The sequence below is a fragment of the Odocoileus virginianus genome, chromosome 33, assembly GCF_023699985.2.
Source record: "Odocoileus virginianus isolate 20LAN1187 ecotype Illinois chromosome 33, Ovbor_1.2, whole genome shotgun sequence".
NCBI classification, from domain to species: Eukaryota; Metazoa; Chordata; class Mammalia; order Artiodactyla; family Cervidae; genus Odocoileus; species Odocoileus virginianus.
This window is the reverse complement of record NC_069706.1, coordinates 25409185-25545739: the sequence shown is the minus strand read 5'-3', so window position 1 is coordinate 25545739 and position 136555 is coordinate 25409185. Positions and strand designations below refer to the sequence as shown.

Sequence of the window (136555 nt, the reverse complement as noted above, 5' to 3'; positions counted from 1 at the left end):
TTCTCTTGTTGTTAAGTCGCTTGGTCATGTCTGACTGTGCAACCCATGGACTGTAGCCCGCCAGGCTCCTCTGCCCATGAGATTTCCCCGGCAAGGATATTGGAGCGGGTTGCTATTTCCTCTTCCAGGAGATCTTCCCAACCCAGGAATCGATCCTTTGTCTCCCGCATTGGCAAGTGGACTCTTTACCAATGAGTCACCATGGAAGCCCTTTTCTTCTTTTTGGATCAACTGCTAAATGTCGGAGTACCCCAAATCTTAGTCTTACCTACCTAGATTCTTGTACTAGTTATTCTTCTTGAATTCCCTAACTTCAAGTAGTGTTTAATGACAGAGGCTACCAAATCTGAATCTCTAGCCCTGATCTTGCCTCTAACCCTTAGGCTCATAAATCCACCTGCCAACTTGATATGGGTCTTCACCTTGCTTTGTCTTAAACCACACTTCTGATGCCTCTTGTGTTCAATCCTGCACCTCATCTTCCTCATCCCAGTATTAGTCACCATCTATCCACCAAGCTGCTCAACACTCAAAACCTGCAAGCCATGCTTGATTTTACCCTTTCTCCCATCTCACTAGTTCAAAACCAACAAAGTCTATAGGTCTGTCTCTAGGATATGCATCTACTTCTTTTCATCTTCACCCACCATCAGCCCAGGCCAACTCACCAACACTTCTTGCTGGAAAACTGCAGTACCTCATCTCCCTGCTTCTTACTCTTGCCCTCCTCTGGTTCATTCTTTTTAAAAAGTATTTGTTTCTTTATTTTTGGCTGCACTGAATCTTTGTGAGGGCTTTCTCTGGTTGTGGCGAGTGGGGGCTACTCCCTAGTTGCCAAATGAGAGCTTCTCACTGCGGTGGCCCCTCTTGTTGTGGGGCGTGGTCACATGTGGGCTTCAGCAGTTGCAGCACAGGCTCACAGTCGTGGTGCACTGGCTTAGTTGTTACCCGACATGTGGACTCTTCCTGGATCAGGGATCGACCTCGTGTCTCCTGCATTGGCAGATGGACACCACCTTATCATCTTATCCACAGCACCACCAGGCAAGTCCCTCCTCCAGTTCATTCTTAATACAGCAGTAAGAGGGTTCAGAAATACAAAATATGATCATATGGCTCCCCTGCCTAAAATCCTTCAAAAGTTTCCCACATATTTAAAATCCAAAATAAAAGAAAATATGAAATAAAATCGATGGTTGATTGATCTGATCTCACCTCTTTTTAGTTCTCCACATCCCACCATTCTCCCCCTTGTTTGTTCACTGCATTCCTGCCACAGTGGAACTCTTTTTGCATTTAGAACATGCCAAGCCTTCCCTGCTTTAAGCACTGGTGTTCTCTCTACCTAGTACTCTATTCCCCTTGATTTTTCTTTAACGTTTTTAAAAAAATATTTATTTGGCTGTGCTGGGACTTAGTTGCAACATGCATCTTTGACCGTCATTGCAGCATTTGGGATATTTAATTAAGGCACTTGAGATATTTAATTGCAGCATGTGGGATCTACTTTCCTAACCAGGGATGGAACCTGGGCCCCCTGCATTGGGTGTGCAGAGTCTTAGCCACTGGACCACCAGGGAAGTCCCCTATTCCCCTTGATTTATTAATAATTACTCAGGTTAAATGTCCAATTTCTCAAAGACAAGTAACAAAAACAAAACCCTAAAAGTGGTTTGACCAATAAAGGGATTTATTCTTATATAACCAGAGTTTTAAATCAGGGCATCTCTGTAACCTGTTTAAAAATAAGTGGTTCAGCAGTATTATCAAGGATCCAGGTCCTTTCTATCTTGCTTTGTACCATAGTACTTATCACCATTTGAGACAATATAGAGTAAGAGTTAATCCAGATTCTGAAGCCAAACTGCCTAAATTTGTAACCTGGCTACCACTTTACTAACTGTATTGTTAAATTACTCAATCCCTCAGTTTCTGTGTCTGTACAGTGGAGATGATGATTATAATATTAACTACCTCAGAGGGCTGATTTGAGGACTGAATGAATAGCTGTGAGGATTAAATATGTAAAATTGAAACAGCTTCCCTAGTTCCCCTAGAGGATGATATGGTTGCATGGCATCATCGACTCAATGGACGTGTGTGTGTGTGTGTGTGTGTGTGTGTGTGTGTGTGTGTGTGTGTGTTTGTGTTTAGTGGCTCAGCCATGTCCAACTCTTTGCGACCCCACAGGCTGCAGCCCACCAGGCTTCTGTCCATGGGATTCTCCAGACAAGAATACTGGAGTAGATTGCCATTCCTTTCTCCAAAGGATCTTCCCGACCCAAGGATCGAACCCTCGTCTCCGGCATTGCAGGCAGATTCTTTACTTTTTAGGTTATAGAGAAGTCCTCAATGGACAGGAGTTTGAGCAAACTCAGAGAGATAGTGAAGGACAGGGAAGCCTGGCATGGGGAAGTCTAGGGGGTCGCAGAGTCGGTCACGACTGACGGACTGAACAACAACCCTAGTTCTAGTTCATTCCTCAGGCTCAGTTTTACCCTGGAGACATTCTTGTGTCGTTTTAGCAAACTCCCCTCTCTATTTTAAACCACTCATTTCTGGGGTTCGCCACGAGGCTCCCCGCTCGGTAATTTCGCTTTGGCGCCATCTGGCGTCCCAAAGGGAAGTTACGCGCCTGCGCTCTCCACCCTTTGCCCTTTGTCTCTTCCCCTCGTCCAAACTAAGTACCTATATCTTTAAGGTTCTCGGTCAAGACTCAAGAATTCAGGGGCGGAAGCCAAGGAACGCCCGCTTGAAGTCCTCTCAGGTTGGTCCAATCCGGGTAAGGGGAGGGACTTAGCGAACTCCACATAAATAATTGGTCTTTCCTTTGGCTCCGCCCTTGTGAAGCAATCACAAACGCCTGTGATTGGTCAGGGGCTGTGGAGGCGGGGGCTCCGAGCTTGACTCCCGGTTCTCCCGGAGCGTCCCGGCTGCAGCTCGGTGGGCGGCATGTCCGCGAGTGAAGAGACTCGTGGAGGTGCCAGAGGAGAGAGCACTACTGCTCCCGGCTCCTTCAGCTTCAGCTCGGAACCAACGCTCGAGGACATGTAAGCCGTCCTTGCCCAGCCTGAGCTGGGGAGATCATCTGCCCTTACTCCCTCCTTTCGGGGAGGGTCCCTCCACGTGTTCGGAAAAAAAGCCTAGTAGCTGTGCTCAGGTTCTAGTTTGGGGGGTTGACCCCAGGCGAAACGTCTAACCTTCTCCTCTGCAAAATGGGCTTAACTATACACATCTGAGGCAGGGGACATACCGGAGTATGGTGATGCTATTGCCCTGCCTCAGTCCTCCAGGATCGGGAGGTAGGATGGGAGCAAATGTAGTGTTGAGACGTCGAAGACATTTCTTTCTGGAGGAAATCCAGGAGGGCTTCTTGGGGGAAGTGTCCTGGGGCTGCATTCTGTAAAATCAATAGGATTTAGATATGCAGAGACAGGGTTATTCCGGGTGGGGGAAAACTGCAGAAGCAGCAAAAGGAAGTGGAATAATGAAAATGGGGGTATTATTAGATTTCGATAGTTTAGGGTCTGTAAGGATGCACCCATTTTACAGATGAGAAAACCAAACCCTCTAAAAAAGAGATGACTTGTTTAGGCCATCCAAAGAATTAGTTGCAGAATCCCCTCTGACTTGCATGCTCCCATTGCATCTCACTGAGTACCTGCCAGGGCCCTGCATCTCCTCCCCCATCCCCTAACCTTGGGACCTGGGCTTCTACCCCTTTCTCCCATTCCAGCCGCCGTCTCCATGCTGAGTTCGCTGCTGAACGAGACTGGGAGCAATTCCATCAGCCTCGGAACCTCCTCCTGGCCTTGGTGGGGGAAGTGGGGGAGCTGGCAGAGCTCTTGTGAGTAGATGACAGGCTTTCTGGAAGAGTCTGTGTGGAGGAGGGGAGGGGAGGATTCATTTGACCATCAAATATCCATGGATCCAGTTTCTGCTCCTCACTACTAGGCTCTTCTGTATCTGGTTGCTGGGCATTCAGAGAGATGACTTATGGGTCTGCTGCCCTCTAGGGGCTCCCAGTCTCCTGGGAGAGAAAGGTGTAAAAACAGCAAGGCAGACCCAGGTCTGAGAAGGGGTGGTGGGAACCTTCCTTTACCTCTGCCTCTGGGGTAGAAAGGCTGGTCTTCTATAAAAGGCATTCCAGAGAGGGTGAACCACATTTGCACAGGTAGTGAGATGGAAAAGGGCAAGTTAAATTCAGTGAGAATGTAGGAATTCAGAAATAATGTAAGATTCCTTTAGTGTAAGTTTCTTGACAAAGGGCAAGGATTTTGTATCTGTCTTGTTCTCTGGTGTGACCCAAGTACCTGACACAGTAAGTACCCAATACATATATCTCTTGTGGCTGCAGAGGAGATGGGTAGGATAGGAACACGGAATGGTAGGATTCGGCTGGGAAGTAATGGAGTTCTGGACAGAACACCTGACCCGATTTGAGTTATAGAAAGATCACTGTACCTGCCGAGTGGCTTTGATCCCCTAGGAGAATTGTGTCAGGGGAGATCAGTGAGGAGACTGGTGTAGATGAGGCAAAAGGTGGTGAGGATCAAACCAGGGTAGTCTCAGGGGCATGGAGAAATGAGGGCACAGATGTGTGGGAGGGCAATCCATTCATTCATTACAGGTCCTTGAGCACCGTCTGGGTGCTAGGTCATCTGGAATCAAGATATGGCCTTGAACAAGATGGATACCCTCACAGTGCAAAGAGACTGACAATAAATAAGTGAACTAACTTTAAAAGATATGGAATTGTGACAAGTTCTAGGAGGCAAATAACACGAGGTGTTGAGAAAGAAGGAGAGAGAAGAAAAAGAGGGAGAAGGCTGTTCTAAGGAGGTAACATTTGAGCTGAGACCTGATGGGAAGCATGGGTGGAGGAAGAGCATTCAAGGTTGAGGGAGCAGTAAGTGCATAGGCCCTGTGACAGTTTGGCCTGTTTGCAAGACAGAAGAGGCTAGAATGAGTGGCTTTAAGGGAGGGTGAGAGGGAGCGTGGTGGATAATGACACTGGCAGAAACAGGAGTCATTTCATGCAGAACCTGGAGGGCGTGGTAGGAGTTTGGATTTTATTCCAAGCACAGTTGGAGGAGTGTCGTTTTTATTTTTGACTGTGCTGGGTTTTTGTTGCTGCATGTGAGCTTTCTCTAGTTGCAGTGAGTAGGGTCTACTCTCTAGGTGTAGTGGCTTCTCTTGTTGCAGAGCATGGACTCTAGGGCGCTTGAGCTTCACTAGTTGCAGTGCATGGGCTCAGTAGTTGTGGCACACGGACTTAGCTGCCCCTATGGCATGTGGAATCTTCCCAGACCAGGGATCGAACCCATGTCCCCTGCACTGGCAGGTGGATTCTTAACCACTGGACCACCAGAGAAGTCCAGTTGGAGGAGTTTTAAGCAGAGGAGGAATGAAATGTAATTTGTTCTTTTAAAAGATGGTAGGGTAAGAAGGGAAGATGAATTAGCAGACTTTTGCAGTGGTCCAGGTCTAAGGTTTAGTCTGGGGTAGAAGTGGTCCCAAAAAGTGGAATGTCCTCTCCTTGGCTTAGGTAGGGACACAGAGGTCTGGATGAATCATCTGATGAGGTCTCTTCCCCACCATAAGGAGTCCAGGGCCCAGATGAGTTGACTTGTCCTGGAAGAAACTTCTAGGAGGTGGGAGTTCACTGCTTCAAGGTGTGGGCTGCTCCTAAGAGAGGTGGAACCCACTGTCCTAGCTAGCATCTATGTGTGTGTGCCTGTCTTATCTGTTCTATCCCCAGTCAGTGGAAGCCCGATGAGGAGCCTGGGCCCCAAGCCTGGTCCCCCAGGGAACGAGCAGCCCTTCAAGAGGAGCTCAGTGATGTCCTCATCTACCTGGTAGCATTGGCAGCCCGCTGCCGTGTAGACCTGCCCCAAGCAGTACTCTCCAAGATGGATATCAACCGGCAACGCTATCCAGCGCATCTATCTCGTGGCTCTGCCTGCAAGTATACAGACTTGCCCCACGGGGCCACCTCTGAAAACCAGGCCATGGGGCCTACAGACCCTGCCTGTGAGTCCACAGGTCAGGTCTCAACCTAGAAACATGGGCACAGAACCTGCAGCTCAGCATGGCCTCTGAGGAGCAGAGGGTGCCTGGCCAAGTTACCTCATTCTAGTTCTTTCCTAAGAGATCACGGACCTGGGGGCTACACTTCTTGAGGTCTAAGGCCCCAGAACCTCCAGAAGATAGTCTCCTGTTTTTTTCTCCCTCAATAAAACTTTCGGTTACCAGCTTCTAGACTCTTCCTGGGGCAGCCAGGGAGGCTCTGTCTCAGTCCATGCTGGAGAGGGGCACCCAGAACGGTGAGCCCAACTCCCATGTTTTTCTATTGTACCTCCCACCTGCAGAGCAGAGAGATCTGATTTCTAGAAAGTTCCCTGTCTGATCTCATGTAAGTCCCTTCCCCTTCTCTAAATAAGATCAGAGGCTTTATGTAGTGTTGGATAGGAGCCCAGATTCTGGGGCCAGGCTATCTGGGCTCAGATGCCATCTTTGGTACTAGATGATGTTCATTATGGGGCTTCTCAGGCAGTGTTAGTGGTAAAGAACCCGCCTCCCGATGCAGGAGACATAAGACACACAGCTTTGATCCCTGGGTGGGGAAGATCCCCTGGAGGAGGGCATGGCAACCCACTCCAGTATTCTTGTCTGGAGAATCCCATGGACAGAGGAGCCTGATGGGCTACAGTCCATAGGGTTGCAAAGAGTTGGACACGACTGAAGCAACTTAGCATGCAACACGATGTGCATTATATTTTATCTTTCTGTACCTCCATTTCCTCATCTAAAATGAAAATAATGGTATCTACTTAGTAGGGTTGTAAGGTTTAAGTAAGCTATTATATTATAGATTGCTGGACTTCCTGGGTGGTCCAATGGTTAAGACCCCACACTTCCAATGCAAGGGGCCTGGGTTTGATCCCTGGTCGCGGAACTAAGATCTCACATGCCACACAGTCAAAAAAAAAAAAAATGTAGAGTGTTTAGGACAGTGTCTGGTGCATAGTAGGTAGTTGTTAAGTTTGCAGTTGTTGTTATCAGTTTGCTTTTCAACTCAAAACTTTCAGGGGCCCAGGGCAGGAAATATGTTAAGGCCGGCCTGGGCCTGAGTCCCAGGCCCCAGTCTTGTCCATCAGACCCCAGAGCTGTGAGAGCCCTCTGCCCCTCTCCCTTGGCCCCCAGCACAGATCAGGATCAGGTCTGTCTGGTGTGGAGCAGAACAAGGCTTATTTTCTTTTGGACTTTGGAATACCTAACACTTCCCATCCCACCCCACCCCCACCCCTCACCCCATCATGGCCTTCCTTCCCAAGGCAAATTTGTTTGTTCCACTTCTGTCTAAAGGTATTGTTGGGAATGTATGATTCACACGTTGTGTGACCTCAGGCACATCACTTCCTTTTCAGAGATACCTGTGGCCTGCCTCCTTCACCCTGTTTCCACATCAGTGAAATGAAGCCTTCCACTTTACTGGCCTCAGTCCTCTTATTAATGACCTCACTCCCTCTTAACCAGTGACCTCTCTTACTTCCCTGGTAAGAGAATCCATCAGGTTGGAATTGCTTTAAGTTCCAAACCTTCCTGTCAGTGATATCAAGAGCTTTATCTTATTGATCTCTTATTTCATCCTGTCTCCTTGATCAATTATCTCCTCTCTCCTCTATATAATTAAGGTCTCTTCCTTTCCATTAGCCCTTCCCACCAGCCCATAAAGCATAATCAAGCCTCTTCCCTATTGATAAGGCAAAATCAACAAAACTCCAGCTACTTCCATCATGATTTTCACAGCCAAGCCACCCATTCTTGCTTCCTTATTCTCTCATTTCTGCCCTAACCCACTCAAGGTTGGCTTTCACCCCCACCCCTTCCCTGGAGGGGCTTCCCTGTTGGCTCAGGGGTAAAGAATCCAAGTGTGATACAGGAGGCGCGGGTTCAACCCCTGGGTCAGGAAGATCCTGTGGAGGAGGAAATGGCAATCCACTCCAGTATTCTTGCCCGGAGAATTCCACAAAGAGAGGAGCCTGGTGGGCTACAGTCCATGGGGTCGCAAAGAGTCAGACACAACACGACTGAGCATGCACACACCTCAACTGAAACTGTTCTCTTTGCTTTCCCTGAATTCATACACACACAGTGGTCACCAGAGCAGCATCTGACAGCTAAATTTCCTCTGTGAAACACTTTCCTCTAGATTTCCCAGACACTTTCAGTTTTCTTTCTACCTCTGGCTGTTCATTCACAGATTCAAGTTCTTGAGTACCCTCTCTGGAGGTGGTGCCATAGCTTCCAGACCTGACACCGCTGAGCTGTTACTTCTATCACCTCCCTGACGCCTCCACATTTTTTGTCCAGACTGGGCTGCAGCAGTGGCTGCCACTTAACTCCCACCCTGCTCCCCATCCTGTGTCCCCATCTCAGTGACACTGCCTGCGGTCCCCCAAGCTAAGAAGTGAAATCAGCCCAACTCTCCCGTGTCCCAGGTCCACTTTAACTCCTATGAGTTCTAGTTCCATAATATGTCAGATCCCTCCCTCCCCCCTAATCCCTCAAGGCTTCTGTGTGACCTCTGAGCCATTCACCTGGCTTTCAATGTCCTTAGTGGTCTGTCTCCTGCCAACCTCCTTGCTTCTTGTCTCTACATTCCACCCCCTGGGGATGTCTGCAAGCTCTAACAAGTCTGCCATGCAGATTCCGGGGCTCTCTTCATATCTCCCCAACCCCAACTCTCTTGACTTTAAGACCAGCTCAAATATCACCTCTGAGGGAATTTCCCTGGCAGTCCAGTGGTTAAGACTCCACGCTTCTTCCAATGGAGGGGGGTGCAGGTTCCATTCGATCCCTGGTCAGGGAACTAAGATCCTTGCAGGGCACCGCTAAAAAAAGTGTCACCTCTGAGAAGAGCTTCTCTAACCTCCAAGATTGCACTGAGGACCTCTCCTATCCAATAGCTCCACCATCATTGTCCCAGTGACAAGGGATTGCTGTCAGTCCCCCACAGGACAACTGACTGGCTGTCAGTACCTATCTGCTTATCTGCAGAAATAGAGGTAAAGTGAGTTACCTAACTTTGGAATGCTTTGAGGATGAAAATGAGCTAGTAATAATGCAGCACTGAAGGCCTTTAAACTCAGGTGGTGCAGCTGTAAAGAATCCACCTGCCAATGCAGGCAAGTCAAGAGACATGAGTTCAATTACTGGGTTGGGAAGATTCCGAAGGAAATAGCAACCTGCTCCAGTACTCTTCCTGGGAAATTACATAGCCAGAGGGGCCTGGTGGGCTACCACTGACAAAGAGACATGACTGAGCATACACCTGCACACAAAGTTGCCACTATTGCTTCTCTGCTAGACTGAGTTGCAAGAGGTTCACGCCCACTCACCAAAGTTCTGCAAAATGCATTACCCGTTGATCATGAATGCGACAAATTTATGAACCCTTCTAGATCTGAGTTCATGAAGACATAACCAAGGAACAAGTGTAGAATGACTCTACACCCACAAACCCAGTTCCTGGAACCCTTTTGGGCTTATAGCCCCACTTGAATCCATGCCGATTCACTTAATTCACCTAAGCCTAGGGAGACCGCCAAATTCCCGCCTCTCCCCGCCCACCTCATTCACAGGCACGGATGGGGTGAGGATATAATACTTTATTCACTCTAACATGGGCCGAGGGGATGTAATGAGGGGGAATTGGGCACGTTTCCAGGGATCCCGGTAGGGGAATCCTGTCTCCCAGTTCCAGGGCAGCCAGACCTGCCAGTCCCATCCTATTCAAGACGCTGGTGGTGGGGCGGGGAGATGTCCAGGTAAACGCAGCCCCAGGTTGGAATCCCAGAGTGCCCCTCCCCAGCTGGAGACTCGCACCCCGCGGAGAAGAGAAACGGCGGCTCAGCTGCCCTCACAATCTGGGCAGCGCTCGGTGGCAGTGGCTCCAGCTGGTAGCTTGAAGTCCCGGCCGCAGCCGGCGCAGATATAGAGACGGCGCCGCATATGCGCGCGACGGTGGCGGATGAAGTGCGAGCTGAGGCGGAAGCGCCGGCCGCACTCGGAGCAGGGATAGGGCCGCTCGCCGGTATGCGTACGCGCATGCTCCGCCAGGTTGGAGCGGTGGCCGAAGCCGCGGCCGCACACGGGGCAGCGGTGCGGCTTCTCGCCCGTGTGCACGCGCCGGTGCTTGGCCAGCGCCGAGCTCTGGGCGAAGCGCGTGCCACAGTCGGCGCAGGCGTACGGCCGCTCGCCTGTGTGCGTGCGTCGGTGGCGCGCCAGGCATGAACTGCCGCCGAAGGCGCGTCCGCAGTCCGGGCACGCGTACGGCTTCTCGCCCGTGTGCACGCGCAGATGCTGTGCGTAGTTGGAGCTCTGCGCGAAGCGGCGGCCGCACTGTGCGCATGCGTACGGCTTCTCGCCCGTGTGGCGCCGCCGGTGCTGCCGCAGATTCGAGGCGGCGGAGAAGCGCTTGTCGCACTCCGGGCACTCGTAAGGCCGTTCGCCCGTGTGGGTGCGGCTGTGTTTGGTCAGCGCCGACTTCTGCGAGAAGCGCCGGCCGCACTCGGTGCACGCAAAAGGCCGCTCGCCCGTGTGTATGCGGACGTGCTTGGCCAGTGTGGAGCGGCGTGCAAAGGCGCGGCCGCAGTCCCGGCACGCGTGTGGGCGCGCCGGGTCCGCCGACGGCGCTGGCGCCTCGCTCGGGACCTGCGGGGAGAGGGGGACAGGTCAGCGCTGACGGAGAGACCCGGGAGCCGGAGACCTGGGGCTCCGCCAGCTGCAGCCTCCCCGTCCCCCGTTTGTAGAGTAGTTAAAGCCAAGGGGTGCACCTCTCAGTACTGTTGTGTGCGTCTAATGAGATAATTAACGCATATATCACAATGCCTGGTGTCGTTCCAGCTATTCTTTTTTTTTTTTTCGTTCCAGCTATTCTTTATTAAGTCAACCAAAATTTATTGAGCGCGTAATGTGCCAGACTCTGTTCTAGGAACTGGGGATTCAGCATTAATTTTTTTTTTTTAATTCATAATTTCAGGAAGAATGGATAAAAGGGGTGCTGGTCCTAGGGGGATGGTGCAAACTTAAATAGGGTTAAGAAACCTCACTGATGTCATCAGAGCCTTTACCTAAAGGGAGGTGAAAGAGCAGCTTCCAGAAGGGAAAAGGGGAAAACAAGGCCCGAGGCAGGAATTTTTCTGTTCCAGGAACGGCAAGAAAAAGTGCCTAGGGCAGAACACAGGAGGGGAGGAGTAATCCATGGAGTGGTCCTTAAGGCGCGTTATCTTAGCATAGATCCTTGAATGAGAATCTGATGAGGAACCAGTAGAGATGTCGGAAGGTTCTGAGCAATGAGGGACAGATAAGACTCATATTTTCAAAGGTTCCACAGAACGAAGGAGGGGAAGGGGCAGAAACCCGCTGAGGAGGCCGCTGTACTGCAGGCCAGAGAAGACAATGGCTTGGACCCAGGTGACAGAGGTGGAAAGTGAAAGTAGTGAGAAGTGGTCTGCTTCTGGATATATTCTGCAATTGGAGACAGCCAACCTGATGATAGACCAGACATGAGATACAAAGAAAGAGAGGCGTCAAGATGACTCCAAGGATTTTGAGCTTAGCAACTGCAAAGGCAGAGTTGTCATCTACAGAATGGTGGGGGGAGGGGGGGCGTGTTGCAGGGGAACAACGAGTTGGTACCTGTGGTCTGTTTCTGATCCTATCCACAGTTGTCCTGGACACATCTGGAGCTCAGGAGAGAGGCCCAGGCTGGAGATGTAAATTGGGAAGACATCAGCCTGCGGGGGGTTTTTAAAGCCTTGAGACTGGATGAGTTCAGGGACTAGAGAAAACTGGGAGGCAAGATGCGAAGCAGCCAGCAAAGGAGATTCAGCAGCCAGTGAGGTCAGAGACCCAGGAGAGCACGGTGTCTTAGAGCCAGGCTACAATCAAGTTCAGACTCTTTAATAAACTTTTAAGAGCAAGCACCTATCATTTTTTTAAGCTGCACAAAAGCCAGCAAGGGTGAAACCCAAATACTCTGAGGCCTGAAATGAAAAAAATTGGAGAATAAGTCAGTTTCATGAGGTCTGGGTCTCTAGAGATAAAATCAGAAAAAGAAATGCTTTATAAGAGGCAGATGAAGGAAAAACAGTTTGCACTAACAGTAAAGATGAGTATTGAGGACACACTGCTTCCTTCATAGAAAAGAGAAGGCTTATCCTAGGAAAAGTGATGTTGAATCTCTACTATGGACTAAGCAGGGCTTCCCTGTGGCTCAGATGGTAAAGTGCCTGTCTGCAATGCGGGGAACACGGGTTCGGTCCCTGGGTTGGGAAGATACCCTGGAGAAGAAAATGGCAGCCCACTCCAGTACTCTTGCCTGGAAAATCCCATGGACAGAGGAGCCTGGTATGCTGCAGTCCATGGGGTACTTCACTTTCACTTTCATGGACTAAGCAAATAGAATATTAATTCATGACCACGTGAAAAACCAGGCATGTATTAAGGATAACACAGCGTTAGCTTCTGTCTCCCCATATTCCTTCTCTACCAAGTAATTATCAATATTCTTTTATAGATTAAGAAACAGCTTAAGAGAGGTGACAACTAAGGAGTAGTAAGGCCTTTTTCTGAAGTTGTTGAGAGCAGCTTCAGGGCCTTCAAGATCCTTTGTTAAAGACAGTAGCTTTTTGGGACTCCCCTGGTGGTCCAGTGGCTAAGCCTCCATGCTCCCAAAGCAGGGGACCCAGGTTCAATCCCTAGTTAGGGAACTAGATCCTACATCCCACAACTAAGACCTGGCACAGCCAAAATAATTAATTAATTAATTTGAAAAAGACAGCAGCTTTTTGGTAACCACCTCAGAAACGTGGGCAGCTGGTCAAGAAACTGCCTGCCATGTGGGAGACCTGGGTTCGATCCCTGGGTTGGGAAGATCCCCTGGAGAAGGAAAAGGCTACCCACTCCAGTATTCTGGCTTGGAGAATTCCATGGACTATATATAGTCCAAGGGGTCACAAAGAGTCGGACATGACTGAGCAGCTTTCACTTTCACTTTTTCAGAAATGTGGAAACAAAGCAGTTTGAAAAATTAGTCACCAACCAACCAAGGCAACCCTGGCTACAACAGTTTATACAATGATATTAGTGATAACAACATTAGAGTGTAAGATTTGACACTGTTGTTATGTACAATACATTATTGTATTAAATCTTCCTGTCACCCCTCTTTCCCCACCCCTACCCCCAGGATCAGGCATTATCTTTTGGAAACTGAGAAAACTGAACTGAGAGAGATTAAATTGATATAGCCCATGGGAGTCAGGACTGACTTTACAGAGTTCTCATCCGTCAGCAGTAGGCTACACTGCTTCCCTGCACTCAGAGTGCCAAGATGTGCCAGCGGCTGGATTCCAAGTGCCTGGCACTCTCCAAGAGGGATTCAAGGTTAAAATACAACTTGATACTTTAAATTGAGAAACTCCCCACAGCAACTTGGCACAGTCTGAATTCAAGGTCACACTTTCCAGTCTTGCCCTCGTTTTAACAACTATGGGGTTTATATCACGGAAAGAATTTTTCTCATTATATCTATATTTTTCTGGCCCACTTTTTTTCTTTGGCAGGCTTCTTTTAGGTGACCGACCAGCCTGAGGACTTTCTTAACCCTGGGTTCACTAATTTGGGAAAAAGAAATTCTTCACACAAGTACCCTTGGAATCTCCAACTCCAGGAGGAGAGGCCTTGGGTGCCCCAGGAAGAATCTTGGTGAGGGGTTGAGTCTAGCTCATTAAGACCCCAGGCAAGTCCCTCCCTCCCCCTGCCTCACTGAACCAAGGAGGACAAAGTAGGCTAGTAACATCAAGTATTTCCCGACTTGAAGTATGCACATCACCGAATGCAAGAGGCTTAAAAGTATTATGTAGGCTTACTTTTATCATCATGATCATCATGTATTTATCTTCATGGTTATTAGAAAAACAACAGATCACATGAAACCCACAGTTTTATCAGCATTATTGTTCAGATGAAGGTAAATTTATTTATGAAAACAACGTGAATCTATTTGAAGAAGGCAACTAAATAAATGAGCACAACAGGTGGGCAATAGACATGTGAATGAAGTTTGGCAAATACCAGACTTACATGTCTTTTCAATTCTACAACTGTCAGATTTTAAAATTAGAATAATAGGTATCTGCACTCTTAACATGAGAGCACTAGGGGGATACAATGTAGTATAATAATATGATAATCCAAGTATTTAAAGTTAGTGATTTTTGTCTTTCTGCTTAAGTTTAAAAAAAGAGCAAACGTTCCAGTTTCTTCTTCAACCATTACTTTTCTAATTAATAAATAACTACCATTTACTAAACACTCACTATTGCCAGGAACTGCAATAAATACTTTTCACCCATGTTCTTGTTTTAAATTCTCACAACCCTTTGGGTTAGGTTGTATTAGCTCTATTTTAAAATAAGGATAGAAGACTCAGAAGTAAGTGACCATCAAAGCCCTACAGCTGATCCATCAGCAGGGCCAGGGTTTACACTGGAAGGCTGTCATTGTCCAAAACGCCTTTTCTCTCAGCCATGATGCAATCCTATCTCACTGACAAGTTTGAGGTCACCTCCACAGCTTGTCTCCCTCCCCTGGATTCTTTTAGCTGTCCGAATCTCCCTTCTTTGGAGTACAGAGTATAAAATACAATCCTGACCTCCCTCACTCATTGCAACAAGAAGGGTGGTCCATAGACCAGCAGCGTCACTGGCAACTTGTTAGAAATGCAGAATCTCAAATCCCACTCCAAACCTACTGAATCAGAATCTTCACTTTAGCAAGATCCCCAAGTGGAATGTATGCATGTTAAAAATGAAAACTGATCTAGAAGAGAGGCGCACTACTCCCAGAGAAAGCAGATGGGAAAAGTAAAAAGCATTTTACAGGCTAAAAGACCACACGGGCAAAGTCTTCGAGGTCAGGTGTACTTGAAACTGGGGCACGGGAAGGATGCTGACCGACTAGAGATGAAGCCATGAGGTTGAAGGATGAAGAGCTTGGAATTCCAGGCATGGGAGCTTAGGGAAACAAAACCACTCAAGGTTCGATTTTAAGCAGGGAAAGACAGAACTGGATGTACATAGAGCCCTCTGGGGAAAATCTTTCTATTCATTAAAGATAGTTTGGATTTTGATAGGAGGTGAGAGACTACTCTAATCCCTGTGTGCACCATAATTAGGGCCTGTCCTGGACAATGACTGGCCACGTGAGAGCTGAGACTCACAGAATGTGGACACTGAGCTTTGGAGACCACTATTTCATAAGAACCCAGACTCAAGGAGACCACACAGCAAGTTGATGAGCTATTTTGTGGGCACAGTGCTAAATCTTTGTGGGATGTGTGTTTGTAACTCATATTTCTACTCTCCTCCAAATCCAGTCACCCACGTGATATTTACTCTGGATTTCAAGGATCTTACTTTCATTATCTCATTTTATAGATGAGAAAGCTATTGAGGCAAAGCTGGTAAATGTGGTCGTCAGGATTTGAGCCGATGCTTTTAACCACTAAGTGACACCATTCAGAGTGTAGCCCTACCGCCCTTTCATGACTAGCCATGCCTACCCCCACCCTTCCCATCCTTAGCTCCAACCATTCCAAACAATGTTCCCAAATATCTCCTTCTTTCCATCTTCCTTCCACTGCTGCCACTACCTTAGAGCAGGCTATCAGCCTTACCTGACCTGGTCTCCCCATAACAGCCAACGATTCTTCTAAAAAGGAAATGTGATCATGCCTCTTCTCTGATTTGAAGCTTCTCATGGCCCTGCATAACCTAACACAGTAGGTACAAATCTATAGGCTGACTATACGCAAACACCTTTTACTCTCTGGTCCATCTGTTTCTCTGGCCTTATCTTTTCTAAGCATTTGCTGTGTCCTCATCCTGGTATGCCCTTCCTCCTCCTCTATTTGCCATATTCCCACTAAGTTTACAAGGCCCATGTCAAAATTATTTCCCTGAAACGTTTCCTACTGCCTTGAGTTATTTGCCTTCACTCCTCTATCTAGGCCTCCATGTTGGTTTCCCTGTTTATATCCAGCCCGAGGATTCAGCCTTATTGAGGCCTTGATAAAAATGAGCTGAAACATCTCCAGAAGGATGACCTAGCCCAAAGTCCTGAACTTTAGGAGGAAGAATGAATAATAATAGCAACAAATATGTACAGAGTGTTTATTGTGTGCCAGACACAGTTCTAACTCTTTACAAGTATTAACTCATTTAATCCTTCCAATCCCAAGAACTAGGTGCTATTATGATTTCACTTTTACCAATGAGGAAACTGAGGCACAAAGAGGTTAAACTTTGCAAAGGTCACACAGCTGGTAAGTAAGTGATGGAGCTGGAAAACTCTGGAGTCTTTTTCTTAACTTACAGGCCAAAGGAGACCAGGGGATTCACAGGGCCGGAAGAGGCAGGCTGAGCTAGGAGGATGGGCCAAGGAGGCCTGAGAAAAACAGAACTAAACGGGCCAAGGCAGTGAAAGCATGGAGTCCTAACCACTGAACCGCCAGGGAATTCCCTAAATAGTTATTTTGACTGGAAGAGGAGGCCACAAAAGCCAGCCCCCTCCCCCTAGGCCCCACCACACCCACTAGGGGGCAGCAGAACTTTCTTTTCCTGGGAACTGGCCACTGTGCAGGAAGAAATCAGGGAACCCGGCCCAGAAACCCTGCATATGGACACAAGGGCTGGAGGTGGGAGTCTTGTAGAGTTCTGGGAAATAGAAATATACCTAGTGGCAGCTAGGGTCCCGAAAGGGGAAATCTAACTCATACTTTGATCTGCTTAAAACTCCCCTCTTTAAACCTTCCACACCCTTGTCAGTCTAACCCTGCTATACATCAAGCTCCACGAGAAACCGAGGAGGGCATTTACTCTCCAACACCCAGCACAGAGCCTGGCACAGTAGGCGTGACATCTGTATTGTGGCAGCATGGACAATGGGACAGGATGGGTGGCCAACTCTGAGATTCTAAGCCTGAGAGTCCAGGGAAAGTAGGGGGAGGATCCCTGGCTTCTGACTGAGGGAGGTTGGACCTGCACCATATTTAGGGCCGATGGGACCCCCGTGGTGTGGGACACGTACCTCCTTGTTGTCCATAGGGATCTTGAGTTTCACCACTTCATACTTCTCTTCACCCTCTTCCTCCTCACCCTTCACCAGCAGCACCATCTCCTCTTGCATCTCTTCCTCCTCCTCCTCCTCCGTCTGCTGTTCACCGGGCATCTTGGTGTCCTGGGGCAGGGAGCTGAGTCAGCTCAGGACCCGCCCCCCCGACCATGGCTCTGGCCCACACAAGGCGATGCAGCCGTGGCTTCTCCTCCCGTGCCCAGATCTGTGTCTGACCCTCTTCCCTGTATCCCAGCCCGGCCCTAGGCCCCAGCCTTGTCCCGGGACCAGCTCGAAAGACTCGTTCACGCTACTCATCCTGGCATTCAAGGCCCTGAACACTTCGAATCTCCAGCCCCGGTGAGACGCCACCCTCCCCGCGCTGAGTCACTCCCAGGAGCCTGGGTCAGCGGCCCGGAGCTCTAGGGCACGGGCTGGAGGCGGGATCGGGGCGGAGACCCTGGGGGGTGCGCACTCACCAGCCGCAGGTTCGGGCGCTCGCGCTGCCCCAGGCCAGGGCGCCGGGCGGTTGGGCACTCTGCGACGCCGCGACTCCGGGGGCGGGGCGTGGGCGGGGCCTCAGAGGCGACCGGCCATTGGTTCAGAACACATAACTCCGCCCCTGAGGGGGAGGGGCCAGAGGACCCAGGCGTCCGGCCCAAACTGCCCTGGGAGGGTGGCAAGCCCACACCCAGCGCCTTCAGCTATTCCCTAACTCCCAAAGACCCCAGGCCGGCCAACTCGGTGTTCAGCGTCCTCGCAGTCTAGTTGTGACCTACCTTCAAAGCTCGTTTCCTGTGGCCGGCTCGGAGGTCTCCGTGGCGGCCAAGCGCGTCTGCTCCGCCCGAAATAGGCCACGTGCGCTCCCGCCCCTGGCTGGGCCTCTCGCTGGCGCCCCGCCTGGAGGGCGGACCCTGTTGCCTCCTTACCTCTCTCCTTCCCTCTTTTTGCCTCTTCTTCCATCTTTTCTGCTTTCCCGGCATTGCCTTCGGGTTTCCTGGTCTCTGGGATACCTTGCCCCTTTAGTACATACTTACCAACAGGCACCCAAGTTATCGCTGCCATTTATTGTGCGGTGCGCCTCTTGGGCGCCATCGTTATGCTAAGCCTTTTACCCCCCTTATCTCCTCACAAAGGTGGGTCCATTTCACAGATGAGCTAACTGAAGTTCAAGGAGGTAAACTGATTTACTTAAGTTCTACAGTAAGTGTTGTCATAGTATCTCTGACAGCCCAATAGCCTAGGTGGAAATTTATACCACACAAACCAGATCCAGTCCACAGAAATATTTTGGCCCTCAGGTTTAAGAGTAAACTTCAAAAAAAGCCTGAGAGGTTTAACAAATTTTAATTACCAACATTTAAAAATTAAGGTAGTTCATATATAAAGATCTGTATTTTCCTACTTGAAAAAGATACCTAATTCTCCCATTTTATGAATGGGGCAATGTGGATTCAGAAATGATGAGAGAAAAGAGAAATAACATTCAGTAAGTGCTTACAATCCCTAGTGTCCTTACAACAACCCTGTGGGGATCAATAATATTATCTTCCTTTGACAAATGAGGGAACTAAAAGCTTAGAGAGCTTAAGTAATTTGCTCAAAGTCACATAGCTGGTAAGTAACAAATTCCAAAGCTCATATTGTTTCTGTTGCACCCAAATTATCTCTCAGAACTGAGGTTACATGAGGAAATTGGTAGCAGAGCCAGGAGTGAAGACTGATCCTCAGTCTGTAGAACCCAGAGCATAATTTGGATGTTGGGATTACATCTGGTCAAAGTTTTGCTCTTCCTCAGAGCTGTGAAAAGAAGGTAAATGAGTATGATACAATCAGGATCCCCCAAAGCACTTGTGTTCATTCTCTCATCAAATATTTATTGAGCCCCACTGTGTGCCTGACACCATTTTAGACATTGGAGATGCAGTCATGAACAAAAGAGCCGAAAACCTTCACTACTATGGCACTTATCAGGGCGTACAAAATGTCACCAAGTAAATAAGATACTTTCAGCTAAGGATAAGTATCAGAAGGAAATAGGACCAGATGGTGCAACAGAGGGTGGCTATGGTTGGGGGCTTCTTTAATGTGGGAAGGGAAGGCATCTCTTAGAAAATAATACATGAAATGAAACTTGAATGGTGAGAAAGGGTTAATCATTTGAAAATCTAGAGGAAGAATGTTCTAGAGAGAACTTCAGAAACTTTATAGTGAGATTAAAGTTGGCATGTCTGAGGGAAAGAGAGAAGACTTGTGTGGCTGGAGCCAAATGAAGAGGAATATCATGTGGGAGTTGGAAAAGAGGCAGGCAGGGGTCAGATTGTGGCTGGAAATCTAGCAAAAGGCCAGACGTGCTTCCCCCTGATTCAGAGAATCAGTGAGGAGACTCAGCGGGGAGCAGTGAAAGTCCCCACTAGAAGGTCCTCCTACTGTGGGAGGATTTGGGAACAGACACTTGCAGAAGGAGGATCATGAACAAGTATCTATCTGGAATCCGAGCTAGTTCCTGAGAATCTCTTAGTCTAGTAAAGAAGATAATGATTTTAAAATACACATGTAGGGCTTCCCTGGGGGGTTAAGTGGTAAAGAATCCCCCTGCCAATGCAGCGGACATGGGTTCGATCCCTAATCGGAGAAGATCCCAAATGCCATGGAGCAACTAAGCCTGAGTGCCACAACCACTGAGCCTGTGCTCTAGAGCCTGGGAGCCGCAACTACTGGAGCCTGTGTGACTACAGCCTGTGGTCCACAACGACAGAAGCCACTGAAATGAGAAACCTGCGCACTGCAACTAGAGAGTGGCCTGCACAGCAACAAAGACCCAGCACACCCAAAAACAAAAAGTTTTAAAACCCAATAATACATTCTCCAGGGGGATCTTCCCAACCCAGGGATCAAACCCGGGTCTCCTGCATTGTAGGCAGATTCTTTACTGTCTGAGCCACCAGGGAAGCCTAGATAATATTTTATATATAATATACATATGGAAAGGAAATAATAGGTGTTCTGGCAGGAAAATAGTGGGGTGAGTGAGTGAATAACTCCCTGGAAGGGAGTGGATATTGGGTGCAGGCCTCACTGAAGAGATAAAGGACCTTCAAAGATGAGTGGGGGGTTGCCAAATGGACACACAGATAGCAGTTCGTAAGATTGTGAACTCTTGTGAAGAGCACATCATGTTCAAGGACATCACTCACCAAAGTATTGAGGGAGGGCTATTGTGTGCCAGGCCCCTTTTAGAATTAGGCAGTAGAAAGTTGAATTTGGAAAAGTCTTTATCTTTCTTTTCACTATTCTGCATTTCACTATTTCCCTTCAGCCTCAATAGAAGTTTACTTGAGCTTCTGAATCCCCAAGGACTTGGTACAGAGAACACACCATCCACCATCCCATCTCCCACCTCCTCCTTTCTTAGCATATTCAACATCATTCTTTACGTCTTAACATAATTGCCACTTCTTTGAAGAGGCATTGGATCATAGAGGATTCTCTCCTACCCGCAAGCTTCCTACCACACTTGAAAATATTTGTTCAATGTCTATCTTCTGCATAGAAACTGAGGGCAGAAATTTTATCATGTTCATCTTTCTATGTCCAATACCCAGCACGCAGTAGGTAGTGCTGCTGTTGAATGTCTCTTCATTCTAAAGAAGCTCTTGATGTGTTAAGGGCTCAGAGGAAGAGGGTACTAACCCAGGTTGGAAGTTTAGGGACGGCTTCTGGGAGGAAGTAACGCTTAAGGTATTTGGATAGGGGGTGGGGAGCATTCCAAGTTACGAAAACAAAACATTTAGAGGCACAGAGCTGAAACCACACAAGTGGAAGGTCTTGAATGCCAACTAAGGAGTTAAGTTTTACAGACAGGACATGCTGCTATACAGCAGGGTTTTTAATAGGGGAGTGATGTGGTCAGATTTTTACAAAGTTAGCTGCAGAGTAGCTTGGAACCCGACCTGGTACGGTGGGGAGACCCAGAAACCAGCAGAAACGATCTTCCCAAAGGCCTCCATTACGGTCTTTGAGGGGTGTGTGCATCTAAGGACAGAAGCCGCAAAGAATCCCGCGGCAGAAGTCAAAACACTGGGATTTCGAGTCTATATAACAACTTGGTGGGGATGGGAAGGCTGGGAGGAACCGCGCTGCAGGAAGCTTTCATTGGTTTCTAGGGAAGCCCGGCCAATGGTTAATGTCGCTACAGCTTCTACCCAGCGACCGTTCCCCGCACGCAGATTAATTGAAATGCCAAGCCAGCGAAGTTGCAGAGCAGTCTTGTACTTCGTTTCTTAGATCGGTGAACCGCCCTAGTCTTTTTGGTCACTGGCCAATCAGGTCAGTTCCTCTTCCCCCCTTCCTCCCTACTGGCGCCCTCCTTGGAAAAAGCTGGGAATTAGAGTCCAGCATCTAACGACGCACGGATGACTGGGAAATATGGTTGCCTTTTCCAGGGGATAGAGACATCGCCTTTGGGCTATGCAGCCTAATGACCCGTTTCTCGACAAATAAAAAGGGGTCGTAGGGAGGCGGGGTTTCCCTGAAGGCAGAGCATCAGCGTCTGGGTCTTCTGCGCCGCTACCAGACCGGTTGGCCACTTTCCTCCCGGGTACTTGTCGCCATAGCAACAGCGCCTGCCTAACACCAACCCCTCAAGCTCCCACCCGTGGCGTCGCGTTTTTCCTTTTAAGGGTCGCGCTAGATCCTGTGGCGTAGGTGGCGCCTGTGGGCAGCCAGCACTCAGGTCTAGGGCATCAGCTGACAGACCTGGTGGCCGTTTTTTAACCCGTTGCCAGAGCTAAAAAGCAGCTTTGACGACCCAACTTCTCTGACGAGCTCAAAGAGGGCAGGTTTACACATGGCTTGTGGGTTTTGTCTGTGGTGGCCCTTCAGCATCTTTCTCACCCCTCACGATGCACACACACACCAGTCCAAGCCTCAGAGAAGAAGCAGTTTATTGGCGAGAAGACATATGTGGCTGTCAGGCCTTGGTGCTTCCCTGGCCTTTCCTCACTCCTATAATGCCCTCTCCCAGCCAATGTGTCTCTGCTGCCGTCCACCAGGACCTGGGCTTGGCGTCCAGAGCAAATGAGTGCTCATTCCCCTGTCTCTCACCTATTTTGTTGTGTCCAGGTGGTCAGGGCAGTTGGGTCTGGACTCACTCCAAGTGTCCTCTTCCTGGCTCCGACCATGTCCAGTGACCCGAGGCTGGGTACTGCCTGCCTACCAACAGTACTCTCCCCATCAGGAGGATGGTCAAGATGGCCCTGCCTCACACTCTCACCCTTAACCTCAGAAGTCTCATTGCTCCTAGGTCTAACAAACCTGGTTCAGGATGCTGGTCTGGGTGGGGGTGGGGGGGCGGCAAGGTCGGGAGGGGTCAATTTACAGGTTAAGAGGCAGTAGGAATTTAGAATTCTTTAAGGGCCCTCAGGCTAAGGCTAGTTTATCAACAAGTATTTATTGCCTATTGTATTCTAGGCAGTGTTCTAGAAGCTAGGGGTATAAACCACACTAGCAAGGTCCTGACCCAGCCCAGCCAGGACAGTCTCCTTAGCTTCAAGATCATTTGTCTCCAAATCTCTATTTCTATCTATTCACTCCTTTCTCCCCTTGGTTTCTTCCCTTCCTTCTCCCTCCCACCACCTCCCAGGGCCCTTTCTTCTCTGCTTAAGCAGCAGATACCCTCCCTTTGGTCTCTTGGGCCTCCACCCTCCCTGGACCCCATCATTCCAGTCCCGTTGATGGCTCCTCTTTGAGGGGCCTTGGCCGACCATCTCCTGTCCCAAAGGGCCTCAGGATCAGGTGCCCACGCTGGTGCTTGATACGGGCAGAACTGTCACCAAAGCCCTTGCCACACTCCGCACACTTGTAAGGCTTCTCCCCAGTGTGTGTGCGCCTGTGTTTGACCAGGTCTGAGCTCCGGGGAAACTCCTTCCCGCAGAAGCCGCACACGTGGGGCTGGCTGGGTCCAGACGGCTGAGCCCGGACTCGTGATCGAGGGGCAGTGGGTGCTGGGCCGGGGGGGTTATGTGGCCTCAGGAGAGTGGATGGTGGTGGCGGCCTAGCCCGTTCCCCACGATGGGTGCGGAGGTGCTTGACGCGGGCTGAGCTGTCGGCAAAACCTTTGCCGCATTCTGGGCAGAGGTAGGGTTTTTCCCCCGTGTGTACGCGATGGTGTTTCACCAGGTCAGAGCTCCGGCGGAAGCCCTTGCCACACTCAGGGCACTTGTGGGGCTTGTCACCCGCCAGTGGTGGTGGCGGCTCTCCAGCCTGTGGGCCCCCGGGCTCCGGCTCCAAGCCAGGCAGGCCAAAAGGGCCATCCCCTGAGTGTGAAGGGCTTCGAGGCGTCAGCGGGGGGCTGGTGCCTAGAGGAGGTGGGGGTGGGCTGGAGCTGGGGGGCGGGCTGGGGATCAAGGGGGCCAGCGGGTAGCCTGGGAAGCTGAAGTCCTGGGGCTCCATGTGAGTGAGGCGGTGGCGGAGGAGGGTGGAGCTGAGGCTGAAGGTACGGTCACACTCGGGACAGGCGTGAGGCCTTTCGCCACTGTGGGTGCGGAGGTGCTTGACCCGCGCAGAGCTGTCAGCGAAGCCCTTGCCACACTCGGGGCAGAGGTAGGGCTTCTCTCCCGTGTGCACTCGCAGGTGCTTCACCAGATCTGAGCCCCGGGCAAACTCCTTTCCACACACATCGCAGCCAAAGGGCTTGGGCCCCAGGTGACTGCGCTGGTGGCTCAGGAGGCTGCAGCTGAGCACAAACCTTTTGCCACAATCGGTGCAGATGTATGGCTTCTCCTGGGCCTTAGGTCCCTGTGCGGCTGCCGTGGCGGCTCGAGATGGCTGCCGCCGGGGCACCACGGGCCGGGGGGGCTGCTCCCCTCGGTGCGTCCGCTGGTGCTTTATGCGGGCAGAACTGTCGCCAAAGCCCTTGCCACAGATGCCACACTTGTACGGCTTCTCGCCCGTGTGTGTCCGCTGGTGTTTCACCAGGTCCGAACTCTGCCGGAAGCTCTTGCCACATTCACCGCAGATAGTGGGGCGCTCACCAGCCGGGATCCTGGACCGAGGAATCTTTGGGGGCCCTTGGGCTGGCGCCCGGGCCCTGTAGGGCTTTTCGCCACTATGAGTTCGCTGGTGCTTGATCCGGGCAGAGCTGTCCCCAAAGCCCTTGCCACAGACCCCACACTTGTAGGGCTTCTCCCCGGTGTGGGTTCGCTGGTGTTTCACCAGATCTGACATCTGCCGAAAGCTCTTGCCACACTCGCCACATACAGCAGCCCGATCACTAGCCTGGCCCCAGCGTGGTTCTCCTAGGAGCCGAGGGCCTCTGTCCCGAGCCTGAGGTTTTCCAGGTCCCTCCCTCTGGACCCACAGGTCATCCCAGGTCTGAATGCCTTCAGGTTTGAGAGAGGCATTTCCTACTTCGTGACCTGGGGCCAAATCTTCCTCTTCCTTGAACTCCAAGTCATCCTCCTGTGGGGCATGTTCAAACTCATCTGGCTGAGAAATCTCCGCATGCTCACTCCCTAGACCTGGGGAAAGAAAAAGGAGTGGTAGACCCTGCCTTTTGGCTCAGCCTTCTCTCCGAGGCTCAGACGGTAAAGAATCAGCCTGCAATGTGGGAGAAACAGGTTCGATCCCTGGGTCAGGAAGACCCCCTGGAAAAGGGAATGATCACCCACTCCAGTATTCTGGCCTGGAGAATTCCACAGACAGAGGAGCCTGGTGGGTCCATGGGACTGCAGAGTCGGACATGACGGAGCGATTAACACACTATCTTCAATAGCAATCTCCCCAGAAAGGCATCCTTGATAATCTGTGGTCGCAAAGATCTCTCTCCTCTGAATTTCCGAAACCCTTATATTGTCTGTGCCTCTCAGTAACAGTAACCTCCTTTTACCATGCCTTTCATATGTGCCAATCACTTAAGTAAGCATTGCTGAATCCTTGCAAACAATCCTATGAGGTAATACTATTAACTGTCCCCATTTTACAGATATGGAGTCTCTGAGAATTTTAAGTCACTCGCTCAAGGTTATAAAGTAACAAAGCCAGATTTCTAACTCGGGTCTGATTCCCAAGCCTGCTGTTAAGCCCTACCTTATATTCTATTTGGAAAGCCTAGTATTTACTAATTAGATTTTTTTCTTTTATTAGTAGTTTATTAATGTAGTTTATTTCTTCAGTCATCTTGTGTGTACCTGAGAGGAGCCAGACACACAGCTGTCCCTCAGGATTCTTAGTGTTGGTAGGAGAGATAAGATAAAACACAAATAATTATAATTGCAGGCTCAGAATGAATGAACTGTGCTGTCACAAGAGAGAGAGGACATTAGAGAGAGAGCTAGGCTTTCACAGCGGAGAAAAAAAGTAAACCATGGAAAGGAATGTGTGATAAAGCTGGAAAAGGGATGTTGGGACTAGATGAAGCATGGAAGATGTGAATTGAACGCTAGACTAACACTTTTAATTAGCAGCAGAAGGGAACTAGGGAAGATTTTTGTGGAGGGAGACAAGATTAGACCAGGACTCAGATCAATGTGGCTTGCACAGTGAGTGCCACACTGGAGAGAAAGGGGCTGAGGGGAGGCCGCTGCATTTGCCAGGATGAGACTGAAGGAGGCCTGAAGTAGGACTGAAGCAGCGAGGATGATGATGACTGCAGGCGACGGGGAAAGAGTCCTTGAAAAGATGCCCCTCAAGGCGTGTCGCTTAGTAGGTGCTCAGAAACACTGGTTCCCTCCCCCTCCCTGGAAGCGCAGTTCACGTCCTATTTTTCTGGGTCTGGGCTAGGCAAAGCCCAGAACCGGGGGCCCCACCCGGCCATTACCTGCCCATGGAGGTGCACCGCTTCGGCCCTCACCTGTGCGGGCGCCTCTCAGCTGCTCTCTCTCCTCTGAGCCACGGAGATCCGGACCCCAGGGCCCCACCGCGCGCTCCATCGCCGGCACGCCGCCCTGAGCAAGGAGACAGACACAATTTCACGGTCACACAGCCATGTGCAGACCGCGGCGCCCTGCCGCTGCCCTCTGCCGGCCGGCACGGGCACCGGACAGCATTCGGGTGTCCGAGGTACGGGGCGCGGCTCCGGTGACCCCCACCCGCGCCGCCGGCCGCCCCTGCACCTGCTGCTCCTTCCGGCGCGCAGACGCCCCCTTCCCCTCCCGCCTCTGCCGCCGCCGCTTCAGCCGCCGCTTCCGCCGGTTCGGGGCCCTCCGGAGCTCCTCCGCGGGGCTCCGGTGCCCGTGCCACCAGTGGCTCGGGGAATCGGGCTCGGCGCCAAACGGGGAGGGGGCTCGGACCCGGGCGTCCCGGGGGCGGCCGCCGGGGGCGGGGACGGGAAGCGGAAGCGCCGGGCGGCACCGGGCCGCTCTAGGACCCTGGAGGAGCTGCACGCCTGTGGGGGCCGCCCGTGTCCTCTGGAGCTCGGTGGCCGGCAGGCAGCCGCGTGCCGCTGAGAGGGCTACTCTGAGCCGAGTCCAATTGCCCGAACTCGGTGGTATTAACCGTGTGCTTCCTGGGCTGGAGCTGGATGCGGAGGGCCGAAGACTCTTCCTAATTGTCGCTGTGTCCGGCCACCCGCGCCGACCTCTGGAGGTGGCAGACAGCTCCAGCCACCCCAGCCTGGAGAAACAAAGAGACAGCCAAAGACAGACCCAGGGAAAGGGGTGGGGGAAAGACCAAGGCAGACAAAGGGCGGCAGAGGGCGGCGGAGACCCCAGACGGGGCGGGGGCGGGGCGCCGAGACGCAGGAAACAAAGCCAGGCTGGTCGGCGAGGCCGAGGGCCGGGGGTGGGGGCTGGGCTGGGCTTGGGGAGACCGAGGCAGGATCGGGAGCTAGTGGCAGACGCCAGATAAATGCTGGGTAGAGGCAGGCCGATGGACTTAGACTTGGATTCGGAGACTCACAGACTCGTAACCCGAAGAGCCCCCAGTCAGAGAGGATGCAAAGGCAGAGAGACCGAGAGACTGCAGCGGACCAAACACACGGGAGCAAAAGATTGGCCTCCTGAAACAAAGACATGTAGAAACAGATAAGAGATACCAAGTCGCTGAAGCAGAGTCGGAGGAACTGGGCAGGGCACCTGGCGAGAAACAAGCCCGGAGGCAGAGGAACAAAGAGTGAAACTGGCAGAGACAAAGAGAGACAGACGCGTAGAAGAGAGGCCACGGGAAGACTAGGGACAGGTCTACAGCGCTACAAAAGGAGCCGAGGGAGAAGCTAAAACATCAAACCTTGTTTCTCAGCTTCGTGCGGCCCTGGTTGGGGCTGTTTCAGTGGTCCCAGGGGTGTGAGCCCCAGTATCTCCTCTGGGCATGTTTGCCTTTGGGGAGCAGGTGGGGTGCCTCTGCCGCTCATCTGATGATGGAGAGGGTTAATTAAGATTTGTATATTAATCAACACTTATTAGTGCCTCAGTACTATGCCAACAGTTTGATAAAGAGATAAAACACATGTAAGAGTTGTCTTTGGGGTGCTACCATTTTAAAGGGGCAAGCACACAATTCATGATAAACAAGAACTGTAAGGGCATGAGAGTTATGTGCACTAATCCAAGATATTATAGTATGGGAAACCAGGAAGAGGTCTTATTTGTGGGAATGAGCATGCACGAATGTTTGTTGTTGTTTGGTTGCTAAGTCTTGTCCAACTCTGTGATTCCATGACAAGCTTTCCTGTCCTTCACTGTCTCCCAGAATTTGCTCAAAGTCATGTTCATTGAGTTGGTGATACTATCTGACCGTCTTATGCTCTGTTGCCCGCTTCTCCTCCTGCCCTCAATCTTTCCCAGCATCAGGGTCTTTTCCCATGAGTCAGCTCTTGGCATCAGGGGCCAAAGTATTGGAGCTTAAACTTCAGCATCAATCCTTCCAATGAATATTCAGGGTTGATTTCCTTTAGGATTGACTGATCCTTGATCTCCTTGCTGTCCAAGAGACTCTCAAAAGTCTCCAGTGCTGCAGTTTGAACGCATTAATTCTTTGGTGCTCAGCCTTCTTTATGGCCCAATTTCTCACATCTAGAACATGGAGACATACAGATGTTGTGGACAGAGTCTACACTGACCTAATGAACAAAGATATGATAGGAATGTAGTACAGAGAGAAACCTGTAGAGTTTAGTGGCTGCGGACATTATCTTTAAGGTCATTCATGCAGAGTTTTATTCCTGATCTTGTCATTTACTCCCTTTAACCTTGGGAAGTTACCTCTGTTTCTTGAACTGTAAAATGGAGATACTACCTAATTTGAATGGTTGAGAATAATATGTGTAAAGTACTCAGTAAAAAAATATCAGTTGTGACTCTTTGGGCTGAAGTAACCAAGGAAGAATGTGGTGTTTTCAAGCTGATCCTTTCAATCAGCTAAGATTTCAGCGAAGTCCAGAGCCTGGCTGAAGGGGACCCTGAATGAAGAATTCCAGTCACAGTCGCTCACAAACTAATGAAAAACCTACTATGCGCTAGAAGCTTGGGGATCCAAAGATGATTAAGGGGACTTTCCTGGTCATCTGGTGGCTAAGACTCCGAGCTCCCAATGCAGAGGACACGGATTCAATTTCTGGTTGAGAAGCTAGATCCCACATGCTGTAACTAAAAGATCCCTGATGTGCAATGAAGATTGAAGATACTGCATGCTGCAGCTAAGACTTGGAGCAGGCAAATACATACATATATATATGAAAAAATGAAAGTGTTAGTCACTCAGTTGTGTCCAACTCTGCAATCCCATGGACTGTAGCCTGCCAGGTTCCTCTGTCCATGGAATTCTCCAGGTAAGAATAGTGAAGTGGGAAGTCATTCCCTTCTCCATGGGATCTTCCCAAACCAGGGATCAAACATGGGCCTCCTGCATTGCAGGCAAATTCTGCAGATACTTTACCGTCTGAGCCACCAGGGAATCCCTATATAGACTGTAATTATGTATATTAAATATGTATAATTATAAATATGTATAATTGTGTAATTATATATATATCCTCCATGATTACGATCAATCCTCAAAAGAGGAAAATAAATAATAGCTCTGATTAATGTGTTATAAGTTTACATAATAGGAAACTAGTGGAAGCTGCAGATAAGATGATAAGTTAATGATTAATTCCACAAACATTTCCTGGGGGTCCAACATGTACAAGGCATGTTGCTGGGAAACTGAGGTAAGAGGGTACCAAAATGGCAAAGAGCCAGCCCCTCTTGGAGGGAACCCCCCAAAGGCTGGTCAGCCCTCATGCCATAGTCACTTGTAGAAAGGTCTAACTTTGAGAAGACGAAACCTGGAGTTATTGGGTCTGAATCTGAATTCATGTCTAAAAATACAGAAGGGACTTCCCTGGTGGTCTAGTGGCTAAGACTTGGGGGGCCTGGGTTCATTCCCCAGTCAGGGAACTAGATCCCATATGCTGCAACTAAGAGTTCCCACAACTAACACCTGCATAGCCAAGTAGCTAAATAAAATTAAAAATAAATAAATAAAAATACAGAAGCCCTTCCAGGGATGTCTGGTAGGGCCATAGGTGGTTATGAAGATATAATGGTGAGATGAAAAAGAAGTAATCCAGGTGATTATGAAATGGAAAGACTGCTGTCTACCATTCACTGCCGCATAGAAACTTGGGGCCCCAAATTTTATCATTATAAAGTCATTATCCCAGGAATGACTAAGCATAATATGTTGGAATTAATAAGCATGTAAATGAAATATTGTGTCACTACTAATTCATGTCATTCCTGAACTTAGCCAAGCCACCAACCTTTTTTGAGGGTTTTTGTTAATATGCACAAATGCCTTAAATATGTGACTTCCTTTGACTCAGTAATTCCCCTCATAGAAATGAGGCCCAAGGAAATGGTTTGGACAAGTGCACAACGATAGCACCACAGAGTCATCCCAGCTCAGTGTTGTTTATCTCAGGGAAGAGTGGGAGTCAACCTAAATGTGTGTGTGTGTGTGTGTGTGCGCGCGCACACACACACGCTAAGTCGCTTCAGTCACGTCCTACTCTTTGCAACCCTGTGGACCATAGATAGCCTGCCAGGCTTCTCTGTCCATGAGATTCTCCCGGCAAGAATACTGGAGTGGGATTCTCCTGGCAAGAATACAGCCCAAACACTTTCTCTCCATTTCCTCCTCCAAGGTATCTTCCCGACCCAGGGATCGAATCTGCATGTCTTCCGTCTTCTGCACTGCTGCTGCTGCTGCTAAGTCGCTTCAGTCGTGTCCGACTCTGTGCGACCCCATAGACGGCAGCCCACCAGGCTCCCCTGTCCCTGGAGTTCTCCAGGCAAGAACACTGGAGTGGGTTCCTATTTCCTTCTCCAATGTGTGAAAGTGAAAATTGAAAGTGAAGTCACTCAATCGTGTCCGACTCGTAGGGACCCCATGGACTGCAGCCCACCAGGCTCCTCCATCCATGGGATTTTCTAGGCAAGAGTACTGGAGTGGGGTGCCATTGTCTTCTCCGGGGTTCTTTACTAGTGCCACCTAAGTACTAAGCCCATCAACCTAAATACTAAGCAGCTATGAAAACGATAATGTAGGCTGAGACGCCACACTCCCAATGCACGGGGCCCAGCTTCTATCCCTCATGCCGCAATTAAGACCCAGCACAGCCAAATAAATAAATAAATACAAATGAAATATAAGTGTATATAAATAATAATGAAATAAATTTATTAAAAAATGATAATGTAGATGTGTGTTTATGATCATAGACTTATAGCACATATTAAATGACAAAAACAGGTTTCTAAAATTATAGTATGATCTTAGTTTTGTGAATCTATATTTATTCGTATGCATAGGCATATGAGAAAATCCAGAAGGATGAAAATCAAATTGAGGTTATATCAGTAATGATATTAGATGTATGTTTTTCTAACCATTTGCAGTTGTGCATTTTTCCATGAGAATATGTATTGATTGTACAATAAATAAATGAATATACATGTCATTTTTCTCTTGTTTTCTTTTTTTGTTGAGGTATAGTTGATTTACAACATTATATAAGCTTCAGGTGTATGACATAGTGATTCACAATTTTTAAAGATTATGCTGCATTTATAGTTATTATAAAATATTGGCTCTATGTCTTGTGCTGTACCATATATCCTTGTAGTTTATTTTACACACAGGAGCTTGTATCTTTTAATCTCTCAGCCCTATCTTGCCTTTCTCCCCACCCCAACTCCCTACTGGTAACCACCAGTTTACTCCCTAGATCTGTGAGTCTCTTTCTGTTTTGTTATATTCATTAGATTCCTTTATTTTTTAGATTCCATATGTAAGTGATAATATATAGTATTTGTCTTTGTCTGACTTATTTCACTAACCATAATACTCTCCAAGTCCATCCATGTTGTTTCAAATGGCAAAATTGTATTCTTTTTTATGACTGAGTAGGTAGTATTCCATTGTGTGTGTGTGTGTAACACCACATCTTATTTATCCATTCATCTGTTGATGGGCACCAGTTGCTCCCACATTTTGGCTGTTACTGCTTCCATATTTTGGACATTGGCACGCATGTATCTTTTTGAATTAGTGCTTTTATTTTCTTCAGATCCATACATGAGTGGTATTGTTGGATCACATGATGATTCTATTTTTAGTTGTTTACAGAACCTCCATACTGTTCCACATTGGTTACACAAATTTACATTCCCACCGACAGTGTATGAGGGTTCTCTTTTCTCTACATCCTTGCCAACATTTGTTATTTGTGGTCTTTTTGATGATAGCCATTCTGACAGGTGTGTCCATGTTATTTTCTTAAAGGTTGTTGAGTAATTCGGGGAAGAGCCTCATTTGAGTTTGAAACTAGGGCAGGGGCAAAACGGTGAGGGATGTAGTCAGGAAGGACTGCTTTTTCTCATCAGTAGAAAGGACTTGGAAATCAACTGGATATATTCGCAGAGGGCAAGGGAGGGAGGTGTTCAGAGTTTTAACTAAAATGGTAGGGCTGCTTAGCCTGATGAGAAGTGCAGAGGGAAGGGTTGTGGTACAGGGAGAGGGTGTAATTATCCCGTCCCTCGGCTTCTCAGAGGACTCTGTTTATCTCCTTATTACACTACATTTTTAGCACCAGTGCTGTGTGTCACACTTGTGGCTGTCTCCGTCTCCCCAGAGGGCAGCAACCCTGACTGATTCACTCCGTCTGGATTCTCAGCAACTGACCCAGAAGAGCAGTCACTAGGTTGGAGCTATTGGCATTGTCACACCTCTCAGCTCATGTCATAGCAAGAGCTAGCATTCAAGCTCATCTTTTAGGTAAGGCACTGCTAAGAGTTTTATGTGTATCAGATATATAATCCTCATCATGGCCCTATGAGGTGAAATTATTAATGAATCGTTTAACAGATACAGAAACCAAGTCACAGGAAGGTTAAAGTAAGATGCCCAAGGTCACACAGCTCTTAATCCCTATATGTTTTTTATAAGCATAGGAAACTTGAACAACTTCTGTGGATTCATTGTGGCAGAAGCATGCAATCCCATATGATAGATGAGGAAAGTAAGGCCCAGAGGGGTGGTTTTCCCAGGGTTACAGAAAGGAAGTACTAAAAATGAGGTTGAAGGACTTCCCTGGTGGTCCAGTGGTTTTGAATCTGCCTGCCAAAGACATGTATGTGTTTGATCCCTGGTCTGGGAAGATCCCACATGCTATGGGGCAACTAAGCCCATGCACCACAACTGCTGAAGCCCGCACTCTAGAGCCTGTGCTCAGCAACTAGAGAGTGGCCCTCACTCACTGCAACTAGAGAAAGCCTGCGTGCAGCAACTAAGACCCAGCACAGCCAAAAATTAATAATTTGAAATATACATATATAATAAAAATGAGGTTGAAACAAGGGTAAGATGGCAGCATGGATGGATCTTAAAAGATAATGCTAATTGAATAAATTAATAAGTAGAAACACATATTAACACATATAACTATTTGTGGCTCAACTGGTAAAGAATCAGTCTGCAATGCGGGAGACCTGGGTTTGATTCCTGGGTTGGGAAGATCCCCTGGAGAAGGGAAAGGCTATCCACTCCAGTATTCTAGCCTGGAGAATTCCACAAACTGTATAGTCCATGGGGTCGCAAAGAGTTGGACAGGACTGAATGTCTTTCACTACTACACTACTATTTGTGTAAACATTTGTGTACTATTACATACATAGTGGAAGTTGCTCAGACGTGTCCAACTCTTTGTGGCCCCATGGACTGTAGCCTGCCAGGCTCCTCTGTCTATGGAATTCTCCAGAACAGAATACTGGAGTGGGTAGCTGTTCCCTTCTCCAGGGAATCTTCCCAACCCAGGGATTGAACCCAGGTCTCCTGCATTGCAGGCAGATTCTTTACCTTCTGAGCCCCCAGGGAAGCCCATTACATACATAACATATATATAACACATATGTAAACACATAAACTATTTCTGTAAACATTTGTGTACCGTGTACTACACATTTTTCAAAATATATACGAACCCCCCAAAAATTACACATTTGCACGTTAGAGTGGTTGCCTTAGGATAAGGGGAAAGGAGGGTGCTATGAGGCTGTATTAACTCAGGCTGGCATAACAGAGAACCACAGACTAGAAATCTTAAACAACAGATATTTATTTTCTCATAATTCTGGAGACTGGAAGTCCAAGATCAAAATGCCAGCAGAGGCAGTTTCTGGTGAGGCCTCTTTTCTTGGGTTGCAGACAGCCACCTTCTCACTATGTCTTCACATGGCCTTTTCTCTCTGCATGCGCAGAGATTGCTGGTGTCTCTTCTTATAAGGACACCAGATCTATCCAATCAGGGCCCTACCCTCCTGACCTCATTTAACCTTAATTACCTCCTTAAAGGTCCTACTTCCAAATATAGTCACATGGGGGTTAGGGCTCCAACACATGAAGGTGGGCGGGGGGACACAACAGGGGCTAAATGGGAAATGATAAATAGAACCACAAGGATTGAAGGACGAAAATGGGGTTGGAGCAATAGGCAGGATCTAGACCAAGCAATGGCCTTCCCTGGTGGCTCAGATAGTAAAGAATCTGCCTTCAATGCAGGAGGCGTGGGTTCTATCCCTGGGTCGGGAAGATCTCCTGGAGAAGGGAATGGCTACCTATTCCAGTATTCTTGTCAGGAAAATCTCATGGACAGAGGAGCCTGGCAGGCTATAGCCCATGGGGTTGCAGAGTCAGACACGAATGAGTAACTAACACACACACACACACACACACAGACCAAACAATGCTTTATAGGTCATATTAAGGTTCAGAGAGGTCATTCAGTTCATCAATTCTAAAGTTGGGATGTATATATATATATATATATGTGTGTGTGTGTGTGTGTGTGTGTTTATGTGCGTGCCAAGCAGGAGATGCAGTTTTTGGCGGGCTACAGTCCATGGAGTTGCAAACAAGTCAGGCACAACTTAGCGACTAAACAACAACAATATGTGTACACATATATTAATATATATGTATATATGGTATGTTGTATACATAAATGATTAGCTCCAAAGCCTGTGTCATCGAAAACCACTCTGATTCCTGATAAAAAGTCTAAGTGTGTGCATTTCATCTTACTCTGAAAAAAATGGAGTTCAGAGAGGGCAAATGACTTGCCCAAGATCACACAGCAAGTGGTAGTACTGAGGTCTGGGAAGTTCTTTCTGACTCCAAAGACAAGCTCCTTTTACACATTTTGCAGCCTCCCTGCCTTTTCCCTAACTAACTTCAATCACTCACTCTTTCATGCATTCATTCATCTGGTATATTATTTACTGGCACCTTCTTGGTGCCAGGCCCTGGCACCAGGGACGTAAACATTAGGAAGACATAGTTCCTGCCCTCAGAAAGCTCAGCCAGGAGTAGAAGAGACAGCCAGGTAAGCAAAGGTGGGCATTGGAGGGGCTATGAAAGGTGCTGGGGAGTCCAGAGGATGGAAAACGACTCTACCTTTTGTGGGTGGGGAAGATTTCATAAAGGAGGAAGAAGAACCCTTTGAATCAAACTCTTGAAAGATAGAGTTCACCTGGTGCAGAAGAAGGAAAAGTCCAATATAGACAGAGCCAAGGGTGGTATCCTAGTGACTCAGTGGTAAAGAATCCACCTGTCAATGCAGGAGACATGGGTTCCATCCCTGATCTGGGAAGATCCCACATGCTAAGATCCCACATAACTAAGTCTGTGCACCATTACTGAGACTGCTCTAGAGCCCAGGAGCTGCAACTACTGAAGCCGTTGCACCTAGAGCCTGTGCTTTGCAACAATGAGAAGCCTAGAGAGAAGTCCTTGCTCAGTGAAACTAGAGAAAAAGTCCTTGCAACAATGAAGACCCAGCACAGGCAAAAATAAAATAAACAAAATTGTAGACAGAGCCGAGGGCGAATCAAAGAGGAGGTGATGAGGTCAGATGAGGCTTTGGCCAGGACTCTCAGACTTGATTCTAAGATCACTGGGAAGTCCGTGAAGGGTTTTGAGCAGAGGAGTGCCTTGGCTAGGATTCTGAAGGCAGGCTCTCTGGCAGTAGTGTAAAGACCTGAAGTCCTTTTTTAAGAATCCTATGCAAAAAAAAAAAAAAAAAAAGAATCCAGAGCTGGGGAGGAAAATTGATGGTCCCTCACACCCTCAATCTCGTTATTGCTTTTGGTCTACTCAGACCCTTGGAAATTGTTTAAATTTTTATTATTTTTTAATTGGAAGATAATTGTTTTACAATGGTGTGTTGGTTTCTGCCATACCACAGCATGAATCAGTCATAAGTATGTATATATCCCCTCTCTTTTGAGCCTTCTTCCTACCCCACCCCCATCCCACCCCTTGAGGTCATCACAGAGCACCAGGCTGAAACTTTTTTAAACTATCTTTATCCAAGTCTTCACCTCACTTGCTAGAGAGACCAACCCACTTCCTTCCTCTCTGCTTAAACCCTCCATCAGGGTGATGGAGCCACAGCGGGGCTTGGAATAAAGGTGTACAGAGAACAGAGGGATTGAGGCTTCCTATCGGGGTGATGGGCAGAGGAACCCAGGAATCGAGAACCAGCTGTTCTCGATCTTGGTTTTCCCCACTTCTTTGGGCCAGTTGGAGCATCTCAGCTCCTATAGTGCCCGCCCCCTTGTTTGCCGCCCTCAACTTCCTGCCCCACCAGAGGAAGTGGGGAGAGCCATCAGGTGCAGCAACAGCTATCGGGGCCATGGTGAGTCCTTACGCCCAGGAATCCAGGCATCTCTCCATCCCCAGCCCTTAGGGTAGCCCGGCCCAGGTCAACCCACAGTCGGCTGACTTCTCCTAGCCTCTGAGATCAGGTCATACTGGGGGACTCTGCCTGCCGCCCCCAGCAGCCTCATATCGTCCACCCTCACCAACAGGACAAGGAGTATGTGGGGTTTGCCGCCCTCCCCAACCAGCTGCATCGCAAGTCTGTCAAGAAGGGGTTTGACTTCACACTCATGGTGGCAGGTCTGAGGGTTTTGGAGAGGGGCCTGGTAGGGGGTCCTCAAGAGACCTTGGCTGTCCCCTCACCTGACCAGCTGGGCTTGACCCATCCACAGGGGAGTCAGGCCTGGGAAAATCTACCCTCATCAACAGCCTATTTCTCACCAACCTCTATGAGGATCGGCAAATACCAGAAGCCAGTGGTAAGACGCCCCTCTCCCCACCACACTGCCCAGGCCCTCTGACCCCTCTCCTTTCATGTCCCCAGACTGCACACCCCTCCTTTCCTTCTGGGTCTCCCATGACATTCTGGGGAACGCAGGCAGCTCACTGCTTTTCTCCGAGACTCAGTCTCCTCCCCTGAAAAATGGGTGGGGGGCAACTGTGAGTCTGAGAAAGGAAATTAGTCCTGCTTCAGACCCCTTGCCAGCTCCCTGACCTCTCCCCATCCTCATAGCTCGCTTGACGCAAACGCTGACCATCGAGCGCCGGGGCGTGGAGATCGAGGAGGGGGGTATTAAGGTGAAGCTGACTGTGGTGGACACACCTGGCTTTGGGGACTCAGTGGACTGTTCAGACTGGTGAGGAATGGGGGAGAGCCCAGGGCTCAGCTTCCCAATGTGGCTACTCTGTTGAGACCAAGGGGTCGGATTCAGGGCTGGTCTGCCCTGCCCTACCCATGCCCCCGCAAAAGCGGGAGCTGTTTCCGGTGATCTTGGGGCCCAAAACGCCTTGTGCTTCCCAACATCTCGCCTGCCAGTTTCTTCTGACATCTTTGGTTGGAGCCAAAGACCCTGCTTCTCACCCCCACAGTCCCGGCTAGCCTTGCCCCCTTCCCTCCCCTGCGGTCTGGATCTCTGACTGCCAGCGCTCTCCCCACACCCCCAGCTGGCTGCCTGTGGTGCGCTTCATCGAGGAGCAGTTTGAGCAGTATCTTCGGGATGAGAGTGGCCTGAACAGGAAGAACATCCAGGATTCCCGCGTCCATTGCTGCCTCTACTTCATCTCACCCTTTGGCCGGGGGTCTGTGGGACACCCTAGGGGGTTGGGACATTTGGGGAGGGCCGGCGGGGGGGGGGGCGGGTCTCTGTACCCTGAAACTGAGCCCTGACCAATTTCTGGGTGCAGGCTCCGTCCCCTAGATGTGGCCTTTCTCCGGGCGGTGCACGAGAAGGTCAACATCATCCCAGTTATTGGCAAAGCAGATGCCCTGATGCCGAAGGAAACACAGGCCCTCAAACAGAAGGTATGTGTGGTGGCCTCTGACCTTTGGTCTGCACATGAAGCCAAAAGTCAAGACGAAAGCTGAACTCAGCTTTGACTTCTTTGGTCTTGGAGTAGCCTTTTCAGAGTGTGACATGTCAGGCTAGAGTGGAAGAAAGTTTTTGAGAAAGGTGGGTCATAAGCTGCCTCAGGAAGCCACATCTCTGGAGGCTCAGAATAAAATCCCTGGACTAGATGCTTGGCTAAGATCTGTCTGAGGGCAGGAGTGTGGACATAACGACCCATGTTCTCCATCTGGCCCCAGGATGCTGACCATGCCCCCATCTCCCCACTTCTTCAGTGCCCTCTCCCACTGTTTCCACTTATGGCTCTCTCTCCTGGTCTTTTGGTGTCTGCTCATCTTCAAAACTTCCCAAACATCAGTCTTTTCTCTTAAGGTCTCAGTTTTTCATCATCTATGTCTCTGTCTCTCGTCGTCTGAGATTTTGTTTTCAGTCTTCCTGGATGCCCATCTCTCACCATCTATGTTTTTCACGCCTTCCTCTCTGTCTCTTTCATCCCGTGTCTGTATCTAGATCTCACTGTCTCTGGTCAGGCAATGTCTTTGTGGCTCACAGCCTTTGTGTTTCTGTCTGCATCTGTCTCCTCCAAGATCCGGGAACAGTTGAAGGAGGAAGAGATCAATATCTACCAGTTCCCCGAATGTGACTCTGATGAGGATGAAGACTTCAAGAGGCAGGATGCAGAGATGAAGGTACAGAGGCAAAGCAGTACGGGACTGAGAAGCCAGGGGAGGCGGATGTGGAGGTGGGAGCTGAGAAAGGTTTCTGTCCACCGGGCGGCGAGAGGATGGAGATCGCTGACTCCTCCCCTCCAGGAAAGTATCCCTTTTGCGGTCGTCGGTTCCTGCGAAGTAGTGCGGGACGGCGGACCCCGACCGGTGAGGGGACGCCACTACTCCTGGGGCACTGTAGAGGGTGAGTAAGGGCGGGTACGAGTTCTGAGGCCAGCAGGGAGGCCAGGCCTCCTCCCAGCCAACCGTACCCAACATGTGAAGTTGGGGAAAGTTCTGGTCCCATGGGTCCCAGGAGCCCAAAGAGGGGTCTTTGGGCAGCCGACCCGATCCAAGTTCCCTGACGCTCGAGGGTCCGCCCCCCCAGTGGAGAACCCACATCACTGCGATTTCCTGAACCTGCGACGGATGCTCGTGCAGACACACTTGCAGGACCTGAAGGAGGTGACACACGACCTGCTCTACGAGGGCTACCGGGCCCGCTGCCTACAGAGCCTGGCCCGGCCTGGGGCGCGGGATCGAGCCAGCCGTAGGTGAGAGCCAGCGCGGGCAGTTAGGTGCTTCCAAGGCCCCGCCCTCACTCTCCATGACCTCGACCTTCACCTTCTCTCCCAGAGCCCTTCTTTCCCCATCCCCTTTGCTTACAGCCCTAACCTAAGGATACGGCCTCGCCTCCTAAACTCCAAACGAACTCCAGATCCTGTCTCGCGGCGGTGACTCAACCAAGGCCCTCGCCTCTGATTCCTTTCCTTCTCTCCCATCCCCTTAGTAAGCTTTCCCGCCAGAGCGCTACAGAGATCCCGCTGCCCATGCTTCCTCTGGCCGATACGGAGAAGTTGATCCGCGAGAAAGACGAAGAGGTGAGCTTTCCCCCAGACCAAGACCCCCAAGTCCTCTTCGGAGTCCCTCTCTGGCCTCGCCCGGACTTAATGCCTATAATCTTGCCCCGCACAGCTGCGCCGCATGCAAGAGATGTTGGAGAAGATGCAGGCCCAGATGCAGCTGAGCCAGGCTCAAGGCGAGCAGTCGGACGCTCTCTGAGGCCCCCATCGGGGTTTTCCTTACCTCGCCTCTGCCTTCGGTTCGTCTCTTGTCCAATCCCTGAGGCTCAGGCTGCCAGGCGCCTAATCCCGGAGCCCCAGCCTGTAAGGCCCGCCCTTCTAAGGGGCGGGCTCTCAGGATCTCCCAATCCTGGAATTTGTAGCCCCGCCTTTGGCTCCGCCCCAGTTCACTTCTGGAGCGCGACCTCCTCTCCCAACCCTGAACACCTCCATCCCCTCCCCACTTCTCCCAATCTTGACTTCAATAAAAACTGAGTTTCTCTGAGGCCATGCAAATCTTCTCTTTCCCAGCGGGAATACGTGGCGGGCGTAGCGGGCGGAGCCGCTCCATCCAGGCCTCCGGGCCACTATTTATTCATTCATTTGCTGGGCACTCGTTTCGTGCCAGCCGGTGTTTCCGCCCTCACTCTCCATGACCTCGACCTTCACCTTCTCTCCCAGAGCCCTTCTTTCCCCATCCCCTTTGCTTACAGCCCTAACCTAAGGATACGGCCTCGCCTCCTAAACTCCAAACGAACTCCAGATCCTGTCTCGCGGCGGTGACTCAACCAAGGCCCTCGCCTCTGATTCCTTTCCTTCTCTCCCATCCCCTTAGTAAGCTTTCCCGCCAGAGCATAAACGCACTGAAGGCGCCGCGGATAAGAAACGAGACCCTTTCGATTTATTAGGAGTCTGGGTGGGGAGGTCGGACTGGCAGGAAGGTGTTGACTAGCAGAGGCCGAAAAGGGTCCGCTCTACTCCTGGTCCTTGGCGTCGCCATGCGTGATGACGTAGCAGATGTTCTTGTAGTCTACGTTGCCGCCCACGTCGGGGGGGAAGGCAGCCCACATGTTTCTCATCTGCGGAAACCAGGCCGGGTATCGCCAACTGGTTTCTTACGTTCCCCTTCTCCCATCCCTCCGCTTCTCCTAGACCCCTCCTCCACTCACCTCTTCCTGGGAGAAGCGGTCACACTGCGTGGTCAGCAGCTCCTCCAGGCTGGAGAGAGGCGATATACGGGAGGTCTGAGATTGGACTTCGTGATTCCTTTCCACGCCCTCCCATCTCATCCCCCTTGCCATTCCCAGTCTCGTCTTGAAAACCGGGCTCATTCTGGATTCCTCATTGGTCTCCCAAACACTCTAGCCTCCCCTTTTGCCCTTCTTCCTGTGTTCCATCGCCCATTTCCACAGTCCTTATTTTTCCCTTATCCCTGTTCTATGCGGTGCTTAGTCGATCAGTCATGTCCGACTCTGCGACCCCATGGACTGTAGCCTGCCAGGCTCCTCTCAAGAGCTTCTCAAGGGATTCTCTAGGCAAGAATACTGGAATGGGTACTATGCCCTCCTCCAGGAGTTCTTCTCAACCCAGGGATCAAACCCAAGTCTCCTGCATTTCAGGCAGATTCTTTACTGTCTGAGCCACCCTTATCCCTGGCAGTGCCTAACTCTTGGTGGAAATTGAAAGAGGCTTTCTGTGTGGGAGCAGCTGGAGTGTGTCACTTACAATTGCTTCTTGATGGTGCCTTTCCCCTCAGGGTCTAAGACCTTGAAGGCTCCAGTGATCACATCCTCAGGGTCGGCACCTGGGGGGGGGGGGGTCAGAGGGCACATGTGGCTGAAGGGTTGCTAAAGGGTCAGTCCCTGAAAGTTCTGAGGAGAGGCAGCTGAGGGGTTGGACCAAGGACACGTCATACTTCATTCACCTTTGAGCTTCTCCCCAAACATGTTCAGGAAGACAGTGAAGTTGATGGGCCCACTGGCTTCCTTCATCATGGCGTCTAGCTCCTCATTCTTCACATTGAGACGCCCTAGAACAGGGTTGGGGAAGCAGGGGCTGGAGTGGGGTCTTGTGGCCAGAGAATAATGCTTCCTATAAATTCAGATCATCCCATCCATTTTTTTTTTTTATCCCATCCATTTTTTATCCTGGATAGACTGAGCCCCAAGGTGGACCTGGCAGGACTGGGACCCACAGCTGCTGAATGCCCAGGACTCTGCAGCCTTGAGTCTTTACAGGTTGAGGAGGCAGCTCACCCATGGCTGCAAAAGTGTCCCGCAGGTCTTCCTTGTCAATAATGCCATCCCGGTTCTGGTCAATTACTGTGAAGGCCTGTGGAGGGCAGAGGCAAGGAGAGATTATGTCTCCTGTGGCCGAGTTTCAGCATCCTTACTCTAGGCAGATCAGATTCTGAGATTCTGGTCGCCAGCCAAAGGTCCTCTTACACTCCAAGCAGGGAGGGGAGTAAGGAATCTAAGCCCTTCTCCTTCCCCCAAACAGGTGCACATTCCAGGGAGGGGGGGGCAGCAAGGGGTGCCTTTGGTCAGCCTTCAGTCTCCCTTCTCCCCACACTTACCTCCTTGAACTCCTGGATTTGGGTCTGATCAAACATGGAGAAGACACTGGAGCTTCCGCCCTCTGCCACTGCCCTTCTCTTGGCCTTCTTGGGTGCCTGAAGGATGAGGGTTGGGCAGAGGGGTTCGTGAACCCATCCTTACTCCTCTGGAGGCAATGAACTCTTAGAGTTCATTCTTCTAAAGCAACTCTTCTGACTCTAGGCTTCCCCTTCCTTACGACTGTTTGCTGAGGGGACTTGTTTCAGTTGGATCGTCAAATTTCTATCTGAAGCCCTCAAGTGCCCATCCTTCCACCCTACCCAACAAGTGAAACGTTTCTTGCTTTCTCAGTGCCCTGAACCTGGCTCCTCTGAGTCCTAGACTTGCTGTGTGTCCCTGATCCACTCATTCACTTTGTCTGAACCTCTACCTTCTCATTTATAAAACGGGAGTGGGAATCCTGGCCTGGCTGGTTCCAAGGGATTTAGAAAGGTGGAGGAGTGTGCTTTGAGAGGGACTGGGCTCCTTCGAGTGGAGTGTCTGGGCAGATTATCCTTGGTTGTGTCCTTTAGGGTATCATTCTATATATTCCCCATTAACGATACCAAGAAAGGGAAGATTCATCTTTTTTCCTCTTGCCAGACTTGGAATCAGCTCCTTTCTTTCAAGGGGTGAGGCTGCCCTGAGGTCTGAGAGATCTGAGCTTGGGCTGGGGCATTCTCACTCACCATGTCTTAGGTCTCCCGGGGGCAAGGCAGTGGCTCTGGCTGGAAAGGAGCAGAGAGTCCGTCTGGAGCACTCCCTCTGGAGTTATATAGTCCTGCCCCAGGGAGCCCTTAACACACCACTGTAACCTTAGCCCTGTGGGTGCCCACCCCAGATACCAAAATAGCCCAGCTCAGGGCCTCTCCTTTCTTGGAGGGCCAGCAGCAGCTGGAGCCTAGGGAGGGAGAGAGGAGGGAGGGTGTCTTGGGCTGCATGTCTCGCTAGGACCTGGGCAGGAAGGGATGTTCTTTCTCCCCAAAGGAGGCTGGAATGTGCCAGAGTTCAGAGGGGCCCAGGCTGAGACACCGGACTAGGAGAGAGAGGAACCAGGCTCCTGTATCCCTGCAAGGTTTAAACCCAGTAAATTTATTAAGCATCAATAGTGTACCAGGCACTGGACCATACTTCAGTCTCCCTTCTCCCCATATTTACCTCTTTGAACTCCTGGATCTGGGTCTGATCAAACATGGAGGTGTTGGAGAAGGGAGGCTGAAGGCTGACCAAAGACACCCCTTGCTGTCCCTCCCCCCACCACGTGGGTGCACTTGGACAAACACAGTCCCAACATTGTGGAGTTCACAGTCAAGAGTATGTATGTGTTGGGGTAGTGACAGAGGTTAAAAGTGGGAGAGAGCTATCTGGGGAAGCTGAAGGATCAGGAAGTCTTCTATATCCCCTTCAAGGAAAGGGAGGAGTTTGTGAGGGAAGATATGGGGCATGGAATCACTAAGTATGAAGAGACTAGACAGCCTGGAGCAGAGAGCCTGCTCTGTGACATTGGGCTTTGTGCGCCCTGGTTTCCTCCTCTGTAAAATGGGAAGGTAATTCCCAGGCCAAAGAACTTATGGATGTGAACATTATTGGGAAACAATTAGTGATGTATGATCATTATAATTTTTTTTTTTTTGGTAGCACTGCACAACTTCTGGGATCTTAGTTCCCCGACTAGGGATTGAACCTGGGCCCTCGGCAGTGAAAGCCTACAGTCCTAACCACTGGACATCCAGAGAATTTTTACAATCATTACGATTAATATTCAGGCCCTGCCTCGGTAGAACTTACAGTCTAGCTGAGGAGAGAGGGTAAATGCAGAAAATGACACACTAGTTGGAATATAGATGTAGAGGGCATAGCGGGCCTGTGTAGGAGTACTGAAATGACCTTATGAAGGCCCTATAAGTGTCAGGTGGAAGTGGAGGAACAGACATGCTAAGTGGAGGGCAAGGATGGGCAAAGGCCTGGAAAAATCAAAGATCAGAAGTGTTTAGCTCACCAGAATTGGGATGGGGCTTGAGCAGAGGATACAAGAGGCTGGACACCAGAGATTGGAGGGTCTTCAATGCCAGACTGAAGGCTGAGACCTTGGGAGCCTTGAAAAGCTTTGAAAAAGCTTTGAAACAGGAGAAGGACATGGTCTAGTGTGAGTCTATAATCACTTTTTTGGATATGGATGTAAAGTTGGAACTCAAGAGGAGGGGAGTCAAAGACACCAATAGAGAAGCTAATTAGTCACCTCCACCTTGGTGGCTGGATGGCCAATGGCTTCTCTCTCCAATCTGGGCAAGAACCAGCTTGGTTGACTGTGTGATTTTGAGGTTCCCTCTCCCAACCTTCTGGGCCTCAGTGCCTCAGTCCATTCCATACAGTGGAGGTCTGGGGAAATAGTGGCTGAGGAAGCCCAGGAGGTTCAAGGTTGGCAAGGACACCCATGTCTCCTCCTCCTCCTGCTCCCTTTGGGACCTGATGTCCTGAAGAAGTTGCCTCCTCCCCGCTCCCTCCTCCAGACTCATGCCAATGCCTCTAAGACAGTTTCTTTTCTGGGCACTGAGGTCGAGCCACCTGTTGTCTCTAAGAAGGGAGAAGGAGCCACCCTAAACTTAGCAGCTGCCCTTGGCCTCCTGCACTGGCCCCTCCCTGCCTCAGTCGACAGCTGACTGACCTTATAAGGTTACCATGGGGGTCCAGGTGCAGGGAAGAGCCCACTTCTTACTGGGTTGTGGGAGGGGAGGAGAACTCAATAGAAGGGAATGGAGGAAGTGCTTAGAAAGCTTGGGCCTAATGGAAAGTGGGGAGTTTGAAGAGAAGGAGATCAAGAGTGGCAGATCTCAGACACTGGAGTTCACAGGATCTGAGTCTGAGCTGGGAAAAGGAGCCTCAGAGAACTCAGAGACCAAGCAACTGGGAAGCTGGGAGCTAGCTAGGCCTGACTGAAATTTCAGGATGGTGGACTTTGCACAGAAATTGGAGCCCTTCTGGGGCTGAATCCTGAATCCTGGGCCTCAGGGAAATGGAGCCCAGAGAGAGGAGGGGCTGGTAAAGTCTGGGCTTTGTGTTTGTGGTCTAGGGTAGCTGGGGTGGGGTGAGGCGGGGAGTAGGGGGATTATGAGATTGGAGTCTGGTTTCCTAGCAGAGAAGGAGCACAGAACAGTGAGTGTGTCAATGAGGAGAGAGGAGTTCCGAGGGTTTGTTCTGCATCCCCCAAAGAATAAGAACAGAGATACGGGAGTTCATGGTAGTGGGAATCCATGATTTGGGGTTTGGGCTTCCCACTAGAATGGAGGGGGCACTCGGAGGATGAGTTCTGAGGAACTGGAGCCTGGATTCTGGGAGGAGCTCAGATAGATGGATCTGAGGACAGGGACTTAGGGGTTGGGATACCCGCAGGAAACGGTGGATCCAGAAGGACGAGTTACAGGATTTGGGGGGTCTTGTTATAGTCACCTGGGGTTTGTAGCGGACTGGGATAAGAATGAGAGACAGAGTGAAGGGCAAGAGTACTTGATCAGAGAGCACCTAATCAAGTGGTGAGTTTGGGAGCTGAATGGAGAACTGGCCCAAGAAAGGACTCAGGCAGGGCAGCGTGGCGCTTATTGGCTAAGGGTTTCACCAATGCCCCCGAACCCCGCCCCTCTCCGCGCTGTCCCCAACTGTCACTCCCTCCCGCGCTTGTCTCCGGTTGTCACCGACATCCCTGGCTTGGCACCGCCTGCTGGTAGCACCCCTTTCCTTTGAATGCTGCCATTGGCTGAGACAGCTGTCTCTCTTCCTCCCTTATCCCTAAAGTGAGAGGATGCATTCATTGGCTGACGAGGCAAATTAATCGCAAATTTGGCCCGCCCCTCGCAGCTGTCATTCCTTCCGGACCTTCTTGGAAGACCCAAAGAATCCCTCAGCTGCTATTGACTGCGGATGCTGTCTGTCACCGCCCAAATAGCTGTTACTGTCTGTCAACCTAACCTCCGCCCACTTCCCTTTTCATTGGCTCCCTTTAACCATTCTTTTTAGATAGGCCCGCCTCTTCTCGCACAGCACCCGCCTCCTTCCACGGTCTGTCACTCTTCAGTCATTCTTATTGGTCAGGAGGTTTGGCTTCCCGCTTTTCTATTAGTTAATCCCTTCGTCCCACCTCCGCTAGGTTTCACTCGCCCTCTCATTGGTTTTATAACCCTCCGCCTTCTCTGTTTCCTCTTCCCAAATTACCCACCCCCTTCCCACCTCCAGCCCCACCCACCCTCCCAACGATTGGCAGAAACCCAGTTCCCTCTCTCCTATTATTCGTCCAAGACCTCTGACGAGGCGGGAGAAAAAAGGAGCGCGATGGGACTGCCCGCGCGCAGGCGTAAAGCGCCGAGACGCAGGCCGCTGGGCCGGCACCAGGGCGTGTGCGCAGGCGCGAGGTCGGCCGCTCGCCCGAAGCGGGAGGGAGGGGGCGGCGGCGAGAGAGCGAGAGGGAGGTAGAGGGCGCGAGCGAGACCCCGGTGGCCTGGCGCCCCGGGACCCTTTTCCCGGCTACGCGCGCTGGGCAGTCGCCCGCGCGCCGCCCTCGACCCCGGCGCGCGCCGGGCCGCGCCCTTCGCCTTCTCCCCTTCCTCGGCGGGCGGCGCGGAGCGGCCTGAGGGGCGGCGCCTTTTGCGGCCGCCGCTGCGGGGGGATGTGAGGGGCGGCCCGCGGACATGGAGACGGGCCCGGCGCCCCTGGTGGCCCCGCCGCGCCGTCATGGCGCCCCCGCGGCCCCTTCGCCGCCGCCCCGCGGCTCTCGGGCCGGGCCCGTCCTGGTGGTGGCTCCGGGGCCGCCAGTGACCACGGCCACTTCGGCCCCGGTCACCCTGTTGGCCCCCGGGGAGGCGCGGCCCGCATGGGTGCCGGGTCCGACCCAGACCTCAGACTCGGCCCCCGGCCCGACGGTCACGGGCAGCACGGAGGTGGGACAGACTCTGGAGGCCTCACCCGATGCCCCCAGGGCGCAGGTCTCCAGCCCGGAGCCCTTGGTGCCCGAGGCTGTGGCTGGAGCCGAGATGTCCGTGGCTCAGGCCCCAGGGGCAGACCCTCCGAAGACAGAGGAGGCTATAACCTCACCCGATCCTGGACCCGGGACCCTCACCAGGACCCCTTCAAGAACGGCTCCTGGGGCCCTGACAGCCAAACCCCCGCTCGCCCCCAAGCCGGGAACCACAGTGGCCTCAGGTGTGACTGCACGGGTTGCAGCTGTGACAGCAGGACAGGTGACAAGTGGACATGGAGCTGCGGCAGCAACATCAGCATCAACTGGACAGGCTCCCGAGAACCCTTCAGGGCCTGGTATAGGCTCTTCAGGGACATGTGAGGCCCAGGTAGCTGTCGTGACGGTGACCCCAGCTCCGGAGCCCACTGAAAACTCTCAGGACCTAGGCTCCATGTCCAGCCTGGGACCTGGCATCTCTGGGCCTCGAGGGCAGGCCCCAGACACCCTGAGCTACTTGGACTCCGTGAGCCTCATGTCTGGGACCCTGGAGTCCTTGGCGGATGATGTGAGCTCCATGGGCTCAGACTCTGAGATAAACGGGCTGGCCCTGCGCAAGACGGACAAGTACGGCTTCCTTGGGGGCAGCCAGTATTCAGGCAGCCTGTGAGTACCCATTGGGCCTGTTTTAGGGAAGCAGAGGTGGGGCGGGATGGGGAGGAAAGGATACACCTTGCCTACACTCTCTCAGCGCATCCTCCTCTGAGGATCCGGAGAGTGACCAGTGGGAGTGAGATGCTTAAGGATCCTGTCCTGCCTAGAGCATCCTGAGGTTTTCTATGGCATCGGCCTGTTAAGGTTTCAGGCCAGGTGTTAGGAGTTCTCGGTTTGAGTCTAAGCCTTGCCTTTGGTGGTGAGTTGCATGCCCTTGAGTGAGTGCCTTCCCCATTGGAGTTAGGGCCTCATTTTCCTCCTCTGTGAAGTGAAAGGTAGAATGAGATGATACCTCCAGTTGTCCCAGCTCCTTGATGGGAATCTCCAGCTATAGGCCGGATAGTCTGGTGGTTTGACCAGACAGGGGTTCTGATAGAGATCGTTGGTCCCTTAGGGGGAAAGTCTGGAGGGATGCAAGCACCTCTCCCTCGTAGCCCTAGGTCTCATGGGGTGATGAGTTGGGGAAGTCTGATGGAGGAGAGACCCAAAGGCAGGGCGTCTCTGTGAAACAGAAGAGCAGGCTTGTGTTTTCACTGAAGGAAAGGGGGTGGGGGAGGCCTCTTCCCCATTTCCTCATCTCCCCAGCCGGGCTTACTCTTTCCTAGTTCCCTCCAGGGGCCTGAGTCACTTCTAAGGTGGGGGTGTAATTACTTCTGACTTCTTCCTTTCCTCTCTTTGGATGCTGCCCATTGGTCCTGTACCCCTTTAACCTGCTGATCAGTTCAGTGTATAGCATCACCAGAGAACCCAAGTGCCAGGCCCTGTGCTGGGTACTGAGGATCAAATAGGCATTTCAAGGTGTTCATCATCTAGAGGGAGAGACAAATACTTAAACCGTTGGTTTCGACGTAATATGTTAGGTTTAGCCTGGAGATCATCACAGGGTTTTGTGAGCACCTAGGGAAGGGATCTTTTGCCCAGTCTGGGAATTCAGCCAGACTGATCTGAACTGTGAAGAATGAAGAGGATTTAGTCATGGCTGTGTGTGTTGGGGTCAGGGGGACCTGCCTGGTATTGGGGGAAGCCCTGTAGAAGGGTATTCTAAAGAATGCAGGGTGTATAATCCAACAACAACAAAATTTCAGAATATCTTCGAGCATCAACATTCACGATCCTGTGTGGGGAAGGCTGGTGCTTTCCCATGCATGACGGAGGCATTGTACCTAATTCACAGATGAAGAAACAGGATTAGAGCAATCCTGTGAATTGCCCCATTCAAATAATTTGGATCCGCGTGACCTATGGTGCTCTCCTCAGCGCTATCATGCCCTAAAGAACTTGGATTGAATTGGATTTTAGTGAGCCCCTCTTGTGTACCAGGCACCGTGCTGGGTGCTAACTCTCTGCTTTGTGATTTTGTCCCTCTAAAATCCATCTTCACGCTGGCAGAATCTACTTCTGAGGTCAGGCTGACCGTGGGGCACATTATCTTACAAGCTTTTAGTGGCTCTCACTGTCCATAGGATAAAATTTAAGCTTTAGCCTGGACACAGGTTCCTTATTTTCAGCCCTGACAGCCTCTCTGGTCTTCTTTCCCACCACTTTTCACCATGTGCTGTGTGCTGTGTCCTGTTGAAGTGATTGTAGTCTTTCTCCCTTCATACTCAGGCTGTATCATCAGCCAGGAATGCCCTTCTGGTCTTTTCCTGCCATCTTTTCCTCAGTCCTTCATGGCTTCCCTCAGATGGCCTTTCCTCCAGGAAACCTTCCCTGATCTCTATCGCCCTTACTTCAGTTAGCTGACTCTTCTGTGCATCTTTGTCATTGCATTTCCCTCATCGCATTGCCATCATCCCTCTGCTAGCTTGTGACATTTCGAGGGCCGGAAAGGGATCTTACTCCTCCTGGCCTTTAGTAGAGTTTGGAATTGACTTTTAAGATAGAGATTAATGAGAAATCACCTTTCAGTTTAAGGAGCTTCTGGGACAAAAGAAACTAACATTAAACCTTTCATTTAACAGTCCTTTATATACAGTTTCTCAGTAGTCCTCTTGTAACTTGGTGATGTAGGCGGTGGCATCCCTTTTAACAGATAAGGAAGAGACTTGATTCTTACTTGCTAAGACTCCCCAGTTTCTAAGGGACAAGTGGGATTTGAGCTCAGGTCTATCTGGGAACATGTGTTTTCTTCCATTTCACTCACCTAGTGCTGGCTTCTCCGAGTAACTGTTTTAAGACTGATGTGGTATCTTGAGTGTGAAGCTTTGCTAGAACAGTGAGCAGGCAGTGCAAGGAGAGCTTCATTTGCTTGGTAATCTGGGGTGATTCCAAGGAGGAGGAGGTAGAGGAAATTGCAGATGGTTCAAGGGATCTCAAGAGTCTGGTAGAAGGAAACTCAGTAGCTTATAGGGAGACAGATATTTGTTCTGTATTTAATTTTGTGGATAATAATTACTGTTTACTCACTGAGGCCGTGCTAAGTGATACTGTTTTTTTCTCCATCTTACAAATGAGGAAATTGGGGCTTAGAGAGTGACTTGCCCAAGGCCACACAGTGAGTAAGTGGTGAAGGTCTAATGTAAAACATGTGAAGTGAAAGTGAAAGTGTTAACTGCTAAGTTGTGTCTGACTCTTTGCGACCCCATGGACTGTAGCCCGCCAGGCTCCTTTGTCCATGGAATTCTCCATACAAGAATACTGGAGTGGGTAGCCATTCCCCTCTCCAGGGGATCTTCCCAACCCAGAGATCGAACCTATGTCTCCTGCATTGCAGGCAGGTTCTTTACCATCTAAGCCACCAGGGAAGCCCCAGTACAAAGTATACTTTATACATATCCTGTACTCTCTCCCCAACTTTTATGTGTCAGAAGTGGGATTTGAACACAGCCTCTGTACAGATGTCCAACAGGAGAATGTGATCTCTGTTCAGAGATTCCGTCCAAAGGGAATTCCTTTCAGTGGTGAATTAGGGCCTTGGAGGGCCGAGTGACCAGACATCCTGATGTGTTGATAGCTCATAGAATGAGTTTGTGGTCTGGTCTCTCATTGGCGATTGGGAGGTGGCTTGCCTCAGTTCCTCCAGCAATCAGGATTTATACTGCTGTTACTGACTTCTTTCCTACTCCCCATATCCTCAGAGAGAGCTCCATTCCTGTGGATGTGGCTCGGCAGCGGGAGCTCAAATGGCTGGAGATGTTCAGTCACTGGGATAAGTGGCTGTCACGGCGTTTCCAGAAGGTTTGAGAAGGCTGTGGTGGGCAGGGCTGTGGAGGTGGGGAGGACAGAGTGGGCCCACGGCTCTGGGGAAGCCCAGGAACCTGATCTTACCTGCTCTCTGGACCATGTTGGGGGTAGGTGGTTCTTGGGCCTGGGGGAGGAGTAACTAAAAGATAGAAGGCCAGGTTGGGTGTCCCAGGGAGCCTGAGGGCTTCAGGGGAAGGCTTGGAGGCTGTGGCAGTCACTGAAGCTGTTCCCCTGCTGGCCACCCTGCCTTAGGTGAAGCTGCGTTGCCGGAAGGGGATCCCCTCCTCCCTCAGAGCCAAGGCCTGGCAGTACCTGTCCAATAGCAAGGAACTCCTGGAGCAGAACCCGGGCAAGTTTGAGGTGCGCACAGCTCCAGGGTGTGGGACCATGTGACACGGTCTCTGTGAGGGCCGTCATCCGTCCCCCCAGAGTCTGAGGTAATCTCAGCTGTCCCACTGCAGGAGCTGGAACGGGCTCCTGGGGACCCTAAGTGGCTGGATGTGATCGAGAAGGACCTGCACCGCCAGTTCCCTTTTCATGAGATGTTTGCTGCTCGAGGCGGGCACGGGTAAGGCAACCTGACTGTGTGAGTCCGTGGTGGGTGGATGCAGGGCTGGGCTGAAAGCAGTTCTTGCCTTCCAGGAATTCTGCAGGAGTGGTCTGTCATGAATTGAGTGTCAAGACATACTGAAGGATGGGTCCAGGGAGGGAGACACTGACTTGGGTTGATGGGGGAGTGGCATGGGGGTATTGGTGAGGGGGAGGTGGGACACGTCAGAGCCTCATTGGGGAGGTTGCATGTGAGTGAGGTTTTGAAGGACAGATAGAAGCAGAGCGAGGGGCAGGGTTTCCCTGGCTGGGGGGTTATGTAAGCTCTGTCTGGGCAGTGGCGTTGGGTAGAGCTGCTGAAGCTGGCAAAGCAGTTAAGGGCCCTTAAATGCTGTGCCAGGGCCCTTCGATTTTTGTTCTGTTTGCCAGACTTCCTCGAGAAGTCTATATATCGCTCCCTAGTAGTGTACCAGATGTTTTTAGATGGTTCTCAGCTCCTTGTGGGAGCACATGGATAAACTTTAACAGTAAGTTCATCCTCTCAGCAAGTACTTATCAAGCACCTGCTATCTTCCAGGTATTGTTTTAGTTACAGATGATAGCAGTGAATGAAAGATAAAAACTGCTGCCCTCTCCAGGCTTATTATATTTTAGTAGGGATAGACAACAAAGAATGAAAATATGTTGTATGTACAATGGTGGTAAATAGAAGAGTTTAAAGCAAGAAAGGCCAATAGAGAATGTGAGTGGAGATGGGGTTACAAATGACCTGATCTGACTTGTGTTTTATTTATTTATTTTTTGACTTGTGTTTTAAAAGGATCATTCTGGGACTTCCCAGGTGGTCCAGTGGCTAAGACTTCGTGCTTCCACTGCCGGGGGCACTGGTTTGATCCCTGGGATTCCTGGTTGGGAACTAAGATCCCACATACTGTGCAACTCTGCCAAAAAAACCCAAAAACCCTAGGATTGTTCTGGCTGCTGTGGTGAGAATAGATGATTGGAGACAAGGGCAGAAACAGAGACCAGGTTGACTGTTTCCATAATCCCAGACAGAGACAATGGTAGATAGACCAGGGTGGTAGCAGTGGAACTGTGGGGAGGAGGGGTTGAACTCTGAATATATTTTCAAGGTAGAGCCAAAAGAATTTGCCAGTGGATTAGATGTGGAGTGGTGTATGTGTGACAGAGAGTAGATAAGGAAGACTCTTAAGGTTCTTGGTCTTAGAAACTAAAATGAATGGAGTTAGAATATACTGATATGGGTGGATGGGGAAAAATAACGTTGAGAGGTATATCAGGAACTCATTTTGTGAATGTGAAGTTTGAAATACTCATTGGACATCCAGTTGAGATGCCAGGTAAGCTGGATATTACAATATACACAACATCCAGGAGAGGGTTTTTCTTTTTTGGTCATGCCATTCGGCATGTAGAATCTTAGTTCCCCAACCAGGGATCAAAGCTGTGCCCCTGCTGTAGGAGTGTGAACTCTTAACCACTGGACCATCAGAGAAGTCTGGGAGAAATTTAAACTGGAGATAAATTGGAAGTTGAGAGATGTCAGCCTCTAGATGGGACCAGATCTCACCCATGGGACTAGATGAGGTCATCAAAGCAGGAAGTATAGATATGAAAGGAAGCTGTTCAGAGACTGAGCCTACAGTGCCAACATTTCAAGAATAGGAAGATGGGAAAGGACCTGTAAAGGAGACTGGAAAAAGCTAGAAGGAAAACCAGGAGAGTGTTTCCTGGAAGGAAAGTGAAGAAGTTTCAGGATCAGCTCTTTGAAGTGCTGCTGATGGATCGAGTCAAGTCAAATCTGTAAACTGACCTCTGGATTTAGCAATGTGGAGGTCATTGGTGACCTTGATAAAAGCGGTTTGTATGGAGCAAGGACTAAAGCCCGACTGGAAGATGAGAGGAAAGAAACTGAGGATAGCAAGTCTGTACTCTAGGTGGGTTTGCCTGAACAGGCAGGAAAGAAATGGTGTGATATTCAGAGGGGAAAGTTGGGTAGAGAGACGTTTTTTATTTTTTATAAGCTAGAGGAAATGACATGTTGGTATGCTGCCAGCATCTGTAGTTAGAGAAAAATGGATGCTACCCAAGTGATGGGAAGGTTGCTAGAAGGATGGCCTGTGTAGGCAAGAGGGTATGGGACCCAGTGGAAAGGCTGTGGTTGGTCAGATTCACGAATAGTTCACTCATAGCAGCGGGAGGAGGCAGAGGCACAGAAGCAGGCAGGTGGCTGAAAGCAGCGTGAGAGCTTGTGTAAGTTAAATATTTAATACATATTAGGTGAAATATCTAGTATATCCAACCTGTCATTTCATGGATGTTATTACAAAGTAGAGAAAATATAACAGTGGGGAGGTGTGCGGATAAAGCACAAATGAAGGTCACACTTCAGTGACTGCATTTTGAGAAACACTGTTGTAAGCTGTGGTCAGGAGTGTGTGACTGGAGGCAGGGAGAGGATCTGGGAGGTTATGAACATTTCCCTGGTTAAGAGATGAAGGGCTGAGCTGCTCAGTAACTGTGGAGGTGGAGAGAAGGCCTAGACACGAGTGAAATTCAGAATGTAGTGTTTATACGATGTGACAACCAGCTGTGGGTAGGGGTGGCAGGCCCTCTGCTTTCTAGTCGGGGGCTGAGGGGTTGGAGTTCCCTCATACAGCCATGGAGCACCCTCAAGCAAAAGGGACAGATCTGGGGCAGAGAGTGTATTCTTCTGGATGCAGAGATAAGAGGAAAATCTGAGGCCCAGCTGGCTTCCCAGGCCTCCACGAGAACCAAGGCCCTGGCCTGGGGGGAAACTGATGAAATCCAGTCAGACAGATAAGACGGGCCCTGCCCTAGGAGAGCGCCTGCTGGGAGGTAAAAGCCGCAGACAGTGCCAGAAGAGGGCTGCTGCTGCGGTGGTTGAGAGCTTCCTGGAGAAGGTGACCTTGAGGGTTTAGGGATGGTGGCAGATGGAGAGCAGAGCCTGTGTGGGGAATGGGTAGGGAGCATGTGGGTGTGCAGCCAGGGTGGAAGGCTGGAGCCTGGGAGAAAGCCTCCATGATGATCTGAGACTTTGGCTTAAGCTCGGGAGGTGGGATCAGGAAGGCAGCTAGATCAGGTGTGTGGTGGTAAAGCTCTGGAGTTGATCCTGCACAAGCTCTGGGGGAGTCGGGTGGGGTTGGTGGGGGGGGGTTGGTTTGGGGGCAGGGAGTTCCCAACTGATCACCGTTTCCCCATACCCACAGGCAGCAGGACCTGTATCGAATCCTGAAGGCCTACACGATCTACCGGCCCGACGAGGGCTACTGCCAGGCCCAGGCCCCCGTGGCTGCAGTGTTGCTCATGCACATGCCTGCCGAGGTCAGCAGACGCCCAACCTGGTCGGGGAGGGGCTGGGCCTGCAGGGGTGACGGGGGAGCTCCCTGCCCCGCCCCGTTCCTCTGGCCCCATCCCTCCCTCCTTGTTCTTGTCCTTCTCAGCAAGCCTTCTGGTGCCTGGTGCAGATCTGCGACAAGTACCTCCCCGGTTACTACAGCGCAGGGCTGGTGAGTGTCTGGAGGCTGGTGCACCTGGGGCTATGACTTGTTCCTAAGACTGCAGGGCGGGCCTGGTCCTGCCTCACCCTGTGCCCTTCTGGCTGGCTGTTCTGGGCCCCTCCCACTGAGGTGAGGATCCCACCTCATGGATGGGATCTGACTACCAGCGCTAGTCCTACCCCAGTGGGCCCACAGCCAGGGGGCCTCTTCTCATGGTTCATCCCACCTCCAGGAGGCCATTCAGCTGGACGGAGAGATCTTCTTTGCCCTGTTGCGTCGGGCCTCCCCACTGGCGCATCGACACCTGCGACGGCAGCGCATTGATCCCGTGCTCTACATGACGGAGTGGTTCATGTGCATCTTCGCCCGCACCCTGCCCTGGGCTTCAGTGCTCCGGGTCTGGGATATGTTCTTCTGTGAAGGTACTTCTGTAGCCACGCAGGCCAGGAGGGGGGTGGGTTCCCATGGTGGCTGCCAGAGTGGGGCCTGCTGACAGAAGGCTGCTTCACTGAGATTCGTCTTGGGGCTGGAGAAACTGAGGTTTGATCTTACTGGCTCTGCCACCAGCCACAGCTTGCTTTACCTCCTAGGAACCTAAAACCCCTGGCGGCTCATTTTCTCCTTCTCGAGGCCTCCATTTCCTCATCTGTCGGGTCAGCAGTACACAGGGATGGGGGCTGTGAGTACCCCCTGCACGGGCCAGGCTGAGACTCCCAGGCTAATCACCCATGGCCTCTTCTCTTCGGGCCTGCAGGCGTCAAGATCATTTTCCGGGTGGCCCTGGTGCTGCTGCGGCACACGCTGGGCTCGGTGGAAAAGCTGCGCTCCTGCCAAGGCATGTATGAGACCATGGAGCAGCTACGGAACTTGCCCCAGCAGTGCATGCAGGAGGACTTCCTGGTGCACGAGGTAGGTCCTGGCCTTAGCGTACCTCACACCTGCTTCAGTAGATCCCCACCCCCCACTTCACCCTGGTACCCATGTCTTCTCCATCTAGGTGACCAACCTCCAAGTGACAGAAGCACTGATTGAGCGAGAGAATGCAGCCCAGCTCAAGAAGTGGCTGGAAACCCGGGGTGAGCTGCAGTATCGGCCCTCACGGAGACTACACGGTTCCCGGGCCATCCACGAGGAGCGCCGGCGGCAGCTGCCCCCCCTGGGTCCCTCCTCCAGCCTCCTCAGCCTCCCTGGCCTCAAAAGCCGGGGTTCCCGGGCAGGTGGAGGGGTCCCCTCCCCACCGCCTCCCGTCCGCAGGGCCAGCGCAGGGCCTGCCCCAGGGCCAGTGGTCACCGCCGAGGGACTGCATCCATCCCTTCCTTCGCCTACTGGCAACAGCGCCCCTCTGGCCCCCAGCGGCAAGGAGGCCCGGAGGCAGGAGAAGGAGCGACAAAAACAGGAAAAGGAACGCGAGAAAGAGCGGCAGAAACAGGAAAAAGAACGGGAGAAGCAGGAGAAGGAGCGGCAGAAACAGGAGAAGGAGCAGCAGAAACAGGAAAAGGAGCGGCAGAAGCAGGAGAAGAAGGCCCAGGGCAGGAAGCTCTCGCTGCGTCGAAAGGCAGATGGACCGCCCGCCCCCCAGGACAGCGGGGACAGGTCCTCAGCGTCAGAGGCCCGGCAGGATGCATACTTCTGACCTCTGCCCTGGGGCTGGACTGCGTGGCCCCCTCTTTTCCCTCAGCCAAGAGCAGACCTAGCCTGGGGTGTTGCTCCCAGCACGCCCTTGGCAGGCTGTCCCTCTTTCTGAGGAAAGTGGCTTGATTCCCCGTCTCCGTGCCAGCCGCTGATCCCCACGTGGCCGGGACAGTCAGAGAACGGGGGGCAGCTACATTTCCCTGGGGGAGCAGTGGACACCTCACCTCCAACTCGGCCCAACTGGGGTCCCTTCCCAGGTGTCGTCCTCCTGATTGGCCTTTGGTCACCACAGGGGTGATTTGTGGTAGTGGGAGTCAGCAGTTTTCAGATTCTTACACTCCAGTCACGCCCCTTACCCATGAAGTGAAGCTGGGTTCCTTTACCCCCTTCAGTCCTGCCTGTCTCCCCTAGTTCCTGGTTGGGGGCCCAGGCTCTTCTTGCTCTCCTTCTGGACATCTCTGTGTTGTAATTATGTACAGAGGACCTGGTTGGCCCAGGGTGGGGGTGTTCACTCCATCTTCTGTTCCCTGGTTCTCCCTCCCCAGTGTTCTTGCACTCTATAGTTTATTTAAGGGGACATGCACTGGAACAGGAAATGTCTCCCACCTCCCACCACCACCCTCCTTGCTCTCCTTCCTCTTCACCCACCTTCCTCTGTATTCTCAGGCCTCCCCTGCTTTGTCTGACCAGGGCCCCTGCCTTTCACTTTGTCCCTCCCAACCCTCCAGCCCCTTCCTGGGTAAGGGGTCTTCCCCTGAGCTCTAGGGGGTGGAACCCAATGTTTACATGTTTTTCTGTCTCTGCCCCCACCCTGTGCGGCGCTTTGAGGAACCGGAAAAGAACCTGCTGTTGTACCTGGGCCTGTCTTCTGCCTTGTTATTTGATGAATGGGGTTAAAATAAGGACAAGGAGGGAGGGAGTGGTGAGTTAGCAAGGATCTGGGTGTCTCTTGAAGCTGTTGACTGGTCTTGGCAGGTACCTTTGGGTCTTTAGTCTTATTAGTCGCCGCTCATCAACAGTTGGTGAGCTCCTGCTTCACCTCCACCTGCTCGGGATCTGCTGCCTCCGTTGTCACTGGCCTCCTGGAACTGTCTATGGACCGCCTGCAGCATACGGATCTCCTTTCCAAAGTGCTCGTGCAACTCCTGGAAGCTGAAGAGGGTCCTGGGGGTGGCTGGGGAGCCACAGTCCTCTGGGGGTGAGCCAGGTTCTTGGCCAGCTGCCTGACACAGCTCCCGGTACTGGGCCTCCAGGGGGCGTAGCAGCACAGCCAGCCGCGTCCAGGTGGCTCCGGCCAACGCCCACAGCCAGGCTCTCAGCTCCTCCCGGTTTTCCGCTGCCAGCTTGTAGGCCCGCCCATCTCCCCCTGGAGTCCGAATAGTAAAGGCAAAGGGTTCTGTGGCTCCAAGGCGTGGCTCCACCTGGCAGTTCTCTAACAGGATGAGGCCCAGGGGTGTGTGGTCAGCCTGGTGTTCCAGGTAGAAGAGGAGATTTCCCCGCAGGATGAACCAACGGCGCTGATAGCTGGTATTTCGGGCCCCCTTCTTTAGCAGGATGCCCTCCCGGTCTGGAGCCTGTGTTCTGTACCCACGGAAGAAACGGAGCACGGACTTTTGGTGCAGTTTCATGGTAGCCCACTGTGGGAAGAAACCCTAAGAGCAGAGAAAGGAGGAGTGGTGCAGTTGGTTATCCGGGGTACCCCCGCACTACCCTCCTCTGGCTCCAGTAGGCTCTTTCTGGGCCCAGTCTTGGTCTTGGTCTAGAGGGATTCCAACTCTCGAGTATTCTCAAGAGGGACCTCCCAACCTCACTTCTGCCCCTTGGGTCAAATTACAAAACCTGGGCAGGACTGTAGGGCTGGGGCCCTGTTTGGGGTTGGGGTGGGGGGCGGACATCCACTACAGCCCTTTCCTAGGCCTACCTGAGATGAGGGCACAAGGGACTTCAGGCCTCGGTACTGGGAACAGGTGCCACTGCCACCTCTCCTATTTTTGACTCTTTCCACCTCAGAAACCAGGAACTTACCCAGGGGATAGGAGGTGGCTGATTTTAGACTTCCCCTGGGTCCTAAAAGGAGCTAGGTTCGGAAAGTGTCCCAGGAGCCTCCAGGAGAACCGAGCTCCCGGAGAACCTCTGGGACAAGAGCAAGGCTACACCTCGGACTAGCAAAGGGCGGACAACTGGACGCCAAGAGTAGGAAGGCAAGATTTCTAATGAGATGATGAAGGGCGCAGAGCCAGCCGTGGAGAAAAGGAGACTCAGCCCGGGAAAGAGAAAACTAGGGCAGAAACCCACCGGCCCTGCTGGGACTTTGCTCCTCCATCGTGAACCTGGGCGGCCCTTTCAGTAAAGCGGGCTCCACTTTCTCCTCAGAGCCTCTACTGTTGTAGGAGGAAACCGAGACCACTTCCGGCCATCCTTGTCCGATCAGGGTCTAGGCGTTCAAACGTCCCCTCTTCTCACCATAGTCGCCCCACGCGGCTCGCGTCACTTCTGGGAAGGGGCGTTCCCTTCCCGCGCGGCGCGTACTTCCGCCCGCTCCTTCAGTTGTTGATCTAACTCGAGTGAAGCCACTTCCGGCCTTCCCCGACGCCTTCAGCAGTTCTCTTCCGGGTGGTGGCGGGCGGGTGGCCCGGATGTAGCCTTGGTGAAAACCTCTGTCCCTTTCTTCCCCCACCTTTCCTGGATCCTTAGGTGAGCGCGTGCCGGCGGGACTGCTGGTGTCCCCGTGGCCCTGCCGCCTTTCTAATTTGTATACAGCCCAAGACAGTTGGGAGTCACCCCGCGGAGTTGGGAGTTCGGCGCAGGGAGGAGCGGGGCTGCCAGGGCGCTAGGTCCTGGGTCCGCCGGGGCTCCTCCGGCTCCGAGGAAGCTGGGGGGTGGTGGAGCGGGTGTTTGCCCTCGGAGCACGTCCCGCCCAGCACTGCTGGGGCCTGGAATGAAGGTGGTCACGTGGGGGAGCCCGTCTCTTCTTCTCAAGGGTGGGGGGTGCCCGTAGGAGTTCCTCCGCCAGTCCGCTCTTGCGTCCCCGCTCCAGCAGCTCTTTTAGATGCTAAGCCAAGTCCCGGGGGGGTTTCTGGACTGCCAGCTCCCCTTTAGGCTCCTGATTCTGTACTCCCTCCCTTCCCAAAGTGGATCTAGTACCCACCAAGTCAAAGATCTGTTGTGCAGGGGGCCCCCTCGCGGGGAGTTGCCTCCTCACCCAATTCCCTTAATCTGCACCCTTTCCCTCTGCTCAGTTTGGGAAAAGCCCTTCTGTCCAGTCATGCCAAAGAGGAAAGTGACCTTCCAAGGCGTGGGAGATGATGACGAGGATGAAATCAGTGTCCCCAAGAAAAAGGTGAGGGGGCCAGACTCCTCTGTTCTGCGGCGGAGTGAGGGGAGAAAAAAAAATTAGAAGCCAGAAGAGAGATCTGGAGAGACAAAGAAAGGATGGAAAGGGCCAGCTTTTCCGCGTATTTCTGAGATATGGCTTTGCAGGATTTTCAGTTTGAGTGTAGATCCTAGAGTATTTGGGGTCATAGCCAGTAACTTGCTTCTTTCTTAACATCTGTCTCCTGCCCACAGTTGGTGGACCCTGTAGCTGGGGTAGGGGGTCCCGGGAGCCGCTTCAAAGGCAAACACTCTTTGGACAGCGATGAGGAGGAGGAGGAGGATGAAGGGTCCAGCAAATATGACATCTTGGCCTCAGAGGATGTGGAAGGTGAGCTGTACCAAGAATTGACTTTTTGCTGGGGGAACAAATAGGGACGTCTGGGATCATGGAGGACGGTAGGCTCCTGTCTCTTGCACGCCTAGCATGGGATTCTTGTGTCTGTCTTGGTGCAGGTCAGGAAGCAGCTACGCTCCCCAGTGAGGGAGGTGTGCGGATCACACCCTTCAACTTGCAGGAAGAGATGGAGGAAGGCCACTTTGATGCAGACGGCAACTATTTCCTGAACCGGGATGCTCAAATCCGAGACAGCTGGCTGGATAACATTGACTGGGTGAGGCCTGGAGACTAGCATGGCTGGGTCTGGGCCTTGCTGGCAGTTTTTCAGAAATAAAACCTTCCTGTTTTCCCATTGCAGGTAAAGATCAGGGAGCGGCCACCTGATCAGCGGCCGCCGTCAGACTCAGAGGAGGAGGACAGCCTGGGCCAGACGCCAATGAGCACCCAAGCCCTCCTGGAGGGCCTTCTGGAACTAATGTTGCCAAGAGAGACAGTGGCTGGGGCACTGAGGCGTCTGGGAGCCCGAGGGGGAGGCAAAGAGGGCAGCAAGGGGCCCGGACGGCCCAGCTCCCCCCAGCGCCTCGACCGGCTCTCCGGGTTGGCTGACCAGATGGTGGCCCAGGGCAACCTGGGAGTGTATCAGGAGACAAGGGAACGGTTGGCCATGCGACTGAAGGGGTTGGGATGCCAGACCCAGGGACCCCGTGACCCCACACCGCCCCCCTCCCTGGACATGTTTGCTGAGGAAGTGGCGGAAGGGGAGCTGGAGGCCCCAACCCCTGCCCAGAGAGAAGGTAAGATTAAAGGGAAGAGGAGAGGGGGATTGTGGGCAGGGGGCAGGCCACTGGAGGCCCAAATGACTTGGCCTGTTACTTTAGAAGCAGAGTCACCCAGAGATGATCTGGCGGACGTGATGTGGGAATATAAGTGGGAGAACACAGGGGATGCTGAGCTGTACGGGCCCTTCACCAGCACCCAGATGCAGGTAAGCTCCTCTCTACTTTGCTGTGCCTCTTCTCTCCCTCCCCCCACCCCATCAGTTCTCTCCCAGCTCTGCCCTTTCTTCCTGCAGACCTGGGTGAACGAAGGCTACTTCCCAGATGGCGTTTATTGCCGGAAGCTGGACCCCCCGGGTGGCCAGTTCTACAACTCCAAACGGATTGACTTTGACCTCTACACCTGAGCCTCCTGAGGGCCCAGTTTGGTGGTCCCTTCTTGCCTGGACTCTGTGGAGGAGGCCCCAGCTGCCTCAGGCAGTGAAGATGTTGGGGGCCACTTTTCAGTCAACTTCCTTTTCCCAATAAAAGCCTTTAGTTGTGTTTTAGGGACCTTGGCTGTGCTGATGGCCAGAAGCTGGAGCCAGGAACCTCTTCCAGGTCCCTTTGAACTTGTTCTTGCCCTTAATGTTTCCTCTCATGAAGTTCCTCCTTGGGAGTTTCTCTCTGGACCCTCGAACCACCTCACCTTTGTTTCCCATTCCTTGGGGCAGAGCCGGGCCTGTCAGGTGTCCTGTGGCCTCCCAGTCCGGACTTTGTTCTCAACTGAAAAATCTCTCTACTCACATGCTGTTTTCCAGAGTCCCCTGGGGGTTCCTGTTTTGCTGTTCTTAGGTCTTTGGCTTCTAGGACCTAAGATGTTCTGCCTTGTAACCAATATAGGATAGAGCCCCAGAAGTGGAGACTTGAGGCTTGGATGGGCTGGGACATCTGTTGGGAGTGAGCAGGAAGGCTGATGCTTACTGGGTCGCTCCCCACTGTCTCAGGCTTCTTAGAAGCATATAGAAATGGCCCCTGAGGTAAAGTCTAGACTCAGTGTTGGCACCTAAAGGACTTTTCAAGGCCACCTGAGCCAGTCTACACAGGCCCAGAGATGGGCAGTGTCTCACTGGAGGTGAGGACTGTCCCCAACCCAGTGGACTCCCTTCAAAGGCCTTTCTTGGCACCAGGCCCTTTCTGACTGGCCTTGGAGTCTCTGCAGCTTACATTTCCTGGGCTCCTACAATATGTCTGACTCAGTTTAGTTATTTTAGGAAACTGCGAGAACTGGGCTGGTCCTCTCCATTCAGAGTGGGTCTGGGGAGGATTGGGAGGAAGACTGATAGGTGTCATTGTATAGTCTGGACCTAACACCTTCCACCTCCCGCCGGTGCTGCCTCGTGCTTCTCCTCACTCACACCAGTTAGTTCTCCACCTGGCTGTCTGTTGGAATCTATGGGGAACATCACTCCTCAGACATTATGAATGATTTGGTCTAGGGATGGCCTGGGTCTTTTAAAAACTCCCAGGTGTTTCCCATGTGCATCCAGGGGGAAAACCACAGGGCCCAAGTCGAGGTTATACCAGGGGAGAGGGGCCGGTTCATGGACCAGTTCATGTGTTAGAGCTGAACGTGGGTGTGGCCGTGGTTTTGGTGGAGTCAGTTAGCCAAGAGTTGAGCAGCAGAGCCACGGGGCACTGGGCGTCCTGGGGCGGAAGGAGGCAGGCCCAGAACCAGGAACGGGTGGAGGGGCTGGGTGGGGATACTTGATTCTCTAGTGAGGCAGCTACCTTCTATAATAGTTAATGTCGTAGCAGTGGGGCCCACTCTAGTGCTCTGTCCAGACCTGGATTTCATTGACTTCAAGATACCTTCAGTTTTAAGATGTCTTCATGTGTTCGGAAGAAAACCCTGCCCATTGCAGTTGTAAGATACTGATTCAAAGCTGCATCCTGATTTCAGATATGTTCCAAAGTGAAAAAACAGATGTCTTAGGACCAATGAAATACAGTATTCACATTTATATCCCTGGTGACTGACTCATGGGAGGTGCGAAGTGTTTGGTGAATAGGTGGAAGCCAAGGGGAAGTTCCCCCAGATGTCCTGCAGGCATCCCAGGCTCCATCCAAAGCTGAGGACACATCTTTTCTATGTTTACATCCCTGAGGACAACAGGTGTGGGCAGATTAATGGCCCCCCAAAATGGCCACATCCTAAGCCTCAGAAGTTGTAAATGTATGGCTATCTGGCAAAAGGGAGCTTGCAAACATGATCACGTTAATGATAGATGTGTCTTGGATTAGTGAGCTGGCCCAGTATGTTCACATGGGTCCTATTAAGTGAATGGGACTGAGGAGGGTCAAAGTGAGTGGGAGGTGAAGATATTAACACCTGCTCCTGGCTTTGCAGTTGCAAGATGGGGCCAGATACCAAGGAATGCAGGTACCTGTAGATGCTGGAACAAAGAAACGCAGCTCCACCGTGGTTTTGGCCCAGTGAAACCATTTGGGACTTTTGACCACTGCTAGAACTAATAAAATTGTACTGTGTTAAGTTTGAGGTCATGTGTTAACAGCCTCAACAGTAAACTAGCACTCCATCCAGCTGAGTGCCTCTCCCCCTCTTAAACCTCACTCAGTTCTTCATTGGCCATGTCCCTATTTCAAGCCCCTATCAACACTTAACTCCCTTGCCTTAAACCAAACAAACTGTGTGTGTATATATATGTGTGTGTATATACATATGCATAATTTTTATATGTGAGTATATATAAAATATTTTTTTGCCACACCCCGCACAGCCTGTAGCACCTTAGTTCCCTGACTGGGGCTCGAACTCATGTTCACTGCATTGGAAGTGCAGAGTCTTTGTTTTGTTTTAATTTTTATTTATTTATTTTTGGCTGCACTGTCTCTTCATTGTTGTGTACAGGCTCTCTCTGCTTTCAGTGGGTGGGGGCTACTCTTCGTTATGGTGCACAGGCTTCTCTTGTTGCAGAGCACGGGCTCCAGGGCGCTCAGGCTTCAGGGGTTGTGTTTCGTGGGCTCCAGAGCACAGGCTCAGAAGTTGTGGCACAAGGGCTTCATTGCCCTGAAGCATGTGGAATCTTCCCAAACTAGGAGTCAAACCTGCATTGTCCCCTGCATTAGCAGACAGATTCTTAACCACTGAAGGGCCAGGGAAATCACTATATAATTTTTATATAAATAAGCTTTTTGTATCTTACAGTTGCTTTGTAGATTTACAAAAATAGTACAGAGCATTCACCCAGTTTCCTCTATTGTTAACATCTTTCAGTGGCACATTTGTTAACAACCCATGAACCAATGTTGTTACTATTTTTATTTTTTTACTTGTTTTTGTTTTTGACATTACTATTTTTAAATAGCTTTATTTTGTTAGAATCCACCCACTTAAAGTACTATTGTTTTTAGTACATTCACAGGGTTGCAAAAGCATTGTTACAACCTCATTTTAGAATTTTGTCTAAAACCCCACCCAGCAGTAGTTCCTCCCCCATTTCTCCCCATCCCCACTTACCCTCCAGCCCCTGCCAACCTCTAACCTACTTCCTGTCGCTGGAGATTTGCCTGTTACTGGGCATTTCACACAAATGGAATCATCCCATGTGTGGTCTAGTGTGTTTTCTATGTCTACTTCTTGTACTTGGCATGTTTTTAAGATTCATCCGTGTAATGTGTAATAGTACTTTATTCTTCTTTATTGTTGGGTAACATTCCAGTGTATGGATGGATTACTCTATTACTACACTGTGTGGATGAATTAAACTTTTATTTATGTTTTACTAACTTTCCGTAACATGCCTGTTGTTTCAGAATCCTGTCTGGAACACCGTGGTACATTTAGCTGTCACGTCTCCTTAGCTTTCTCTGTTCTGACTACTCCTCCCACTTGTTTTCACTGACCTTGACTGGCTTGAGGAGTGCTGGTGTGGTTTTTTTATCAAATTCCTAAAATTTGGACTTGTCTGAAATTTCCCCTATGATTTGATTTGGGTTATGGGTTTGGAAGAGGAAGACAGAAGTGAAGAGCCGTGCCTTTCACTGAAAGTTTTTTTTAAGTATTTACATCTTTTTTTATGTTACATAAGTGGAATTGGTTTCTATCTGTTTATGGCTGTGCTGGGTCTTCATTGCTGTGCAGGCTTTTCTCTAGTTGTGGTGAGCGGGAGGCTACTCTCTAGTTGAGGTGTGAAGGCTTCTCATTGCTGTGGCTTCTCTTGGTGTGGAGCACAGGCTTTAGGACAGTCGGGCTTCAGTAGTTGGGGCACACAGGCCTGAGAGCCCCGGTTCAGTGATTGTGGCGCATGGGCTTATTCGCTCCGCAGCGTGAAGGATCTTCCTGGCCCAAGGATTGAACCTGCGTCTCCAGCATTGGCAGGTGGATTCTTTACCACTGAGCCACCAGGGAAGCCCCTCACTGAAATTTTCAAGGCTCCGCATTGCCCTCAAGATCAAGTTCGAAAACTTGACATTGATGGGTTTCCTATGGCCTGGCCTGAACTAGCCCTTCCAGCTCCACGTCTCCCTTCCTCCCTGCCTCCCTCAGCTCCAGGCTCCAGGCTCCATTACCAAAAGTTCAGCCTCTCTACACCGGTGCTAAATCAAATCTCAGAGACAGAGTTTTGGGTGGAATAGAAAAGGAGAGCTTTATTACTTTACCAGACAAAGGGGGACACACTGGGATTCTGACTCTAAAAACTATGTGCCCCAACCTGGGAGAATTTAATGATGGGATTTATAACATACGGATCACAGGTGAGGTCTCTGACAAGATTAGAGTACGAGCAGGGCTTTGTTGTTCAGTTGCTCAGTCCTGTCCGGCTCTTAGCGACCCCATGGACTACAGCATGCCAGGTTCTTACCACTGCGCCATCTGGGAAGACCAAGCGTCTTCCAAGGAGGCAGGACTGAGGGGTCGTTCGTTTCATTCTAACTCCTGAGGGTATCATTGAGCCAGGGGCAGATTTACAGGAGAGTTGAAGGTCAAAGATGCAGGTGTCATTACTGCATCGGACACCTGCCCCTCTGAAATACAGCCTCTTGCCTTTGGCAGGCTGTTTTCTGGAAGAGTAGCAGGATTCGGGGAGGGAAGTCTGGATACTCCAGGGTATCACACTTTGCCTTGGGCCTCTGGTGAGGTCCTGAGGGAGATGAGTTCTGAGAAGGAGCCCCAAAAGGAGTTAAGATTAATGAAGAGTCAGAATCCACAAAGCCTGAGTAGGTTTGGTATATTCATACCTTTGACACATGTACCCTCCATTCTAGACCCCCCTGGCTGGCTTGATGCCTCTTTGCACAGTCACTGAACCCCGGGCTCCCAGGCAGTGGGGAGGCCTGAACCTGGCAACCTGCTTTCCACTCTGCTCCTAGCCAGAACCAGGCTGGAGCCCTGGAGATGTGATCTCTTCCTGATGCTGAGACCCAAGAGGAATTCCTTTCAAGTGTGGGTTGGTTTGTTTTTGGCCATATCCAGAGGCTTTTGGGATCTTAGTTCTCTGACCAGGATTGAACTTGTGTCCTCAGCAGTGAAAGTGCAGAGTTCTAACCCCTGAACTGCCAGGGAATTCCCTCAAGAGTGGATTTAGTAGCAGATATTTTACACACGGAGGGCTTCCCAGGTGGCTCAGTGGTAAAGAATTTGCCTTTCAAAGCAGGAGACACAGAGACACAGGTTTGATCCCTGTTTTGGGAAGATCCCGGGGGGAGGAAATGGCAACCCACTCCAGTATTCTTGCCTGGAAAACCCATGGACAGAGGGGCCTGGTGGGCTGCAGTTCATGGAGTCACATTTTGTGCATGATCCCGGGGTGAATAATGGACAAAGTCAGTAGCCATTTCTGAACTCCCCACAGAGGCTGCTCCTGGTCCTTTTTGACTATTCCCCAAGTTCAGTGATACACTTTCACTGTGGTAAGTTCACCACTTCGCAGACCACCACCAACCCCCTTCAGGGGGAACATCCCAGCTCACATCTCCAGTTGGCTGGCCGGGGGCCGACGCTACCCTGTTCTCCAGGAGGCTTGTCTTGCCCTGCCCTGCAGGTAAGGCCCACCTCTTTGTGTAAGCCACAGCTGCCCTGGGGGCTCAGATGGTGTAGTGCCTGCAGTGTAGGAGACCCGGGTTCCATCCCTGGGTTGGGAAGATCCACTGGAGGAGGAAATAGCAACCCACTCCAGTATCCTTACCAGGTTAATCCCATGGGCAGAGGAGCCTGGCAGGCTGCAGTCCATGGGGTTGCAAATAATTGGACACAACTGAGTGACTCACACTTTCTCTGTGTAAGTCCTGCATGTGACAAGTGTGTAAAATCTAGCTGCAGATGCTGATGCTGTCTGAGATTTGCTTGGGCAAATCTGGTCTTCCTGTTCTGATACTATCATCCTTGTTCTCACTTTCCTGTTCTCCACCCACTACCCTACATGTCTCTGCACCACTCAACTCTATGGTGTCCGTCCCTGTGGCTCCCTGTTTTGGACACATTTCTCTATTTCAACCTTTCCACAGTCACTTGGACACGATGTGGGCTTTTGCCCTCTGACCTAAAGGCCTCTTATCTGTCTCAGACTTCCTACTCTAAACCCATCTCTATTTGATAAGAGAAAAGGAAGTCATTTGACATCTGTTTTTCTTTTCCTTTTCTTTTTTGGTCATGCCATGCAGCTTGTGGGATCTTAGTTCCCAGATCAGGGATCGAACCCAGGCCCTCAGCAGTGCTAGCGCAGGGTCCCAACTGCAGAACCACCAGGGAATTTCTGACATTTCTTAAGTATCTAAATAGGAGTATTATGTTTCATCTTCCCAACAACCTACTAGTTAGCTACCTATTTTCCCCATCTTGCTGATGAGAAAAATGAGGCTCAGAGAGGTGAGGAAAACTAACCTGCCCCATATTGAAGAATCTGAAAATGATAGAGTGAAGATCAGGACCCAGGCTTGTGTGCTTCTGAAGTCTAGCCAGGATTTTTGGTGAGAAATCTGACCCAATTTATGACCTATTTTTTTTAAATTTTTAAAAATTATGTATTTATTTATTTTTGTCTGTGCTGAGTCTTCATTGCCGTACATGTGGGCTTTCTCTAGTTGCAGTGCTTGAGCTTCTCATTGCAGTGGCTTCTCTTGTTTCAGAGCATGAACTCTAGGGCGCTCAAGCTTTGGTAGTTGTGGCTTCTGGGCTTCGTTGCTCCACGACAAGTGGAATCTTCCCAGACCAGGGATCAAACCTTTATCTCCCATGTTGGCAGGTGGATTCCTAACCACGGAACTGCCAGGGAAGTCCTTCAGAAATTTTTCATCATGCTAACAGACACTCGTACCCTAACTAAACAAAAAACTCCCCATTCCTCTCTCCCTCCAATCCCTGGTAATCTCCATTTTTTCTGTTTCTCTGAATTTGCCCTTTTGTGACTGACATATTCCACTAAGCATACTGTTTTGAAGATTTGTCCATGTTGTAGCAGGCCTCAGAACTTCTTTCCTTTGAAAAACCCATGATTTCTCCCCCTTCTCAAGGTGATCTATTCTTGATTCATTGTTGTCATGCTTTGAGCATTTGTTTTTTTTTCACACTTTTCTTTGTTAGTTCTTTGAACATATTTATAATAAGTACTTCGAAGTCTTGGTCTACTACATTTTTTTTCCCCCACTGAGTTTGGACTGATACCCCCTAAAAGTTGTTGTTATCATGGTTTGTTTATTTAATAATTGGCCTGGTAGGCAGTATCTGTGAAATCTACCTCCTTCATGGTGTGTGGCAATGGTCTCTACCCTGTTTTTTTTGCGTTTTGTTTTTTTAACCAATTGATGTTTTTATTTTTAAGCTTGGGTTCCTAGGAAGACCTCTGTGTCAGTGTCACTTAATGGTCAGCCACTGGTTGAATGGAGGCTGTACTCAGTTACCTGGCATCAGTGAGAATTCTGTCCTCTGCCAACAGATCTGTGTGTGGGTAGGAGAGTACAAAGTTGAAGCTGTTTGCAAGTTGGCCTCAGCTTTACTTTCCACTGAGCCCTTTTGAAGCTTCTTTGTACATGTGGCCCCAGGGTTAGCCAAGCGTGGAAGGGTGGAGTGGGCCCCCTGCCCTCTGCTGCAAATACACACAGCCTCAACTAGGAGTGTGCATGCCTCAATCTCAACCATAGCATCAGGCTAGTAAAAGCATTGGCTCTTCTCACTTGCACACCCCCAATTTGGCTACTTCTGCCAGCAACATTGCTTGGTGTGGGCACTGTCTGCATCTCTAAAGCCAATGAGCCTCCTTCATCAGTGAATCTGCTGGTACTCAAGACTGTCCCACCTTGGCAGCTGGGATGGGGTGAGATGAAGCAGCCTCAAGCAAGAACACAAGAACAGCCTCCCACAGTTCTAACTCAAAGTTGAGCAGTTTTCAAGTCACTTCCTTCTTAGATTGGGGCACATGTTTGGTCAGTTACAGAGCTCCAAAGTGACTGTTTTGTCTATTTTGCCCAGATTTATAGTTACTTTGGGGGAGAGGATTTGCTGACCTCCTTACTCAAACATAGGTGGCAACCTCCTCCTTTGAATATTTTGAACTTTGTTCTCAAAAACAGTTATATTGGGACTTCCGTGGTGGTCCAGGGAATCCGCCTGTCAATGTAGAGGACACAGGTTTGTTTCCTGGTCAGAGAAGATTCCACAGGCCTGGGGGACAGCTAAGCCCGTGCACCACAGCTTCAGAAAGCCCACACGCAGCAACAAACACCAAGTGCAACCAAAAATAATTAATTAATTAAAAACCAGTTATATTACTTGGCCAAGAAGTTTGGGAGTAGGGGGGTCATAGTGCCTTGGAAACAGTTTGATGCTTTCAAGGCTTGTTTTTACAATTCCTTAGACAGGACTGGAGGGCTTCCCAGATGGTTCAGTGGATAAAGAATCTGCCTGAAATGTAGGAGACTGAGGAGATATGGGTTCGATCCCTGGTTGGGGAACTAAAATCCCATATGCCGAGAGACAAACAGTCCATGCATTACAACTACTAAACCTGAACATGCTAGAGCCCAAGTGCCTCAACTAGAGAAGCCTGGATGCTGCAAAGAGAAAGATTCTATACTTGTCCACTTTGACTCGATGCAGCCAAATAAATAAATATTTTTAAAAGTCAAAATTAAAAAAAATTTTAAAGTAGGTATATCCAGCCCCTGTTACTACATTCTGGTCAGAGCTCCAGGCAGGCTCTCTGGTTACACTATGTTGCACCCCAGCCCAGCCCCATCTTGTACCCCCAGATCAGTGGCACTTGAGACCGTAGAGGGCAGATTTTGGTTTTCTACAAATGTCCCCAGTGTTCTCCATGGAGGTCAGCAGAAAGCCCCCATTCTCTATGTTCATAAGCACCTATGCCATGTGGACTAGAGGCAGGCATGGGGAAACAGGATGGTGGAAGGAGCCAGTCCTTGAGTGTCATGGCCATGGGCTTGTTACTGAACTCAGTTTTGGCTGCTCGTTGCTCAAGAGTCCAATACCAGACAAGTGCTACATAATGAAAGACAGCTTTATTGAGGAAGCCAGCAATCCTAGGGAGAAGGTGGACTCATATCCCAAAGAACCAACTCCCCATTCCCCAATTTTTTGCTTGGAGATTATATAAGGGAAAGAGGAAGGGGCTGCATGTTGAGGAGAGGGTTGCAGAGCCCACGATCAGCATATGGTCGTTCTTCTGATTGGTTGGCAGTGAGGTGACTGAAGTCAGCATCATCAACCTTCTGGTTCCAACCTGTCTGGGGTCTGCGTGCTTGTGGGCAATATACAGCGAACTTCTTCCACCTGGAGGGGATTTCTGCAAATAGAAAGTATCTGCAAAATAGATCAAAGTATTATCTGTAGCCCTTGATAAGAGAGGGAACTAAAGGTCCTTGACTTTGTTTAATGCCTAAACTACTATTATTTTGTCTTGTTTGACTATTTTCCTTTGCTTCTGCATTTTCTCATTTCTCTGATTAAATTTATTCTTCGGAACTCTGGGAAGACCTCGGAGGCTAACGTTTTTCTATAGTAAAGAGGCAGGCAGAGGATAGGCAGGAGGCAGGGAGCAATCCTAGGAAGGCCCCATAGGGTCCTGTTCTGTTACAGCAGGTTACCTGTGGCCCTACAGCCACCAGCTATTCTGAGATTTACAAGGAAGCAGGACATGTAACACCTACCTGAAGCCCACTGGAGGTTTGTCTTCTGATTGTTCTTGAGATTGCCTTGGTGGTGATAATAATGCTAAGTTGCTACAGTCGTGTCTGACTTTTTGTGACCCTATGGACTGTAGCCTGGCAGGCTCCTCTGTCCATGGGATTCTCCAGGCAAGAATGCTGGAGTAGGTTGCTAGCCCTCCTCCAGGGGATCTTCCTGACCCATGGATCGAAACTGTGTCTCTTGTATCTCCTGCATTGGCAGTAGGGTTCTTTACCACTCTCGCCACCTGAGAAGCAGGCATAATAATAATAGCCAACATTTATTAAGTACTAATACTGTGCATTTAGGCACTAGACTAAATTTCATATAAATTAGTCCTCATGATAACACAAGGGCAGGGTGTACAATTGCTCTCGTAAACTCATGTGTGCTCAGTCATGTATGACTCTTTGCAACCCTATGGACTGTAGCCCACCAGACTCCTCTGTCCATGGAATTTTCCAGGCAAGAATACTGGAGTGGGTTGCCATTCCATTCTCCAGTTGCTATCTGGGTGTAAACCCATCAGTAGCAGGAATGTGGGGCCTTCTGGAGTTTCCTGAAGGAGTAACCAGAGTGACTCCATGGGGGGTAATGGAGGGATTGCTTGGGCCAGTGGCTCTTTTTTTTTTTGTTTGGCTGCATCAGGTATTAGTTGTGCCACACAGGATCTTCCTTGCTTCATGAGGGATCTTTTGTTGTGTAGTGAGGACTCTAGTTGTGGTTCTCAGGCTTAGTTGCTCCAAGGCATGTGGGATTTTAGTTCCCCCACTAGGGATCAAACCAGTGTCCCTTCATTGCAAGGCAGATTCTTAAACATTGGACTACCAGGGAAGTCCCAAATTGTATTTAATTTTACTTATTGCAATTTAAATGGAATTTAAATTGCAGTGATTATTGTATGGGACAGCACAATTCCAGAGGCTTTAATATAGGGACTACTAATAGAGTTTTAGTAGTTTTAGGTATGATTAAAGGAAACTACAAAGAATGTTGAAGCCCCCAGAGGCTAACAATAAAGGGAAAATATTACTAATTCCAGGATTTAAGGGAAGAAATAGTGTCAGTGAACCCCAGTGAAAGCTGGAGACATATAGGAGGGAATCAAATTCTGATCATCAATTCCAGTGTGTGTGTGTGGCTTGGGGGAGTTCTGTGCCAGAAATGAGACAAAGGTCAAATATATATTTTTTATTTCGAACCACAATATAATAGGAGGTCACCTCACAGATGCTGTAGACATGAGCAGGGAGATAAAGTCGGAGGTGTGACCAGAGCGGGGCAGAAATGTCCTCTCTTCTCTTTCCCTCTGATCTCCAGCCTGTCCTACCTTTAGCTGAACCCAAGTGGGAGCCAGAGAGCAAAGGAGCCTCCAGGGTAGAAAGCAGGGCAGAGAAGGGATCTGGGGGGTGGAAAGCAGGTGACAAATCAGGCTAGGGTGACAGGCCCCAGAGCACCACTTCTGAACCCCAGGGTCGATGGAACTCTGAAAACCACTTCCTAGGTAGGATGTGTCAAACTGAACAAGTTCCTAGGGCAGAGGCAAGAGGGGACCCTTGGAAGTCTTATGGCTTCTGAGAGTTCTCTGCTGAGATTCTTAATGGCCAAGGCAGGAGAAGAAATTCAACTGTGCCAGGGCTTGACTTAAGCTGCATGATTTCAGTGACATCTTCTTGTTTAATCTTATAGCATTCTTGGAGAGACAAGCATTATCTTTGTTTAATCATTTACCATCTTCCCATTTGTCATTTATCATTTTACCATTCCCTTCAATTTAGAGCTGGGATGAGGGCAAGCAGTGGGTGACACCCGTTGGTGACATTTTCCTGACTGGAGGAAAGCTGCAGGGGTGTACTGAGGACTTCATTAATTATTCTGGGGCTGGAATGGATCCAAAAACATGCCTTAATGGCCAATACCTGGTCAGTCAGGTCCTCTAACTTCCAAAATCTGGTATTTAAATTCCTACCACCTCTGGCTTTGCAAAGCACACAGATCTTCACTGTCTCGGTGTGTAGGAATCCCATCAGACCTCGAAGCCCAAACTTGGACTCTCTGGCTTTTCTCAAAGCTCAGATGGAAACATCAAGGGCTTTAGAGCCCACCAGTTAAACACCAGTTATACTCTCTAAGGGTTTCCCCTTAGAGGGTGGTGCTCATGGTAAAGAACCTGCCTGCCAGTGCAGGTGGATATAAGATACACAGGTTTGATCCCTGGGTTGGGAAGATCCCTGGGAGGAGGGCATGGCAACCACTCCAGTATTCTTGCCTGGAGAATCCCCATGGACAGAGGAGCCTGGTGGGCTACAGTCCATAGGGTCGCAAAGAGCTGGACACGACTGAAGTGACTTAGCCTGCACGAATATATATACACATCTGAATCACTTTGCTGTATGCCTGAAACTAACATAACATTGTAAATCAACTATACATAAAGTCCAGAGGGTTGCACAGAGTCAGACACAACCAAAACGACTTAGCATGCTTGCACACAAACCCTTTAAACACTGTTTTTTTTTTTTTTTTTTTTCCTTTAAACACTCTTAATGATAGCCCCAGGTCAAAATTGGATAAAAGGAAGACTACAATGACAACTCTAAAGCAGTACTAAAGATCTAAGACCTAGTTTTGAATGCAGTACTAGGACCTAGTTGTGAATGCAGATTCTACCCCATACCAGCTGTGTGATCTTAGGTAAGTCACTTAACCTCTCTGAGCCACCGTGGCCCATTCTTCACTGGAATAACACCCATCTCACATGTCCTCATCTCTTCATCAACACTTACTCTTGAGCTGAGCTCATCTGGACAGATGGCTTTAAATACCAACCATATTCTGATGACCCCCAAATTCACACCTTCAGTGTGGGTGTCTTCTGAGACCTCCTTACTTGCTGGTAGGAGCTCATAGAGAATTGCTTACTTGGAACCTCCACTTGGGTGTCTAAGAGGCATATTGAATTTAGCATGTTCCCAGATGAATTCTTTATCTTCTCCCCCAAACCTGCTCCATCCCCAGTCTTTCCATATCAGAAAACCACAATTTGGTTCTTACAGTTAGTTGCAACAGAAATCTTGGTGTTGTCAGATCCCCTCTCTCACAACACCCCCCACCCCAAAATCTAATAGGCTAAGAAATTCCATTGGTTCTACCTCAGAAGATAGGCGACAGTTGATAACTGCCCTCCACATTGCCCATCATCCTGGTTCAGACTCCCTTATCTCTCACCTGACCCAGTACAGGAACTCCTGCCCTCAGGATCTGGCCCTATTTTCTCTTCAACCTCCTCTCCCACCCTCTCCCTGGCATGTGCTCTGCTTCAGACATGTTGGCTTCCTTGGGGTTCCCAGAACACACCAAGCAAGATCTGCTGATAGGGTCTTTGATTTGACTTTGTTCTCCATAATAGCAAACACTGTAGATTTGTCTAGACTCTGTCTCCCCTTGGGAGATGGTCACCTCCAGGACAGGTGGCTGGCACTTTCTTTGGTTCATGATTATAAATTAAGCCTAACTCATGGTTGCTTTCATGCTTAGTGGCTTCAGTCGTGTCCGACTCTTTGCAACCCCATGGACTGTAGCCCGCCAGACTTCTCTATGCATGGGATTCTCCAGGCAAGAATACTGGAGTGGGTCCCCATGCCCTCCTCCAGGGGATCTTCCCCACCCAGGGAACAAACCCACATCTCCTGCATCGTCTGCATTGTAGGCAGATTCTTTGCTGCTGAGTCACTGGGGAATTTACTGTAGCATTCAACAAATATTTATGAAATAAATGAACAAATTAAATAACATTGTGAGGTAGATTCTTTATTCTCATTTCAAAGGTCTAGAAAACTCAGACTCAAATGTGCCCAAGGGAATTCCCTGGTGGTCCAGTGGTTAGGACTCAGTGCTATAACTACGGGGGGCCAGGGTTCCATCTTTGGGGAACTAATCCTGCAAGCCGCGTGGCACAGCCATAAAAAGAAAAAAGAAAAGAAATGTGCCCACCTTCACACAGTTAATGTCAGGGAGTCAGGCCAGAATGTTTGCCTTCAAGGCCTAGACCCTTACTCACAACTGACATGTTGTTGGTTAATGTCATCCCTGACATTAACCAGCTTGAGGATATTCTCATGTGAAAAGTAATTTTATAAGTGAGTGCCAGGAAAACACCGGACTCTTCTGAGGAACTACTGTATTTCCTTCTCCTTGAATAGAAGAACTCATCCCTTTGGGGATCAGCCCCAGGAAGTTCATAGTCAAATGTGGAGTTCGTCACTCTACTTGCTCTTTCTTAGCTTTGGATTTTGTTTGTTTGGCTGCGTTGGGTCTTAATTGGGGTGTGTGGGCTCAGTTGCTCCTCGGCACGTGGGATCTTAGTTCCTTGACCAAGGATCAAACCCGAGTCCTCTGCATTGGAAGGTGGATTCTTAACCACTGGACCACCAGGGAAGTCCCTGCTTTTTCATTTTATTGGTAGTTTTCTTTGCTGTGCAGAAACTTTCTAGTCCCACTTGTTTACTTTTGTTTTTGGTATTAAGTTCAAAAAGTCATTGTCAAGACCAATGTCAAGGAGCTTATTGCCTATGTTATCTTCCAGGAGTTTTATGGTTTCAAGCCTCAATCCATTCTGAGATTTTTTTTGTGTATGATGTAAGATAAGTGTGAAGGTTAAGGCTTCCTTGGTGTCTCAGTGGTAAAGAATCCACCTGCCAATTCAGGAGATGCAGGTTCAATCCCTGTGTTGGGAAGATCCTCTGCAGAAGGAAATGGCAACCTACTCCAGTATTCTTGCCTGGAAAATCCCATGGAAAGAAGAGCCTGGTGAGCTACAGTCCATGGGGTCATAAAAGAGTCAGACATGACTTAGTCACTAAACAACAAAGACTAATTTTTTTACATGTGATTGTCCAGTTTTCCCAACACCATTAATTGAAGAAACTTTCCTTTCCTCATTGTATATTCTTAGGTTTGTTGTTGTAAATTAATTGATCATATTTTGTAGATTTATTTCTGTGCTCTCTATTCTGTTTCATTGATTTGTGTGTCTGTTTTTATGCCAGTGCCATATTGCTTTGATTATTGTAGCTTTGTAATATAGGTTGAAGTCAGGAGGTGTAATGCCTCCAGCTTTGTTCTTTCTCAAGACTGCATTGGCTCTTGAAGTCTTTTGTGATCCCTTGCAAATTTTAGAATCGTGTTCTATTTCTGTGAAAAATGCTACTGGAATTTTGATATGGATTGCATTTAGTCTAGATTATTTTTGGTGGTATGGACATTTTAACAATATTAATTCTTCTAATTCATGAACATGAAATATATTTTCATTTTTCTGTCTTTTTCAGTTTCTTTCATGAATGCCTTATAGTCTTCAGTGTACAGATCTTTTGCCTCCTTGGTTAAATCTATTCCTAGGTATTTCATTCTTTTTGATGCAATTATAAATGGGATTGTTTTCTTAATTCCTCTTTCTGATAGTCTGTTATTAGTATATGTAAACACAATTGATCTTTATGTACTGATTTTGTATTTTGCCATTTTTACCATCTAATAGGAAACCCATAAAAGGGGACTGAAGGGGACTCAGGACTCACTGACTGGGTTTTTATAAAGCCTCCAGGATGCTATGCTGTTCGTCTCCATTTTCTGCACCCATAACGTTGTCTGTCTAGGGCTGGTTCTTCTGAGTTGTAGGATGTGTTTTATTCACGTGGTAGGAAAGAAAAGTCATTTCTCCTCTTTTTTTGTTTGTTTGTTTGTTTTTGTTTTAGGCAAAGAGGAACTTTCAAACCTTATAAGCTTGCAACTCAGTGGCTAGAATGGGGTCACATTCTCTTTTCTGATCCAGTTGTGGGTGGAAGTAGTGGTGGTTACTTTAGATTCATCAGACTTTCTCCTGGAACTGAAAGAGGGGGTCAGTGTCCCTGATATGCAGAAAGGGTGGCCATCTGAATGAACTGGGGTTCTCTTAGGAAGGAGGAAGGCAGGATGGATGACGGAATTGGTTAATCTGGGTATTTTCTTTTCACATTTCAAGGGCTTTTTTTTTACCGTCTGGTATTTATTTTAAATATATTCATACTTTAGAGTGAACTAATAAAGCTAATCGGGGATTTAGGTACTGGAGTAGGGTTTCCCAACTTGAATTCAATTTTTCCTTTTTTTTTTTTTTTTTTTGAGAAAAAACTCCTGGATTAGCATCAGACTTTTCAGCAGAAAAATCAAGTATTCAGATAGTAGAAGAAGATCAGACAACACCCTCTAGATTCTAAAGAAAATGATTTTTAGCCAAGAATTCTGTATCAAGCAAGTATAAGAATAAATTAAAGACATATTAGGGTGTAAGATTATTTATAAAGTTTAACTTCTTATTAGGAAGGTCATTTTCTTAGGAAGTGACTTGAGAATGTGTTCCAACAAAAATGAGGGATAAATCATGAAAGAAGGATGTATGGTTCAGGTAACAGGGGATTCCACTTCAAGAGAAATAACCACCAGTCCCAGGATGAAGCTGTGTAGCCATGAGGAGAGGCAGGGGGACAGGTAGGCCACTCAGAGGAAGCAAATAGGAAAAGCAATTAGAAATTCTAGGAAAAAATAAAGAAGCATAATTAAGAGTGGGTTATCTTAGTAAATTATTAGACTGTGCACTGAATAATATTGGTATAATGTTTAAAGGAAAGAAAATGAATAGTGTTCCATTTTTAGACTCAAACCCTGGACCAGACATTGCTGATCCAGACTCTAGATCAGACAGTGCTGATCTTGAATTTCTGAGATAATTGAAATATTCTATTTCTGTGCTAACCAGTACGGTGAAGCCATTGGTCATGTGTTGTTTTTGAGAACTTGGAATGTGGCTGGCTAGTTGCAACCAAGGAAATGAATTTTAAATCTTTAAAACAATTTTTTTTTTTACATTGGTTTTTCCCAGTGGTCCAGTGGTTAAGAATCTGCCTGCCGATGCAGGAGACACATGTTCCATCCCTGGTCTGGGAGGACCCCACATGCCACGGGGCAGTTAAGCCTGTGCACCACAACTACTGAAGCCCAAGCTCCCTAGAGCCTGTGCTCTGCAAGAGAAGCCACCACAATGAGAAGGCCACACACTGCAACTAGAAAGTAGCCTCTGTTTGCCGCAACTAGAGAAAGCCCATTCTCAGCAGTGTCTTTGTTGTAGCCAAAATAAATTAATTAGCTAACAAATTTTAATTGAAGTATAGTTGATTTACAATATTGTGTTGGTTTCTGCCATACAACAACACATGCATGCTAAGTTGCTTCAGTCGTGTCTGACTCTTTGCAACCCTGTGGATTATAGCCCACCAGGCTCCTCTGTCCATGGGATTCTCCAGGCAGGAATACTTGAGTGGGTTGCCGTGCCTTCCTCCAGGGGATCTTCTCCACCCAGGGATTGAACCCACATCTCTATGTCTACTGCATTGGAAGACAGATTCTTTACCACTAGTGCCACCTGGGAAGCTATATGTATATATTCTTTTATCCTATATGTATAATATATAGAATAAAAATATGTATATTATATAATATATACTTTTTCAGATTCTTTTCCAGTATAGGTTATGATAAGATATTGAATATAGTTTCCCTGTGCTATAAATAGGTCTTTGTTATTTATCTATTGTATATATATATATATATAGTGATGTGTATCTGTTAATCCCAAATTCCTAATTTATCCCTCCCCTATCCCTTTCACCTTTGATAACCATAAGATTGTTTTCTATGACTGAGTTTTATAAATAAGTTCATTTGTATCATTTTTTTTAGATTCCACATATAAGTGATATCATATGATATTTGTCTTTCTCTGACTTATTTCCCTTAGTGTGATAATCCCTAGGGGTCCGTCCATGTTACTGCAAATGCATTATTTCATTCTTTTTATGACTGAGTAGTACTCCATTGTGTGTGTGTGTGTGTGTGTGTGTGTGTGTGTATGTGTGTGTGTATAAAAGCCACATCTTTCTCTCCATTGAATTTTAAATCTTAATGAATTTTAATTAATTTAAATTAAAATAGTCCCACTTGGCTAGTTGGTATTGTATTGGACAGTACAGCTCTAGACAATGCAAAGAAGAGAATGCAAGTATTAGCTACTTTAAGCATTATAAAACTAAATGTACACATATCAGAAACTAGGCAGAAGAGAGATCAGGAAAGTGACAGTCAAGAATTTGCTATATAAGAGGGAACTCCCTGGTGGTCCAGTGGTTAGGAGACTGCACTTCTACTGCATGGGGTTCAGTTCCTGGTTGGGGAACTAAGATTCCTGCATGCTGCATGGTGCAGCCAAAAATAAATAAATAAATAAAAGTTTCCAGCCACTGACATTAGAAAAAAAAAAAAAATTAAAAAAAAAAAAAGGATTTCCCTGGTAGTCCAGTGGCTAATACTCCATGCCCGCAAAGCAGGAGGCTCAGATTCGATCCCTAGTCAGGTAACTAGATCCCACATGCTGCAGAAAGACCTGGCATGACCAAATAAGTAAATAAATAAATAAATATTTTTCTAAAAAAGGATTTATAATTGCCAACATTTACATGGAACTTATGATCTATTAAAAATGAGGCAACAGGCCTCAAATGGAGTCCACTTGTGTTAAGCCAAGTCACTCAAACCAAAATTTAATACCTAACCTGATTACAGTTTCAGCTGTTCCCAGGCATGAAAGTTTAAATGAACCAATCTGGAACTTCTTCATCAACACTAGTGAGGTAATTTCCTTGATAAGACTTCTATGTTTCCTGACCCCTGCCCGTAAGGAAATAATCTAAGGACTAAAATAATCCTTCTCTTTCTTTGGCTAATCGCCTCCGCACCCTGTCCAACTTAGGCCTATAAAAGCCTTCCATTTGCACAGCCCTTCAGAGCTCCTTTCTCCTGGCTAGGTGAGATGCTGCTGGACTCACAGGTTGTTTAGCATAAAGCCAGTTAGGTCCTCAGTTGAGCTGTACTCTTGAACAGGTTGATGGCACAGCTACCCCGGCTCAGCTCACGGAATCCTTAGGACGAGGCTAACCCTTCTCACAGCTGAGTAGCCTGAGGCCCCGGAAGGTGACCTCTGTTGCCCAGGGTCACACACCCTGTCAGCGGCTGAGTCTGGGGGTCTGGCCCTAGGAAGTCTGGCCTCAGAGTTCTCTCCAGCCATCATCTTGCCACACATGACAGCTGACACCAAAAATGACCATGAGCTACTAAATTTACAGCAACAAAAACAACTGCAGTTAAAGTTACAGAGGGCCTAAAAAAGAGGGATGGCGCTGACCTGGGAAGTGGGACGGGGCCAGTGAGTCAAATACTTTTCTGTTGGAGCTGGGAGCCAGTGGATTAATGGCAGGCAGGAAGAATACTTCTAGAAACAGCAGAATTAACATGTTGTTGAGGAATAGAGCCACCAGAAGAATTGAGACTAGATTAAATTAAAGAGATTAAAGAATGGTTCCTTTCCAGGGCTAGGACTTGGGAGGGAAAGGGGAGGAGTATTACCCTCCATGATAAACACTCTGTGCTTATAATATGTGTTACTTTGATAAAAAATGAGAAACCATTATGTTCAATGATAAATTAGTAGTACATAAACACCCCTCTGACCAGATAGAAAGTCCCTGGGAGGGAGCGGGTGGCAGGGAGGGAAGGGCCACCTGACTTGTCAGCCCTGTTCCTGGAGAGGGCTGTGGGTGGGAGGAAAGGGCCCAGGCTTTGGAGGATTAGATGGGACATCACAACACAGCTCGAACACATCAGTTATTGTTTGCTAGGTTCTCACTAAGGGACTGCCCTGCCCCCTACACTATCTGATTTAATTCTCCTATGAACTTTGGAAAATAGTGTATGTGTATATGTATATATTGGTCGTGCCACACAGCATGAGGGAATCTTAGCTCCCTGACCAGGGATCAAACTCGTGTCCCTTGCACTGCGACGTAGGTTCTTAACCACTGGACCACCAGGGAAGTCCCTGAAGTGCAGAGTCTTAACCACTGGACCACCAGAGAAGTCCCTCAAAATAGTATTATTGTCCCTATTTATAGATGAAGAAACTGAGACAGAGAGATTACGCAGCTGACCCCAGGCCATGCAGACAGTAAGTGACGCAGTTCAGGTGCCTGTGATCCCTCATCTGAGGCTTCCTTGGCCTCGGGCTTAGGGGCAGGGAGGAGCAGGCTCCCGTCCACTTGGATGTCTGCCTGGAAACAGCCCCTCAGAGACCTGCAGGAGATCAGAGCTGAAAGCCCAACCCCTGGTGAGGGCAGAAATGTTATCTTCATAGAACACGAGTCGCTTGCCCCACTCTTGCACCTGCAGACCTCTGGTGACCTCACGGAGGTCTGTGGGCTGGGTGGAGCCTTCACATTACTGGCACACCCAGTGCTCGCAGTTTCACCCTCGCTGGTCCCTTTGAGGCGTCCTTGCTTCAATGGCACAGTTCTTCACCCTTCTTCCTTCTCTCAGCTACAGAACTCCTTGTCAGCCAGTAAACATCACTGAGCACCTACTGTTTACCAAGCAAGTCAATGAGGGCTTCCCTGGTGATCTGGTGGTTAAGAATCCGCCTTGCAATGCAAGGAACACCAGTTTGATCCCTGGTTCAGGAAGATGCCACAGACCGTGGGCAACTGAGCCCATGCACCACAACTCATGAGCCAGCACTCTGGAGCCCGTGAGCTGCAAGTACTGAGCCCACAAGCCACAGTTAGTAAAGCCAGCGTGCCCTAGAGCCTGTGCTTTGAAACAAGAGAGCACCGCAATGAGAAACTTGCGCACCACAACTAGAGAGTAGCCCCTGTTCGCCAAAACTAGAGAAAGCCCATGTGCATCAACAAAGTCCCAGTGAGACCAAAAATAAATAAATAAAATATTAAAAAAAAAAAACCAAAGTAAATAAAAAGTGCCATAGAAAGCAGGGGTATGGGCTGGGACATGCAGGCTGGGGTGCGGGGAGAACAGTTTTAGCCCCCTCCCCCTGCACAATACAGTACAGTAGCCGGGCAAAGACATACTGAGAAGGTGACATTTGACCCATTTACATAACAGGGAAGAGCCTTCTAGGCAGGTTCACAAATGGCACAGAGGCCTCCAGGCTCAGTTCTCCAGGGACAGCTTGGAGCCCTGGGTGGCAGGAGCAGAGGGAATGAGGGCAGGAAGGGAGAGAGGGTCAGATTGAGTGTGCCTTGTTGTCCACTTTGAGGACTTGGGCTTTTGCTGTGGGTGACTATCACAGCATTTAGGGTGGGGGATGGGTGAGATCAGATGTTTGACCCAGGTCCCTCTGGCTGCTCCTTGGCTAAGAGCCCAAAGGAGGTGATGAAAGACAAGGGTGGCAGCAGGGAGACAACAGTGAAGGTGGGGGAAGAGAAATCAGATTCTAGGTCTTTCTATTTTATCTTTTTGTGTGTGTGTGTCAGGGGAGGCATGCCATGGGGCTTGCAGGATCTTAGTTCCCTGACCCGGGATCAAACCCGTGTCCTTGGCAGTGAAAGCCTAGAGTCTTAACCACTGGACCACCAAGGAATTTCCAGTATGCTCTTTTATTTTGAAATTTTTCAAGTAAGAAAAGTCCCGAGAATAATACAGTGAACACCTGCAGATCTTTCACATGTCTTCACCACTTAAAAAAAAAAAGTCCCTTTATTAGATGCTTGAGCATGTAATGGGCTTCCCTGGTGGCTCGGAGGTAAAGAATTTGCCTGCAATGCAGGAGACGCAGGTTTGATCCCTGTTTCGGGAAGATATCCTGGAGAAGAAAATGACAACCCACTTCAGTATTCTTACCTGCAAAATCCCATGGACAGAGGAACTTGGTGGACTACAGTCCACGGGGTGGCAGAGACACAACTCAGTGACTAAACGACAAATAGAAGAATGATGGAATTACATTTTCAGTATGGTATCTGGATACATCTTAAAAACTCAGAAGCTCTGAGTCCTCTTTGCTCCTGACTTAGGGAAAACATAATGACGCCATTCACCTTTTTTGTTAATGACTGCTAACTAGAAACCTTTTTTTTCCCTTTTCTTTTATGGGCACCTGCGAAGAGATTTGCAAGATAGGCGTTTCTGCTTTCTCGTTTTGAAGTGGAGTTCTCAAATATCAGGCCAGGTGCTAAACATATAGAGGGAAATAGTGGCTCAGGAAAACGTTAAGATATATTCAATAACTGGTTTGTTATGAAAGTTTATAATGCAGGAACAGCGAGATGGAAGAGAGGAAAAGGGCAAGGTCTGGGGCAAGGTCTCGCCCCATCTCTGTATGTTCATCAACCTGGAAGCCCCCCTCACTTCATATTATTTTTCTATATTTGCTTTACTTTTATCTTCCAAATTTTTAAATTTTCTATTGTTTTCATTGTGTGTGTGAAACTATTGAATTGGAACTTGCTGGATTATGCACCATGATTCCTACATTCTTTAAACATGTTATTTCCTTCAAACTAGAAATATAGCCATAATATGCTTATCAAATTCAAGGAAATTAATATTAACTCAACAGTATTATCTATTCCACAGTCTAATCAAATTTTGCCAGTTATCCCCTGGTGTCCTTTACAGCATCTTTTTTTTTCCAGTTGACGATCCCATATTGCATTTAGTCCTCAAGCCTCTTTACTCTTTTAAGTTCTGAAAGAGTGTCTCAGGCTTTCTTTGTTCTTCCTGCCACTGACATTTTTGAAGAGTAAGGGCCAGTTGCTTTTGTAAAGTGCCCTTCAATTTGGATCTGCCAGATATTTCTCAATGATTAGAGTCAGGTTTTGCATTTGTTTGCTAGGACAGAAGTGATCCTTTTCAGCGCATCATATCTGGAGCCTCTTGTTGGGTTTGTCCCATCACTGGTCATGTGAACTTTGATCGCTCTGGTTCAAGATCGTGTCTGTTAGTTTTCTCCGCTGTAAAGTTGCTACTTTCCTTAATGAATACATAGCTTGTGGACTATAAATGCATAGCTTTAACACTATAAAAATATCCTAAAAAAAAAAATATCCTATGTGCATGCCACACCTCCCTGCTCCAATTTCACCCAATGGTTTTAAACATTCATTCTTATCTGAATCCATTATTATTATATTGGTTCTAAATTGGTCTTTTTTAATCTTTATTATTATGTTGGTTTTAAATTGGTCTTTTTTAATCTTTATTATCATTATTTTTAATATCTATTTATTTGGCCACACCAGGTCTTAGTTGTGGGAAGCGGAATTTTTTTTTAGTTACAATATGCAAATTCTTAATTGTGCCATGTGGTATCTTAGTTCCCTCACCTGGAGTTGAACCCATGCCCCCTGCAGTGGGAGCTGGGAGTCTTAACCACTGGATCGCCAAAGACCCTCTTGTCTTTTTGATAGTAGTCATTCTGACAGGTGCAAGGTGATAATCTCATTGCGGTTTTGATTTGCATTTCCTTGATGATTAGTGATATTGAACATCTTTTCATGTGTCTGTTGCCCATCTGTGTGTCTTCTTTGAAAAAATGCCTATTTGAGTCCTCTGCCCATTTCTATTCTTTTTAATTTTTCTTTTTCCTCTGCCCATTTTTAAATCAGATTTTTTTGTTGTTGTTATTGAGTTGCACGGGTTCCTTATGTATTTTGGATATTAACTCCTTATCAGATACATGATTTGCAAATATTTTCTCCTATTCTGTTGGTTGTCTTTTCATTTTGTTGATGGTTTCCTTTGTGGAGAAGCTTTCTAGTTTGATATAGTCCCATTTATTTTTGCTTCTGATGTCAAATCTAAAAAGTCATTGTCAACACCAATGTCAAGGAGATTATCATCTATATTTTCTTCTAGGAGTTTTATGGTTTCGAGTCTTACATTCAAGTTTTTAAATTATTTTGAGTTTACTTTTGCATATGGTATGAGAAAGTAGTACAGTTTGTTTCTTTTGAAAGTAGTATAGTTTTCCCAACACCATTTAATGAGGAGGCTGTCTTTTCCCTATAGCATATTCTTGACTCATTTGTCATAGGTTAATTGACAGATTAATTAATTGATATATTAATTAATCAATTAAGTGTGAGTTTGTTTCTGGGTTCTCTATTGTGTTTCATTGATCTATGTGTCTGTTTTTATGCCAGTGCCATACTGTTTTGATTACTATTTGATTATTATTTGTTTTGATTAGCATGAGATGTAGCTTGAAATCAGGGAACAAGATAGTTCTTTGGGTTCATCTTATACTTTCCAGGCTCCAGTCTTGGGGTCAGCCATTTTCCAAGGAGCCTGGTGGAAGATGCAATCCACTGCAGCCCAGGGCATACTTGCACACTCTTGCTATGCATGCATATGTCCATGCATGCTCAGTCTCTAAGTTGTGTCCACCTCTTTGTGACCCTATGGCCTGTAGCCCACCAGGCTCTTCTGTCCATGGAATTCTTCAGGCAAGAATACTGGAGGGGGTTGCCATTTCCTTCTCCAGGGGATCTTCCTGACCCAGGGATCGAACCCTCATCTCCTGTATTGGCAGGTACATTCTTTTATCATTGAGCCACCTGTGAAGCCCACACTCTTGCTGATATGCCAACAATACATGGTCCTGGCCGTTCTGTGTCCAGGCAGTTTCTCAAGGTTGTGTTGACAGTGAGTAACGCTGAGGGATGAAGTAATGTCTCCCTTCAGGACAAGGGCAAGTTTGCTTACCACCTACTCAAAAAGAAGGAAATTCTCCAAGCTCAGAGTTCCTCAGCTGTGGGGCAAGCCTCTCCGTGTTCACCCCTGTGCGAATCGGGGAGTAAGCGGAACTGAAGCAGACAGTGCACCTGCTGTTTGATGAGTGATGAGTGGTGGGTTTCTGTGTCTCTGACTCAGGAGTCTCATGTCTTTGTCAGACTAACTCGTTAGCTTGTGAGTTGGGTACAATCCCAGCCCCTGATATTGGCCTGTTTCAGTCACATGTCATGTACATATATTATTACTTGTGCAACATAAAAATTCCTGACGGAGGAAATGGCAACCCACTCCAGTATTCTTGCCTGGGAAATCCCATGGACAGAGGAGTCTCTCGGGCTACAGTCCATGTGGTCATAAAGAGTTGGACATGACCGAGTGACTGAGCACAACATATCAGTTTTGATTTTTTTTTTAAAAGAAAGGCAAAAAAAGAAAAAAAAATCATACATATACCAAAAGTCAAAGCTTACAAATTAAAGGAACATGAGAAAACAGCAACCACCCAAAGAAGAAAATAGAGAACTCTGCTCATTCCTACCCAACAAAATTTGTTAATCCCTCTGTAGATATCTTTTCAGTGTCTTCCATGTAGGTACCCACATTTTTATTAGTCTTCTGCAAAAATATCATACCATAAAGGGAGGGGGCTCAAGAGTGAGGGGATATATATATACTTAGAGCTGATTCATGTTGTACAGCAGAATCCAACGTGACACTGTAAAGCAATTATCCTCCAATTAAAATGAAAACAGGAAGGGGAGCTTCCCTCATGGCTGCCAATGCAGGAGGCACAGGTTTGATCCCTGATCTGGGAAGATCCCACATGCTGTGGAGCAACTAAAGCCCATACCCCACAACTATTGAGCCTGTGCTCTAGAGCCCCGGAGGTGCAGCTACTGGGCCCACGTGTAGCAACTACTAAAGCCCGCGTGCCCTAGAGCCCGTGCTCCGCAACAAGAGAAGCCACCGAAAGCCTGTGCAGCAACGAAGACCCAGCACAGCCAAAAGTGAGTAAATAAATATAAATTTTTAAAAATTAAAAAGATAAGATCATAGCATATTCAGTGCTTAATAACCACTTTGATTTAGTCAGGCAGTCCATGCCTGGGGCTGTTGCGGTGACCACCCCCAGCTTCTTGAGAAGTCCAGAGCCCACCAGGAATTTCACGCAGCTTGCAAAGGCTCTCACTGGCCCCCAGCCAAAGTCGAGGTCTTCCTCTTACCCTGGTATTTCCTGGGAGCTCCTGGGGCAGAAGAAGTGCTAGCCTTGGGGGCACACCACAGCTTGGGGACCACAAAGGCAAAGGAAACCGCCTTCCCCTCCCATCTCCTCCTCCACACCCCTTGGTTTTCAAGCACCCATCTCCACTAGCCCTGCTCTGACCCCTATACCTGTTCCAGAGTCACCAGCTTGCCATCCCATTTTCCAGCGAAGATCCAGGAATCCCCATTCCAGAACCCACCCACCATCCCCACCTGCTGCAGCTGAGACCCCAGAGCCCCTGTCATCACCTGGATGCCTCTCTCATCACACGGCAATGTAGGAGTGGGGCGGGTGGGACAGGATGCTGGGGGGTGGGTGGAGCCAGGGCCACTTCCTTTCCTCTTGGGGCCCCCGACCGCCAGTCTTGCCCCAGCTTCAGGAGGAGTTGGAGCAGCGTGGTTGCAGCCCTGTGCCCTTTTCAAGTGAGCTGGTAAGTGGTGGGACGTGGTGGGGCAGGGGCCTCAGTGGACCTGGGAATGTGCCTCTGGTTTGAGAAGACCTTGCCAGATGATGGGAAAAAAGGGCGAGGAGCTATCAGAGCTGCGTGGGGTCAGGGCAGGGCAGGTCGGGGGGCAATGGCTAGAGCGCACTGAGGGGTCCTGTGGGGTAGAGTTGATGGGGGTGCTGCCAGCATCTTGTGATTTCTGCCACTAGTGAAAGCAAGGGTGGAAAAGGCCGTTGAACCGCAGAGCTCGGCCCGGCAGTTGGCAGGGAAGTGGGCAGGAGGGGGGGAGCCTGGCTTAGTCCTCCCCCCACCCCCAGATCCTATGTGTTCTACTTCTCCAAATTCCCCACCCTCAGGTTCCAACTCCTGCTCATGCCCGTTGCTTTGAAAATGATCCTGCTTCTCTTCCTCTTCGGGAGCATGGAGGCAAAAAATGTGACTGAAGCATCTCCAAACAGCACTCCTTTGTGGACATCTGAAACCACAACACGCTCTCTTTCTTCGGTCTCTGGGATCCCAACTTTCAACTCAATGACAACCAGTCTTACAACAAACAAGTTCCCTGAGATGGGTGATAACCCTGGGACCCAGACTTTCCTGCTTTTCTCAATTCCCGATACAGCCAATGTGGTGTCCTCTCCTGAAACTTCCCCTGCTGCCAGCAGGGGCAGTCCTGTATCTGAGTCAACAATCTCCCAGGAAGATTCAACCAAGAAGTCAACAATGCCCATGAAAATCCCTGATGGCCCCAGCATACCTGGTGTCTCAGTAACGAAAACTATAGGATTCCCCACTATGACTGGTAAAACCATGGCAACTAGCCCTCTGGAGACCACCAATGGGACCAGTGAAACCCCTGTCACTATGGCAACTAGCCCTCTGGAGACCACCAATGGGACCAGTGGAACCCCTGTCACCATGGCAACTAGCCCTCTGGAGACCACCAATGGGACCAGTGGAACCCCTGTCGCCATGGCAACTAGCCCTCTGGAGACCTCCAGTGGGACCAGCAAACTCCTATTAACTATGGCAACTAGCTCTCTGGAGATCTCTGGTGGGACCAGTAGATCTCCTGTCACCATGGCAACAAGCTCTCTGGAGACCTCCAGTGGAACCAGTGAACCCCTTGTCACCACAGCAACTAACTCTCTGAAGACCATCAATATGACCAGTGGATCCCCCGTCATCATGAAAACTAGCTCTCCTGAGATCTCCAAGAGGATCAGTGGACTCTTGGTCACCACGCCAGCTACCTCTTTGAAGACTCCCATGGGGACCAGTGGCTCCTCTAGCCCTGGAGTAACACCATCCGGCCCAAATACCTCCACAAACAAACTCATTCCAGCTCAGGGGGCAAAAGGCACCCTGCTGGTGGCTGTGCTTGTGGCCCTGCTGGTGGTCGTTGTCCTCGGGGCATTGATCCTGTTGTGGCGCCGGCGGCAGAAGCGGAAGACAGGAGTCCTGACACTAAACAGGAGTGGAAAACGCAACGGGGTGGTAGATGCCTGGGCTGGGGTCGCCCGGGTGTCTGATGAGGAGGCCATGACAGCAACAGAGGGAGCGTCTGGAGGTAACAGTGACCCTGATGGCCCCCACAGGGAGGGGTCTGGCCAGCGACCCACACTCACCACTTTCTTTGGTAGACAGAAGTCTCGCCAGGGCTCCGTGGCACTGGAGGAGCGAAAGGCAGGGCCAGCCTCCAGCTTAAAGGCGGAAGAGGAGCCGCTGGTGGGCAACAAGGATGAGGGTGCAGAAGCCCCTACTTCTAATGGGCCAGAAGTGAAAGAGGTGAAGACCCCTTAATGCTCGAGAATCGCAAGACTGGAATTCAGAACCATTCCCACTTTCATCACCTTCCCTCCCATCATCACCAAGAGGTTGACATCCAACTTCTTCATCCATCACCAGCATTTCCACCCAGCACCCTTTGGATTTCAATGCAGCACCTTCACCCTGTCTTCATTCAGCTTCTTAACCCTGGCTCTTCTAGCCAGCATCCGCACCCAGCATCCACCCCCAGCACCGAGACCCAGGGCCTACACCCACTGAACACTTGCAAAACTTCCTCATCAACCCCTACTTCTCCCCATCACATTTTCTCCACATTTTGGTCCTTGAAACCAGCCGCTGAGTCTCCGGAGATGCCAAACTCCCTGGACTGATGATTTCTCAGCAGATACCAGAGTCTGGGAAGGAGTTGGCAACCCAGCAAGCTCCCACTTCAGAATTACTCTGGAAAGTACATTTGGCCCCATGGATTAGGACGTTTGTCCCGGATTAGCCCATGAACTGCCCGTAACTCTGGGTGCCCGTGGTCTGTGCCGGGCCGGCCTGGAGCATGGGCTGGGTGGTGTCACCCTGGGGTGCTTTCAATGTGTCTGTGATGGCCCCAGGCCCCTAGACTGGCCCACGGTCCCAGCTGCCACACTCCCCCCACCTCTGGATGGAGGCGGCCAGAGGCTTCAGTTGTTTCTCCTCCCAAGAGCAGAGGTGAGAAGTTTCTGGGCAGGTGTAGTTCTTAGAAGTCTTGGTGTCTGCGTGGGTCCACTCATGCGTGTGGTTTGTGTGCAGGAGGCGAGGACTTGGTGAAGTTTGTGAAGGACAGTGGGGGGTAGTACAGACAGTGTGAGGGAGGTGGCAGGGAGGGGACAGGAAGGGCTGGGGAGATGCCACCCTGAGGAGGTGCTGAGAACATAGGCGCCCTTGTCTTTGCTCAGATGGGGTGGAGGTGGAAGATTTAATTCTGTCTGTGGCCTGGCTTGAGAGAAAGACTGCATGTGTGACTGAGCATGGTTCTTCAACTCAGCCACAGAGTACCCCGTAACCCCCACCCCTACCCCCTCTTCTCCTCCCCCACCCTTCCAGCCACACTCTCCTCCACTTCCCACCCCCCGATTCTTTCATCCATCATCCCCTCCCCTACCCCCACTACCCCGCCAACGGTCACACTGAGTCCCAGGACTTGCTGATACTGTTACCCGTTTAATGTGTTTGTATGTTCTATTCCTCAAAGGGGGGGTCAGTGAGAGAGGGAGCTGTGACAAGTCCCAGAACCAGGAGCATCCCTGTGGCTCTGGGATGGAGAAAAGGGGACAAGACCCAGCTGCACCATCTCTGAGACCAGCTCAGGCTAGTGCCCTCAGCACCACGTGGACCCGGAGGCCGTTGGTATTTCCCCAGGGCAAAGAGGAAATTTGCAAAGAGGAAGTTGTTGAGTTAAGAGGAGCAGTGACCAAGAGCAGACGTACTGACCTATAAAAGGAGAGGGCGAGGGACACCATGGTGGTGTGACTGCCAGGTGGTTTGGATCAGAGGGGATGTGGGAGAGGGGGAAAAGGCTGGGTCAGTCAGTTCATGGGAGGGTGGGGGAGAGATGGGGAGAGAAATGGCGGAAAGTGGCCAGGGACCCACCCAGAATTGTGCCACCCACGCCCGGGCAAGCAGGGGTGGAAATCTAGTCTTCCCCACACATGTCTGGGTGCCTTTTTTTTTTTTTGGCCATGCCGTGCAAGCAGGAGGAATCTTAGTTCCCCAGCCAGATATGGAACCTGCACCTTTTATCTAAATAAAAATAATAATAAAATATTGAAAATACTCATTTTGTGCTGATGGTGAAATAACATTTTTCCTCTTTTGCAAAATTGCCAGCACTTTCTAGTATCTTAAATAATAGAACTCTCTCACACACCCAACCATATATGGTATCTTATTCTTCATCCTATATTTTAAAATGCGTGTTCCTATTTTATTTTCAAAAGCACACATTATAATCAGTTACAAATACAGCTTTGTCCAGTGCAAATTCCAGGTGGAAGAGGATTTTGGTCTTGAAAAATCTACTTGTGTAATTCACTTCTGCAGACAGGAAAAGAGTCTCAAATGCTCGAAGGATATCTCATTTCTAAAAGTGGATATTTACACTTCATTTTCCTCTGCATCCATAAGTCTGCTCCTATTCTGGGAAGTTTTGGGGTCCAACCATTAGCCATCAGAAAACTCAGGCTATTCTGCAGATCATCTATGTATCCCCAGCAACAAACTGCCAGTGGATGTCTTCAGGACAGCTAGCCAGACCATGGCCAGACCTGGGGTGCTTAGCAAACCTGCCTACCCAGCTTATGTCTTCAGGACAGCTAGCCAGACCATAGCCCAGATCCCCAGTGCTGCCAACCATGGAGAGGGCCACATACTCACTCCTGCATTTGCTCATGCTCTGCCTGAAGCCTGCCCACTCCCCATCTTGCCCACCCCACACACATCTTGACTTCCCTCCAACCTCCTCTTAACCATCAAGATGTTGCTCAAATGTCACTGCCTTTGCGAAGCCGCCCTAGCTGCCTCCATGCCCAGGAGTGGAGTTTCGGCTCCACTCCTACAGTCCTTATGTGACAGTAAGAACAACTGGGCTGTCTCATGTGAAGGTGTCCCCCGTTCCTGTCGTCTTTATGACTCCAGATTCCGGAGCCTGGCATGCTTACCTAATATGTGTTTACTGAATGAAAGAATAAATGAATGAAAGAATGAGCAAACAATGTTTTTCACGTAAGCCATGGCAAGATCAGATGTCTTCTGACTTTGGTTTTTGCAGGTACAAAGTTAATTATTAGAGACATAGCCCAACAACAAGTGGGAGAGCATGTAGAGAAACAGTTGTTTAGTTAATACAGAAGCAAGGCAGAGATGCACACCCAGAGAGAAAGGGTGGGGGCATCCCCACTGTGAGGAGGAGCCAGATCAGTTTTTTGAGCAGAACTGGCATCCAGGAGCATGGCCTGAAAGTAGTGTGGCCGGAGATGGAAGCATCAGCCTAGTTCAAGATAGATAGGGTGGGAGTCTGGTCTAAGGCAAAAGAAGAGGTCAGGCTTGAAATATATTTATCCGAAGAATAAGATTTGTAGAACTAATTGACTATTGAGATGATGGGAGGAAGAATGAAGTTAGACTCCAAGGTTTCTGTCTTGGGAGACGAAGATGCTGACATAATTATGTAAAAAAGGAGAGAGATGAGCAGTGTGGGGAGAAAACATGAGTATTTATGTACTTACGTATTTATTTCTATTTTGGCTGCTCTGGACAGCTTGCAGGACATCAATTCCCCAACCAGGGGTTGAACCCCAGGCCACAGCAGTGAAAATGCTGAATCCTAACTACTAGATGACTAAACTCCATGAGTTTGTTTTTAGAACTGTCAGGAGGGATGTTAGAAGTAGAGACCTGAAACTTTGGAGGGATCAGAGCTGGAGAAATAGAGTCATCTGAGTTTGCATAGCAATTTAAATAATGGCACTGATGGATAAATGCACAAACTGTATCATTCATTGTGTAGAATGAGAAAAGGAGAGAGCTGTGGAGAGAATCTTCTTGTGTTAGGGCAAGCTAATTGCTATTAATAAGCAACCACCAAATCTCAGGGCTAAAACTCAAAAGAAGCTTTTTCTTGCTTATGCAAAAATTTAGTGTTGGTATTTGGAGGGCAGCCTTCCCCGGGGCCACTCAGGGACCCAAGCTCCCTCTGTCTTATGGCTCTGCCATTCCTAGGGAGGATCATGGGGAGACTGGAAGTGGCCTGTATCACTTTTGCTCACATTCCACCAGACAGAATTCAATTACATGGTGGTCTCTTTTCCCTGGGGGCTGGGAAATGTAGTTTAGCTGTGTACTCAGGAGGGAAGGGGTTTCCCAGGTGGCGGGAGTGGTAAAGAATCTGCCTGCCAATGCAGGAAGAGACATGGGTTCAATCCCTGGGTCAGGAAGATTTCCCTAGAAGAGGGCATGGCAACCCACTCCAGTATTCTTGCCTGGAGAATCCCATGGACAGAGGAGCCTGGCGGGCTACAGTCCATAGGGTTGCACAGTTGGACATGACTGAAGCGACTTAGCATGTATGCTCGCCAGGAGGGAAAGAGGAACCGTCCTCACCACACTGAGGGGACACCACAATTTGAGGAAGAAGGATCTGCAGGAGACAGAAGAGAGCCTTGAGGAGAGAAACCAAGAGAAAATGACGTCTAAGGGGAAAAAAGGGAGAAATGGTTCGGAGAAGGGCTGTCAGGAACTAGCCTAGACTAGAGAGAGGCAAGCAAGGAGCTGAGGTGCAAGAATGGAGCTCGAGCTTGAGCTCCTTCACTTCTGTGCCCCAGGACCCTTGCGTGCCTCATGTGAGTCCAGGTCCTGCTGGGGTCGAGTGCTACAGAGGCAGAAATCAGAGAAGTCTGGGAAGAGGCCAGGGTCTAGCAATCAGTGGTCCCAGCAACTTTAGCAGGTGGTTCCGAGGAAGAAATGGAATCTCCAGCACTTCTGGAACAGGAACTTGCCCAAAGTCCCAGTACCATAATTGGCAGTTTCCTGGTTTTCTTGTTCAGAAGCCCGGCTCTAATCTGCTCAGGGCCCTAAAAGTACTTTGGAAAGAAGGAAGGGAAGGGAAGTGGCTATATGCTAAGTTTCTACTCTGTCAGCCGTGGAGTTTTTCACTTGAGTCTCAGCTGAAACCATGAGGATGGTGTTACCCCATTTTACAGCTAAGGAAATGGAGGAACAGAAAAAGGTAAAGAGGTATCTGAGATCAAAATGGGTGGAAGTAGGATCTCCCCAGTGCACCATCAGAAAGGCTCTCCCAGGGCTTCCCTGGTGGCTCAGTGGTATTAGTAAAGAACCCACCTGCCAATGCAGGAGACACGGGTTTGATCTGGGAAGATCCCACACACAGAGGAGCAACTAAGCCCGTGTACCACAACAACTGAGGCCACATGCCCTAGAGCCCAAGCTCGGCAACAAGAGAAGCCACCGCAATGAGAAGCCCATGCAGTGAAACTAGAGACTAGACCCCGCTCACCACAACTCAAGAAAAGCCAGTACAGCAATGAAGACCCAGCATGGCCAAAGATAAAAAAATAAAATTATTATTATTTTTTTTTATAAAAAGGCTCTCCAGCCCGGGGCAGGGCCTGGGAGGCTAGTGACTGGCAAGAATAGGAACCCTCCGCTCAGAGAGGAGAGGACCTCTGAGCTGTTGCAGTTGAGTGTCCTGGAGGCAGGAGGGTGCCCCAGACAGGGGCAGGGCTCTGGTGGGGTGATGGGGCTGGTCAGGCCGGCCCCACCCACCTCCCTCCAGCAGCCCCACCCCCAGCCCCCGGCCTCTCCAAACACTGGATCCAGCAGTGGACACACCAGTCGGCCAGCTCCAAGCTCTCATGGATCCTGAAGGTAAAGAAGCCTCCCAGACCTCTCTCCCCTGTGTCCCTGCACCACCCTCTGCCCCTCTTCCACCGATCCCCACATCCCATCTCGCCTCCGTCCCCAGCCTCCCTCCTCCAAGGTCTAGTCTCTGCTGGTCGCCAGCTACTCTCTTACCTACCCTTGTCTCCCTCCAGCCTCTCTGAACCCAAACACTCCTTTCTGCCCTCCAAAGGCCTCTTTCTCACTCTTGTTTCTCTCTCCACCACGGGTCCCCCAGTTGAGCTCTGGGGGAGAAAGGAGCTTGAGCTCTGGGAGATTCAGGGATGGCCTGGAAGTGGCCACATCTTTGAGGGTGCTGAAGGTGCCGGGTAGTGGGAGGCTGGAGCAGCTCCGGACTTTGCCCCTCGCTCACAACTCTGGAGGAGTGAGGCAAAGTCCTGTCCCATGCACCGCCAGGGCGGGGGAGGGGGCCTGAGTCCTGTGAGTCCTGGGATTCGAATGCATGAGAGGAGTGATGCCCAGAGGAGGCTGGATGCAGGATGGTACAGGCCAGGCTTTGGAGTCAAAAAAACCTCCTTTTCAAATCCAGGCTCCACCAGGAATAGGCTGTGTGACCTTGAGCCAGTCACTGAGGTCTCAGGGCCCCACTTCCTTGTATCAGCAAAATGATAATACTATTAATAGTTTCCTGCTCCCCAGGTTGGGGCTAGGGGCAGGGAGTGACAGGAACATGGAGGCCTCCCAGAAGCTTCACAGTCCCCTCTCCAGGCTTCTCCTTCCCCAGCTCTGGCCTCCCTCTCCTAGTCCGATGCTTCTTCAGGGCCCACACCTGGCCCCTCTGGTTTGGCTGTGGAACCAGTTCTTGGGGAGTCAAGACCCGCTCTTAGTTTAGAAATTATCTCAGAGGACTTCCCTGGTGGTACAGTGGATAGGAATCCGCCTGCCAATGAAGGGGACACGGGTTCGATCCCTGATTCAGGAAGATCCCACATGCCGCGGGCTCCTAAACTCCGCGTGCCCGTAGCTACTGAGCCTGTGTGCTGCAGCTACTGAAGCCTGTGGGCCTAGAGCCTGTGCTCCCAACAAGAGAAGCCGCCACAATGAGAAGCCTGTGCACTGCAATCAAGAGTGGCCCCCTGCTCACCGCAACTATGCTTCCCTGGTGGTTCAGACAGTAAAGCATCTGCCCGCAATGTGGGAGACCCGGGTTCGATTGCTGGGTCGGGCAGATCCCCTAGAGAAGGAAATGGCAACACACTCCAGTACTCTTGCTTGGAAAAATCCCATGGACAGTAGAGCCTGGTAGGTTATGGACCACAGGGTCGCAAAGAGTCAGACACAACTGAGCGACTTCACTTTCCTTTCTGTTCTACTGCAACTATAGAAAGCTGGTGTGCAGCAACAAAGACCCAGAACAACCAAAATTAAGTAAATAAATAAAAATTTTTTTTTTTTTTAAAGAAATAATCTCAGAGTTAGAGCTTGGGTTCAGGTCCCATCCCTGCCACCAGCTAGTTGCGTGACCTTGAACAAGATGCTTAGCCTCGCTGTGCCTTGGTTTCCTCATTGGGTCAAGTGAAAACAGTGCCTACCCTCGGGTTGTGGTGAGGATTAAATGAGATAATACCCGTCAGGCGCTTGGTACAGAAATCACTCAGTGCAGTTACACTGGTGAGGGTGTTGAGTCCTCACAATCGTCTCTCCAGGTCCGAGACCACCCCAGGTTCCAGTTCCATTTTGGGGATATGTGCTCAACTCAGACTCCTCTGGTGCCACCAGCTCCATTTCTGTTCATGTCTCACCAGCTTCCTACTCAGACCAGAAACCTCAGGGTCACCTTTGACAGCTCCCTCTCCCTTGAACCCCAGTATCCAGACAGTTGCTGCGTCCTATGGATTTACCTCCACGTCTTTCTGGTCCCGCCTCCCTCTAGGGGAGCCTTCCTCTGAGTGGTGGCCTCCACTCTCGTGATGACACTGATGTAACTCCAGGCCAAGCCAGATGGGTTGGCGCTGGGATCACTGACCGGGAGTTAAGCCAGGAGGGAGGAGTCAAATCAGTGGGGTGAGGCAAAAAGGCTGGGGATGCCGAGAAGAGGAGGGGCAAGGACAGAGTCGGGCCAAAAGCAGATGGCAGGCTGGGACTTCCCTGGTGGTCCAGTGGCTAAGACTCTGTGCTCCCAATGCAGGGGACCTTGGTTCGGTCCCTAGTCAGGAAACAAGATCCTGCATACTGCAACTAAAGATCCTGCACGCTGCAATGACCAAGACCCGGCACAGACAAATTTTAACAGAACAAGCAGACGGCAGGCTGGTGGCCAAGGTGTGAGCAGAGGGGGAATCCCAGGTCCGGGGGTGTGGAGTGCAGGAGGCAGTCCCTGTAAACTTTATCCTTTACCCTTTATCTTGGTTTGCTGCTTCCTTGCCTAGGCTGTTGCAGTAGCCTTCCAACTTATATCTTTCAGGGCTTCCTTCCCTGGTAGCTCAGTAAAGAATCCGCCTGCAATGTGGGAGACCTGGGTTTGATCCCTGGGTTGGGAGGACCTCCTGGAGGAGGGTGTGACAACCCACTCCAGTATTCTTGCCTGGAGAATCCCATGGACAGAGGAATCTGGTGGGCTACAGTCCACGCAGTTGCAAAGAGTCGGACCCGACTGAGAGACTAAGCACATTACATCTTTCAAGAACCCTGGACGTGAGACTTCCCAGGTGGTCCAGTGGCTAAGATTCTAGGCTCCCAACATAGAGGGCCTAAGTTTGATCCCTGGTCAGGGAACTAGATCCCGCACACCACAGTTAAATATCCCACATGCCAAAACTAAAAAGATCTCGCTTGTCACAGTGAAGATCAAAGATCCTGGAGGGGGTGGGGGGAGCTGCAACTAAGACCTGGCACAGCATTTATTTAAATAAATAGATATTTTTAAAAACCTTAAAGAATAAAAAAGAATCCTAGGTACAACTTGCATATGGAAACTTCAAAGTGCATTTTTCATCATGTGACTTCAGATCAAAAGTTTGATGGATTTGCCATTGCCTGTTAAGCGAGACCCTAACTGTTTCCTGTTATTCAGGGCCTGCTCAGTCTGCCCCCTTCCTCCCACTCAGCCCTCTCTCTCACCATGCGCACCTTCAGCTCCATAAGCCTCAGGCCTTCCTCTGCATATCCAGCCCCAGCCTATTCTCAGAGCCAGCCTTCTCTTACTGCTCTCTCCTTAACAACAGGTCTTCTCTCCTTGTCTGAAGCCCTGTAGATCGTTTTACCACTTGTGTGATGGGCAATCCCCTTTGGCTCTCTTTGGAGGTCATTTCGCCTCTCTAGGGAGAGAAGGGGAAAAGAAAACTTTTAGCTGCTGGAAGCCGGGGTGCTAACCAGCCTCTGTCTCCATCTGGTGTTTGCCAAATGGATCAACAAATAAATAGATGGGAGAACAAAACTGCCGGAGTCAGACACCTGGGTTCAAAGACATTAGCTGGGTGGGCATTGGCTCAGGCCCTTAACGGGAGCCGCCCATTTCCTCCTCATTGTAACCCTGTGCTTCTTTCATGAAACTGAATCTCAGAGAGGTTAGGAAATTGCCTAAGGTCACCCAGCACGTAGGTGGTGGAGCCGGGATTCAAATCAGGCATTTCTGACCAACTCTGCCCCTGCCCCAGATCCAGGCTATTCTTACTGCACCAGGGACAGAGTGCTGGATCCCTGGGTTGGCTTGTAGAATTCTGTGAATGATGATATAATAAATATATAATAATTAAAAAATAATTTAGTGAATTATGTGATAAGGAGGGATAAGTGAGAGGACTCTGGGGTCAGCCTGCCTAGACTCATCCTGCCTTCACACACTTTGGAGCTGTGTGAACTTTGGGCAAATTACTTTCTTATTCAGTGCCTCAGTTTCCTTATCTGTAAAAGGGGGATAATAATAGTACCTACCTTATGAGTGTTGTTGGGAGGATTAAATGTGTTAATATGCAGAAAATGCTTGGGACAGAGCTTGGGAAGGACCATAAGTGTTAGCTGTTATTATACACGATGTCACTTCAGACTCTATTATAGACAAGTGGTAGCAGGCACCAGAGTTTTAAGAAAAACCTATAAATGCAAAACCTTTAAAACTGACATCTATTTAAATTTTTTTTCCAGTCAGTTGGGGAAAACCATCATCACTTGCCTTTAGCTGGAACATTTTGTCAGCCTCATATGTCACTGTTGTTCCAAGCACAAGCCACATGGGTTACACATGGTTACACCCGGTCACATCAAATTAAGAACAAAAACTTGTGGTATTTGTCTTATGTGCATTTGCAGAACCTGCCTTTGTGCCAGTTCATCAAAAGCATGATCGAGTGCTTATTACATGATTGGAGGAAAGATGCAGGGATGGGAGCTCTGATTCTAGCCCATTTCCTCTTGGTACCAAGCCACTGGCCAGTTAGGGCAACATAGAAAAATTAGTTAATAGGGATTCCCTGGTGGTCCAGTGGTTAAGAATCCACCTTGGAATGCATGGGACGCTGGTTTGATCCCTGGTCCGGAAACTTAAGATTCTACATCCATTGGAGCAACTAAGCCCGTTCGCCACAACAACTCAGCCAAGCATTCCAGAACCTGTGCACCAATAGAGAGGTTTGTGTATCACAACAGAAGATAGCAAGTGCTGCCGGAATTAAGACCCAGCGCAATTAAGACCTGATGCAGCCAAATAAAAGAATGAGGAAAGTTTTTTAAAAAATCAGTCAACAATCCAGAATCCAGACGAAAATAGCAAAAGTGCCAGTGGTGGGGGGAGGGAAGAGGAATCTTCAAATATTCTGCCAGAGTCTTCAGTTTATCTGCATTTTTTACATTATTTGTAAAGAGAGAAATGCAGGAAATTTCCCCAGATGCTTTGTGTGTGTGCATGCTCAGTCCGTTCAGTCGTGTCTGACTCTTTGTGACCCCATGGACTGTAGCCTGCCAGGCTTCTCTTTCCATGAGATTTCCCGGGCAAGAATACTCAAGTGGGTTGCCATTTCCTCCTCAGGGGATCTTCCTGACTTTGCGTCCAGCAAGAGGCAGGTGGATTCTTTACATCTAGCGCCACCCGGGAAGCCCCAACCCCCCCCCCCCAACCCCTGCCCAGATGCTTCAGATTCCCTCAAAAACAGAGATGCCAGTTTTTCGAATCCTCTCCTCCTGCAGTGGAAGCACAGAGTCTTAACACTGTATTATCAGGGGAGTCCCAGAGATGCCAATGTTAAAAAAAAATTCTGGAATAACAATGAAGAAAGTATTGCCTTGAGACATCAGGGTGATACCTCACAGGGTCACACTATGCTCTCTGAAGTCCAGGTGTCCTGAGAGACTATTTACATAGAACAACAGCAAGGATAAACGGGGACAGACAGGGCTTACAGCTGTTTCCTCGCTGCTGCAACTTCTGCTCAGGCAGCTGCAAAAACAGCCCGCTTCTCTTGTGCAGTTCCTTTCAGCTTCAGCAGCTAATTAGGAGAGCCTTATTTTCAAAGCTCCACACAGGAATTTCTGTTGTTCGAAATGCACAAGAGAGTTGGGGCTTAAAGAAATCCAGATGTACTTATTTGTTTTTCAGGAACATTCTGCATTTACAATAGCTGATCTTGCCTAAGAGAGCCAGACAGTAACCCCTGCTGGAGGAGGCAGTGTGGTTCTAAAACTAAAACTACCTTCTTTGGACAGGGAAGACCAGGGTCCACGTTGGTCATTTTCTTTTCTTTTCTTTAATTAATTAATTTTTTTTTTTCTGGAATGCGTGGCCTACAGGATCTTAGGTCCCCAACCAGGGACTGAAACCAGGCCCTTTGCAGTGAAAGCACAGAGTCCTAACCAGTGGGCCATCAGGGAAGTCCCATTTTCTAGCTATGTTCTTTAGATAATTTCCCTTTGCTTTTCAGAACCTAGATTCTCTGTCTTAGTGACCTCTACCATGAAAAAGGGCAATAGGTAGGATTTGTGACTTTGTGTATATATACATATATAGGCTTCCCAGGTAGCTCAGCTGGTTAAAGAATCTGCCTGCAATGCAGGAGACCTCGGTTTGATTCCTGGGTCAGGAAGTTCCCTGAAGAAAGGATAGGCTACCCACTCCAGTATTCTTGGGTTTCCCTTGGTGGCTCAGTCTATAAAGAATCCACCTGCAAGGCAGGAGACCTGGGTTCGATCCGAGGGTTGGGAAGATCCCCTGGAAAAGGGCATGGCGACCCACTCCAGGATTCTTGCCTGGAGAATCCCCACGGACAGAGGAACCTGGTGGGCTACAGTCCATGGGGTCACAAAAACAGCGACCAAGCACAGCACACCACACATATATATAGCAAGTGCCAGGCATCTGGTACTCACCAAGGTATGGTAGTCACACAGGTTCTCTTCCTGTGGTTCAGAAGCTCTCAATTCTTTTATGAATTAGAATTAAGTTACCACATTCCAGACCAGTTACATCAGAATCTCTGGGGGTGGGGCCAAAACATTATATACATTTGGCACAGCTCTCTGGATAATTCCATTGTGTAGCCAAGGTTGAGAATCACTGCTCTATTCATCCTCCCAAAAATTTCCTTGACCTTATCCTAAGCGAAGGTCCTCTCTCTCCTTTCCTTATCTATTTGTTTTACTTCTTTATTATAGAGAAATTTCAAATGTACGCAAGGTAAACAGAAAAGTATAATGAATTCTCACATACCCATCATCCAGCTTCAACAACCACCAACTTTTGGCCAATCCAGTCCCATTCATATCCCCCCACCCTCTTCTTTTGGCAGTGCCACTCCACATGTAGGTTCTTAGTTCCTTGACCAGGGATTGAACCTGTTCCCCTTGCAGTGAAAGGATGGAGTCTTAATCACTGGACTGCAAGGGAAGTCCCCACACCCTTTAATTTCATACCCTCTAATTTCTAACTTCCAAGACTATCTTAAAGGAAACCCAGCTCTCAAATATTTCCCTACATAACTATCTCAGTATTTTGTTATTTTTAAATTGTTTTTAAAATAGAAATTTTTTTTTGTATCACAACCATAACCCACTTAAAAAAATATTTCCTTAATGTTACCAAATACCCAGTTAGTGTTTAGATTTTCAACTGTTTCATAAATGTTCTAATTTTATTTCAATTTGTTTGTTTGAAGTAGGATCCAAATAAGATCCATTGTGACTGGTTAGTATGTGGTTTAGATTCTTTTAATCTTTGGTTTTCCTTGCAATGTATGGGTGGCGCTGGTGGTAAAGAACAATCTGGCCAATGCAGGAGACTGTAAGAGACTCGGGTTGGATCCGGGGGTTGGGCAAATCCTCTGGGGGAGGGTAAGGTAACCCACTCCAGTATTCTTGCCTAGAGAATCCCATGGACCGAGGAACCTGGTGAGCTATAGTCCATAGCGCTCCAAAGAGGCAAACACAACTGAAATGACTTAGCCAGTAATTGGGCTATCTTCTGGAGAGTTTCCTATGGTCTGAATTTGGCTGATTGTATCCCAGTGGTATGGTTATGGTATGGTTCTTCTGTCTTCTGGTTTTCTTGTGAATTGGTGGTTGCATTAGAAGTGTGATCTGACTCTGGTTCAGCTGCTTCGGCAAGAGTATTCCACAGGTTGAGGGTGTTCTGTCTGGAGTACCCAGTATCTGGTTGACTTTCCTCTTGGTGTTGGCATTTGATCCAATCCCTGGATCCACTGGGTTACTAGGGTTGCAAAATGATTCCTGCCTTTTGGCAGAGTATTGGTTCTTGTTTTTTAAGTAGACTTCAAAGCTTTTTGGTAAATTTACCAAGTTATGCTGCCATCATCAGACCATTTCCATCACCCCAGTAAGATCCCATGTTGTTTCATTTTCGGCCCCAATTACTCATCTGATATCTCTCTCCATTTGCCTTTTCTGGATATTTCATATAAACCAAGGTATACAACAGGTGGTCTCGTGTGAGCACTGGTTCTTAACCTTTCTGTGCATCTGAATCCCACGGGGAGCATTTCCAAACTTGGGTTCATGGGAACCGCCCTGGAAAGATTTTGATTCAATTGATCTGGGATGGACCTGAGCGGCAGAGTCCGGAACGCTTCCAGGGGATTCCGATGTGCAGCCCAGGGGGAGGGCCCTCCTTTCTCAACTTGCCTCCTCCATCCCTCACTTCCCGTGCCCATGTGGCTTCTGCCTCAGAAACAATCTTCCATTTGCCCCACCCCGGCTCTTCCATCGATTTCTGCCCAGTTCAGGGCTTCCTCACTTTCTGTCTGGCCAGTTGCCCCAGACTCCTTTTGCCTCCCAACCCATCTCCAGTTGATAGCTGAAGTGACCTTTCTTGAACTAAGTCACAATCAAACCATTCCCTCCTTTAAAATTCTATGATGGCTCCCAAGATTTGTCCAAAGTTCTCAGCTAACTGGTTTAGCCCCCTTTTCACTCTGGCCTCAACCTCGAGACATTTCTCCCCTGAATCCTCCAGAGCCCTCCCTCACCTCCTTTACCTTCTTGCTTCTGAACGTTGAGCACTTGCTCTTTTAGCGCGAAGTGTCTTGCCCTCCGTCCTCCCCAACCCCTCACCCCTGCCTGGCAAACATGACTCATCCTTTAAGACCACTAAAACTCCCCGCTTCCTCGGGGACGTTTAGTCATCTCCTCCTCTTCGTTCTTGGTAAGTGCTTCATTTATCCCATCAGCGAACACACCTACTGTGTGCCAGCATTCCTGCTGTTGTTCAGTCACTCAGTTGTGTCTGACTCTGCAACCCCAGGGACTACAGCCAGGCTTCCCCGTCCTGCAGCATTTCCCGGAGCTTGCTCAAATTCACGTCCGTTGAGTCAGTGATACCATCCAACCATCTCATCCTCTGTCACCCCCTTCTCCTCCCGCCTTCAATCTTTCTCAGCATCAAAGTCTTTTCCAGTGAGTCAGCTCTTCGTATCCTATGGCCAAAGTATTGGAGCTTCAGCATCAGTGCTTCCAGTGAATATTCAGGGTTGAATTTCCTTTGTGTTCTTGAGGGTGTTAGAAATATAAACTCCCTGAATTTTCATAACAAGTCTATGGGGTTATCAGTGTTATTCCCATTACAGTTGGGACACAGAAGTTCCCTTGAAAGGCAGAGCCACCTGCCCAGGATCACTTAGCTAAATGTAATAGAAGTAATATTGGAAGCCATACTGAGTGGTCCTGGAGTCTGCGCTCTCATTCCTTCCACTGTGCCACCTCTCTGCTCAGATAAGTATCATCAAACACTTAGCTTTAAACGAAACAATATAAGGGGACTTCCCTGGTGGTCCAGTGGTTAAGACTCTGCCTGCCAATGCAGGAGACACGAGAGCTTGATCTCTGGTCTGGGAAGATTCCACATTCCTTGGGGGCAATTAAGTCCTCGGGCCACAACTATTGAAGCCCACCGCCCTGGAGCTCATACTCCACACCAAGAGAAGCCACTGCCTTGAGAAGCCTCTGAGGCACAACTAGAGAAAAGCCTTTGCAGCAACGAAAACCCAGTGCAGCCAAAAATAAATGAATAATTTTTAAAAATAATATGAAATTGTCAACATACAAGCCATACACTTGTTTGGGTCAGCGTGCCAGGCACTTGGGCTACAGCAGAAAACTCAGTGGACCTCTTGGCCCCAGAGAGAAAACACCAGCAGAGGATGACATTGATGGATGGACAAGGAGCTGGGTGAGCACGTGACCTGGTTTAGGGGGTCTGTGAGAGCCCCCGGCCAAGGAAGTGATGCCTAAGGGAAGATCTGAAGAGGACTGAGAGGTGAAGGGGGAGCCTGGGGTGAGGGAAGGGACTTCAGGGGGCAGGAACAACCTTAGGATAGGCGAAGCATAGGGGAAGGCCTGAAAGCTAAGAGAAAGGGCTGCCCATTCTGCTACCCAGCAGGTAGTACCTGGCACAGAGCAAGTGCTCAGCAAGGATTTGTCCAAAGAATAAATGAAAAATGGAAAGAAGTCAAGAGAGCTGGCACTAATACAATGAAAGTGAGGCTTTAAGCAGGAGAGCGATCCACTTAAATTTCCGTTTTTACGGTTTGATTTTTAAAGTCAGGTTTAATGAGGTATAACCACAGACAGTAAAATTCACCCTTTCCTGTGTCAACTTCTATGAGTCATGACAAATGCATCAGTACTGTAGCCACCATCACAGACAAAATCTAGGTTAGTTCAATCACATCCCCAAACTGGGTGCTGCTCCCTTCATGGCCAGCCCCTCCCCCACCCTCAGGCAACCCCTGGTCTGTTCTCTGTTGCTATCATTTTGCTTTTTCCAGAACATAGTTACATAGATGGACTCAAATAACACGTCGCCTTTTGGGTTTTTTTGGCTGCGCTGGGTTTTCTTTGTGGCATTCTGGGTCCCCTGCATTGGAAGGCAAATTCTTAACCACTGGGCCACCAGGGAAGTCCCAGTGTATCGTTTTTTGAATCTGGCTTCTTTACTTAGAATAATGCATTTGAGATGTGTGCCTGTTGGGTGTATCAGTAGTTCATTTCTTTTTTCATTGCCAAGTCAAATTCTATTGTATACATGCATCACAGTTTGTTTACCTGATACTCACCAGTCCAAAAATTCAAATTCATTTTAAAAAGTAAACATCACGGCACCTGGGTCTGAATGGAGTGGGGGCCTTTGCATCCATCTCTGCTCTTTGTTCACTGGCCTTTTGCCTGGCTGGATCGTGAATGGTGGAGGCAGGACTGTGTCTTTTTCATTGACTTTGTTCCCAGCACCTAGCCAGGGCACAGCTGGCTCTGAGGAGGGAATGGGAAGCCACTTGGGTAGTTGTGGGGAAGAACATGGGGAAGGAGGGTCAGGTGCAAGCACAGAGATCTGTGGCTGGGGTGGGGAGGGGCAGGTGCTTGGTTTGGGGAAAGAAGGGCTGAAAAAGAAGGACCTTGGGCTTCCCAGATGGCTGAGTGGTAACGAATCCGCCTGCCAATGCAGGAGATGGCAACCCACTCCAGTATTCTTGCCTGGAAAATTCCATGGACAGAGGAATCTGGCAGGCTACAGTCCTTGGTGTCACAAAGAGTCAGACACAACTGAGCGACTGAGCAGGCATGCACCTTCTGAGTTGAGCAATCCAGACTGTCTGGCCTTAACTTCAACTTGGAGCAGGACTTCCCTGGTGGTCCAGTGGTTGAGATTCCATGCTCCCAATGCAGGGGGTATGGATTCAATCCCTGGGTTGGGGGGTGCGGACTAAGATCCCCACATGTGGCGTGGCTAAAAAACAGAATCTTCAACTTGGAATGAAAGGAGGGGAAACAAAACTAAACAACCCCCTTTACAGGCTATCGAATTGTCACCCCCACCCACTTCAAGCTAAGTCCATCTATAGCACCCTCCACGAGGCTGTAGTTTGTCTCTTGGCTGACAGATGGCAATGTTGCACCATTCTGTGGTCACCCCATTCATTTCAACAGACACCAGGGCCCGGCAAACCAGCGGGAAGGACCGCAGAGAGCACTTTGCCCTTAACGTTTAAAGGGCTCGCCCACACTCCTGAATCTCTGTCTCGAAAAGCAAAGGCTCAAACACAATCTCCCCATGTTCTTTCCTCGTTATACAACCCCATCTCTAGAGAGAAGGCGCGTTTTGGAGGGTAAAGGTGAAGGACAGATGCCCGTGACCCTGAGGTCCGGCCAGCCTCACTCCGCGGTTAGTTTGCTTTATGACCTCAGTTGACTTGCCTTCCCTTTCTGGGTCCTCAGTCTCCACGTCTATAAAAAGCTGAACTTCCGGCTTTAAAATTCTTGGTGCCATAGAGAAGACAGGGATCAGAAAGACATACAGCTCACGTTCTTCTGGGAGCTTCAGCTAGTAAATAACCCATCCTTCTATGCAAGGCAGGTGGAAAAGCCGCAGAATAACATTTTAGGTGGCTGCATGTCTCTTATAATTGACAAATAGCTGTTGATCCAGCACTAGGTTTACCAGTTACAATACAGGGCACTCAGTTAAACTTGAGTCTCAGATAACTGACAGATAATTAAGAGTAAGCATGTTCTAAATATTGCCTAGAATATATTTATACTAAAAAAACTTTGATGTTTGTCAGAAATTTAAATTTAACTAGGGGACTTCCTGGTGGTTCAGTGGTTAAGAATCCGCCTGCCAATGCAGGGGACACAGGTTCGATCCCTGGTCCCGGAAGATGTCACATGAGCCCTAGCACCCTGGAGTCCGTGATCTGCAGCAAGAGAAACCAGCACAGTGGTGCCCGAACACTGTAACGCGAGAGTAGCCCCTTGTTGCATAAAGATTGCACACGGCAATGAAGACCCCATGCAGCCAAAAATAAATAAATAAATTTAACTAGGTGTCCTGTATTTTTATTCGGTCCATTTGGCAACCTTGTTCAGCTTACAGGGCCTACCCAATGCCTCAGCCCTTCTCCCGGGACCCCCAGATCTTCACCCTGATTGGCTAGTGCCCAGTTCAGCCAGCTGTTAAATATTTTAACCATCACCCGACTACCAGAAAGGCAGCCAACATGTAACGCCATTCTCTCTCTTTCCCTCCCAGGCCTGGCGCATCTGCTGCCTCCTGCCACTCTGGCCGCCCTGGCAGACAGCTGGCTCCGAGAGGACTGCCCAGGCCTCAACTACGTGGCCTTGGTCTCGGGGAAAGCCCCCTCGCAGGCGGTGCTGTGGGCCAAGTCTCCGGGGGTGCTGGCAGGGAGGCCCTTCTTTGATGCCATCTTTGCCCAAGTCAACTGCCAGGTCTCCTGGTTCCTGCCTGAGGGATCAAAGCTGGTGCCTGTGGCCAAGGTGGCCGAAGTCCGGGGCCCTGCCCATTGCCTGCTGCTCGGGGGAGCGGGTGGCCCTTAACATGCTGGCCCGCTGCAGTGGAGTTGCCAGCATGGCTGCTGCCGCGGTAGAGATCGCCAGGGGGACCGGCTGGGCCGGGCATGTGGCAGGCACACGCAAGACTACACCAGGCTTCCGGCTGGTGGAGAAATACGGGCTCCTAGTGGGCGGGGCTGCCGCCCACCGCTACGACCTTGGCGGGCTGGTGATGGTGAAGGACAACCATGTCATGGCAGCCGGTGGTGTGAAAAAGGTGTCTATCTGACCAGCTGAGCCCCTACCCTGGCCATGCTCCAACCCCAGCCCCCATCACAGTCCTTCCCCGATACCAGGGACCTCCAGCCACTCCCTGGTGAAATAGTGATGGCTTGGGGGGTGGGGGTTGCAAGACTCCTCGACCCCTCAGAGGTTCCATCTGTGAAGGACTGGGAGGGGTTGGACTTGCTTCTTCTCCAGCCTTCTTCAGCTGGTTGGTATGCTGCTCAAGGGCAAAGGACGAACTATTGGGAACCCAGTGGTGATGACTCGACTACCTTGGGCAGGTCACTCAAACTCCCTGGACCTGTTTCCTTCATGTGAAACTGCTTGAAGACCTCTTCGAGTCTTAATATTCTGAGTTGATTGAACTCAGGTCCAAATGCCAAAGTGTGCTGAATCTGGCCTTTTTTTGTCTTACAAAAATGGTAATTCCATATGGTTTCCCCTAATGTGTGTGTGCTAATGTGCAAGAAGCCATTTCCATGCCCAGTTTCCTCATGAACCCCAAGTGTTAGTCATTCAGTCACGTCCGACTCTTTGCCACCCCATGGACTGTAGCCTGCCAGGCTCCTCTGTCCACGGGATTCTTGAGGCAAGAATATGGGAGTGGGTTGCCATGGACCCCAAGCTCATTATCTATCTGGGGCCTTTCGTGTGCCAGTCCCAGCACCGGTCTCACTGTCACCCCTGCGGCCTGCCAGGCGGTGCGGGCAGCCCGGCTGGCAGCCGACTTCGCCCTGAAGGTGGAGGTGGAATGCAGCAGCCTGCAGGAGGCTGTGGAGGGGGCCGAGGCAGGAGCGGACCTCGTCTTGCTGGACAACTTCAGGCCTGAGGTGAGGCCGGGGCGGCTTCCTGGGGAGGGGCCGGGTCGGGGGCTCTCACCTCTCCCCGGTTCGTGTCCCGCAGGAGCTGCACCCCACGGCCGCCGTGCTGAAGGCACAGTTCCCCAGTGTGAGTGTGGAGGCCAGTGGGGGCGTCACGCTGGACAACCTCCCGCAGTTCTGTGGGCCCCACATCGATGTCATCTCTTTGGGGATGCTGACGCAGGCGGCCCCGGCCCTCGATTTCTCCCTCAAGCTGTTTGCTGAAGGGGCCACTCCTGTGCCCCACACCCACCGGTCCTAAAGCCAAGGAGGCTACCCAGGTAGTAGGATAAGGTGCTTTCATGGGACCCTCAAGGTTTCTTTAAGTCCAGCAGCCAACAGGACACTTTGGCGTTACACTGTGCTGAGGCCGGCTCTGCCACGCACTGCCTGGGGGACTGCGAAGGACTGACTTCACCTCTGCTCACTTCAGTTTCCTAATCTGTAAAATGGGTCTAATCAACCTTACGGACTTCTTGGGGGTGATAATTAGCACAGAGTAAATGCTCAGTATATGTTAGAAATTGCCATCATTCATCTGTTCTAAGATGCACTTTTTTTTCCCCTCCACCCACTGAAGTCGCCTTTAACTAATAGCGTCTAATGGTCCTTGTCAGACAGACATGGGTTGTCACGTAACCCTTGTGGTCTGTGCGTGTGGCTTGTAGGTACAACATGATAATGATCTATGTGGAAATTAGTCCAAAAGAACTCTTTCAACAAGTATAAGATAGAAATTGTAAGTAATAAGAAAGGACTGATTTGACAGTTTTCTTTTTGATTGAGTGTGTGTATTTTGGGGCTTCCCAGGTGGTGCAGTCGTAAAAGAATCTACCTGCTGATGCAGGAGATGCAAGAGACATGGGTTCGATCGCTGGGTTGGGAAGATCCCTTGGAGGAGGAAATGGCAACCCATTCTAGTATTCTTACCTGGAAAATCTCATGGACAGAGGAGCCTGGTGGGCAACAGTCCATGGGGCTGCAGAGTTGGACATGACAGAGCATGCAACGCAACATGATGTATGTTTTATAATCAATGGTGTTTTATATTTGAGGATATGTGGACCCAGCCTGATGTCCAGCTGTAATGTTACACTTGGTTGATGCCCATGTTGTACTGATAACTAAGTATTTCATGTTTCGCCTCTGGCTACTATTACCATCTCTTTGGTTGGAGGTGAGAACCTGTTCATTCCTCACTTTTGGGGTCCCCACCTGACTCCACCACCCATCCTTCCCCAGATGAAACCCCCATTTGGTGCTGAAGGCCTTTTAGGATATCATTAGTTGGGAGAGGTACGCAGCTGCTGAGCCTCTGAGAGGACCAGAACCAAGGTCAGTTAGGGAGTAAGGAAAGGATGGGTGGGGGCCCATGTTCAGACATCAAACTTCATTCCGTGCTAGGTCAGGACTCAGAGGTCTAAACAGAGGGTCTAAATCCAGTGCCCCAAGCACACATGTACACACACACCACTGAGGTCTTGCCCATTTGTGTGGCCACTCCTACCCTCACCTCAAACCTCTCTCTGACCCATCTGGGTGGCTCTGGGAAGAACGAGAGCATGAAGGGCCCCAAGGGTGAAGGTGGTCCCCAGGGTGCTTCCTTCTGGAAGGGCTTCAGTCTGGAGTCAACTATCCCCTCCCAGAATCTACTCTCTTCTCCACCCTTTGCCAGTAGGAAAGAAAAACAGCACCCATAGAGGCTCCTTCTTCAGGGGGAGATTGGGGGTCCCAGTCTGTCTTGAGGGATCTATTCTACCCCTCTGCCCCCTTTAAAACCCTGGAGACCAGTGATGGGAAAAGAGCAGATCAAGAAAACATCAAGCTCACCCCAGATGGGAAAGCTCCAGACAGGCCAATACCTTCATCTTTCAAGCATCAGATGTGTGCTGAGAGCCTGCCATGGCTAGGCTCTGAGCACACAGTGGAGATTCATCTAGCAAAGATGCCGGGCAGAAGTGGCTGCTGCCTTGGCTGATGTCCTGAACTAAAGGGGCTATTCTCACAGGACACGAACCAGAGATGCCACCTGGGCTACACCTATGCTGCAATACACACCTCCACCCCAAAGCCCTCCTGTCCTGCCTCCAGAGAAACAAGGACAGTCTCCGCTAGGTAGCCTTTCCCGCTCCAGGGATCTTAGATCTTCGAGGACCAGCTCCTCCGACCTGCAGGGGGATAACTGAACCCTTTTGGAACTGGGTGTCAGGACAGAAATGGGGACCCAAGATGAGCAGGGAACTGAAAGGCAAAACCCTTGGGCTCAAGAGGGAGTCAGAGTCTAGCAGAGGCAGAAGGGAGACGTGTACCAGGAGTCTCAAACTCAAATGCCTCTAGGATCCAAGCACATGAGACAAATGGGGGAGGCTGGAAGAAGACTCAAGGAAGAGAACTGTGGCCAACTGGAGAACGTGGGCGGCACCCACAGCATCCCAATTAAAATAGAAAAAATCAGGCTGCCAGGCTGATTCTCAAGCTCACCCTTGAACAGAAAAATGAACCCAGACCTCCCAACCTGATCCTAAATGCAAGCACTGGGAGGGGATTCCCCCACCTGCCTCGAAGAAAAGGGAGCCTGGGAAGAAAAAAGCAATTCATGCTCTCCTTGCAAGGGTGGATTTCCAGGCAGAGGAGACTGTGTGGGCAAAGGGTCAGAAGTGGGAAATGGCTTGGATTGTTTGGTTAAGATTTGAAGCTGGGATCAGGAGAGGCAAGATGACTAGGAGCTGGGCAGCATCCAGACCACAAAATGGTAGGTCAGAGGACTTGGACTCTGTCCCGAGAACAATCAGATTGAAGCTGGAAAATGAGATAAGCATATTTGCAGGAAGATCTATTTGAGGGGGCCAGAGTGACTGTAGGCAGGCCAAGGGAAGGCTGATACCACTACTCAAGGGCTTGAATGTGGGTCATGGCAGGTGGTTAGCAAGAAGGGAGGGCAAGTCGGTGAAACAGTATCTGCAAAGGTTCAGAGGGCAGATGGAGCCTGATGGGTTCAGGGCCAGAGGAAAACTGGGTGTGGCCGTGAGGGTGAGGAGACAGGTGTGAATGGCTGAAGTCTCACATCTCACCTGGTATCTATCTGCTATCTTCCTTCTTCCCTGACAAGCCTGAGACTAGATGACTTCCACAGGCTGCTCCCCATCCAGCATAAAGCCCATGCCCATTAAAGCAAACATATCCATCAAATCAGGTGCAAATCAAGGCAGCATATACTGCATCATCACTGCCGGCGGCTGGGGGAGAAGGGAACGCACATTTATTTAACTGGGGGCCTTTGCTCAGCACGATAGGTCTCATTCTCAGTTCATGCTTATGGAAGTGGGGATGTTAGTATCTCCAATTTGCTCAGGAAACTGAGGCTTTATGAAGTTAAGAATGCCACTCAGGGTCAATAAAGTGGAGGACCAGATTCAAAAATAAGTATTTGTTGAAAGCCTACTCTGTGCCAGGCAGTATCCTAGACGCTGGATATACAACAATGAGGAAACCAGGTGAAATGACCAAGTGAAAAACCCTGGTCTCAGGGAGTTTATATTCTAGTGGGGGGGCTCTGTGTGTGGGCGGGGCGGGGTAGGGGACTAAATAGACAATGGAGTGGCGAGCGGAGAATAGATAATGAAAAAAATACCTAAGAATACCGCCAAATACCCTTACGGCCACCAGAGGGCACTGCAGTCACAGCACCGTCCATTCCGCTCTGATTCCATCTTCCTTTCAGATTTCAAAGATCCTAGGCTAAGAGGCTATGAATAATGTGCAGCATCTGCCCAAGAAGAAAAGCTGAGGAGAGGTGTGCGCCAGGCATGTCTTCCACCCACTTTTCCAGCTTAATCCCCTCATCAGATCCCCCTCCAACTGCTTTGGGTATCTCAGTGACTTCAAGACCCTGTGTACTCCAGAGACCCCCAAGACTCATTCAACTCACCAAACTTCCCATGCTCTACACCTGCCCCACCCCGTTCTGCTAACACTTACTCACCTGCCCAGGGCCCTTCCATCCACCCACCCCCCTTCCATGCATCCATTTCCCGTCCCACCCCTCCACCCAACCCAACTACTGGAACACTATGTGTGCAGGGTCAGGGAAGACAAGAGATCGAACTAGGTTGGCAGAGCCAGTGAACTCAGTGGGCATGAGCTTTAGTGAGTCAAGGCCACAGAAAGCTGAAAGGATTTTAAAACGGCAAGACATTATTGGCAAACCAAACTGTATCTGAAAACAATTCAACTTTGGATCTTTAAAAAATCCCACTGTGCTATTATGTGGTGTGGACACATATATTAATTTATTGCTAGCCCTTCAAGACAGTAGGTAAAATTCCATAAATGTTTCAACATCTCAGTACATCATTCCAATAACTTCCTGAGGAATAGAACATTTTGGCAGTTACTCAGTAACTGCTTTTAAAAGCTGCTTTCTGAGGCCCTAAGTAACTCAGCTTGTAAAACCAAACTACAAAGATCTGAAGAGAATCTGACCGTGAGGCTCTAAATATCTCCATTGATCTCTGTGCACAGTAGATTTACTCCAGGTAACGTGGGCTTTATTTCAGGTAGGTAGTGCTCTTTGGATCCCTGGATCTAGTACAGCGCACTCAGGGAATGATCAGAGGCAAAGATCCTCTTATGTACCTCTAGTTTGGTGGGTCACTGGGTAACCTATTTCTTCTTCCAGCTCTTGAGCTAAAATTTTCAAAAGATTTAGCACCAGCAAAGATCTATCTCATAAACCTCTTGCTTCTTAATATTTGGCTGCTTATTAACCAAAGAAAAGATTCTTTTGGAATACTACATCAGTATATAAAGAACAATGCTGAAACGTCCCTGGTGGTCCAGTGGTTAAGAATCCAACTGCCAATGCAGGGGACATGGGTTTGATCCCTTGTCCGGGAAGATTCCACATGCTGTGGGGCAACTGAGCCCGTACTCCACAACTACTGAGTCTGCGCTCTAGAACCCATGCTCTGCAACAAGAGAAACCACTGAAATGAGAAACCTGAACGTGGCAATTAGAGAAAGCCCTCGCAGTAACGAAGACCCATCGTAGCCAGAAATAAACAAGGAAAGAACAATGTTGATTTCTTAAAGGCTGGATAAAAATCATGCTTCCCACATTAAAATAAAACAAAAGACAATTTTAAAGCCCCTTAACTGTAATCTCACCAAGAACCAAAAATATCTATTTTATTTTTTGCATGATTTGCTTTGTTTTCTCAGAATATTAGGAGAATTCATTGAGCTTTGGCAGCTTTTGAGGTAAAGGATTGCACTAAAGTTATTTTTGTATTATTGGTATAGTAATTATCCAAATGGATGGAAGATTTCAAGGGCCAGACCAAGTCTTGCATTTTTAAATGCCAATCTAATTCCAAAGGATGACAAGTCCATTGGGGGAAAGGCAGAAGACGCAAAAGAACTCTTTTTGTGACCTATCTGAGGCAACAGTTCTGTGATGCTCTGGATACAATAATTAAAATAGAACCAAAAAAATCCATAATCTTTTCTGACAGTTCATTTATCCTCTCCTGTCATTTTCACTTATTACTGCTTTCGAGATGTGGTGAATTTCACCTTGCTGAGCGCTACATAATTTTGTAATCTGTAATTATACAGATGAATCTATATAATTCTTCTGTTGTTTATTCAGTCACTAAATTATGTCCGACTCTTTGCTATTCCATGAACTGCAATAAACCAGGCTTCCCTGTCCTTTACTACCTCCTTCAGTTTGCTCAAATTCATGTCCACTGAGTGATGCCATCTAACCATTTCATCCTCTGTCACCCCCTTCTCTTGCCCTCAGTCTTTCCCAGCATAAGGGTCTTTTCTAATGAGTCGGCTCTTCGCATCAGGTGGCCAAAGTATTGGAGCTTCAGCCTCAGCATCAGTCTTTCCAATGAGTATTTAGGGTTGAATGCCTTTAGGATTTGACTGGTTTGATCAGCTCGCAGTCCAAGGGACTCTCAAGAGTCTTCTCCAGCACCACAGTTCAAAAGCATCAATTCTTTGGCACTCAGCCTTCTTTATGTCTATGGTCTCACATCCCTACATGACTACTGGAAAAACCATAGCTTTGAACTATATAAACCTTTGTCAGAAAAGTGATGTCTCTGCTTTTAAAATGCTGTCTAGGTTTGTCATAGCTTTTCTTCCAAGGAGAAATCATCTTTTAATTTCATGGCTGCAGTCACTGTCTGTAGTAATTTTGGAGCCCAAGAAAATAAAGTTTGTCATTGTTTGCCCATCTATTTGCCATGAAGTGATGGGACCAGATGCCATGATCTTAGTTTTTTGAATGTTGAGTTTTAAGCCAGCATTTTCACTCTCCTCTTTCACCTTCATCAAGAGGCTCTTTAGTTCCTCTTTGCTTTCTGCCATTTAAGAGGTGTCATCTGCATATCTGAGGTCATTGATATTTCTCCAGGTAATCTTCATTTCAGTTTGTGAATCATCCAGCCGGGCATTTCGCATCATGTACTTTGCATATAAGTTAAATAAACAGGGTGGCAATGTACAGGCTTGACATACTCCTTTCCCAATTTTGAACCAGTTCTTTGTTCCATGTCTGGCTTTGTTTCTTCTTGTCCTGCATACAGGTTTCTCAGGAGGCAGGTAAGGTGGTCTGGTATTCCCATCTCTTTAAGAATTTCCCACAGCTTGTTGTGACACAGTCAAAGGCTTTAACATAGTCAATGAAGCAAAAGTAGATAATTTTTGGAATTCCTTTGCTTTTTCTAAGATCCAGCCAGGTCTTAGTTGTGGCACACAGAATCTCCCATCTTCGTTGTACCATGTGGGATCTAGCTCCCCAACCAGGGATCGAACTCGGGCCCTCTGCATGGGCAGCACAGAGTCTTAGCCACCGGACTACCAGGGAAGCCCCTAGGTAAGTACTAAATGAATTGACGCTTCATCTCTTAACGTTTCTTACCTGTTTTCCATTTCTTTCCTCTACATCCTGAGAGATGTTTAAAAACCTTTTCTGCCCATACATTCTTTTGATTAACTTTTTCATTTGGGCAATCAAATTTGCAATTTCCAAATTATATTATAATTTATAATTTTCAATTACAAAAGACATTGTGATGCACTGTCTTCCTAGAAGCCTCTGCTGGTTTCATGGTGTATTATCTTATTTGTTTCTGAAACCATTTGCATCAGATTGGGACTTGAACCCAGCCAAAACCCAGTTTGGGACTTGAATCCACAATTTTTTAATTAGAATCACTCACCCAGTGTCTGGGCTTACTGGGGGTCAGGTTCTTTGTGTCTCAGTACAGAAGGAATTCAGCGAGAGGCAAAGTGATAGCAAGAAGTAGATTTATTAATATAGACGGTTTTAAGAGATGCAAGTGGGCAGGTGAGGGAGCTCTGCCCTGAGGATTGAGTGGGAGACAATTTCTAATGAAAAGGGGGGAGGGGAGAAGACCGCCTTCTTCAGGTAGATGGAGATGCAGATGTTAGGCATACATATCAGGCAGAAAAGTGTCTGACCCTATGAGGTCAAATAGGATTATCTTGTTAGTAGAAGAATGGTGACATTTCTTCCCTCTAGTAGCCTGGGGCATATCTTATGGGTTTGCTTATGGTTTTATAATTAAGCAAGCTTGCTTCATTGAATAATGTTCAATAGCTTTCTTGCCGCTGCTGCTGCCGCTAAATCACTTCAGTCGTGTCCGACTCTGTGCGACCCCATAGACGGCAGCCCACCAGGCTCCTCTGTTCCTGGGATTCTCCAGGCAAGAACACTGGAGTGGGTTGCCATTTCCTTCTCCCAGTAGCTTTCTTGAGCTATCGTTAACTTACAATGCCCTCCCAAAATTTCCTAGGGTTTCTTCTGTATAGTCCCCTGTTGGGACTTCTACAACTACTTGTTTAACTATCCAATTCTATCCCTATCATTTCCTCCAGGGTTAGTTGTTTTATCTCTTCATCTTAATCCTTTTTTGGTGCCCCTGATAATCAGCAAGAGGTGGCACATGTGGTTCTACCTGGTAGCTGTGTCTAGCTCCCCAGTGGGCCTTTCCCTGGACAGGTTGCAAGCTCTATGTGCAGGTGCGTTAATTGATTAAAATGCGTCACTTAGATCTGAGAGGTTGGTTCCCCTCCCCACCCCACCCCAGGTGACATTTGGCAATGCCTGCAGACATCTCTTCACAACTAGAGTTGCTGCAAAATATTCCACAGTGTACAGGAACATGAAATGTTATCTGACCCAGGGACTTCCCTGGTGATCCAATGGCTAAGACTCCTCGCTCCCAATGCAGTGGACTCGCCTTCGATCCCTGGTCAGGCAACTAGATCCCCCATGACATGTGGTGTGGCCAAAAAATAAAAAGATAGGGAATCAAAATATCTAAGATGCTCACAGGAGACTGAGTAGTGTCCTTTGATTAACATATGCAGATCTTGGTTTGGGGGAAAGCAGTTTCTGGAGAATGCCGGAAGTGTATAGAAGCCTGCTAGGACAGACGGGTCCTTCCAGAAGTTTAGCTGTGAAGATTTGACCTTGGTTATAGAGGAAATCGGCTGTTTGTTTGTTTTTGGTGATATTGTGAATGGTATTAATCTGACAAGCACATGCCTGCCGTGAAACATCTAGAAATGCTGCATAAAATCAAGCAAACATCCTTTACAAAGCACAGCCGAGGTTCAAGAAACTAAGGGGAATCCCCGGAGCCTCACACAAAGAGGAAATCGAAAACCAAAGGTGGGGGAGCTCATGGACAGTTGGCAAAAAGAAGGAGTTTGGGTTTTACCTCCACCTATATTTTGGAGAAGAAGATTTACCTGGGGCACTGAAAACTGAGACTCTAATATTCAGCTCAGTCCCTTAAAGGGTGACACTCTCAGTGAAAAATGCAGACTAGGAAAAAAAAAAAAAAAAAAAAACCCAGGGAGTACAAAAGAACCTGATGGGTCACACCCTGAGAACTGGTGGCAATGGAAAGGCTCCCATGAGAGTTCATAAGCAAAGATGTGCCTTCGTTTAAATTTGGGGTTCAAATTTATATGATTTATATAGTCTTGGAAGCCCAAATAAAAATGAACAAATAATGTGGTCCAGGCTTGGTGATTCCCCTGAAGCATCCTTGGCTGGAGCAAACACAGAAGCTCTCTAAAGAGACACCCTGGAGCTGGTCACATGGATTTCCATGGATAAGGCCCTGCTGGAGCTGAGTTCATAGCCCCAACTTAGAAAACATAAGAGGAAGCCAGCTGTCATGAATGAGAGTGAGCAGACACTCTAGAACTTGACTCAAGACTGCAGTTTTTAGGTAAAGGACCATTCAGGAAGTATGCTTTATTTTTATGGTTTTGTACATTTGTTTTTAATTCTTGGCCATGTAGCATGTGGGATCTTAGTTCCCTGACTAGGAATCGAACCCACATTCCTTGCACTGGAAGCACAGAGTCTTAACCACTGGATCACCAGGGAAGTCCTGAAGAAGTACATTTTATTTTTTATTTTTTTTAAGAAGTATATTTTAAATGCTGAAAGGCGTAAAGGAAGGACTCAGCATGAGAAAGTAACAAAACAGTGTTAAAAATGAAGAGAGGTTCAAAATAAAGAGGAGAAAGGACTTCCCTGGTGGTCCAATGGTTAAGACTTCAGGTTTCAAAAAAAAAAAAAGACTTCAGGTTTCCATTGCAGGGGACATGAGGTTTATCCCTGGTTGGGGAACAAGGATCCCATGTGCCATGGAGCACAGCCAAAAAAAAGGAAAAAGAGAAAGAGTAAAATGAGTGCATCTATTAATCCATCTATTTATACAGTCATTCCCCTTTCCCTTTCTTTGGGCTTCTGCTATATTTTAGATATTTTAGATCCTGTTCTGGGTCTGGGGACATAAAGGAGATTTTGGGGACAGCAAGTTGGACTCTGCCTCAGGGAGATGACATTCATCCACATGTGAGTGTACAGACCATCTTTCATTTTATTGTATCCTTAGACGTCACAGCTAGGAAAGCTCCAATAGAGCATTGGTTTAACTTTCAACTCTCTCTGTATCATGAGAAAGAATGTGAGGCCCAGTAATACAAAAATTACTTTTCTCCAAGTGAGTGGGTGATAGAACCAGATCGGAGCACTGGGGCCTTGTCCGTCCGCTGAGCTCTTGGTGCACAGGCATCTAAGCTTTGAGCTCTCCTTTCCCTGGGACCGTTCACACCCCGTGGGCGGAGTCCCCACAACAGAGTCTGGTTAGCTGATGGTGACAAGGAGAAGTAACACTGTTAGTCAACTGTGAGTGACAGAGACAGGACTGATCTTGTATCACTAGTGTCTTCCGGTCTTATCTCACCTCCCTCCACCCCCAGCTGCTAGAGAGACCCAGAGCTCCCTGAGGGCGGGGTCAGGTCTGATTTCTCCACCCCCTGGGCCAGGCTGGGAGGAACACAGAGGGGATGAGTGTGAGGTGGGAGAAAAGGGGAGGGTCCCTCAGCCTCGTGTGGGAGGGGAGGTGGGTGTGTTGGTTCCCTGACTGCTGCTCCAACTTCTGACATCCAAGCAATGAGAAGGGAGGCTCCCAGGCCCTCCTGGCAGGAAGAGCAGAGTGTTGGCCTCTACCCCCCAGCATTTCTTGGGTGTGGATGAACTTGGGGGAGGGACTCCTGGCCGGCATTAAGTCGCACAGGATGGCTCCTCCCAGGGCAGGTCATCTGGGGGCAGGTTTCAGGATGCGCTAGAGTCTCTGCCACTTTTCTAACACTGCTGACGGTGCTTCCCTGGTGGTTCAGCAGTAAAGGACCCACCTGCCAACGCAGGATTGATCCCTGGGTAGATCCCCCTGGAGAAGGAAATGGCAAGAGTTTTCCAGTACTCTTACCTGGGAAATCCCATGGACAGAGGGCTACAGTCCATGGGGTCACGAAGAGTCGGACAGGATTTATCAACTCAACAACAACACTGTTGATCCTTTTAACAAAAAAAGGGCAAATCTCTAGGTCAATGCCTCCAGCAGAAAATCAAGTCTACGTAGAACTTGATATCTTTGTTTACATTGTATTTATTTCCATGTTTAACCTTCTATTTCTGGCCAGTGGTACTTGGTTTTCCATTTACAGAAATGATACACAACAGATTCCTTGTAAAATAAATTTATTAAGCAAACAGTAAACCATGTGTAAAGAAAAATATAAAGTACAGGTGGTCAACTGATACGGCAGAAATCCTAACATTCAGGACTGAGGTTTGAGAAGTCAGATCCCAGGGAATGGAAATTCCTTCGCCTGCCCCCACCCCACCCCCAACTCCTGGCTCCATGCCCAAAGGGGAGGTCAGCTGATACAGATATGGGGGCTCCATTTTTGTGGGGTGGAGCATTATAAGTAAGCCTGTCTTGGGGCAGCTCTAGCTAGCGAACTGGGAGGAAAGATGGCCAGGGACGCGGTTTTAGGAGCTGCCTTGCTCCAAAAGAGTGTTCCTTCTGCATTGGATCAAACTCAGATCTCCGTGGATCAGGCTTCCCCCCATGTGGAGGGGTAAGATCCAGAGGGCTAAGATGAGATGGCCTCATGAGGACTTGCTGCCTGCTGGCTTTTTTCAGGCTGTATAGGTCCCACTGCAGGCAAGAGAGGGCCTCCTGCCACCAGCAGGGGGGCAAAGCCACAGTTTGTATCTAATAAGATGTTCTGTTGGATCTTGACCTCTCTGTATGTGTTTTTCTGGTGGGATGATGGGGGCCTGGGAAGCTGAATTCCTGTCTCTCCTGCTAGTGGCTGACACCCGTCATCACCACAGTCTGTTCTTCGGCATCTATGGGAGCCTTCACTCCAGTGTTGGCATCTCAGGTACACGCAGAAGAGAGGTGGAAGCCGCTGTGTTGATGCTATTTCCTTCCTGTCTGTTGCCTTGAGTTAGCCACTCAGTTGTGTCTAACCCTTAGCAACCACATGGACTGTAGCTCGCCAGGCTTTTCTATCCATGGGATTTCCCAGGCAAGGATGCTGGAGTCGGTTGTCATCTCCTTCTGCAGGGGTTCTTCCTGACCCAGGGATCGAACCTGGGTCTTCCACATCACAGGCAGATTTTTTTACTGCCTGAGTCACCAGAGACAGCCCCAAATTCAGTTCTCTGCACCACAGCCCCCAGCAGCTAAGCAAAGACACCACTGAGTTCCTGCCAAAGCACAGGCTCTGTCCACATCCAGGCCTCCCAGGCCCAGAGCCAGGGGAACCGAAATCCACAAGTAAAAGGCCTGGGACGGGCATTCCTCAAGATCAAGGAGATCTCAGGTGTCAGCTCAAGTTCTTGGGAGCCTCAGGATCTTAAGATCCCTCTGAGGTTGGGCCTCCCCCCAGGGTCTCTGGAAGGCCAGTCCTCCAGGCAGGCCCTGGGGATTCAGAAACCCACACTGCTTCGGCCTTCACGCCTCCAGAATGCTGAGATCTGCTCCAGGGTGACCCGAGGCTGCAGGCCCCACTCAAGATCGGGGCTTCCTGGCCGCACCCTCCGGGCCTGGGGGCTCCCGGGATATGCGCTGGCCTCTGGCCTCTGTTCAGGCTCAGCCCAGCTCACCAGGCCTGGGGCCTGGGGCCTCTCCTCCCAGACGTGGGGCCCCCAGAAGGTGCTCTGGGTTGGGGCATTGGGTGGGGCCTGGGGGACCGGGCTGCTGGGGGGGGAGCGTGGGGTTGAGGGAGCGGGTGGGGCTGTCGCTCGTGCCTCCAAGGTGCCCCCCTGGGCGGGCAGGTCTGGGGCCCCGTCCGTCAGCAGGGGGACCTCTGAGCCATACCAGTCCTCAGAGCGCTCTCGGGGCGTGCCTCTGGGCTCGATCCACAGCTCTCCTCCGGGGCGCCACACGAGGGTGGGTGCGCGGATGCTGGGGTTCGGCTGGAGGGAGCGGCGAAACAGGCGTTCGGCCAACACGGCTGTGGCCAGGAGGAAGACGGCGGCCAGAGCGGCCAGGGCCACCATGATGGGGATGCAGGGTCCGCAGGGCAGCGGGACCCATGAGGAGGCCTCCGTCTGCCCCGAGGGCGGCGCTGGGGTTGGAGGCATCTGAGGAGACAGCGGTCAGGAGAGGAAGCGCCTGAGACAAGGTTGATACCACCAGGAGAGACAGAGGGGGGCCTCAGGGGTGTGACCACGGGGAGGAGAGAGACAGAGGGGAGCCGGGCTCCCAGACATCTGGGTGAGAAACAGACCCACGCAGAAAGAGGAGCCCGGAGTCCCAGAAAGGGCGGGAAGGAGCCAGATGGCCAGAGAGACAGGGCCCACCTGGGTCTGCAGCTAGGCCCTTCCTTGAAGCTGTATTTTCCTCCCAGACTCCAGGGTGCCCCAGATAAAACTCAAACAGCCCTGAGGGCTCCTCTCCTCCCGTCTCAGCCCCCCTCAGGTCTTGCCTGGAAGAGGAAGTGCGGGGTGAGGAAGTGAGACCTATCCCAGCCCTGCCCGGGTGTGGGCCCGGCCGGCACCCTGGGTGCTCCTTGGCCTTCACAACTCTGCTTGGAGCTGGTCTTGCTCTTTGCAGGCTCCCCTGGGTTTGCCACCTCCACCGCCGTCCCCGCCTCTCCGGCTTTGCCCAGTCTTGCCCGACCCCCGTCTTGTTTGTCTCTGCTCACCTCCTGGCGGACCCTCTGGTCCCCCACCTTCAGGGGCCTCCTGCGCTCCTCACCTCAGGCAGTGGGTCCCGGGCTCTGACTCTCCGTCGGAGCCGCTCTTCCCTGTGTGAGCAGAGGGTGCTGGACAGTTGCCTCACATGAGGGCGGAAGGGAGGGCACCACCTGTTGCTGGGCAACTGTGCCCTGGATCCCACAGCCCCTGCCGAGCGTTTCCCAGGCAACCTGCGGGGGGATGTGGTCACTGCGGCGGGGAGGCGTTTCCTGGCAAGGGGTGGGGCCGGAATGGGCAGTAGCTCTGCCGAACTCCGTGTCACCCCATAGCCAGCCCCCAGACCTCAGAACACGTACGCGGAAGCCAAGAAAGAGACCCAGAACCCATCCTGACCACCAAGGTGGCCCCTTCTACTTGCTCCCAGGTGGCCGCGGGGGCCCTGCGCCGCCCACTGGGCCCTCCCCCAATCCCGTTTTTGCCATCTGCCCCTACCCCTTCCTGCTTGCCCCACCTTCTCCGTGTTTTTCATGAGCATGTATCTCCTTTTCTTCAGACCATTTAGCCCCAATTTCCGTTGGAAAATAGCTATGAGGTGAGGCTCAGGTAGCAAAAATGCCAGGCTTCTGGGAAGGATCCAGGTTAAAAAACGTGCTTAGGCCTGTCTCCAAAATCACTGTGGATGGTGACTGCAGCCATGAAATAAAAAGATGCTTGCCAAAATAAAAAAGACGCTTGCTTCTATGACAAACCTAGATAGCATATTAAAAAGCAGAGACGTCATTTTGCTGATAAATGTCCGTATATGCAAAACTATGTTTTTTCCAGTAGTCAGGTAGGGATGTGAGACCATAGACCATAAAGAAGGCTGACTGCCAAAGAATTGATGCTTTCAAACTATGGTGCTGGAGAAGACTCTTGAGAGTCCCTTGGCCTGCAAGGAGATCGAGCCGGTCAATCCTAAAGGAAATCAGCCCTGAATATTCACTGAAGGACTGATGCTGAAGCTGAAGCTCCAGTACTTTGGCCACCTGATGCGAAGAGCTGACTCACCGGGAAAGACTGAAGGCAGGAGGAGAAGGGGGTGACAGAGGATGAGATGGTTGGGTGCATCTCCAACTTAAAGGACATGAGTTTGAGCAAACTCCAGGAGATTGTGAAGGACAAGGAAGCCTGGCATGCTGCAGTCCATGGGGTCGCAAAGAGTCCGACATGACTGAGCAACTGAGCAATAACCAGCAAGACTGTGAACATTTGCCATCTTGGCTCCTTTCTCTTAGCATTGAGAGTCAAGAAGAGCATCATCAGTTCCTGGACTTTGAGCCTTTCACAGATTGTCTAGTTAGACTCCCTCACTGACAGAGGACAGATAAGCCCTAAACAAGTTACATCTTGTGCCCTAAGTCTTACACCTCATGTCCATTGGAGGACGGGGGGATTTATAGATATAAATCCCTTCTCTGGCCAGCAACCTGTATACAGCACAACACTTCCTAGGAATACATATTTCATTTTGCAAAATGACAGTCATTTAATGTGAAGGGCTACCAAAAATATGTTGAAATGTTAGTGTATTACAAAGATGGTCACAAAGGCAGCCTGACTCAGACTGCTTTGCCCTTGTGGTTTTGAGGGAAGGGCCAGAAGGAGTACAAAATGCGGCAGGGATGAGAGTAGGAGGAAAGAGAGTCCCAAGGCTCTGTGCCTTAATACCTGCGTGAAACCCAATGAGATTAGAATTGGATGAGTTTATAAACCTTAAAATAAAACCTGAACTTAATGCCACTGAATTGGATATGTACAAATGATTAAGATGGTAAATTTTATGTTACATGTATTCATGGCATTAAAAAGGTTTTCTTTTTAAAATAAATTCCAAGTAAATAAAATCTGAAAATTGTTTTATCTGTTTTCTTATAAATAATCTGTCTTAAAAATAATTAAAGCACTAGGAGTTGTTGTTATTTAGTCGTTAAGTTGTGTTCGACTCTTTTGCGACTTCATGGACTGTAACCTACCACCCTCCTCTGTCCATGGAATTCTCCCAGCAAGAATACTAGAGTGAGTTGCCATTTCCTCCTCCAGGGCATCTTCCCAGACCCACCCAGGGACTGAACCTACATCTCCTGCGTTGGCAGGTGGATTGTTTACCACTAAGCCACCCGGGAAGCCCACTAGAAGGGTAAACATTATTAAAAACCAGAAAGACCAGGTATGTTTTTGTTTGTTTATTTGTTCTCAGGGTATCAAACTGGCTGTTTTAATTCTTAACTGTTTTTCATCACTTACAGAAAGGCTTAACTTTTTTTTAACTGGTTCCTCAAGAAATTAAATATAGAATTACCATATGTCCAGCAATTTTATGTCTACATATGTGCACAAGAATTGAAAGCAGGGGCTTTCCTGGTGGTCTGGTGGCTAAGATTCTTTGTTCCCAATGCAGGGGGCCCAGGTTCAATCCCTGGTCAGGGAACTAGATCTCACATGCCACAACTAAGACCTGGGACAGCCAAGTAAATAAATATTTTAAAAAATAATAGTAAATTTAAAAAAAAGAATTAAAAGCAGAAACTCAAAACACATTTTCACACTACTGCTTATAGCAGCATTATTCACAATAGCTAAAAGACAGAAATAACTTGAATGAATTCACAGGTCTATTGATGGATGAATGGATAAACAAAATGTTTATATTAAAAATATTGTTTATATTATATGTAACATTATTTAGGCCTAAAATGGAAGGATCTTTTGAAACATACTACAACATGGATGAACCTTGAAAACATTATGCCAAGTGAAATGAGCCAGACACAAAAGGACAAATACTATATGATTCCACTCATGTGAGACCCTTAGGGTAGTCAAACTTCGATAAATAGAAGGAACCCTGGTGGTTGCCAGGGGCTGGGAGGAGGGGGAATGAAGAGTTTGTGTTTAATGGGTCTAGAATTTCAGTTTGAGGAGATGAAAAAGTTCTGCGGATTGAGGATGGTGATGTTTGCACAGCAATACGATTGTCCTTGATGCTACTGCACTGTACGCTTAAAAACTGTTAAAATGGGGACTCCCCTGGCAGTCCAGTGGCTAGGAGTTGGTGCTTCCACTGCAAGTGGCACAGGTTTGATCCCTGGCCAGGGAATTAAGATCCCTCGTAAACTGTGTAATACAGCAAATAAATAAATACATAAAGTTTCCAGCCACTGATATTAAAACAAACAAACAAAAAAGGGACTTCCCTAGTGGTCCAATGCAGACTCTGTTCTCCCAATGCAGGAGGCCCCAACTCAATCCCTGGTCGGGGAACTAGATCCTGCATGCCGCAATGAAGATAGAAGATTCTGCATGCTATGACCTGCTAAATAAATATTTAACAAAAAACAAAAATGGTTCTCTGCAGCCCTAACCAGAAGCCCCAGCTGGAGGTAATTGGACCTGATGGATTTCGAAGGAGCAATCAGTTGAGCTGAGTATGTGTGGGGCTCCTGCCTATGTGGTGGCTTTTGTGAGTCCTATTTTTCTGCCATGGTGCCCCTAAGAAAGTCAATGAGGTATATACCAGTCTGCGGCTTTCAGTGGCCAATACCTGAACCTACATCTTCTGATGCATTACAGCCCACCAGATGGTTCCAGGAGAAAGGAAGGCTGAAAAGGCTCCCACAACTTTCCCCAACTCTTGTGTGTACTGAGCCTGACCATACTTTGCCTTATTCTGGTGAAGATGGACTCTCTTAAGAAAACATCAAACTTCATGTCCTTTACAACATACCTGGCCACCACTGCCCCGTTCACAGAAAGGAATACTAACTCTATGGGTCATCAGTCACCTGAGATCCAACTGGAGGACTCACTTGGATCCTGGTTCTAGAACACTCCTCCATCCAAGTTCATCCATCCTCCAGCTCTCCCATCCCGATGCCAAGGGGTAGCAAATGGATCTCGGATACATCACTTCACCGCTCACTGCTGCACTGTCTCCATAGAGCAGCACTGGGTGGTCAAAGTTTATTTATTTATCATTGTTTCTATTGAGCTATACAATTCACATATGGTAAATTTCACCCTTTTCAAGCATACAATTCAGTGGTGTTTAGGGTATTCACAAAACTGTGCAACCACCGCCATCTAATTTCAGAACATTTCATCACCCCAGGAGGAAACCCTCTACCCACTCCCCGTTCCCTCCTTCCCCCAGTCTCTGGCAATCACTATCTGCTTTCTCTCTGTATGAATTTGTCTGTTGTGGATATTTCACATAAGCACAGTCATACAATTTGTGACCTTTTGTGTCTTGCCTCTTTCATATCACATACTCTTTTCAAAGTTTGTCCATAGTATTGCATGAATCAATGCTTCCTTCCTTTTTTATAGCTGAATAAATAATATTCCAGCATAGAATATTTAGGTTTTTTCTTCTATCTGAAAGTAGAGCATTCCTATGAAGCATTTCGTAAACTGAAATGGCATAAAATAAGGAAGTCATTATTCCAGGATGTATCTTGCTAATGAATGCACAAAATAAACAGAGAGAAAGCACAGATGCTCACAGACACAATTGAAGACTACGGTGACTGCACGCTGAGATGCTGAGTGTAGTTTCCGGGAAGGAGCGTGACTGTGCCACTCCCAGGCATGGGGTAGGCGCTGCCTTTATAACCACTCACTACAAAAGAGACACAGTATTACTCTCGCCTTTTGCCTTTTACTGTAAAAGCAAAAATCCTCTTCAGATTTCTTCAGGCTAGTGAAAACAGGTACTAACGTAGGTCTTTCATAAAAGCGAAGCGGTGTAAAGTGAACTTTCAAGAAAGGTGGGGGATATCTGTATCACTTTTTGTTCATCCCTTCCTCGGCTATTACATGGTTTCCACTCTGGCTATTACGAGTAGAGCTGCTAGAAACATTCAGGTCCAGGTTTTTGTGTGGACATATGTTTTCAGTTTCTCTCCTGTATATATCTAGGAGTAGAATTTCTCAGTCATATGGTAATTCTATGTGTAACTGTTTGAGGAACTGCGGGTGACCAAATTTACAACTGCTGAGTTCATCCACTTCTCCTTACTTTCTGCTCAGAACTCATGTTCCTCCGGCAATGACAATTCCACACCTTCCCCATCCACATTGCGGAGGACCTCAGTGAACCTGGCTCCTGGGCGAAATGTGGAGGCTACCAACCTCAGGCTAGAAGGGCATCATCAGCAGGCATTGGGGGAGACAACCGCGCTCTCGTCCTGCCATGCTTATCCCACCCATCCTGGTTGAAGCCCAAAGACTCCTTCTTAAATAATGTTACTGCAACCAGAGTTCTGGTTTCATGCTTCAAGTGGCCTTCATTGGCAGGCGGGTTCTTTACCACTGAACCACCAGGGAATTACTTGATCTTCCCATCTTAATTGGAGAAGGAAATGGCAAACTACTCCAGTATTCTTGTGTGGAAAATCCCATGGACAGAGGAGCCTGGTGGGCCATAGTCCGTGGGATCGCAAGAGTCAGACATGACTTAGAGACTAAACCACCACCACCCATCTTAATGGTTCTGAGGGACTTGGCAATCTTCTTCATTCGTGTCTGAATTTCCATTTTTCACAAATCCTCAACTTGAAGGGCTGTTGTGATAATACTAGATATGTTACATAAAGAGTCACATTCAGAACTTTGGTCCTCTTCCAGCTTGATGAAACATTACTTCTCATCTTATCTTTCAGGACCCTGAAGAATCTGCCTCTTCACATTAGGGACCACCTTAAACCTTGCTACCATTAAGGATCGCTTACACTGACCATCAGATTCCCCAAGCTCTGAGCCTCCCCTTTCTCTCACTCCACCCACTGGTCCACCTTATTGACATTTCTGTTTCCTGGTGCCCACGTCCAGAAATCCATCCCTGACTACCCGCCCTCCCTGACCTCACTCTGCTTCCTCTATAAGCTTGACATCATTGTGAATTGCTTCAAGCCCCTCTCCTTCCAGCCCTTGCCAGCCTTTCCCCTTGAACTAATACAACCACCTGTCCTTTGTCCTATTGGAGAAAATCACACAACCCATCACAGTCAGTGCGCCTAGTCACCCTTTAACATGGATCTGGGCAGCCCTCTCTCCCCTCTGGACAGTGGCTCTTCCAAATCTTCCACTGCTTCCCTAGGGTCCTGCCCAATGCCACCAACCCTCCATCAGCCAATAATCTCTTCCTCTCCCCCATGAAGAAAGCTGAGGATTTTGCCAGGAGCCCCAGCTCTCTTCATTGTTGATTCTCAGCTTCCCAGAGTGGAGTTGGCCCCCTTTGCCCCTTATCCCCACCCCAGCAAGGATGGATTAGTCATCATAAATATCATGGTCTGCTCTTGGCTCCATTCACGGCTTGCCTGGGGGGTGGTAATCATCGGCTGCCGCCTGATCTGCTCTGATGCTGTTCACTTGTAATGAAGGTTCTCACTTTGTTTGATGATCCTTTCCCTGCCACTGACCATCCTACCCTGTTCTAATATCTCTATTCCTCCTAAGATACTGCTCCTGGCCATAACTAATTCTGTCTTCTATGTGCCTCACAATTTACTGAGCACATTTTTCTATCTCATTTAATCCTCTTTGAGATTTCCCTGGTGGTCCAGTGGCTAAGACTCTGCATTCCCAATGCAGGGGCCATGGGTTCCATCCCTGGTCAGGGAACTAGATCCCAAGTGCTGCAACTAAGACCTGGTGCAGCCAAAATAATAATAATATCCCTTTGAAGTGGGTCTTTTTCTTTAAAAAAGTATTTATTTATATTGAAGTACAGTTGATTTATGTTTCAGATGTACAATGAAGTGATTCTTTTCTACTATAGCTTATTGCAAGGTAAGTATAAGTCCTGTAAGTAGAGCCTTGTTGTTGATCTATTTTATAATAATAGGGTATATCTGTTAATCTCAAATTCCTAACCTATCTCTCATAATCCTTTCCCCTTTGGTAACCCTACATTTGCTTTCTATATCTGTGAGTCTATTTCTGTTTTGTAAATAAGTTCATTTGTATCTTTTCTTTCTTTTGGCCATCCAATTTTGGAATCTTAGTTCCCTGACCAGGAATTGAACCCATGCCCTCTGCAGTGGAAATGCAGAGTCCTAACCACTGGACCACCAGGGAAGTGCCATCAGTTTTTTAATGAAGCAGATTTTATCCTTCTTTTATTAACGATGGTCCTACTGTTAAGTCACTTCAGTTGTGTCCGACTCTGTGCGACCCCATAGACGGCAGCACACCAGGCTCCCCCATCCCTGGGATTCTCCAGGCAAGAATACTAGAATGGGTTGCCATTTCCTTCTCCAATGCATGAAAGTGAAAAATGAAAGTGAAGTCGCTTAGTCATGTCCGACTCTTAGTGACCCCATGGACTGCAGCCTACCAGGCACCTCCATCCATGGGATTTTCCAGGCAAGAGTACTGGAGTGGGGTGCCATTGCCTTCTCCAATGACGGTCCAGGGAGACTTTAAGTAATTTGCCCAAGATAAGTGGCTGTGCTGGATGGACCTCAGCTGGCTCCTCTCTTTTATGTGATCCTGTCATCGGTGACCACACTTTCCTGGCCACAGGTGAGATCCTTTCCTTCTCTGTCCTCGGCTGAATCTCCATATGTCTGTCCACTATGCTCATTCACCACACTCTGAAGATTATACATTCCTTTATGTTTACCCCTCATAAGGTTGTGAGCCCCTCCAGGTGGGAAACTCCATTTCCATTTTCCAAGTGACCTCAGTAAAAGTTTTTGATCACATGAAGTTCAAGCTCCTTTAGCCTGTGTGTCTGATTAGTTGTGGCTAGTTGACCATTTTGCCTTCACTTACATGAAACGAGTGGACTTGAAAAAAGGATGATACTAGAGAAAACATGCAAGATCTCATGACCTTGGTGCAATAGGGACAAAGCGGAGACATACTAAGTACTGTGGATGCTAATGGGCCTTCCCCAACGGCTCAGCCGTAAAGAATCAGCCTGCAACGCAGGAGACCCAGGATACGCAGGAGACGCCAGAGACTCAGGTTCTATCCCTGGGTTGGGAAGATCCCCTGGGAGAGGGCATGGTAACCCACTCCAGTATTCTTGCCCAGGAAATCTCACAGACACAGGAGCCTGGCGGACTACAGTCCATGGGGTCGCAGAGTCAGACATGATTGAAGCGGCCGAGCACGGGAGCACATGGATGCTAAAATCACTGACTCTCAGCTGGATGTGAGCAGTTGGTCTGCACTGTATTCAGCTGGGAAGGAAAAAAACAAAATCAAGGCATATGTACAGAATGCTGGAAATGTATGATTTAGGCGTATAAATAAAACATGAGGGATAATTAGGAATCTTAGGATTTTCTCATTTCCACTGGATGGAGCCACTCCTTAGAAATGAGACACTGTTGTTTTATTTGTGCACTCTTGATTCGTATAGAAACATTTCCTTGGCACTCACCATGCACCAGGCCATGTTCTGGAGTGAACCCTAAGAGATGAGTACAGTTATCACCCTTTTTTAGGTGAGGAAACAGAAGCAGAGAGAAGTAACATAACTTGCCCCAGATGCTCACTTCAGCAGCACATGTACTAAAATTGTAGGAAAAGAGAGATTAGCAAGGCCCCTGCACAAGGATGCCAAGCAAATTGGTAAAGCATTCCATAATTTTATTATCAACTCTCTACAAATTCTTATCTTCAGAGAAGATAATGTTTTAAGTCTGCATCACAATCACCCTTGTTTACTTGGAGCTTCGGCATCAGTCCTTCCAATGAATATTCAGGGTTGATTTCCTTTAAGATTGACTGGCTTGGTCTCCTTGTTTTACTGTGTATTTTTTTCTGGTCATCTCCCAGAGCTGACTCTCTCCACCCTTAACGTCTTTTGTCTTTAGATGAGGCTGGCGGGGCTGCAGTCACTTTGGTGAGTTACTCAGTTTTTTTCTGACTCTCTCCCATATATACGTGTTACTAAACTTTGATTTTCTCCTGTTTAAAAATATATACATGAGTAACTTGCCCCAGGCACACACCATCTGAGCAGTGGTGGCTGAATGCCAACACTGTGCTCTTCACCAGCACCTCACAGTATCTCTGTCTTAATGCATTTGCAGAACACATCACGCATGAGAGCAGATGACTCTTTGAACCTCATGTGATGTGTCAAGGAAACCAGATCTGCTCCTATTTTTAGATGAATTCTTCCTGACACAAAGCAAGAAGGAGGGCATTGTGGTAGAATGACTCCCACATAGGTAGCAACTTATCCAGCATATATGAGCACTGGCTGATTTACAACTCAGATGGACAGGGATTTCATCCCTTTGAATACTATATTGTCATACTTTCTGGAGAGTGATTATTTTTGTGAAGAGGAGCAAAACAGATTAAAGAAAACATAAAACTAAACAAAGGGAAAAATAAAAAGTTGCAGTGGATAAAGCAATTCAGTAAGAGAAAGCAAAAACAGAGGTTAAAAAAAAAAAGTTACTGTGTAATTATATCTCAATGAAAGGAAGTTAAAACCAGGTTCCCAAGTGACTTTAATTTGAATTGTTCAAGCCAACTTACACAAAATTATTTTGCAGTCTTATGATGCATTTGACAAGATCTCCAGGATCCAAACTCAAGTTAAGCCAAGCTTTAAGATAAAGCTAACTGCAGATAATAAAGATATGGCCTCCTAAACCATCTTTATCTTGAAGATATCAAAAAGGAAGGCCATGTTTTGTGAAATTCTCAAGGGGAAGAATACACATTTACTCAATATATATCATGTGCCAGGTCTATTGCCAAAAGTTGATCTCATTATCTCCAATTTACAAGGGAAGAAACCAAGGCTCAGTAGGTAATGAAAAGAGTGAAAACTGGAATCAGGCTTTAAACCCATGTCTCTTCATAATACAGCAGTCTGTCCACAAATTCTTGGTACATTACTATAGGTTTCTGATTTTGAAAGTGACTAACTCATTTTGTAATATATACTCATATTGAATCATGATGTTGTATAGCTGAAACTAATATAATGTTGTATGTCAATTATATCTCAATTTTTTAAAATTATTAACATTGTACACTTACCTACCTGAATCTGGGTCTCTAGAGCCATTCTAGTTACTGCCCTAGAGGGTCCCAATTCTAGACTTCTAGCCTGACAATTTTAAACAAACAGCATTGTTATACCAAGAAACTCCATAAGAACCTTACCTTTTGACAGAGGTAGACATCATTTTTTTTCAAGTTTTTTTTAACTACATTTCATAACAGGAAGCAACATTTTATATCGTGACCCACTACATATGCAGAGTGTTTAACTGCACTATTTCAATATAAGGACTTCCCTGGTGATCCAGTGATTAAGATTCCATGCTTCTACTGCAGGGGGCGCAGGTTTGATCCCTGGTTGGGAAACTAAGATTCCACAAGCCAATGGCCAAAAAAGCCCCCCCAAAGCCCACAGTATTTAACTTTGTTACATGCTCCGCTCTCTTCTTTTCTTTTCTATTCCTTTCTTAAAATATGCTGGTCCTGAGCTGTTAAATTGATTTCATGGCCCACCAGTGTCTTAAGATCTACAGTTTGAGAAACACTGTACTTTAGGATTTGGCTTGATCTGGAGATTTTTTTTCTCATTTGATAAATGCAGAAATATAGGCTCTCCAGAATGAAGTGAGTTCTTTGAATGTCCACAACTAAGAAGTATTGAATGGAGGACCTCGACACAGAATTCTGCCTTTATACCCAATATTCTTCTGAATACAGAATTTCTCCAGAGGTACTGTAAATGAGAAACTGAAGAACACCCATGTGCCCTCCCTGCAAGAAGAAAGGCTTAGCTACGTGAAGAAACAGAGGGGGAACACTTCCTAGGAGTCTCGCTGCAGCCAAGGCATTTGACAGTCCTTTCTGGAGGACACCTGCTCTGGACCAGGTAAGATGCAGGAGCTGGGATTCAGAGGTGGATTCATAGTCCCTGCTGTGGGAGGGGCTCCCATTTCAGTAGAGAAGTCCACGTAAACAAATAAATTACAGTGCAGGCGAATTAGAACCATAGTAGTGATGGAGGAAATTAAAAGAAATTAAAAGATGATTGCTCCTTGGAAGAAAAACTGTGACAAACTTAGTGTATTAAAAAGTAGATGGAGAAGGAAATGGCAGCCCACTCCAGTATTCTTGCCTGGAAAAGTCCATGGACAGAGGAGCCTGGCGGGCTGCAGTCTATGGGGTTGCAGAGTCAGACATGACTGAGTGACTGAACAACAAATGATGGAGGAAGCACAGCTGGAGGTCAGAGAAAGGAGCTTGATATCAGTTCTGAGCCTGGGAGAAGCGAGCTGAGGAGAGAGGCTGTGGTGGAGGGCTCATGGAGAGGCTGCAGTGGTGGTGGAGGTGGTGATATGGCAGACTGTCTTAAGGGTAGAAGGTACTGGGTGGGCAGAAAGAAGAGAGCATTTTAAGTAGCTGGACCAACATGAGCCAACTGTAGGCCACTGAGGGGCAACGTGTGGGGCATGAAGAACAGTGGGGTAGGGGGTAGAAGCCCCTTTTGCAACTTAGCAGTCACCTTTGCCCATTAGACATTTTTTAATATTAAAAAAGTTTATTTATTTAGTTTATTTAGTTGCAGCATGTAAGATCTTCAATCTTCAATGAGGCATGAGAGATCTTTAGTTGCAACATGCAAACTCTCAGTTGCAGCCTGTAGGAACTAGTTACCTGATTAGGGTTCAAAGCTGGGCTCCCTGCATTGGGAGTTCAGAGCCTTAGCCACTAGAACACTGGGGAAGTCCTGCAAGGAACGCTTTTAAAAGGCAAAACCCTTCAGTGGCTCCCCTCACTCTGGGAAGGAATCCAACCCCCTGACCACATCTCCCTCGCCCTGCACCCTCTGCCCACTGGCTCCTGCCCAGACCTCGCCTCCCACCTGCTTCCCTCGCTTAACCACCAGCCACCGTGCCCTCCCCGCTGTTTCTAAATTCATCCAACCTGCTTCCTGCTCAGGGCTCTGGTATTCATTTTTCCCTCCGCCTGGCCCACTCTTCACACAAATAGCTGTATTTCTCTTGATGACTTCAATCAGGTCTCTTAGCAAATGTTACGGACCAGAGGACCCTCCAAGCCTGAGAAGCAGCCTCCTTATCCCTCTTCATGTTCTCACTCTGATTTGATGGTTTTTTCATAGCACACCTCCTACAGTGATGTAGTTGTTCATTTGACAACACCCATCCACCCCCGCTGGAACGATCCCTGGGTCAGGAAGATCCTCTGGAGGACACCATGGCAACCCACTCCAGTATTCTTTCCTGGAGAATCCCATGGACCGAGGAGCCTGGAGGTCTATGGTCCATAGGTCCCAAAGAGTCAGACACAACTGAATTGACTAAGCACGGATGCATGCGCCCGCTGGAGTGGGATGGGAGCTCTTGAGGGGTGGGGTTTGAATCTCTTCCTCCTTGCTATCTCTCCAACATCTGGGGTGGTGCCTCCAACCTAGAGATGCTCCATAAACATGTGTTGAGTGAGTTGCTTGGCTAAGGGGGTGAAGGAGACGGTGAGAGAGTTGCCTGCAAGAGCAGAAAGCTTGGGAAAGCTTTGGACTTTTGGTCTATAGGACCAGGGCAGGTGTGCCTTTCACTGCTCACAGACTGGGACAGGTAGGCCCCCAGCTGGCACATGGGTTAAATGTGAAAGAGTCCAAAGGGGAGCTAATGAGGTAGAAGCAGAGGGGGGCCTGTTGTCCCACGGCCTCTGCCTCTTCCTTCTGGCTCCTGAGGTGCAGCATCAGAGCAAGCTCTAGAGGTACCTGCATCAGCTACACAGTGGCCTTCCTTGTCTCCAGGACGACAGAGGATGAACCCTGATACCCCTCCCACTGGAGGAAGGGCATCTCCATCACGCTGGAGAGGGCACTTAGGAACTGTTGCCCAGAACCCAGGGACCCGTCTGCAGGCAGAGAGGAGACCCTGGATCACAGCATTGTTGGGGTGGGTGCATGAAAATGAACCTATGACCAGTGTAAGAGACTATTCGGAGGGTCCCAGATGAATTGTGCATGGAAATGTGAGGGCGTTTTCCCAAGGTGTTCCCTTCAGATCTCTTTGAGTTGCCATCTTTGATTTCCAGTATTTTTTTCACAGACTGTGTGATGTGCCCCTATTAAAGAAGAGAGAGATGGGTGATAGTGAGGGGTGAGGGCAGAGTTAGAGAGAGAGTTGGGGAGAGACAAAGATACAAGGAAGGAAGAGAAGAACAGAAGGAAAAAGTCACTGAGAGATGGAACACAAAGAGAAAACCTTGGGATAGGAGATGTCAGGGGAAGATCAAGACATTAAAGGAAGGAGAGAGAATCGGGAAAGAAAGGCAAGTTCAAGGAAGCTGCACTTGCTGGGACAGAAGCTGGGACTTCCCTGGTAGTCCAGTGGCTAAGCCTCTGGTGCTCCCAATGCAGGGGACCTGGGTTCAATCCCTGGTCAGGGAAAGAGATCCCACAATGCCACAAGTAAGACCCAGCACAACCAAATAAACAATAAATATCGAAAGAAAGACAAAAGCAATAAGAGGACAAAATGGCTGGAATGAGATAAAAGTGGTCACCAGGATGTGCTTGTTTTGGACATGCAGAAGGTTGGAAAAGGGAGACCACACAGCTCATCTTTTATTGCCCTCCTAGATCTCAGGAATCTCCCCTCCAGGAGCCCCGCCCTACTTCCGGCTCCCCAGGGTGGGGCTCCTTTGTTTCCTGGGATGAGTCCTCAGCCCCAGATGGTGAGCCTAGAAGGGGGTGAGGTCCTCTGAATGCTGGGCTCCTGGTTATTAATAACTGAGGCTAATGGTTCCAGTCCCTCCCTGGCCTCTGTCCTGACCTGTTGCCTCAGTGGGTGAGAGGGCCAGTCCTGGAGGGATCCCAGAAGAGAAGGGCTGGCAAAGAGAAGAAATCAATGACACCAATCTTGGGAAGTTTCAGACCCACAGGAGGGAGCCATTGCCCTGTGCGGGCTACAGCGCCAGGTCGATTCAGCTATGGTGCCAGGAGTCCTGAGGGCCCAGCACGGCCCCCAGGGGAGGTCCTGTCTGCTTTTACTTCCTCAGCTCCCCATTTGCCCAATGGACTCCCCATTTGCCCTCCCCCAGGGGAGGGGGATCTGCGGGTGTTGCCACAAGTCACTCTTCGCAGAGAGAAAAAGTTTGTGAAGAGGCTGACAGATTGAGGATGGATGGGTGGAAGAAATAGAAAGCACAGCAAAATATTAACCATGATAGGACTTCCC

General features: G+C 48.9%; 11 protein-coding genes, 2 long non-coding RNA genes and 2 other non-coding genes across 32 annotated transcripts in view; 8 read left to right on the top strand and 7 right to left on the bottom strand.

Moving 5' to 3' along the window:
- Positions 1-6254, top strand: part of DCTPP1 (dCTP pyrophosphatase 1) — a 15800-nt gene extending 9546 nt beyond the window's left edge. Inside the window, exons 3-6 of the mRNA XM_070461199.1 lie at positions 2702-2767; positions 2851-3050; positions 3737-3847; positions 5762-6254. Coding sequence (XP_070317300.1) covers positions 2953-3050; positions 3737-3847; positions 5762-6062 — 510 coding nt within the window. The 5' untranslated portion in view covers positions 2702-2767; positions 2851-2952 and the 3' untranslated portion in view covers positions 6063-6254. The remainder of the gene's footprint in view (positions 1-2701; positions 2768-2850; positions 3051-3736; positions 3848-5761) is intronic.
- Positions 6255-9654: 3400 nt separating this feature from the next.
- On the bottom strand, positions 9655-18182 carry ZNF771 (zinc finger protein 771). 2 transcript variants are annotated; one of them, XM_020884696.2, is made up of 3 exons: positions 17964-18182; positions 17161-17310; positions 9655-10719 (listed from the first exon to the last, which is right to left on the bottom strand). In XM_020884696.2, exons 1-3 carry the CDS (start codon positions 18165-18167, stop codon positions 9916-9918), a joined length of 1158 nt encoding a protein of 385 aa, XP_020740355.2. In that variant the 5' UTR covers positions 18168-18182; the 3' UTR covers positions 9655-9915. The 2 variants fall into 2 exon arrangements, with proteins under 2 accessions (XP_020740355.2, XP_020740354.1); XM_020884695.2 differs by lacking the exon at positions 17964-18182 and adding an exon at positions 17664-17769.
- A 3930-nt stretch (positions 18183-22112) lies between these two features.
- ZNF48 (zinc finger protein 48) lies at positions 22113-27505 on the bottom strand. 5 transcript variants are annotated; one of them, XM_070461197.1, is made up of 4 exons: positions 27409-27505; positions 26298-27181; positions 26003-26129; positions 22113-24704 (listed from the first exon to the last, which is right to left on the bottom strand). In XM_070461197.1, the coding sequence occupies exons 3-4, from the start codon at positions 26112-26114 to the stop codon at positions 22903-22905; spliced, it is 1914 nt and encodes a 637-aa protein (XP_070317298.1). In that variant the 5' UTR covers positions 26115-26129; positions 26298-27181; positions 27409-27505; the 3' UTR covers positions 22113-22902. The 5 variants fall into 5 exon arrangements, with proteins under 5 accessions (XP_070317298.1, XP_070317296.1, XP_070317299.1 ...); XM_070461195.1 differs by lacking the exon at positions 27409-27505 and adding an exon at positions 27218-27289 and having other exon boundaries at positions 26298-26796; XM_070461198.1 differs by lacking the exon at positions 27409-27505 and having other exon boundaries at positions 26298-26796; positions 27082-27237.
- Positions 27506-27657: 152 nt separating this feature from the next.
- LOC139032874 (uncharacterized) lies at positions 27658-31126 on the top strand. Its single transcript, XR_011485507.1, has 2 exons — positions 27658-28948; positions 30311-31126. It is a non-coding gene; the product is annotated as an uncharacterized lncRNA (long non-coding RNA).
- A 4946-nt stretch (positions 31127-36072) lies between these two features.
- SEPTIN1 (septin 1) lies at positions 36073-39943 on the top strand. Of its 3 annotated transcripts, XM_020884690.2 has the most exons (11): positions 36075-36361; positions 36534-36624; positions 36717-36803; positions 37058-37181; positions 37489-37623; positions 37729-37846; positions 38477-38578; positions 38702-38801; positions 38985-39150; positions 39387-39477; positions 39572-39943. In XM_020884690.2, exons 1-11 carry the CDS (start codon positions 36176-36178, stop codon positions 39656-39658), a joined length of 1287 nt encoding a protein of 428 aa, XP_020740349.1. In that variant the 5' UTR covers positions 36075-36175; the 3' UTR covers positions 39659-39943. The 3 variants fall into 3 exon arrangements, with proteins under 3 accessions (XP_070317295.1, XP_020740352.1, XP_020740349.1); XM_070461194.1 differs by lacking the exon at positions 39572-39943 and having other exon boundaries at positions 36073-36361; positions 39038-39150; positions 39387-39475; XM_020884693.2 differs by lacking the exon at positions 38702-38801 and having other exon boundaries at positions 36074-36361; positions 39038-39150.
- A 374-nt stretch (positions 39944-40317) lies between these two features.
- On the bottom strand, positions 40318-42829 carry MYL11 (myosin light chain 11). The gene is made up of 7 exons (XM_020884698.2): positions 42722-42829; positions 42014-42109; positions 41694-41769; positions 41363-41467; positions 41164-41242; positions 40608-40656; positions 40318-40517 (listed from the first exon to the last, which is right to left on the bottom strand). Exons 1-7 carry the CDS (start codon positions 42722-42724, stop codon positions 40413-40415), a joined length of 513 nt encoding a protein of 170 aa, XP_020740357.1. The 5' UTR covers positions 42725-42829; the 3' UTR covers positions 40318-40412.
- A 3548-nt stretch (positions 42830-46377) lies between these two features.
- TBC1D10B (TBC1 domain family member 10B) lies at positions 46378-57456 on the top strand. The gene is made up of 9 exons (XM_020884605.2): positions 46378-47643; positions 50769-50868; positions 51127-51234; positions 51336-51442; positions 54675-54789; positions 54909-54974; positions 55198-55387; positions 55720-55874; positions 55963-57456. The coding sequence occupies exons 1-9, from the start codon at positions 46712-46714 to the stop codon at positions 56596-56598; spliced, it is 2409 nt and encodes an 802-aa protein (XP_020740264.1). The 5' UTR covers positions 46378-46711; the 3' UTR covers positions 56599-57456.
- LOC110131738 (sesquipedalian-1-like) lies at positions 57447-59093 on the bottom strand. 2 transcript variants are annotated; one of them, XM_020884610.2, is made up of 2 exons: positions 58893-59093; positions 57447-58249 (listed from the first exon to the last, which is right to left on the bottom strand). In XM_020884610.2, exon 2 carries the CDS (start codon positions 58223-58225, stop codon positions 57596-57598), a length of 630 nt encoding a protein of 209 aa, XP_020740269.2. In that variant the 5' UTR covers positions 58226-58249; positions 58893-59093; the 3' UTR covers positions 57447-57595. The 2 variants fall into 2 exon arrangements, with proteins under 2 accessions (XP_020740269.2, XP_020740270.2); XM_020884611.2 differs by lacking the exon at positions 58893-59093 and adding an exon at positions 58519-58851.
- On the top strand, positions 58041-63618 carry CD2BP2 (CD2 cytoplasmic tail binding protein 2). Of its 4 annotated transcripts, none has more exons than XM_070461192.1 (7): positions 58041-58124; positions 59837-59937; positions 60165-60300; positions 60426-60583; positions 60668-61103; positions 61188-61294; positions 61382-63618. In XM_070461192.1, exons 2-7 carry the CDS (start codon positions 59863-59865, stop codon positions 61490-61492), a joined length of 1023 nt encoding a protein of 340 aa, XP_070317293.1. In that variant the 5' UTR covers positions 58041-58124; positions 59837-59862; the 3' UTR covers positions 61493-63618. The 4 variants fall into 4 exon arrangements, with proteins under 4 accessions (XP_070317293.1, XP_020740267.1, XP_020740265.1 ...); XM_020884608.2 differs by lacking the exon at positions 58041-58124 and adding an exon at positions 59191-59291 and having other exon boundaries at positions 61191-61294; XM_020884606.2 differs by lacking the exon at positions 58041-58124 and adding an exon at positions 59192-59291.
- Positions 63619-70579: 6961 nt separating this feature from the next.
- On the bottom strand, positions 70580-87506 carry LOC139032873 (uncharacterized). Of its 2 annotated transcripts, none has more exons than XR_011485505.1 (4): positions 87454-87506; positions 83047-83117; positions 71247-71512; positions 70580-70899 (listed from the first exon to the last, which is right to left on the bottom strand). It is a non-coding gene; the product is annotated as an uncharacterized lncRNA (long non-coding RNA). The 2 variants fall into 2 exon arrangements; XR_011485504.1 differs by having other exon boundaries at positions 87334-87487.
- Positions 87507-87531: 25 nt separating this feature from the next.
- Positions 87532-91244, top strand: SPN (sialophorin). The gene is made up of 2 exons (XM_020884620.2): positions 87532-87635; positions 88007-91244. The coding sequence occupies exon 2, from the start codon at positions 88023-88025 to the stop codon at positions 89451-89453; it is 1431 nt and encodes a 476-aa protein (XP_020740279.2). The 5' UTR covers positions 87532-87635; positions 88007-88022; the 3' UTR covers positions 89454-91244.
- A 3501-nt stretch (positions 91245-94745) lies between these two features.
- QPRT (quinolinate phosphoribosyltransferase) lies at positions 94746-109525 on the top strand. Its single transcript, XM_020884621.2, is given in 5 exon segments — positions 94746-94853; positions 107350-107633; positions 107635-107886; positions 108593-108724; positions 108798-109525. Coding segments are annotated over 5 exon segments (900 nt in total). The 5' UTR covers positions 94746-94840; the 3' UTR covers positions 109017-109525.
- A 10316-nt stretch (positions 109526-119841) lies between these two features.
- On the bottom strand, positions 119842-123003 carry C33H16orf54 (chromosome 33 C16orf54 homolog). Of its 6 annotated transcripts, none has more exons than XM_070461188.1 (2): positions 122824-123003; positions 119842-122542 (listed from the first exon to the last, which is right to left on the bottom strand). In XM_070461188.1, the coding sequence occupies exon 2, from the start codon at positions 121755-121757 to the stop codon at positions 121101-121103; it is 657 nt and encodes a 218-aa protein (XP_070317289.1). In that variant the 5' UTR covers positions 121758-122542; positions 122824-123003; the 3' UTR covers positions 119842-121100. The 6 variants fall into 6 exon arrangements, with proteins under 6 accessions (XP_070317289.1, XP_020740313.2, XP_070317290.1 ...); XM_020884654.2 differs by lacking the exon at positions 122824-123003 and having other exon boundaries at positions 119842-121757; positions 121977-122737; XM_070461189.1 differs by lacking the exon at positions 122824-123003 and having other exon boundaries at positions 119842-122101; positions 122321-122737.
- Positions 123004-129358: 6355 nt separating this feature from the next.
- Positions 129359-129431, bottom strand: TRNAG-UCC (transfer RNA glycine (anticodon UCC)). Its single transcript has one exon. It is a non-coding gene; the product is annotated as a tRNA-Gly (tRNA).
- Positions 129432-130853: 1422 nt separating this feature from the next.
- On the top strand, positions 130854-130957 carry LOC139032923 (U6 spliceosomal RNA). Its single transcript, XR_011485561.1, has one exon. It is a non-coding gene; the product is annotated as a U6 spliceosomal RNA (small nuclear RNA).
- Positions 130958-136555: the final 5598 nt, after the last annotated feature.

What these genes read in the sequence shown, in the direction of transcription:
- CD2BP2 (XM_070461192.1), top strand. Translation starts at nt 59,863, where the DNA reads ATGCCAAAGAGGAAAGTGACCTTCCAAGGCGTGGGAGATGATGACGAG. An exon ending in GGCCTCAGAGGATGTGGAAG is followed by an intron (nt 60,301 to 60,425) that starts GTGAGCTGTACC and finishes GTCTTGGTGCAG; the next exon opens with GTCAGGAAGCAGCTACGCTC. An exon ending in GGCTGGATAACATTGACTGG is followed by an intron (nt 60,584 to 60,667) that starts GTGAGGCCTGGA and finishes TTCCCATTGCAG; the next exon opens with GTAAAGATCAGGGAGCGGCC.
- ZNF771 (XM_020884696.2), bottom strand. Translation starts at nt 18,167, where the DNA reads ATGCCGGGAAAGCAGAAAAGATGGAAGAAGAGGCAAAAAGAGGGAAGG. An exon ending in ACAGGAAACGAGCTTTGAAG is followed by an intron (nt 17,311 to 17,963) that starts GTAGGTCACAAC and finishes TCCCTGCCCCAG; the next exon opens with GACACCAAGATGCCCGGTGA. An exon ending in TCCCTATGGACAACAAGGAG is followed by an intron (nt 10,720 to 17,160) that starts GTACGTGTCCCA and finishes CTCTCCCCGCAG; the next exon opens with GTCCCGAGCGAGGCGCCAGC.
- ZNF48 (XM_070461197.1), bottom strand. Translation starts at nt 26,114, where the DNA reads ATGGAGCGCGCGGTGGGGCCCTGGGGTCCGGATCTCCGTGGCTCAGAG. An exon ending in CGGTGCACCTCCATGGGCAG is followed by an intron (nt 24,705 to 26,002) that starts GTAATGGCCGGG and finishes TTCTTTCCCCAG; the next exon opens with GTCTAGGGAGTGAGCATGCG.
- SEPTIN1 (XM_020884690.2), top strand. Translation starts at nt 36,176, where the DNA reads ATGGGCAGAGGAACCCAGGAATCGAGAACCAGCTGTTCTCGATCTTGG. An exon ending in CTCCTGGGGCACTGTAGAGG is followed by an intron (nt 38,802 to 38,984) that starts GTGAGTAAGGGC and finishes CCGCCCCCCCAG; the next exon opens with TGGAGAACCCACATCACTGC. An exon ending in CGGGATCGAGCCAGCCGTAG is followed by an intron (nt 39,151 to 39,386) that starts GTGAGAGCCAGC and finishes CCATCCCCTTAG; the next exon opens with TAAGCTTTCCCGCCAGAGCG.
- LOC110131738 (XM_020884610.2), bottom strand. Translation starts at nt 58,225, where the DNA reads ATGAAACTGCACCAAAAGTCCGTGCTCCGTTTCTTCCGTGGGTACAGA.
- MYL11 (XM_020884698.2), bottom strand. An exon ending in GTTTGGGGAGAAGCTCAAAG is followed by an intron (nt 41,243 to 41,362) that starts GTGAATGAAGTA and finishes CCCCCCCCCCAG; the next exon opens with GTGCCGACCCTGAGGATGTG. An exon ending in GGCACCATCAAGAAGCAATT is followed by an intron (nt 40,657 to 41,163) that starts GTAAGTGACACA and finishes GCCTCTCTCCAG; the next exon opens with CCTGGAGGAGCTGCTGACCA.
- SPN (XM_020884620.2), top strand. Translation starts at nt 88,023, where the DNA reads ATGCCCGTTGCTTTGAAAATGATCCTGCTTCTCTTCCTCTTCGGGAGC.
- C33H16orf54 (XM_070461188.1), bottom strand. Translation starts at nt 121,757, where the DNA reads ATGCCTCCAACCCCAGCGCCGCCCTCGGGGCAGACGGAGGCCTCCTCA.
- TBC1D10B (XM_020884605.2), top strand. Translation starts at nt 46,712, where the DNA reads ATGGAGACGGGCCCGGCGCCCCTGGTGGCCCCGCCGCGCCGTCATGGC. An exon ending in TGTCACGGCGTTTCCAGAAG is followed by an intron (nt 50,869 to 51,126) that starts GTTTGAGAAGGC and finishes ACCCTGCCTTAG; the next exon opens with GTGAAGCTGCGTTGCCGGAA. An exon ending in GGATATGTTCTTCTGTGAAG is followed by an intron (nt 55,388 to 55,719) that starts GTACTTCTGTAG and finishes TCGGGCCTGCAG; the next exon opens with GCGTCAAGATCATTTTCCGG.